Raw genomic sequence first — 121,896 nt, forward strand, 5'->3', positions numbered from 1 at the left:
GCTTCAAGTACACTCACAAAGTTGTATAAACATCACTCCTATGTGTTTCTAGATTTTTTTCGCCATCCCAAATAGAAACTTTACTCATTAAACAACTCTCCATTTTTCCTTTCACCTAGTCCCCGTAAACACTGTTCTACTTTCTGTCTCTCTAATTTGGGCTATTGTAGGAAACTATATACATAGAATCATATGATATTTGTACTTTTGTGTCTGGCTATGTCCACTTGTAAATAAAGCTGCAGCACTTCACAAGTGTTACAAGTGGTACAGGTACCATTTATACATTCACAATTCCTCCTTGCCATCCTTTATAACATTGCCGTAATTCATTTCACTTATCCATATGCTATAATTGCCAAATACGTTGTTGCTATTAGAACTTTGAACAGTTATCTACCAGATTAGTTAAGAATAAAAAAAATAAGCCGGGCGCGGTGGCTCCCGCCTGTAATCTCAGCACTTTGGGAGGCCGAGGCGGGTGGATCACGAGGTCAGGAGTTCGAGATGCCTGACCAACAAGGTGAAACCCCATCTCTACTAAAGACACAAAAATTAGCTGGATGTGGTGGCGCGCGCCTGTAATCCCAGCTACTCCGGAGGCTGAGGCAGGAGAATCACTTGAACTGTGAGGCAGAGTTTGCAGAGAGCTAAGATCACGCCACTGCACTCCAGCCTGGGTGACAAAGCAAGATTCCGTCTCAAAAAAAAAAAAAAAAGAAAAAAGAACAAGAAAAAGAAGATTTCATTTTACCTTCATGTATTCATTCTTGGATTTGGATTTCCAATTTATATCATATTCCCTCTCTGAAGAACTTCTTTTTAGAATTTCCGTTTTGTTGCTGTTTCTGGCCTGGTGTGGCCCTAAGGTATTTAATAACTACATTACTCTTCGAATTGTTTCTGCTTTATTCAGGTAATGGAACAGGGTCGAAACAAAATATAAAATATATTCCAGTTCTCTACTGTCACTCCAGAGATGACCACCAGATGGCGCCTGTCCCCACTTCCTAAGGCCTCTGGTGTTCTGCACTCAGCCGGGACCCGCCGGCCAGGTACCTACCTACCTGCAATCCGCTGATGGCTGCTGCCTGCAGGCTGGTGGTTGAGTTTGTCAGTCTCCCGCCAAGCCCGCATGAGAGATGTCAGCTCTCCCTCTAAAACATTCAGTGTTTCCTTGAGGGAGAACAGAATCACAGAAAACGGAGACCTGGGAGAAGAAAGGTGAGGGAATCTCAGCAGTGTTGATGCTAGGACAGGAAAGCTGACCTGAGGGACTCTGGGGGTCCCCTGTAAGAACCAGGGAGGCAGCCTTTCCTCTGGAGCCTGGGCGCCTCAGGTCATCAAATAGTAATGATGATGGGGGCCAACCCCCACATCATTTGGTGAGTGGGACCGAAGGCTGGCGGCACACCCCTCTTAGCAATAGCAGCCATGCCATACAAGGCCACCCCACTATCCTTCAGCATCACACAGGCACGTGCCTCTGGACCAGGGAAGCTACGCAGATGGATGCATCTGGGGGTAATTACAGACTGTAAGGAGTGGTGGGGTCTGTGGGGGTGCAAGCTTGTCTTGAAGGTATTCGCATCCAAAATTGCTTAAGACACTGTGCTGCTGGCCGGGCGCGGTGGCTCAGGCCACCCAGCACTTTGGGAGGCCGCAGAAGGCGGATCACCTTAGGTCAGAAGTTCGAGACAGCCTGGCCAAAGTGGCAAAACCTTGTATATCCACTAAAAATACAAAAATTAACCGGGTGTGGTGGCTGGCGCCTGTAGCCCCAGCTACTCGGGAGGCTGAGACAGGGGACTCGCTTGAACCTGGGAGGCGAAGGTTGCAGTGAGCTGAGATCGTGTTACTGCGCTGCTGCTGGGGTGCCAGACTCTGTCTCAAACAAACAAACAAAACTGTGCTGGCCTAAAAATACACATCTGTAAACTACTTACCACCTTTAAAATGTCTGGTGCAGGATAAAGTCCAAACGCGTTAGCAAGGCCCTGGGGACCCTGTGGGTAACCTCCCATATAGGCACCGAGGAATGAAAGCTAAGCAGAACCCTGGCACAGTTAGGGCCTGAGGAATATCTCAATTTATATTGTTACTCCTCAGCTTTTTCCTTTTATATAATCCTTTACATAATCACATATTAGTTTATAGAAATAGGGCTTGAAGAATCCCTTTATATAATTCTGTATATATAATCATATTATAGTTGATAGTATGAGTGCCCAAAGAATATTTCCCTACATATATACCTATAATTATATCTTAGTTCATAATCGGAGGAATGCCTAGAGTGCACACAGTACAGAGCATGAATTAAGGAATAAGCAGCTTATAATCGGAGGAATGCCTAGAGCAGACACAGTGCAGAGCATGAATTAAGGGCAAAACAGTTATACCAGGACAAGAATCCATGGCCCAGGCGGCAGTGTTCAGTATCGTAAAGATACCCCCTGTATGGCAGGCTTGGGGTGAGAGCCACTCCTCCTGATAAAGGAGTTATAGGACCTTGCTCCAGTTCTTGTGGAAGGCTGCCCTCAGAACGGCAATCCACCTTGGTGACTGTGAACTTTATCAGCTCTTGCTACTGTGCTGCTTGAAAAGCATCTTCTCCCAGCACTTTGGGTGGCTGAGGCGGGTGGATCACTAGGTCAAAAGATCGAGACCATCCTGGTCAACATGGTGAAACCCCGTCTCTACTAAAAATACAAAAATTAGCTGGACATAGTGGTGCGTGTCTGTAATCCCAGCTACTCAGGAGGCTGAGGCAGGAGAATTGCCTGAACCCAGGAGGCAGAGGTTGTGGTGAGCCAAGATCGCGACATTGCACTCCAGCCTGGGTAACAAGAGCGAAACTCGGTCTCAAAAAAAAAAAAGAGAAAAAAAGAAAAGCATCTTCCCAAAGAACCCACTGGAAGCTGCCAGAAGGTGGCGGTAACCTTGACAGCTCTGTCACTGCTATGTGACTTATAGCATCCTCCTATAAATCTTAGAAGTAGTTTGCCCATAGATAGAAGTATTGCACACTGCACGCTCTTCACTGCGCACGGCCCACCTTCAAGCCTCGGTGACCTAATGGAGGTGGACCCCTTACTGCACACTGCCCTTGCCTTGGTGGGAACGAGCCCCTTGCTGTGCACTGCCCACCTCCTGGCCTAGGTGACCTAATGGGGGTGGACCCCATGTTTTATTGCTCACGACCCTATCACTATCCTTAAAGATGATTTCGCTCACTGCCCTGCCCCCTAACCTATACACAATAAATACTCATGCTTCTGGACATTCAGGGCCTCGCCTGACTCTGCTCATAGGTGGCATGGCCCCCTGAGCCCAGCTGCATTATCTTTTTTTTTTTTTAAAGGTAATCAGTTATTTAATTAGATTATTAGGACATTTAAAACACCAATTTGTGAGGATAAATTCCATTTGTCAGGGCAAACACAGATCGCAGGTAGCCCTGAAGCTGAGGAATAGCTTTGAGTTTTGGTAAAACTGGTGAGTCCACAGCTTTCTGATCAATCTTGCGCTGCTCTGTAATCTCGTATTTCTCTTTTTCTGTGTCGAAGATCTCACCTTCCTAGTGTCTGGGCTTCCGCAGCTTCTTCTTCTTAAAATAAGCATCAGTAAGATGTTTTGGGATTTTTACATTGCTGATATCAATTTTGGTTGAGGTGGCAATGACAAATTTCTGGTGCGTTCTTCATAGAGGAACTCGATTGAGGACCAGAGGTCCAGTCACAAGTAACAAGCCACTAGCCAGCTGCTTCAGGAAAACCACCCTCTTGCCCCTGTGGCGACCAGTGAGGATGATCAGAATGGTCCTGGGGGTAATGCTGGCTCGCAGTTTTCTCACGTGCTGACTAAAGGGTTTTTTGCCGTGACTCAACAGCTTTCGAGGCACATCTTCAGTAGGATAATACCTAGGCATTTTGCAAAGTTTAACACCCGGGTGCCGCCGTTTTTGTCACCACCAACGGGTTTTGTAACAGTTGCAAGAACCTTCTCCTTCTTTTTCTTTTCAACCTTGGATTTAGCCGCTGAGTACTTCCTCTTGTACAAGGCTTTTCTGGAATACATGGCAGATCGGGAATACCTGCCAATTCCTCTGACAAGAACAGGATTGCGGCTGCAATGGGGCTTCCCCTTCTTGGGCCTTTTTCACTTTGCTACCAGCATCAGCCTTCTTGGCTTCAGGTTTCTTCTCTTTAGTATCCAGCTTCTCAACTTTTTCACCGGCCATCTTGCAAGATGGGAAAGAGCTGCATTATCTTTTTGCTTCTGTGTTCTGTCTCTTTATTTCTCGGATCCTGCGCCTCAGCACAGCATAAGGCTCAGCCCACGACCCTGTGGGGCCCTCAGTCCTACATCTGGCTCCCAACGTGCCCTACAGGACCCTTCACAGCTATTCCCACCCTCCTTTTCCATCCTGTCTCCCGCCTCTCTCACTTTATGCTCTGGCCAGACTGAACGTGCCACGCCCCTCCACGCCCTTTATTCAGGGTGTAAGCCCTTTGTCTGGAAGGCCTTTTCTTCCGGTCTTCATCTCATTCAAGATCTAGCTAAAGTGTGGCCCGGCCTCCCCTGTGGGCTATGGGCACATCCCAGGCTGGCTGAGGAAGGACCTTCGTGCCCCTCAACTCCAAGGAGCATCATTTGCGCTGGAGTGTGTGAGACTGGCGCCCCCTGGTGGCCCTGGAGTTGTGCAACGCGGCTGGGCACGCAGCCGGCGCTCACTGCGTCTTGTCACTTAGTCACTCTTCTCTGAGGCCGTCTCCACGGCTGGCCACCAGAAGTCACCCTTCACCTTTCCGGGGGCTTCACGTTCATAAGCGAGTTGATGATGGTTAGGAAGCCGATTCTCAAGATTCGCTTTGCTCTGCTTAGCCCCGGGACCTCCTGAACCCAGTAGAAGCCTACCTTGAGGTGCATTTCTGCCCCTTTCTGCCCCATAGCTTCTCCTGAACACTCCTCAGCAAGAATTTCTTCCCAGGTGGACAATATGGGCTCAAGAAATTGCTCCCTGAGTCTTCAGATCCTTTAGTGATGCTTAAGCTTTAATACAACAGCCTTGCATGCCCTGCTTGCCTAGACCTGCCCTGGATCATCAGTCTGTGCTCTCGGCTTGAGGAGGCCAAGAAGGGGGCCTGCCTGTGTGTGGGCCAGTCAGACAGCCTCCCAGAGAGGTGACTTTGAGGGTCTGGAAGGCTCCCTCGGCTCCCTGAACCTGTGGACAGATGGAGAGAACCCAGCGCTGAACATATCCCAGCAGAGATGGGAAAAGCTAGTGGCTAAAGGCACATGCATCATATTCTTAATAGCGCCTCTAGAATTTCTGAAAAGAAGGGGCTCAGAGGCAGCGATCTGGTTGGCTGGTACTGGTAGAGGGTGTCCAGGTTCTTGGTAGTTTGAACAAAGGATTGGACAAAATGCACAAACAAAGCAAGAAAAGAAAGAACCAACAAAAGCAGAGATTTATTGAAAAAGAGAGTATACTCCACGGGGTGTGAGCAAATCAAGCATAGGATTTCCTGGGGTTTAAATACCCTCTAGAGTCGGCTGGGTGGCTCACACCTGTAATCCCAGCACTTTGGGAGGCCAAGGTGGGCAGATCATGAGGTGGGGAGATCTAGACCATCCTGGCTAACATGGTGAAACCACGTCTCTACTAAAAATACAAAAAATTAGCTGGGCGTGGTGGCACGTGCCCGTAGTCCCAGCTACAGGTGAGGCTGAGGCAGGAGAATCGCTTGAACCCGGGACACAGGCTGCAGTGAACTGAGATAGCGCCAGCCTGGGCGACAGAGCGAGATTCCTTCTCAAAAAACAAACAAGCAAACAAAAAAACCCCCAAACCCTCTGGAGGTTTCTCATTGGCTACTTCGTGTACACTCTATGTAAATGAATTAGTGGTCCATTATCAGTCTGATTGGTTGCAGAAATTAAGCAATCAGAGGCTGAAGTGAAGTTACCAAGGTTACACCCTATGAAAGGTGTCTGATTCGTTGTGGAAAGCAACTAACTTCAGTTTTCCATCGGCCCCACAGAAAAGGTGGGTGAGGTTTGCAAAAGGAACCTCAAGGAAAAGGAAAAAAAAAGCTTGCAAAAAGGAAAAAAAAGCTTCCAGTCCTTTTGTTATTTAGGTGTGGAAAGTTGGAGTTTTCCTTATTATTTAGTTCTAGAAAATTAGTGTGAATTTGCCTTAGGTTCCCTGCCTCAAGACCCTATTTTTCTGCTTCAGTCAGGAGCGGGTGGTCTGGAAATGTAGGGGACAGCTATGGGTTTGACTTGAAACTCTATATGCCTTGTAAGGATGAAGTGTTTGCAGCTTAATTAAAACAGAAATATTTTCTGGAGATGCCTTTATTGGTGTTTATATGAGTATATTATAAGTGCTTATTTTATTTAGGAGGTTTATGAAGATTATAGTGGCGAAAAGTATCCCTTGGTGCAGTTCATGTCCTGGTGACAGGTATGTTCACTAGTATTGGTGGTGGTTTGGAACTCTGATGGGTTTTATTATTCTAGTGGGCTAATCCTGGAAGGAATGGGCTGCACCAGGATTATGTGGGTTGACGCCAGGGGAAGAGAATGGGAGGAAGTGTCAAGACAAAGGGAGAGAGGTTTGGGAAATTCCCCAGGACTGGGAGGAACCAGAAGTCTGCAATATCCTCAAGGACCTGATACTCTCACCTACTCTCTCTCTGTGTCCAGGGAAGTAGCTTTCCCTGTAGAAGCACTGATGTGGTAGATATACTTAATAATGGGGTGCAGGGCCAGATTTAATTTCTTTCTTTTTTTTTCTTTTCTTTGTATTTTTTTTTTTTTTTTGAGACAGGGTCTCACTCCATTGCCCAGGCTGAGTACAGTGGCTTGATCTTGGCTCACAGCAACTTTCACCTCCCCAGGTTCAAGCGATTCCCCAGCCTCAGCCTCCTGAATAGCTGGGATTACAGGCATGTGCCACCACACCCAGCTAATTTTTATATTTTTAGTGGAGACAAGGTTTTATCTCATTGGTCAGGCTGGTCTTGAACTCCTGAACTCAAGTGATCCTCCCACCTTGGCCTTCCAAAGTGCTAGGATTATAGGTGTGAGCCACCTTGCCCAGCCCAGATTTAATTTCATTTAGAAAAATATGGCAAGGTAGGGGGAGGACAGGCCAGCAACAAGTCTGGGCTATATTAGGAATATCTGTGAGGTGAAAGAGTCTGAGCTAAACTCAGGGGTCCAGGGATAGATTGAGTAGCAATGAAGGCCAGGAGATAGGGAAGACAGAGACCATAGGCAGATGGGTTAGATGTGGGGCCCAGGGGAGTAGATAAAGGAAACCGTGCTTTCTGAGCCGGGCTCATGCCTAGGATCCCAGCTTTTTGGGAGGCCAAGGAGGATCACTGGGGTCCAGGAGTTAGAGACCAGCATAAGCAACATAAAGAGACCTCATCTATATAAACAATTTTAAAAATTAGCTGAGTGTGGTGGTAAGCACCTGTAGTCCCAGCTGCTAGGGAGGCAGAGGTGGGAGGATCACTTGAGCCCAGCAGTTCCAGGCTGCAGTGAGCTATGATCTCTATGATCTCACCACTGCACTCCAGCCTGGAACAAAGCTAGATCCTTTCTTAAAAAAAAAAGAATGGGACAAAGGCAGAGAATAGAAAATTCCACTGAACCTTCTATTGGTTCTTTAATTTAACAATTATCTACACAAAAAGGCACCTTCCTGAGAACCAAAAATCAGGTGAATACTCAGGGGTTTTAACTTCAGATCACTGAAAGATGCACTGAAGAGGTAGAAAAACAGTCTTGAATTACTGATGCCACCTATCCCCTGTCCTCCAGCTGCAGAGAGATTTTCTGTGTGCTGGGGAAGGGAGAGCACAGCAATGGAGAGGCATTGAACTTAGTGCTGTCCTCCTAGTGCAGAAAACAAACAAACAAATGGAGAACAGGGGCCTGCAACAGCCTCCCTAGTAGCTGGGATTACAGGCACTCACCACCATGTCTGGATAATTTTTGTATTTTTAGTAGAGACAAGGTTTCATCATACTTGCTAGGCTGGTCTCGAACTCCTGACCTCAAGCGATCCACTCACCTCAACCTCCCAAAGTGCTAGGATTACAGGCATGAGCCACCATGCTTAGCTCAAAATAGCAGTCGAAGAAACTCAAAGAAATTAAAGATAACACAGAAAAGAAATTCAGGATTCTGTCAGATAAATTTAACAAAGATATTGAAATAATTAAAAAGCAATAAAAAATAGTGATTGTTTTAAGATACTAACTCTTGGAGTTATTTGGTAAGCAGCAATAAGCCAGAACAAAATGTGTTTAAGAATATAGTTTGGCTGGGCGCAGTGGTTCATGCCTGCAATCCCAGCCCTTTGGGAGGCCTAGGCGGCCAGATCAACTGAGGTCAGGAGTCTGAGACCAGCCTGGCCAATATGGTGAAACCCTGTCTCTACTAAAAATACAAAAAATTAGCCAGGCATGGTGGCAGGCACCTGTAATTCCCAGCTGAGGCAGGAGAATTGCTTGAACCCGGGAGGAGGAGGATGAGCTGAGATCAGGTCATAACACTCCAGCCTGGGCGACAGAGAGACTCTATCTCAAAAAAAGACTATAATATAGCTACTCGGGAAGCTGAGATGGGAGGATATCTTGAGCCCAGGAGTTGAAGACCAGCCTGGGCAACATAGCCTGGAACCCGTCCCCCATAGATATGAGAGGCAACTGAATATAGATATATGAGTGGGGATTTATTGGTGAAATTGGCTCATGAGGTCAGGGAGGTTGAAAAGTCCCATGACAGACTGTCTGCAAGCTGGAGACTCTGGGTTGCCACAGTGTGGTTCAGTTCAAGTCCTAAAATCTCAGAGCCAGGGCAGCTGATGGTGTAACTCTCAGTCCAAGTCCAAAGGTCTGGAACCTGGGGGCTCCTGATGTAAGACCCAGAGTCCAAAGGCCAGGGAGCCTGCAGTTCTCATGTCCAGCGGCAGAAGAAGAAGGCTCGCCCAGCTTCAGGAGAATGAAAAAAAGAATCTGCCTTTTCTCTGCCTTTTGGTTCTATCGGGAGCCCCAGCCAATTGGATGGTGTCCGCCCACAATGAGGGCTGATCTTCCTCAGCCAGCCCACCCACTCACATGCCAATCTCTTCTGAAAACACCCTCCCGGACCCAGCTAGAAAGAATGCTTTACCAGCTCTCTAGGGTCTCCACTCTTCACTTTATTCAGAGTTTTGCTTTCTGCAGTTTTAGTTACTCCTGGTCAATCTTTGTAAGAAAATATTAAATTAAAAATTCCAGAAATAAGCAGTTCATAAGTTTAAAATGGCTCATCGTTCTGAGTAACATGATGAAATCTCATGGCATTCCACTCTGTCCCTCCCAGGATGTGACTAATCCCTTTGTCCAGTGTTTCCTCTTTGTGTACACTACTTACCGTTAGCTAGTCTCTCAGCAGCCATCTCAGTTAGGAGTGACTGTCACAGCATCACAGTGCTTGTGTTCAACTGCTTAACTTAGCTGTTTTATTTTATTATTATTGCTGTTAGTCTCTTACTGTGCCTAATTTATGAATTAAACGTTATCATAGGTGTGTACAGGGTTCGGTACTATGTGTGGCTTCAGGCATCCACGGGGGGTCTTGGAACATACCCTCTGGATAAGGGGAGATTACCGTATTACTTAAGTCAAGTTGACAGCTAAAGTTAACCATCACAGGAAGCATATGTCCTTTTCTAACCACTGAAACAAATTTTGAGGTATTGAAGTTATTGCTTTCTTGCAGCTTTGAAAGCAATCGTCTGTGAAACCATCTGGGCCTGGCACTCTTCTAAGCGGTAACAATGTGTGGGTGTGCACGCGCATGAGTGTGTGTGTGTATATGTGTATGTGTCAGAGAGAGAGACATTATTCGGTGCATAGATTTATGGCTGATTTTAAAATATTGGACTGTTGCTGGGCATGGTGGCTCATGCCTGTAATCTCAGCACTCTGAGAGGCCGAGGCGGGCGGATCACGAAGTCAGGAGTTTGAGACCAGCCTGACCAACATGGTGAAACACCATCTCTACTAAAAATACAAAATCTAGCCTAGCATGGTGGCGTACACCTGTAATTCCAGCTACTCTGGAGTCTGAGGCATGAGAATTGCTTGAACTGGGAGGTGGAGGTTGCGGTGAGCCGAGTTGGTGCCACTGTACTCCAGCCTTGGTGACAGAGTGAGACTGTCTCAAAGAACAAAAACACGGCCGGATGTGGTGGTTCACGCTTGTAATCCCAGCACGTTGGGAGGCCGAAGCAGGCAGATCACCTTAGATCAGGAGTTCAAGGCCAGCCTGGCCAACATGGTGAAACCCTGTCTCTACAAAAATATAAAAATTAGCTGGGCATGATGGTGGGGGCCTGTAATCCCAGCTATTTGGGAGGCTGAGGTGGGAGAATCACTTGAACCCCTGAGGGGGAGTTTGCAGTGAGCAGAGATGGCACCCTTGCACTCCAGGCTGGGTGACAGAGAGACTCCGTCTCAAAAGGAAGACAAAAACAAAAACAAAACAAAACAAAAACCCAGTGACTTAGGTATCATAATAGAAGCTTATTCATTTTCCTGATGAAGATGTCTGGAAGGAGCAGCCCACGCCTGGCATAGAAGCTCTGAGGTCCCAGTCTCCTTCCAGCTTTCTGCTGTACCATCCAACATCCGTTTCCATCCCTAGTGTCATCTCCTGGCCCTGGGTGGGAGTGGGAGCTGAACGTCTGCATTCAGTGGTCCTCGTGGTGGGCCAGGCCTGGCATGGGATGTACTGGTGCCCAGATCCAAGGAGAAAATGCCTGTGAGAATCCAGGTCCCTGTGCAGATAAAATGGAAAAAAAACCCTCAAACAGTGTGATAGTTAATTTTCTGTGTCAACTTGGCTATGGTGTCCAGCTATTTGGTGAAACACAGTCTATATATTGCTGTGAAGGTGTTTTGTAGATGTGATTAACACGTGCAAGTAGCTGACTTGAAGAAAAGGAGATAGTCCTTGTGGGTGAACCTCATCCAATCAGTTTAAGGTCTTCAGAGAAAAAGCTGCAGTTTCTCTGAGGAGAAGAAATTCTACCTTGACTATAACATGGAGGAAGTGCTTCAATTTCCATCTTGATGACCTGTGCTATGGATTTCAGACTCACTAACCCCAGCTGCTTAAATTTCCATCTTGATGACTTCTGCTATGGATTTCAGACTTGTTAACCCCTACAATCATCTGACCAATGATATAGGTGTTAAAAAGAAATTACTTATGCAGAGAGTGAGGGTAAGGAAGTCCTCAGTAAGGTTTTCCTTTTAATGAAAAGCAGCCCCCAAATTATTTTCTTTTCTAACACAGAGCAGCCTGTAAAATCGAGCTGCAGACAGACAAGCAGGCTAGGAGTCTGCATGGGTGCATGCCGGCAGCTGTGACAACAGGAAAAGCCTATTGGGACTAGGCGTATTCAAAATGGCGGCTCCATCTTTCCCTCTCTTTGCCAGCCATGTATGCAGTAAGGAGCAGACAACATGGTGCTGGCCAAATGGAGAGACTATTTTCATAATAAGATTAAAGTGGGGTGGCCAGGCTTCTCTGAGTACTATGCAAATGTCACACCTGGTCTATCCAATCTGTGGGCCCTACGAAAATCAGACACCACCTCTGCAAGCCCGCCTGTAAAATTTTGTGCACTCCCATTCTGGGACAGATTTCCCATTTGGAATCCCCTCTCTCTTCCAAGAGAGAGAGCTGTTCGCCTTTCTCTTTCTTTTGCCTATTAAACCTCCCCCCCTGGGCCGGGGGCGGTGGCTCACGCCTATAGTCCCAGCACTTTGGGAGGCTGAGGTGGGTGGATCACGAGGTCAAGAGATCGAGACCATCCTGGTCAACAAGGTGAAACTCAGTCTCTACTAAAAATACAAAAATTAGCTGGGCGTGGTGGTGCGTGCCTGTAGTTCCAGCTACTCAGGAGGCTGAGGCAGGAGAATTGCTTGAACCCACGAGGCGGAGGTTGCGGTGAGCCGAGATCATGCCATTGCATTCCAGCCTGGGTAACAACAGTGAAACTCCATCTCAAAAAAAAAAACCCCAAAACCCCAAAAACCTCCCCTCCTAAACTCACTATGTGTGTCTGTGTTCTTGGCGGGAGATGATGAACCCCAAATATTTACCCCAGACAACAAACGCCACTTCACCGATTTCTTAAAATCTCTTTCACTCCATGTTTGCGTGTGTGTGTGTGTGTGTGTGTGTATCTCCTATTGGCTCTGTTTCTCTGGAAAACCCTGATACAAACAATGAACAGTGAGGGGACTCAGGAACCATGTCAGCTATTGCTATTGATGTCAGCACATTCCAAGTTCTGTTTAGGCAATCCCTGAAATTCAGCTTCTTACTCAGCTCCCAGGCCATGTTGCTGGGTTCTCCCCACCATGGCTCTCAGCCTAGACTGTGAGCTGTAACTATTATTGTGTCCTTGCTTTGGTTCTCTATTCACTTTAATGTATCATTTTAAAGGTAAATATTTCTTAAATAGCCCAGTTGGGAACGATCCAAGATGGCCGATCGCTAACATCTCGGGATTGCAGCTCCCAGCAAAAGCTCAGACAACGAGAGGACGCCACACTTTCAGACAAATTTTGGTCCCTCACGGAGCAGAAGATTCCCAGTGGAGGAGCTCCACGGGTCACCAGCGCGAATCTTGTGGCCGGCGCAGCAGTTTCTCCGGCACCTCGGTGCGGCTGCTCTCGGTGCAGAGTAAACGGGACTGGTTCCCCTTCTGACCGAGGTTTGGAGCTCTGGGAAGGCAGAGTGGCCTTTTACGGACTCAAGAAGGAAGCCAGACTGGAGATTCCCAGGCAGAAAAGCACCATCAGTCTTAACGCTGCTGTTTTGGCCGGCGCAGTGGGTTGCTCATATTTCAGCCCTGGGAATTAACAACTTGGACATCCACTCAGAGACCTAATTTGAAAATTGGTAATTACAAAGACGACAGGTGGATAAATTTACAATGATGGGAAGAAACCAGCATAAAAAGGCTGAGAATACTCAAAATCAGAACGCCTTTCCCTCTAAAGAGGATCACAGTTCCTCATCAACAAGGGAACAAGGCTTGATGGAGAAAGAGCGCATCCCATTAACAGAATAAGGCTTCCAAAGATGGATAATAAGAAATTTCTGTGAGTTAAAAGAACATGTTGCAGCCCAATGTAAAGAAACTAAGAACTTTGAAAAAAGGGTTGACAAAATCCTAATGAGAATAGACAATTTAGAGAGGAATATAAGTGAATTAATGTAACTGAAGAATACAATACAGGAACTCCGAGAAGTATGCACAGGTTTAAACACTTGAATTGATCAAGCAGAAGAAAGGATATCAGAGGTAGAAGTCCAACTTAATGAAATAAAACGAGAAGACAAGATTAGAGAAAAAAGGATAAAAAGGAATGAGCAAAATCTCCAAGAAATGTGGGACTATGTGAAAAGACCAAATTTACGTTTGATAGGTGTACCTGAATGCGACGGAGAGAATGAATCCAAGCTGGAAAATATTCTTCAGGATATTATTCAGGAAAATTTTCCTAACCTAGCAAAGCAGGGCAATATTCAACCCCAGGTCATACAGAGAACACCACAAAGATATTCCTCAAGAAGAGCAACCCCAAGGCACATAATCATTAGATTCACCAGGGTTGAAACGAAGGAGAAATTACTAAGGGCAGCCAGAGAGAAAGGTCAGGTTACCCACAAAGGGAAACCTATCAGCCTTACAGCAGATCTCTCAGCAGAAACTCTACAAGCCAGAATAGAGTGGGGGCCAATATTTGACATCCTTAAAGAACAGAACTTTCAGCCCAGAATTTTATATCCAGCCAAACTAAGCTTCACAACTGAAGGAAAAATAAAATCTTTTATGAACAAGCAAGTACTCCGAGATTTTATTACCACCAGGCCTGCTTTACAAGAGCTTCTGAAAGAAGCATTACACATAGAAAGAAACAACCAGTATTAGCCTTTCTAAAAATATACCAAAAAGTAAAGAGCATCAACATAAAGAAGAGTTTACATCAACGAATGGATAAAACAGCAGTTAACATCAAATGGCAGTAATCCTAAATTTAAATTGACTAAATCCCCCAATCAAAAGATACAGCCAAAACCCAACGGTATGCTACATCCAGACCCATTTCACATGCAAGGATACACAAAGACTCGAAACAAAGGGTTGGAGAAAGATTTACCAACCAAATGGAGAGCAAAAATAAATGAATAAATAAAAAGCAGGAGTTGTAATTCTCGTATCTGATAAAATAGATTTTAAAGCAACAAAGATACAGTGGTAAAAGGATCAATGCAACAGGAAGAGCTAATGATCCTAACACCCAGATACATAAGACCTATAAAGAGACTTAGACTCAATGAGACAGAAAATTAATAAGGATATCAAGGACTCAAACTCAGATCCAGAACAAGTAAACTTAATAAATATTTATAGAGCTCTCCACTTTAAATACACAAAATATACATTCTTGTCAATACCACATCACAATGTTTAAATGAAACATTGGCCATTATTAATACCCATTTTTTTTTAGAATAAAGCAACATTTCCCTTCTCTCTCCCTCTTTTTCTTCCTCTTTCTTCCTCTCCTTCACTCCTTTTTTTTCTTTCCTTCTCTCAAAAAAAGAAAAAAAAGAAATCAACTTGTAGACCTCTAGATCCAGGTCAGCAATGTCTCTCTCATTGCTCGATTTCCTTCATTCCCTTCTCTTCCTCCCTCCCTCTCTTCCTCCCTCCCTTCCTCCCTCCCTCCCTTCCTCCTTTCCTCCCTTCCTGCCTTCCTCCCTTCCTAAAAAATAAAAATAAATAAAAATAAAAAAATAGCCCAGGTTACTAGTTTTTTATTTATTTCTTCAAAATTAGGTCACAAGATAAAAGAATTTCATGATAGCTTAAATCAATTGTTGGTTTAGACCACATGTGTGATCTTCCACAGAGTTGGACCGAGTACTACTTACATATTCCTTGCTCTCTCTTTGGAGACAGCGTCTCACTTACTTGCCCAGGCTGAGTACAGTGATACATCATGGCTCACTGCAACTACTACTTCCTAGGTTCAAGTGATTGCTCTGTCTCAGCCTCCCAAGTAGTTAGAGCTACTGGTGATGTGCCAAGATGCCCAGCTAATTTTTATTTTTTATAGTGACATGGGGTGTGTGTGTCTCACTATGTTGCCCATGCTAGTCTCAAACTCCTGGCACAAACTGGCAGCAGCTTGCAAACAGCCAATTGTTAAATTTTCAGAAAGCAGGCAGGTTGGTCCACTTGCTTTAGCCTCCCAAAGTGCTGGGATTACAAACATAAACCACTGTGCTCAGCCCACTCTTTGCTTTTTAAAAATCCATTTTCTGTGAATGATGAAATATTCTGATTCATGTTTTTAAAAAGGTTTTATTTTATTTTATTTTGTAGCAAGACCTTGTTTTGTTGCCCAGGCAGGAGTCCAATGGCACAATTGTGGCTCACGGTAGTCTTGACCTGGGCTCACGTGTTCCTGTGACCTCAGCCTCTGGCTGATTTTTAAAATATTTTGTAGAGATGAGGTCTCACTATGTTGCCAGGCTGGTCTCAAACTCCTGACCTCAAGTGATTCTCCTGCCTCAGACTCCCAAAGTCCTGGGATTACAGGCATGAGCCACTGTGTCTGGCAGGACATTCTCTTTTTCTTCTTTTTTTCTTTTTTTTGAGATGGAGTTTTGGTCTTATTGCCCTGGCCGGAGCGCAATGGTGTGATCTCGGCTCACTACAACCTCTGCCTCACAGGTTCAAGCGACTCTCCTGCCTCAGCCTCCCAAGTAGCTAGGATTACAGGTGTGAGCCACCATGCCTGGCTAATTTTTGTATTTTTAGTAGAGACAAGAGTTTTGCCATTTTAGCCAGGCTGGTCTCCAGCTCTTGACCTCAGGTGACACTCCCACTTTGGCTTCCCAAAGTTCTGGGATTACAGGTATGAGCCACCATGTTCAGCCTATCTTTTGTATTTTTTGTAGAGATGGAGTTTTGCCATGTTGGCCAGGCTGGTCTCCAGCTCCTGGGCTCAAGTGATGTGCCTGCTTTGGCCTCCCAAAGTGCTGGGATTACAGGTGTGAACCATGATGCCCAGCCCATCTTTTGTGATCTTGACATTTTTGAAGGATACAGGCCAGTTGTTTTATATAATGTTCTCTAAATTGGTTTTGTCTGTTGTTTCCTTATGATTGGATTCAGGCTACGCATTTTTTGTCACAAGTATCATGAATGTGATGCTGGATTCATTTCAGTGTATCATATCAGGAAGTATGTAATGTTGGTTTTTTCCGTTATTGGTAATGCCAACTTTAACCTGATTTTAAAAAAATAGCCCGTGACCTGGATTTGAAACAATCTCTGTCTTCCCTTTCCCTAGCCAGTGTGATTAGGTCAGAGATGAGCACTTGACCTAATTCAGGCCAGTGAAAGTTAGGCCCAGAGTTTTTGTTCAAACTGGATGAAGGGAAATTCTCACTCTTCTGCTGCTCCTACATCTGGGAGGAATGTAATTTTTGAGCTGCAGCAGCCATAATGTCACCATGAGGTCAGCCTGAGAATGAAGATACAGAGCTTAGAGATGGAGAAAGAAAAACCAGGTCCCTGTGACGTCATTTAACTATCGCCATCATCCACATCTGAAGCAAAGCCTACTCCATGGACTTCTCATGTATGTGAGTAAATAAATCCTTTTTGCTTAAGTCAGGTTTGATAGAGTTTATTTTTGTTTTTGCTCTTTTGTCACAAACCAAATAATACTCATAATACAATTACACACCTTACTCATTTTTTCCCTAAGAACATGCCAGCTCAAAAAACCTGGGCCAGGTATGGTGGCTCACGCCTGTGGTACCAGCACTTTGGGAGGCCGAGGTGGGTGGATCACAAGGTCAGGAGTTCAAGACCTGCCTGGCCAAGATGGTGACATGTTGTCTTTACTAAAACTACAGAAATTAGCCAGGTGCAGTGGCAGGTGTCTGTAACCCCAGCTTCTCTGGAAGCAGAGGCAGGAGAATAGCTTGAACCTGGGAGGCAGAGGTTGCAGTGAGCTGAGATCACCCCACTGCACTCTAACCTGGGCAACAGAGTGAGACTCCATCTCAAAAACAAAACAAAAACAAACAAACAACCCGAAAACCTGAGTAACAGGAAACAAAATAAGGGATAGCTTGGCAGGAGATAACATTTGGACCAAAAAAGTGACTCAAAAAACAGGTTCTTTTTAGCTACAGATGCTTCCGATGAAGGTCTTGGGGCTGCATTGATGCAAGAAAGAGTGAGCGGTTTTCCCTGCAAGGTTGTCTTCCTAGGGAATAAGACTTTTCCACAATATAGAGAAAATTTCTAGCTATGGATTGTTTGACAACCTTAAATAGCCTTCATAGGGCCAGTGGTTTTTATCTTTTCTTTTTTGAGACGGAGTTTTGCTGTTTTTACCCAGACTGGAGTGCAATGGTGCCATCTCGGCTCACCGCAACCTCCGCCTTCTGGGTTCAAGCAATTCTCCTGCCTCAGCCTCCCGAGTAGCTGGAACTACAGGCGCGCACCACCATGCCCAGCTAATTTTTGTATTTTTAGTAGAGATGGGGTTTCACCTTGTTGACAAGGGTGGTCTCGATCTCTTGACCTCGTGATCCACCTGCTTCAGCCTCCCAAAGTGCTGGGATTATAGGCATGAGCCACTGCACCTGGCCGGTTTTTATCTTCTAACCAATAGTCCTTCTGATCTTATTGACTTCTATAAAGCACAGCAATGTAATATTGAAGAGACAGACAAGGATGCTGCAGGAATTCAGAGTAAACGCAAAGTCAGGGTTGAGCCAACAGTGCCATCTTTCAGACAGCTCAGTCTTCTGAATTTCACAGGGGAGGTAAAAAGTCATCTTAGTGCACTTTTTGTTTTAAATCAGGATACATAGTTCCATGACCCCATATTTTGTCATTAATCTGAGTTACCTGATCATTTTATCTTTGAGAGAATCAGGTTAAAAATAATCCATTTTGTGGCCAGATATGGTGGCTCACACCTGTAATCCCAGCACTTTGCGAGGCTGAGGTGGTCAGATTAGTTGAGGTTAGGAGTTCATGACCAGCCTGGCCAACATGGTGAAACCCTGTCTCTACTAAAAATACAAAATTAGCCAGGCATGGTGGTATGTGCCTGTAATCCCAGCTACTTGGGAGGCTGAAGCAGGAGAATTGCTGGAACCCAGGAGGCAGAGGTTGCAGTGAGCCAAGATTGCACCACTGCATTCCAGCCTGGGTGACAGAGCAAGACTCCGTCTCTCTCTCTCACACACACACACACACACACACACACACACACACACACACACACACACAGATGGAATCCATTTTGTTTATCCTGATCAAGTACCTCGCCTAGGACATAGTACTTAGCAGATGCTTAATATATTTTGGTTGAATAAATGGAGAAAGCAATGAATCAGTTAATAATTTCATTGCTCTTTCAGTTTGTTTGGCCTTAGCTAGCCATTGATTCTCACGAATCCAGCCTGCTGTTCTCTCACTTTGTGCTTCTACCCACACTTTCCGAAGTGTTAATTTCCTGGGTTTTGCTTGATGCAGGTTCTATGATACTGCGATGTCTTGTAAGTTCACCTTGTTCTTCTCAGGGATCGCCGTAAGCACCAACTTTATTATGACCTTGTTTTATTGTCTCTTCATACTATGTGTGTTGGCCATAAAACTAATTTGTAATACCCACTTGGGAACTTGTAAAAAACACGTTCTCTCTCCAAAGCAGTCCTGTATCTCCCTATGTACTTTCTGGGAAATGCTCTGGTTATAGAATGCTTCAGTTTTCCCCTCTGAAACTCAAAGCAGAAAAATGAAGTCATAGAGACAAATAAAAATTTCTTTTCATCTGTAAGATTACAATTCCTGAAATTTCCTATATAATCTGAAGACTTGCAAATTCTCCCTATGCAGTATCTTTTATATCAGCCCTGCTTTCCTATTGCTTTAGTCAGTGGTGTTCTGGAGACAACTGGCAGCAGCTTGCAAAGAGCCAATTGTTAAATTTTCAGAAAGCAGGCAAGTTGGTTGTTAAACTGTTGGCAGCTTGAAATTAGCAATATTTACACCACATAAAGCAGCAAATGCTACAAATCAGCTTCTCCCCACCTCTACCCAGAAATGAGCTGATTCTTAGATATTTGCCAGCATGCTACTATGTGCGGGTCTTTCCTTGATTTAAGTTTTTATTACCTCTTGTCTGAACTACTATAATATCCTACTAACTAGTCTTTCTCCAGTTAGACTCTTCTCTTTCCAGATGATTGTTGTTAGAATGCTTTGACTATAAGTAACAGAAAACACAACTACAGACTTCCTAAATGTAAGAAACATTTATTGGCCAGGTGCTGTGGCTCATGCCTGTAATCCCAGCACTTTAGGAGGCTGAGGTGGGCAGATCATGAGGTCAGGAGATCAAGAGCATCCTGGCTAACATAGTGAAACCCAGTGTCTACTAAAAATACAAAAAATTAGCCAGGCATGGTGGCATATGCCTGTAGTCCCAGCTAATTGGGAGGCTGAGGTAGGAGAATCACTTGAACCCAGGAGGTGAAGGTTGCAGTGAGCTGAGATTGCGCCACTGTATACCAGCTTGGGCCACAAAGCAAGACTCTTTCTCAAAACAAAAAAAAAAAAGAAAAAAAAAGAAACATTTATTGTTTCACGTAACAAAAAGTTCAAAGATAAGGTACTTTCAGGAAAACCCAGCAGCTCAAGGGCTTACTAAGTACTTAGATTCTTTCTAATTTCAAACTTTGCCACACTTATCATGTTAGTATTTCCCCCAGATGACTGTCATCTTTCAAGTGTCACATTCTCACATCACCACATTTGTACTTGTCTGTCTTAAAAAGCAAACAAAATCTTCCAAGAAGCCTGTAAATAGGCTTCCTCTCGGGTCTCCTTGGCCAGAATCACAACCCCCACTTCTTAAGTCAATAACAGGCAAAGATAATGGAATGACTATGATTGGTTCGGACCACTGGTTCCCGATCCCTCCAAACCAACTTCTTCTTACATATCAAGTATTTTTTTTTTTTTTTTGAGGCGGAGTCTCACTCTGTCACCAGGCTGGAATGCAATGGCATGATCTTGGCTCACTGCAACCTCCACCTCCCAGGTTGAAGTGATTCTTCTGCCTCAGCCTCCCAACTAGCTGGGATTACAGACACCCACCACCATGCCCAGCTAATTTTTGTATTTTTAGTAGAGACGGGTTTTCACTTTGTTGGCCAGGCTGGTCTCAAAATCCTGACTTCATGATCTACCCTCCTTGGCCTCCCACAATGCTGGGATTACAAAGGCATGATATTACCGGCCACAAATCAAGTATTTTATAACACTCCTCTTTCCCAAAATGAAAATCAAAAACAATATAACCTGCCCCTATACACACATTAAAAATATAAATTAATATAAGACCTAACCAGAATAGAAAGGTAAAATAAAGGTAATTTATAAAAAAGGATAGGTATATGCATTTTAATATATATAGTAAATTGTATTACAAGTTTTACTTATTTCCTGCTTTCCCACAATAGAATTATACATCCCAGCCTGTTGGCTTGTAATTTACAGTGCCTCTTATGACGTGAATGGAAATGTCATATCTAAGAAGAAGATGTGTGACTCTGCCGTAACAACAGCATGTCTCAGATAGGGGTTGCTCCTTTAGCCTGGCTCTCAGAATAAAAAAGATATGTGGAACAGGAGCAGAGCAGCAACTGATGTATAATGTAAACAAGAAATAAATTTTTGTTGTTGTAAGCCATTGAGATTTTGAGGTTTTTTTGTTATTGCAGCAAAACTTATCAAAAGCTGACTAATGTAATATGGTACAACAATATTCTAGCATATAAAGAAGTAGTCTTCACTTTATGTATGTTTTCACTTATATGTAATGTTATCATGATCCAGCAGCTCCAGATGGACATGATACAATTGTATTGTATGAAGACATTCAGAAACCAAGAGGACATTTCTATTAGTGAAATGATTTTCTGCAACGGTGAACAATTCTTTTTTTTTTTTTGAGTCAGAGTTTCGCTGTTGTTACCCAGACTGGAGTGCAATGGCACGATCTTGGCTCACCGCAACCTCCACCTTCTGGGTTCAAGCAATTCTCCTGCCTCAGCGTCCAGAGTAGCTGGGACTATAGGTGCGCACCACAATGCCCAGCTAAGTTTTGTATTTTTAGTAGAGATGGGGTTTCACCTTGTTGACCAGGATGGTCTCGATATCTTGACCTCGTGATCCACCCACCTCGGCCTCCCATTCACCGTGCCTGGCCAATGGTGAACAATTCTTAGTGAAACTGTGAGTAAAAAAAAGGCATCCCTCAATTACATAATAGTTTATATTCTTGGCAAATACCATCTATAGGAAAATGGGGCAAAATTAGTTGTTGCTGGACTCATAAAGAGATGCTTTACCTACATGAATAGAAGTCATGCATCTATTTATGTTACATTCAAAAACAGGCAAAATGTATGCATGTTGTTAGAACACACATAGGTATATGATTGGAAGGAGGCATTAGGGTGTGTTCAGTTTGTGAAGATTCATCGAACTGGGCCAGGCAAGGTGGCTCACGCCTGTAATCCCTGCACTTTGGGAGGCCAAGGTGGCAGATCACAGGAGATGGAGACCACCTGGCTAACATGGTGAAACCCCGTCTCTACTAAAAATTCAAAAATTAGCTAGGCATGGTGGCATGCGCTTGTAATCCCAGCTACTGGTGAGGCTGAGGCCCAAGAATCACTTGAACCCAGCAGGCAGAGGTTGCAGTAAGCTGAGATGGTGCCACTGTGCGCTGTCCTGTGCAACAGAGCAAGACTCCCATCTCAAAAAAAAAAAAAAGATTCATAAAAATGTACACTTCTGTGTGTTTTTCCATGTATATATATATATTTTTTTGAGTACCAATAAGTCTTTATTTATTCATTGTACTTTTCCAGGGAAAGGAGAAGGGAAGGGAAGAGTCAGCATGTGTTAATAAATGATTAGAAAATGGGAAAGGAAATAGCCAGTACAGCAAAATCAACCATCAAATAAACGCACCTCAGTGATGGGGTCACCAAAGCCCAAAGGGGCTTGATCTCCTGCAGTTTAGGAATGAGGGAAAGGGATCAGGAAAAGAACAGACAGGTACAGGCTCTCCTACCCTCCCTCCCATAAATTCAAGATTTTACACAAAGCTTTGGTTTCTAGCAGTAAACATGGAGTTACATTCATTCGTCTCTTATTAAACAATCTTGTGGCCACTTTGACATAAGTTTCTAGCACTTGCATAAAAGTTTCTGAGTGACTTGGGTATACATTCATATTCCCTTTCTTGGCCTCCTGACCCCACTTTCTATATGGAAGGCCCCCAGTTGTATCTCTCTACTTTAGGATTAAAAATTAAGTAAGTTTGATCCATCTAAAATACAGCAGTGTCTTTTTTTGTTTTTGTTTTTTGAGACAGAGTCTTGCTCTGTCACCCAGGCTGGAGTGCAGTGGCACGATCTCAACTTATTGCAACCTCTATCTCCCAGTTTCAAGTGATTCCCCTGCCTCCGCCTCCCGAGTAGCTGGGATTACAGGCACACACCACCATGATCGGCTAAATTTTTGTATTTTAGTAGAGATGGGGTTTCACCGTGTTGGCTGGGATGGTCTTGAACTCCTGACCTTGTGATCCACCCACCTCAGCTGCCCAAAGTACTGGGATTACAGGCATGAGGCACCACGCCCAGCCTACAGCAGTGTCTTAAGTGTTTGTCATGAATACATCAAGAAATGTTCGGCCGGACATGGTGGCTCACCAAAACAAACATATTGGTCTTGATTCAGGAGGCTGGAACAAGGAATGGAGGGTTTCTAGCTTCTTCTGGATTTTTGCATACATTGTTTAAAAGTTGTGGAGACACTCCAAACATTAAATGTGTATGAGTGTGGGTGTGTAGGTTTTCTTTTGGGGGTGAACAGAAAAGAGGGCAGGGTGGAAGACACATTTTTAGGACAGAAGATCTGGTCTGATAGGTAAAGAGGAATACAAAAGAAAGGATGGTTCAAGATCCCCACTTTATGAAGAGGGTACCACAAACTAATGTTTCAGATCTTTTTGCCTGCTGCAGAACATTCTGTCAAAGATGCGTTGGCTATTTTTCTCTCAATACAAAAAGAAGTTTGTAAACAAAACCCCAAAGAACACGGAGAAAGACCAATACATTATATTTACACAAACTAGACCACCTAGCAATCACCAAATTAGTGAAGTCCTACAAAGCCCAGACAAATACAATAACTAGAGGGCGGCAGCATTTAGGGGAGACAAGAACCCAGGATCAGACACACACCACCCAATGTGTTCTATTGCATTTGTCCGTTTCAACACAGGGAGGTAGGTTTGCGGTGATCTCACAGCATGTAAACGAAACCCCCTTTCTCCTTTAGCCACCGTGACACTAGCAGTCACTACTGCAGCAGGGCAGGACACCGGCCCCAGGCACCACAAAGCCCTGCTCGTGTGTCTTCCTGGAACCCAAGAATTTTGACAGGTTAAGAATTTTAGACCCTACTCCATATAGCCATCCCATGACAGCACAGGATTAAGTACAGGGGTACTGGTCTTAAAACTTACCCTTACCAACTCCTGTTTTATGACACACACACACCCTGTTGTGCATGGTAGGCCTCGTCTAATCTGGTGAAGAATGGATCTGGGATGTAAAGCCCGTCTTGTGCTCTAGGATTAGACAACCCTCACCTAATCTTGGCTTCCTCTCTGGGCCTTTCACCTGGCCCAGCCTCTCCTAGCCTCTCTGCACCACCATTTCCTGTTTAGACTGATTTCCAATCTTCCAGTAGGAGGCAATCAAGTCATGGGGCAACCCAGTTAAAACCTAGTTTCCCATAAAACATTTTCAAGGCAGGGGGGTTTCAAGAGGACACTATGGCAAAAAGCCAGCTCTCATTGGCAAAAATGAGGTAGTTCAATAGGCTGTGCACTCCAAATAGTTGCTCTCCAAGGTGGCAAAAACAACATAAAGTATTCCTGCTGTGCAGACTTGGAGCTGCTGCCGACTTATCCCTGAGATTGCTCATGTACCTGAGAACACAGTGCAGGAAATGAGGGCCTTAGATTAAAATATACAAAAATACAAAACCAGAATATTTATATTAAGGAAAAAAAAAGTTAAAATGCACAAGATACGTCATTCGCACACAGCTAGTGCAGTTGGCATCCTGGAGAAAGTGGGACCCAAGGTGCAGTATCCAAGGGAGCAAATAAATAAAATCACATTGACCCAGAATGGGGCGGGGTGAGTGTCGGAGCAGCAGGACTGCAACTGTTCCCCAAGCACCCCTTTTGCTATCATCACTATCCATTGCTTGGGACAGTTGCCAGCACCCTATCCCAAAAGTGGGTATGAGGATATAAGATGTGGAAAAAAAAAACCCTGCCTGATATTCCTGAGAGATTTGCTTCCACAGAATGTAGTGGCTTGGCTCCATGAATCTGGTCTTATGCTTAATCATTTCACTCTGGCATGGGAATTATTATTATTATACCTCCTTCTTTAAAAGGAAAACAACTTAGCTATCCAGGCCACTTTCAAAAGCTGGAAATTCTGGGGATGGAGCCTCAGATAAAGCGTGCAGGTGTTGTAGGGTGATTCCCTCCTCCTGGTCACCCCCGGAACCCTCACTTGCATTTGGACAGAGCATGGATGGAGTTCCTTTGTCTCATCCTTTCCCCCGACTTAGAAGGAAGAAAGGGTAATGGTGTGAACCCCAGCCTGAGATATATGGCAGTGCCAACTAGCCCCAATGCACCCTATTCCCACTTTCTCCACTTTGCTCCTCAAAACTTCCTGATAGCAAAAGAATAGCCCCCCCACCCACTGGGGCTCAATTCTGGGCCTCCGGGAACAGGGCAGGGTTGTGGATTTCTTCTTCTTCCTCCTGAAAGTATGTTGGCTTTCCCTGTGCACTAGGGGCCTGCTGGGCCTTCAGTGGACATGAGGCTACCATATGGCTGATGCTCTGGCAGAAGTGGCACTTCTTGGGCTGGGGTGGCAGCTTGCATTCCTTGGCATGATGGTCTAGACCTCCACAGTTGTAGCACCTGTCTGCTTTTGATCTGTGCTTCTGCATGTTCTTCCCCTTTGGCCGCCTCTCACTCCCAATACAGAACACCCCACCAGGTCCAGTGACACGGATGGATTCGAGACCCTTGGCTGACTTCTTAAAGGTGAACTCCATGGCCTCACCTTCCTTCAAGCTCCGGAAGCCCTTCATGTGCAGCTTACCCTGGTGCACAAATACTTCCACTGGGGGATTGAGCGCGTCCCCGGCGCGGGCGATCATGGACAGGAAGCCGAACCCCATGTGCACGTTCAACCATTTACAGATGCCTGCACGGTGCAGCAGCTGAGGCTCGTCCGCCACCCGGGCCGCATCCTCCTGCGCCTCCTCCGGCGCCTCTTCTGCCGCCTTGGCGCAGCCACCTGCAAACTGTTGGTTGGACACGGAGCCCATGGTAGTCGGCTGAGCCCGTGGCCCCGGGCCCCTAGTCGGGCGGCTGCTGGCCCCAGAGAAGTCCGAAGGCAAAGGCCCATGTATATGGTTTTTAAATTTTGTTTTGTTTTTGAGAAGGAGTCTCACTCTGTCACCCAGGCTAGTACAATGAAAGGCACTGAGGGCCAGAAAAAAAAAAAAAAAATGCATGCTGAATTAAGCTGAACAGGAACACAGCTTTTAAATCTCACAAATCAGCGACCCAATATTCAAAATCTTTTAACTGGCTGAGACCTGTAGTTGTCATCTGGGTAATATAGAGCTTCCTATCAAAGCTTCAGTTGTGAGTTAAATGTACCTCCCTTTATTTTAATAGGATTGCATCCTGAACTGGGCTTAGGGAAGGAAATGAAGGTGTTTGGCTTCCCTGAGCTTCCCCAAGTCACCATGCCTGGGTCCTGTCAATGTGTACATAGAATAAAATACAATCAACAAGGCGGTGGGGGAGGAGGGCTGATAGCAGCTTGGCTTTAGCATAGCCAAGATGGAGCAGGTGGGACCAGGTGATATTTCAGTTATAATTCAGTGAGCATTTATGAGTGTCTACTAAGTGCTGGCTACTATGAGAGTCGCCGATATTGATTAATAAGAATCTTGGCTAGACATGGCGGCTAACACCTGTAATTCCAGCATTTTGAGAGGTCGAGGCGGGTACATCACCTGAGGTCAGGAGTTCGAGACCAGCCTGGCCAACATGGTAAAACCCCGTCTCTACTAAAATTGCAAAATAAATTTAGCCAGGTGTGGTGTTGCATGCCTGTAATCCCAGCTACTTGGCAGGCTGAGGCAGGAGAATCATTTGAACCTGGGAGGCGGAGGTTCCAGTGAGCTGAGATCAGGCCATTGCACTCCAGTCTGGTAACAAGAGTGAGACTCGATCTCAAAAAAAAAAGTTTCTCCATTTCTGTAATGAAGGAGGTGATGTATGTGTCCAGGTACCAGGAGGGAGGTGCAGATGGGAGTTCAGAGACAATGTCTTTGGGTATGGGTCTCTCTGCCAAGCCTAGATGTCCTGACTGTGGTCTGCTGTGACTACCTATCTCACTCACTAGATTTAAAATTCCTTGTGGACAGGGACCGTATCTCATTCGAATTAACTGCTTCACACAGTGCCCAGTCCCTTGGGGCCAGGCAAAAATGTGGAACGAATCGCTAAGCAGTGACCTCTTCTCCCTCCTTAAAACTCCACCCCTGTAATTATAAGCCTGTTTCTTCTGCTTCTGAATGCCTTGCAGCCCCAGGTTCCCAACTGTCACGCCCCCCCCGGGCTGGTTCCATTTTTCCCGGTTGGTTTGAGGTGTAATCCCTTGCTGCTCCGCCGCCAGCACCAGCCCTCCCTCCCTCCCACAACATCCCCACCCTTCCTGCTGAGCATTGCGCGGTAGCAGCTCAGCCTAGCCCTTCCTTTAATGGCTAGTGCTTTAGTGGGAGGTTCTGAACTAGGGTTAAAACACAAAAAGCTCTCCCCTTCCCCCAGTTCTAGTGTTGGTTCCTCCAGTTCTGATGTTCCGGTAGCTGTATTCCTAGATTCCGCCTTTGTTTTAAGCTCCAGAAGAAAGCCTTCCGGAGATTTTGTGACCTCACCTAATTTCCAACATTCCAGATTGTCTTTCCTTTCTCCCAGACTTTAAAATCACTGTTCTCTCCTGACTCAGCTAGTAGGAGGCCAGAAGGGACCAGTGGGGCTTTCGAAGCTTGTCGAAACGAAACCCTGCTCTTTTGAAAAAGCATTTTCCAACCAACTTGGAGACAAAGTGGGGTTACATTTTTACACGGATTGCTTACGAGCAAGTTAAGCGGCTAACAAGCCATGAAATCGGAGAAGCAGGTAAAGCCAAAATTGGAAAGTCCCTCCAAGTCAGCCCGTTCTGTGACCCACCTCCTCCCCTTTGCGGCAGGAACTCGATTCTATCGAGGGGGGCTTTGCTGCAGCGGCACAGCCCACGCATACTCAACTAAGAGACTCAGACCACGCCAGCCATGCCACGAGGTGTGTTTTATTTTCATTATTCATACAAATAATTTTCTATAATATCCCGGGGCAGACCGGAGAATTTGGCAGTCCGATTGGGGGGGGTCCCTTCAGAGACCCACAGGCCGGTGGCATCGGCGCGGAGTGCCCAGGTTCACAGTGCAGCTTGTGGCTCGTGTCCATCTTGCAGGTGGCTCTTCCTCCACATCAGGACTAGGGTCTCGAAGATGACGGGGGCAGGAAATCCTCCAGGCTCTTAGGAAATTTCACTCCGCTTCTCCTGCTCAATGGCTGTGGAGGGCGGGAAGCGGGCGCTGCAGGGGGGGTTGCAACCTCCACCCGCAACCGAGGTGCGTCCCAGTGTGGGCGAGGCACCCACGAGGTGTGGGGATTTAGAAGGAAGCTTGGGGCTGGGGAGATACAAGGCTCTTTGTGAAACTGAAGGGGTGGCCGCGGTCTCCCAGACCCGGGGCAACGGCCGGATCGGGGGTGGAGGAGTGGGTTTGCAAGGGAATGGCAGGGCAAGGGGCTGGGCTGGGGCGCGGGAGACCGAGGCACACTCACTCTCTTTGGTCGGCAGGGTGTTCTTCTCCTGCGTCTCCGTTTTCTTCAGCTTGGCCTTATCGAAGCTGGCGATTTCTCCCATATCTGGTTTGTCTGCCATTTTCTAAAAACAATCCTAGTGGACAAACCAAGGCGCTTGACCTGGGGCTGGAGGCCAGCGTCCCCCTCCGCACTCCCCGCCGACGCCTCTCGACGTGGCACTCACGCCAAGGCGTGCCTGGCAGCCCCAAGGCCGAGGATCTGGGCGCGTCCAGCACCCTCCTCCTGGGTCCCAGGGCGTGGTTGCCGGCCCCGGCGTCCAGTCCGAGAAGGGCGCCCGTCGCAGTTGCTGCACGCCCGCCGGGTGCACCGGATCCGACCCCACCCCGGGTGGGCCCCCAGCCCCGGCGCCGCGCTCACCGTACGGTCCCGCTCCAAGATCGGGCTCCCGGTGCTCCCACTCGCTTTGCTGCAGCAAGAGACAAAAGAGCGGCGCCCGCCCCTAGCCTTATATACGCCGCGCCCCGCCCCGCCCCTCACCCGCCGCAGCGGGGGCGGTGCTGGCACCCGAGGGGCGGGGGCAGCGCGGGCGGCTCCTCGCCCTGACGCGCCCTCCGCTGGGCTGCCAGCCCGGCTGGGCGCGACTTCTCCCGCGCCCAGCACCCCCGGCTCGCTGTGTGCCCGGCGTGGGGGCTGTAGGCGCCGCCACGGTGGGCGCCAGGCCCCCGGGTTTGCTTTTGCGGCTGCATTTTCCTCTTTCCGGGAATCTGCTGCTCACCCCGCAGAAAGGATGTGGGGACCCGTGGGGGAGGGTGTGTGGTTTTGTGTGTGCAGATGTGATGTGTAGCCGTGGGTGTGGATGTGCGGGCGTGCACGCGCGCTCTGCAGCAATCCTCGCTCTAGGAGACGCCCCACCCCTGTCGCCCCCATGCCTCTTGCTTTTGCTCCTCCAGAGTCCCCTTTCCTCACCCGCTTTTCCTCTCCTTAGGGAGGCTGAGTCCTAGTGTAGCCCTTCACTAAAAGAATGCGAGCCGAGGGTCTAGCGGTGGAGCAGGGGCGGGGGTTAGGTTTCCATTGCTCTTGGGCGGTTGCCCTCTGGTCGGTAGTCCTCTGTTCCCTGAACTGGGCGTTTCCAGCAGGATCGTTGGCGTGGCGGGTGCTCTTTAAATGCTGTTAGATACATTGTGTGAAGGGCTGTGGTGGGAACACGGCGTCCTGAGAATGCTTGCAGTGTTCCTTTTCTCGCCGGGCTCCTAGGAACACTGTATCAGCGGGTGCGGTTTTCCTCCTTGAAGTTAACCTTGAGGATAATAGGGATCCACATACCTACAAACGGTCTTGTTTTTCTTATTAACCCATTGTAGGAGTGGTATACCGCAATTATTCACATCTTTCTTAGAAAAGTTGTATTTTCAGCCTGGCAACACCGTTAATAAGTTCCTTAAATTACCAGCCCAGGAGGTAAGGCTGGTCATTCTTTAATTTGTTCTGATCTTTTTTTTTTTCAAGTGTGAAGTATTACCAAACTCTTTAAAGTGGGATTTGGTGGTAACATCCTAAATTCGGTCCTGATTTTATTTCACTTATTTACTTTTTTTGAGACAGGGTCTCACTCTGTTACCCAGGCTGGCGTGCAGTGGTGTGATCACGGCTCATGGCAGCCTGGACTTCCCAGGGGCAAGTGATTCTTCCACCTCTGCCTCCTGAGTAGTTGGGACTACGGACGTGTGCCACCACCAGCGGCAAATCTTTTGTATTCTTTTTGCAGAGACGGGATTTCACCATGTTGCCCAGGCTGGTCTTAAACTTCTGGGTTTAAGCCATCCACCTGCCTTAACCTCTCAAAGTGCTGGGATTACAAGCCTAAGCACTGTCCCTGTCTTCTCCCGTCCTGATTTTGTCTGCTTTTCTCACCTTCTCTCGGTGTTTGGAACAGTGGGAAGAAAACTTAGGCTTGTGTGAACTTGGGCAAATTTTTTCTTTTACCGAGTCTACTGTTGCCGGGGCTGGAATGTGGTGGCCCGATCTCGGCTCACTGCAACTTCTGCTTACCAGATTCAAGCAATTCTGCCTCAGCTTTCTGAGTAGCTGAGATTACAGGCATCCACCACCACACCTGGCTATTTTTTTTTGTATTTTTAGTAGAGACGGGGTTTTGCTATGTTGGCCAGGCTGGTCTCCAATGCCTGCACTCGTGATCCACCCGCCTAGGCCTCCCAAAGTGCTGGCGTTACAAGTGTGAGACACTGAGCCTGGCCGGCACCTTAGTTTCTTCATTTATAAAATAGCCTTGTCATAAACTTAAATGAGATAAAGAACAGGCATCAAGTGGATACTTTCTTTCTTTTTTTTTTGAGGCAGAGTCTCTGTGTAGGGGTGGGATCACAGGTCACTGCAGCGTTTATTTATTTATTTTTGAGACAGATCTCGCTTTGTTGCCGAGGCTGGAGTGCAGTGGGACGATCTCAGCTTAATGTAAACTCTGCCTCCTGGGTTCAAGTGATTCTTCTGCCTCAGCCTCTCAGATAGCTGGGATTACAGGCACATGCCACCATGCCCAGCTAATTTTTGTATTTTAAGTAGAGACTGGGTTTCACCATGTTGGCCAGGCTGCTCTCAAAATCCTGACCTCAGGTGATCCACCCGGCTTGGCCTCCCAAATTGCTGGGATTACAAGTGTGAACCACTGTGCCTGGCCTCAAGTGGATACTTAAAATAACAGCCTCATTAGAATATCACACTCATGGCCAGGCACGGTGGCTCACGCCTGTAATCCCAGCACTTTGGGGTAGGCCAAGTCTGGAGGATCACCTGAGGTCAGGAGTTCGAGACCAGCTTGCCAACATGGAGAAACCCTGTCTCTACTTTTTAGCAGAGAAACCCTGTCTCTACTTTTTATACAAACTTAGCTGGGCATGGTGGTGCATACCTGTAATCTCAGCTACTTGGGAGGCTGAGGCAGGAGAATTGCTTGAACTTGGGAGGCAGAGGTTGCATTGAGCTGAGATTGTGCCATTGCACTCCAGCCTGGGCAAGAAGAGTGAAACTCTGTCTCAAAAAAAAAAAAAAAAAAAAACAAACAAACTATATCACACTCATATTTGATGAATGCAAAAATTATTTATTCTTGTTTCTGTATTGGCAGGTCAGATGGTGCTGGGCTAAGCCAGGCTGGGGTTTGCTCTACAGGTACCTTATCCTCTGGCAGATTCTTAGGTGGTGGCAGAATAGCAAGAGGGTTGTACTGCAAGATAGTGTAGGAATGCTACAGTGTCAAAGCATGCCATATCCTGTCATGTTTCCCACCAGCCTAGGGGGGACATATTCCACCTAAGGTAAGAGAGGGAGGGTAGTGAACATTTCTTGAATGAAAATGGAACTTCAGAGTCAGTGTGAGCAAGCAAGTGTAACACACAGCCCCCAAAGTGGCTTAATGCAATACAAGTTTATTTTCTACTTATGCAGCAATATTCTATGTTGATGTTGCTGGTCAGGCAATTCTTTTCCATGTAGTGACTCAGGAACTCAGGCCCCTTCTCTCTTGTTACTCTGTTCTTCTCTAAGTCCTTGGAGTCCACACCAACCAGCCATTGGATGGGGAAAGAGGAGAGGCTAGAGGACCACGCTAGAGTTTCTATGGATCAGGCTTGGAAGTAGTCTCCATTACTTCCGCTCTCGTTTCTTTGGCCAGAGCTCATTCATGTGGTTTCACCTAACTACAGGGGAGGCTGGGAAATGTAGTCTAGCTGTCCCTAGGAGAAAAAGAAAGCAGGGTTGGGAGGACTTGGAGCAGTCTCTGACATACACTGTTGAAGGATCTGCTAAATCGAATGTAAAAATATCCAGATTTTCAGATAGTGACTCTTTGGAGGGTTTCATTGGCACTTGACTACTTTTCTGTTGCAATGCCAAGCATTGTTTAGGTATGATTATAATACATTCCTGGCCCCACCTTTGACCTGGATGTAAGAACATTCAATTGTACCAATTTGGACCCATGGTGAACTTCCATTCCAACTTCCTTTTATTTAGAAAACAAAGGAATCAACTTCTAAATATAGCTATGGAGACATATGTTTGGAGACAGAGTAAGTATGCAAGACTCCTAAACAAAGGCACTTTGAGCAGACTTGCAGGCATTCCTTATTCTTGCTCAGTGCAGCCCTGTGGCCCATCTCTAACATAGCAGGCAGCCTGTTTGGCATTCATTGCTTGACAATGGTCAAATCTGTGTCTCATCCAGTTCCACTGGCAGTGGTTTAAAAACATCTGCATATTCTTTGGCATTTTCATACCATTTCTTGAGTACAGACTGGCCTTAGTGACTTTCTTTTTTGTTTTTTTTTTGAGACGGAATTTCTCTCTTTTGCCCAGGCTGGAGGGCAGTGGCACGATCTCGGCTCACTGCAAACTGCACCTTCTTGTTTCTAGCAATTCTTCTGCCTCAGCCTCCTGAGTAGCTGGGATTACAGGTGCCCACCACCATGCCCGGCTAACTTTTGTATTTTTAGTAGAGATGGGGTTTCACCTTGTTGGTCAGTCTTGTCTTGAACTCCTGACCTCGTGATCCACTCACATTGTCCTCCCAAAGTGCTCAGATTACAGGCATGAGCCACCAGGCCCAGTCGTGACTTTGTTTAGTGAATAACGCTTGGAAGGAATGATGCTTTGTGACTTCTGAGACTAGGTCGTAAAAGATCACATGGTTCTGCCTGACATTCTCTCAGGATGCCTTTAAGTTCTGAGAAAACCAAGCATCTACAAGGAAAGACCACATGTCAGCATTCCAGCTATAGCCTCAGCTGAGGTCAGAGCCATCAGCCAGCATCAACCACTAACCACGCAAGTGAATGAGCCTTCGAAGCTTAAAACTGCCCCAGGTTGAGGCAGAGGTTGTGGTCAGCTGAGATCATGCCATTGCACTCCAGCCTGGGCAACAAGAGCAAAACTCCATCTGAAAAAAAAAATGCTCCAGGTAATGCTGAGTGGACTGGAGATGAGTTGTCCCTGCCCAAATTGCAGACTCATGAGCAAAATAAATGTTGTAGTTATTTTTATTTTTATTTTTTTTTTGAGATGGAGTCTCTGTCACCTAGGCTACAGTGCGGTGGTGTGATCTCGGCTCACTGCAACTTCTGCTTTCTGGTTCAAGCAATTCTCCTGCCTCAGCCTCCCCAGTAGCTGAAACTACAGGCATGTACCACTGCACTTACTCACGTTTGTATTTTTTTTTAGACATGGGGTTTCACCATGCTGGTCAGGCTGGTCTCAAACTCCTGACCTCGTGATCCACCCCTCTTGGCCTCCTAAAGTGTTGGGATTACAGGCATGAGCCACTGCACCTGGCCCTGTTTTAGTTGTTTTAAGACACTAAGTTAGAGATTGTTTGTTACACAGCATTAGATAACTGGAACACCATGAGGTAGATAAATCATAACCTGGTGGTTCCAGGGTCTCAGAACTCATTTGGGCACTTTTTTCCTATATACTTAATGTAACACACATATACTTATTCAATAAATGTTTATTGAATGCTCACAAAATGTCTGGCAGCATTCTGTGAAAGAGACAATGAAACTCTCAAGTTACAAGTCTAGTGTAGTAAATGGCTCAAAGTCAGTCAATAATATTCACGGTCCTGCCTTGCATTCGCTTATGACTTGTGGTGCCATTTATATGTGACAACATTTCAGCCTGCCACTGGAAACAGATTTTATACTGCTCACTGATGGAATAGACCAAGCTGAACTACTAAACTGCAACGACATTGCCATTTTCTTTGTCAAGAAGGATGTTTTGGAAAATGTAGAACTAATGAGAGGAACTAAGAAAGTCTTGATGACTGTCGACCTGGTGGGGGTGGGGAAGCCTTTGGAGGCTTGCCATGGGGCTTCATTCCTCAGACTTGTCCAATGTGACATTTTTATCAGGGACTGGAAGGAGGATGTGGATAGAGCAATGATTATGCTATGAAGGATGAACATCTAAGCCAAAACAAGCTGGATCTCATAGAGAAATAAACAAAATGTGATGAGATAAACCTGATGGAGACAGATGTGGAAGACTCTTGGCCCTAATATCAATCTTACAAATACAGGGAAAGATGATTAACATGGTTAACTGGCAAGTGGCAGTGAGATCTGTGATTGCATGGATAGGAAGAAAGAGTCCCGTCCAGATTTCCTTTGAATGGTAAGAAAACCATTCACTCCTAGGCCGGGCGTGGTGGCTCAAGCCCGTAATCCCAGCACTTTGGGAGGCCGAGGCGGGTGGATCAAGAGGTCAAGAGATCGAGACCATCCTGGTCAACATGGTGAAACCCCGTCTCTACTAAAAAAAATACAAAAAATTAGCTGGGCATGGTGGCGCGTGCCTGTAGTCCCAGCTACTCAGGAGGCTGAGGCAGGAGAATTGCCTGAACCCAGGAGGCGGAGGTTGCGGTGAGCCGAGATGACGCCATTGCACTCCAGCCTGGGTAACAAGAGTGAAACTCCGTCTCAAAAAAAAAAAAAAAAAAAAAGAAAACCATTCACTCCTGCTACAGGGCCTTTGCCCTTGTTTTTGCTCTTCTTGGTCTCAACATATGCATTGTTCACCTTCTTCCTTCATTTAGGAACCTGCTTAAGTGTCTCTTTCCTCAGAGAACTCTCCTTGGCCACCGTATAGAGCAACATCCTTGTTATTCTCTAGCCCTTAAATATGTTTCATTTTTCTTCATAGAATCAATCTCTAACCAGTGTACAACTAAACATGTTACACATTCATTTCTTTGTGTATTGTGTATGTCCTGCCATAGAAAATGGGAGACCTCATCTGTCTCGTTCACCACGGTATCCCCAGGACCTAGGCCAATGCCTGACATATAGTAAGAGCTCAGTCAATATTCTTTGAACCAATGCATAAAACTTGGCAGTTTCCAGGCAGAGCAAAAAAAAAAATGCATAACTTCCTAACTGAAATGGAATGAGCTACTTTGGGGAAAGTGATCAGTTTCCTGTCATTGGAGACATTCAATGACTAGAGGCTATCCTCACTGAGATGAAGATAGCCAAGTATTTGGACTGTTATAGAGATGGGCCAGAGTAGGCTCACAAGTGAGGAGACCTCACCCTAGATGACCTCCCTGGTCTGTCTATTGCTGCTATTCCATTTGCGAAACAGTCTCTTTCTGAGTGTCAGTTTTGCCAGCCTGAAAATAGTTGCCAGCCTCACATAAAGGAGGCATGGGAAGCAAAGAAATCAAGATGCAATTCTATATTTTCCATACCTTCAAAATGCTGTATGTTTTTGTAGGTCATGAGGTTTAAGGGCTCATCCAAGATAAAATTGTGGCCAGGCGTGGTGGCTCACACTGGTAATCCTAGCACTTTGGGAGGGCAAGGCAGGTGGATCACAAGGCCAGGAGATAGAGACCATCCTGGCTAACATGGTGAAACCCTGTTTCTACTGAAAATACAAAAAAAAAAAAAAAGTTAGCTGGGGGTGGTGGCAGGCGCCTGTAGTCCCAGCTACTCAGGAGGCTGAGGCAGGAGAATTGCTTGAACTGGGGAGGAGGAGGTTTCACTGAGCTGAGATTGTGCCACTGCGCTCCAGCCTGAGTGACAGAGCGAGACTCCGTCTCAAACAAAACAAAACATAAAATTGTGAAGAAAATAAAGCAGGTCTTTGAGGTTCAGCCTCAACAGAGATTGTTGTACTCTGTGGAGAACTGTGGATTAGCGCCTATGTAACCTTGGCAGTTGCTTAGGTAGCCCAGGTGGCTAAAGGCCACAGTGTGAGTGAGAATGTTACTGTGTGATTTTTCATCTCTTCTTCTAGAATAGCAGTGATGACAGCGACTCACATTACTTAGCAGTTACTGTGTTCCAGATTCAGCACATGTATTATCTTACTTAATCCTAGACAAAATAGTGTGAAATAGCAGTATTTTAAACATCTCTGCTTTATAGTACAGGTACCTAAGGTTTGGTGGAGGTCACGCAGCTGGTGATTGGCATTGCTGGGACTTGAATCCTGGTCTGACTGATTCCAAAGCCTGGGCGCCTCGCCACTGCACCGCCCTCATCCTAGACCTTGCAGCAGAGTTTGCAAACTGCCAGCCTGAATTCAGCTGGCATATGTATTTTGTTTGGCCATGCTAAATTTAACAAAAACTTCAGCCAACACTTAAACATTGGAAGATTTCCGTACTGAAGATCTAGTAGCACTGGGTCTGTATTTTCTCATGGGAACACCATAGTGAACAGCTGCCCCCTTGAAATGAGGCATGTCCTCTTCATTGTACTGGATTTCCTATCATTCCCTAATGTCTTTCCATCATGTAAATGAGGAAACAAGTGTCACTTGCTGCTTATTGTATTTGGGCTGGTGTTCTGCTTATAGTACAGAAATATTTCTTTTTTTTTTTTTTTTTTTTTGAGATGGAGTTTCGCTCTTGTTACCCAGGCTGGAGTGCAATGGCCCGATCTCTGCTCACTGCAACCTCCGCCTCCTGGGTTCAGGCAATTCTCCTGCCTCAGCCTCCTGAGCGGCTGGGATTATAGGCACGTGTCACCATGCCCAGCTAATTTTTTGTATTTTTTAGTAGAGACGGGGTTTCACCATGTTGACCAGGTTGGTCTCGATCTCTTGACCTCATGATCCACCCACCTTGGCCTCCCAAAATGCTGGGATTACAAGCTTGAGCCACTGCGCCTGGCCTTTTTTTGAGATGAAGTCTCCCTCTGTTGCCCAGGCTGGAGTGCAGTGGCATATTCTCAGCTCACTGCAACCTCTGCCTCCCAAGTTCAAGTGATTCTCCTGCCTTAGCCTCCCCAGTAGCTGAGACTACAGGCATGTGCCAAAATTTTTGTATTTTTAGTAGAGATGGGGTTTCACCATGGTGACCAGGCTGATCTTGAACTCCTTACCTCAGGTGATCTGCCCTCCTTGGCCTCCCAAAATTTTGGGAGCCACTGCACCTGGCCAGAAATATTTTTTGATCCTTGGTCTCAGTCCCTGTGAGCCAGCCTTCAGGAGTCCTGCCTCCTGTTCCCATCCTTGTATAGTCCTTTCCTCTATTGCACTGGGATTGCCTTATGTGACCAATGGCATACGGCAGAGATGATAGTATGTCATTTCTGAGATTAAGATATAAAAGACTGCAATTTCCATTGTGCCTGGCTCTGTCCTCTCCCTTGGATTTCTCATTCTGGGGGAAGCCGCTTACCGTGTTGTGAGCAGTCCTGTGAAGAGGCCCATGTGGTGAGGAGTGGAACCTTCTGGCTAACAGCCAGTGAGCAGCTGAGACTTGCCAACCACTGCATGAGTAAGTGAGGAAGTGGGTCCTCTAGACTCAGCTAAGCTTTCAGAGACCTGCAGTCCTGGCTGTTGAGTTGATTGCAACCTCGTGAGAGACACTGAGCTAGAAACTATTCAACTAAGCTGCTCCCAGAAACTGTGAGATAAGAACTTTATGTTTGATGTGCTAAGTTTTGGAGTAATTTGTTTCTCAGCAATAGATAAACGAATTCACTCTCAAAAGTAGGGAGAAAATACAGAGACCACAAGTAAAACAGTGGTTACTGGTGACTGGGGGGAGGGGAGAATGGGGAATTCTTGTTACTGGTACAAAATTTCAGTGTCAGATGATGAAAAAGCTCTAGAGATGAATCACTGTGAGGGTCGCCCAAGAATGTGAATTCACTTGATGCCACCGAACTGTATCCTTAAAAATATAAATTAGGTAGGGCGCAGTGGCTCACGCCTGTAATCCCAGCACTTTGGGAGGCCGAGGCGGGTGGATCACGGGGTCAAGAGATCGAGACCATCCTGGTCAACATGGTGAAACCCCATCTCTACTAAAAATACAAAAAATTAGCTGGGCATGGTGTTGTGTGCCTGTAATCCCAGCTACTCAGGAGGCTGAGGCAGGAGAATTGCCTGAACCCAGGAGGCGGAGGTTGCGGTGAGCCGAGATGGCGCCATTGCACTCCAGCCTGGGTAACAAGAGCAAAACTCCATCTCAAAAAAAAAAAAAAAAATTATACGCTATGTGTATTTTATCACAATAAAGAAAAAAGTGAAAAAAAATGAGGAGAAAAGACGGAACAAGAATGCCATGTGATTCAAGAAAAATAAGAAAGCACATTTATTTGTGAAAGTAAAGAATACGTGTATTATTATGAAACCTGTCATAGTACGTGGGACAGATGAGTGACATCAATCTTAATGGACCAGGCTGGTTTTGCTTCTTCATATGGTCTGCCTGACTTCTGTAGGTCTTTGAGTCAGCTGAGGACGCTGTAGAGCAGTGGTTTTTAATTTTTTTGACCTGAGAGATCCACCCTCACCCCCAAGAAGTACATTAAGTACCTACATATTGTTACCCAGTACTCACAGGAGCACACACAAATGAAACAAAAGTTTCAGGAGAACATTATTCACCCTTGCCCTGAGTGAAGCACTCTGAGCTTCTCTGTCCTGTCTATTCCTTTTCACTAATTTTTTAGTGTAGAAATAATGATAGATTCACAGGAAGTTGCAAAGATAAAAAGCTGAGTTTCCTGGTACCCTTCTTCCAACTCTTCTCAGTGGTAACATCTTACATAACGATAATAATTCAATATCAAAACCAGGGAGTCAACATCCGTGCAATCAATAGGCTATTTCTAGATTTCACCAATTTTTTTTTTTTTGAGACGGAGTTTTGCTCTTCTTACCCAGGCTGGAGTGCAATGGCACGATCTCGGCTCACCGCAACCTCCGCCTCCTGGGTTCAGGCAATTCTCCTGCCTCACCCTCCTGAGTAGCTGGGATTACAAGCATGTGCCACCATGCCCAGATAATTTTTTCTATTTTTAGTAGAGACGGGGTTTCACCATGTTGACCAGAATGGTTTCGATCTCTTGACCTTGTGATCCACCCGCCTCGGCCTCCCAAAGTACTGGGATTACACGCTTGAGCCACTGCGCCCGGCTGATTTCACCAATTTTTACATGTATTTATTTGAGCATGTGTAGTTCTAGGCTTTTATTTATTTATTTATTTTTGAGATGGAGTCTTGCTCTGTCACCCAGGGTGGAGTACAGTGGTGTGATCTTGGCTCACTGCAACCTCCACCTCCTGGGTTCAATTGATTCTCTTGTCTTAGCCTCCCAAGTAGCTGGGATTACAAGCATGCAACACCACACCTTGCTAACTTATTTTTTTAGTAGAGATGGGGGTTACACCTTGTTGACCAGGTTGGTCTTGAACTCCTGACCTCAGGTGATTTACCTGCCTCGGTCTCCCAAAGTGCTGGGATTATAGGCATGAGCCACCTCGCCCAGCCATACGCATTTTTTATTACATGTGTAGAGTTGTATTACCATGATTACAATCTAGTTACATATTTATTCCATCACCACACAAGGAGTCTTTCATGCTACTCTGTTATAGTCCCACACATCCCCACCCATAACTTCTGGCAGCCACTAATTTACATAGTGGAACCTGTCTCTCTCTCTCTCTACATGTATATTTTTTGAGATAAAATCTCACTCTTGTGGCCCAGGCTGGAGTGCAATGGCGTGACCTTGGCTCACTGCAACCTCCACCTTCCAGGTTAAAGCAGTTCTCCTGCCTCAGCCTCCCAGGTAGCTGGGATCACAGGCATGCTCCACCACACCTGGGTAATTTTGTATTTTTAGTAGAGATGGGGTTTCTCCATGTTTGTCAGGCTGGTCTTGAACTCCTGACCTCAGATGATCCACCTGCCTCAGCCTCCCAAAGTGCTGGGATTATAGATGTAAGCCACCATACCCTACCTATATTTTTTAAAAAGACAAAAATGAGATCCATCCTAGTTGTTGAGTACTTCATATACTTTTATTTATTTGTATTCCTATGGTATGGGTGTACTGCCTATTGAGGGACGTTTTGGTTGTTTCATATTTGGGCTATTAAAAATAAAGCTGCTTTGGGCTAGGCATAGTGGATCATGCCTGTAATCCCAAAGTGCTGGGGATATATGATCCAAAGCCGGCGGGTCGCCTGAGGTTGGGAGTTCGAGACCAGCCAGACTAACATGGAGAAACCCCATCTCTAGTAAAAATACAAAATTAGCCATGCATAGTGGTGCATGCCTTTAATCCCAGCTACTCAGGAGGCTGAGGCAGGAGAACCGCTTGAACCCAGGAGGCAGAGGTTTCGGTGAGCTGAGATCGCGCTATTGCACTCCAGCCTGGGTAACAAGAGTGAAACTCAGTCTCTAAATAAATAAATAAATAAATAAAGCTGCTCTGAAGATCTGTGTGCATTTTTGGGGGTGGACGGAAGTTTTCATTTCTCTGGGATAAATGCCCAGGGTTGGGATGCTGGTGACTGCTGGATCATTTGGTAAGTATGTGCTGAGTTTCATAAGAAAATGCCAAAGAGTTTTGCAGAGTGGCTGTATTGTTTTACATTCCCACCAGCAATGTCGGAGAGATCCAGTTTCCCAGCATCCTGACCAGTACTTTGTATTGTCACTGTTTTAATTTTAGTTATTCTAATAGGTGTGGAGTGATATCTCATCATGGTTTTAATTTGCATTTCCCTAATGGCTAGAAGTGTTGAATGGTTCCTTGCCATTTTATCATTTCATTAAAAATGCTGATTATGACCTTCCAGTTTGATTTTATTACCCACAAGTTCGCAGTGACTAATAGTTGAAACACCACTGTAGAGGGATCCCTTTATCGGTAGCTTAGCGCCTATTGTTCAGAAATTATCCCTTTAACATCTAAACTCTCCTTTCACCTCCACGAGACAGATTTTTCCGAAATTTTATGTGTAACCCAGATGTTCTCTGGAGTCTGATCAAGATCTAGCTAAGAATGATTCCAACTCTGCTGGGTGCAATGGCTCACGCCTGTAATCCCAGCACTTTGGGAGGCCGAGGCAGGTGGATCACGAGGTCAGGAGTTTGAGACCAGCCTGGCCAATATGGTAAAACCCTGTCTCTACTAAAAATATTAAAAAATTAGTGAGGCATGGTGGCACATGCCTGTAATCTCAGTTACTCAGAAGGCTGAGGCAGGGAAATTGCTTGAACCCAGGAGGTAGAGGTTGCAGTGAGCCAAGATGGCGCCACTGCACTCCAGCCTGGGTGACAGAGCGAGACTCCATCTCAAAAAAAAAAAAGAAAAGAAGAAAGAAAACAGGACTGATTCCAACTCCTATTTGATGCTTTCCCATGATTTTTCTGAATTTTCAGGCATATTTTGTTCTTACGGTTATTTTTCATCTCTCAGAGTATTTGGGTCTCTACATTAATGCACCTTCATATGTAGACAGCCCTTGGCCTTGATTTCCTTCTTCAGAGGAACAATATAAGGCTGGTATGTGCATCACAACTTTTATCACAGGTTTATGGGTTATGGGGAGAACCAGACATATTTTTAATGACACATCTTTGTGCCATTGGGATCCCTCCTGTGCTACTCCCAGGTATTCCCAAACTTACACTATCTCCACCTACCCCCAACTTAATTTTACTTATTTGTTTATTTTGAGACAGGGTCTCGCTCTGTCACCCAGGCTGGAGTGCAGTGGTATGATCACGGCTCACTGCAGTCTCAGCTTCCGTGGCTCAAGTAATTCTTCCACCTAAGCCTCCCAAGTAGCTGGGACTACAGGCACAGGCCCAGTTATTTTTGTAATTTGTATTTTTAGTAGAGATGAGGTCACATTATGTTGCCTGGGCTGGTCTCCAGTGCCTGGCCTCAAGCGATACTCCTGCCTCGGTCTCCCAAAGTGTTGGGATTACAGATGTGAGCTACTGCGCCCTGCCTCCTGCCCCCTTTCCTATTCTCTCCTTCTCTTAATTCTTCCGTTTGAGAAATGCCAACTCTCCTCTTTTCTCTAGCAGAACAGTGACTTGGTCAGTGTACAGCAGAACACTGTTCCTTTCTTCCTTCGTCTGGCTGAAAGGAGGTTTTTGGGCCTCCTTTCCAACTACCAGCAACTAATCCCCAAAGACAATTCCTTTCCTCAGAGGAGTTTTGGTGTCAGCTGCTAAGATAATACTACCCCACAGGAAAATATAGAAACTTCCTGAGGCTAAGTTTGCAAGGGTGGTGGGTTTCAATACACAGGAGTGAACTGGCCCTGTGCAGAGGGCCCCAGGGAAGGTTGCCCAAGCCAGGAATTTAAGGAAAGTTGCAGTTAGATCTTGGGGAATTTTCTTCTTTTTTTTTGAGACAGAGTCTCACTCTGTCATCCAGGCTGGAGTGTGACGACACAATCTCAGCTCACCGCAAACTCTGCCTCCCAGATTCAAGAGATTCTCCTGCCTCAGTCTTCTGAGTAGCTGGGATTACAGGCACATGCCACCACACCCAGCTAACTTTTGTATTTTCGGTAGAGACAGGGTTTCACCTTGTTAGCCAGGCTGGTCTTGAACTCCTGATCTCATGATCTGCCCATCTCGGCCTCCCAAAAAGTGCTGGGATTACAGGCGTGAGCCACTGCTCCTGGCTGAGATCTTGGGGAATTTTCAAAGCTAGGGAGGTCAAGGGGAAGGCTGACTCATCAAACTCCCACCCTCCATGACTCTGCCAAGAAAACAGACCCTGAAATATGTCAGCTGCAGGATTTGGCAGCAGATGCAGGAAGGATGGAGAGAACAAGAGTTCAGAGAACGTCCTATTCCTGACAGCCATGAAGCAAGGAATCCCCTGAGCCTTGAACCTCTCTGGAGAGCAGAGAGAGGCAGAAAGAGAGAGAGAGAGAGAGAGAGAGAGAGAGAGAGAGAGAGAGAGAGAGAGAGAGAGAGAGAAGGAACCCCTCAAGACCAAGTGTTTCTGCAGTGAGACTGAGTGAAGCCTTAGCAGACTGCTTGAAACAGGAAGAGACTGAGTTTCCTTTAATCAGCTCAGTTACTGCCCATCTGCCAGCGTGGGTGCCCAAGCACTGGCAGAGAAAAAGCAAGCTGCATTTTTCTTTCTTCCTAAGTATGGGTCTTAGTGTGTACATTTTGACCCCTTTCCCCGATTTACTGCATACAAGTTAAGTCTCTCTGTTTGTTTTTTCTTTCTCTGGTCCCAATGTCTGTATGTTTTCTGAAAGGAAATGCAGTATAATAGTGCTCACAGCCCCAATATGGTGACTCGATGGGTAACTGTGTTAATTATGCTCTTTAGATTTCAAGGAACAAAGACTCACTTGGGATCCCTTAAGCAAAAAGGGCATGGCAGTTTGGGTTTCCCTGGAAGCAAAATCGGAGAGGTTTAATGCGCAGGATATTTACTAAGGAGTTCCCTTGAATTCACTCCTATTGAAGCTGGGGAAGGAAGTGGGACTGGGGAGAAGCAGAAGCCAAGTTGGATGATGTAGGCTTAATGACAGCCTCAGTACCCCCAATACCGCAAGGGAACCTCTGGGGCTAATGTTGTCCTAAGATGGGCTGAGATGGGCTGAGACTGTAAGGGCGAGGTGGCTCTCAGCAGCCAAGGCAGAGCTACAGAGAATAACACCTGGAGGCTATCTGCGGGCAACATTTCTAGCCAGCTGGTTCAACGAGTTCTTGCTTGAAGGGGGACCTGAGCAGTCTGTGGCAGTGTCCATCCCAGGGGACTTAGGGTAAGAATGCCCTAGGGCTGCAACAAGACAGCTGCCAGCTGCCTCCAGGAGCGCTGAGTTTCTCCCTCACCTGCTTTCCTGACCCCTCTGCTCTCCCTAAATGCTATCTCTGCTTTCTCTGTGCACCTGGACTGCTTTCTCCTGGGTACCACCTGAATGGTCCTTACCGTGTTCTGATCAAATTCTGGAGGAGCCGTTTACATTGACCTAGGATGGCGATTTCCAAACTGTGTTCCATGAAATCCTAGTTCTGGAGCTGTTACTATGTCCATCAAAAGCTGGGTGATATTTATATATGGGTTCAGTGTACTCCTTTGTCTTCTTCTGTGTGATTTGAACCCCCCCATAATAGAACACACACACACACACACACACACACCCTGCATATATATGTATATATATATGCAGGATGTTTATTAAGGAATTCTCTTGGATTAGCTTCTATTTAAGGAGAGGAAGAGGATATATATTAGTATATATATATACATATATATATATATGTATCCTCTTTCTATTTAAGGAGCGGAAGAGGATATATTAGTGTGTATGTGTGTGTGTGTGTATACATATATATTAGTATATATCCTCTTCTTCATATATGTAGTGTGTCTCCTTAAAGAGAATGCTAGCTGGTTGTGAGAGAGGCAGTAGTACAGGGAAATGAGTGAAAGTCTGGACTCTAAAGGTAGACTTTGTGAGTTTGAATCCAACACCTACTAGATGTGATACCTTGGCCAAGTAACTTAACCTCCCTGTGCTAAGCTTCCCTGATCAAGGGCTGCACACAGGGTGGCTCCCGTTATGTGGAGACACTGGGTGACTGGTGTGTTCATGGCAGTTATTTTATGAAAACTATAAAGTCTCAAGCCCAAAATATATTTTAATAAAACTGCATATATCTGTATACAAGCACCAACTGGAAAAAATAGTATTATTGCTGTCTTATTTCTGAGAGGCCGTAAAGCATATTTTTCTTAGTAGAGAAAGACCTTTCCTCGGAGTAAGCATGTCCACACACTTTTGGAGAGAGGCTGCTTCCTGGGCTGGGATTCTGGCCAATGAGGAAGTTCTACAGGAGCCACAGCAAGAAGGAAAGCAGATCTTTCACCCAGGCCGCCTATGGTAGGGGGAGGGGACCTGGGCAGAGTCTTCCTCAGCTAAGGCCACTAACAGTCTGTGAGGCCGGGCCCCATATTGATCGCCATTCATGTGGTTAAAGGGAACTTCCTACTCAAAGAAACAACGGATATCTGGCAAGAAAGAAAGAAGAAGGAAAAAAGAACACCCTGCACTTCCTTTACCCAGTCATAAAATTACCAGTTGCCAGATGCCAGGACAGTATTCCAATGGCTACTGGGGTCTCAGGGGCCAAGTGGAAGTCACAGCAGTCAGCCAGCCAGCCAGATTGGGGCAAGGAGTGCTGGCAGCATGTTGCATCTCTTGGAAAGGACTGGTCAGGCATGTGGCCTCAGCTTTTAAGGCCACTGTTCCTAATTAACCAGTTGGAATAACAAGAATGGTAATCCTGAGGTTTTCTGCAACACTCATTTTGTCACTGTCCTATTCCCTGCAGCATTATTTATGATCATGAAAAACGGCAAATCAGTCATGCTGTGGGAAGTTCTTCAGTCATTAGGAAGAATCAGTAGATGGCTATGTTTTGAAGTATAAGGCACACTCTCAATTGGCCACATAATACAAGCTCAAGAAGTAGTTTTTTTTTTTCATCATCAAAATTAAAGAGATCATCAAAGATGTGCTTCTTTTATTAATTGATTGATGTATTTATTTTTGAGATGGTGGAGTCTCTCTCTGCCGCCCAGGCTGGAGTGCAGTGGTGCAATCTCAGCTCACACAACCTCTACCTCCCGAGTTCCAGCGATTCTCCTGCCTCAGCCTCTTGAGTAGCTGGGATTACAGGTGCTTGCCATCGTGTCTGGCTAATTTTTATATTTTTAGTAGAGATGGGGTTTTGCCATGTTGACCAGTCTGGTCTTGAACTTCTGTCTTCAGATGATCTGCCTCCCTTGGCCTCCCGAACTGCTGGGATTATAGGCATGAGCCACCACACCCGGCCTGTCCTTGTTATTAAAAAAGAAAAAAAATCAGAAATACAGAGGCATAGAGAGTAGAAACAGACTCTCTTTTCTTCCTTCCCCCACCTACATCTGTCCCACTCCCTCCCCAGATAAGTCATAATTTGCTGTTTGTCTTTAGTTTCCAGAGCCCAAAGATTACTGCATTTGTAACTTTCAAATTATAAGGATTGTTTCATTGTTTTACTGTTTCAGTGACCAGCTCAATGATTCCCAAACTGTGGTCTGTATGTGTTTACACATGTGAATCAATATTTCCTAAGAACAGATTACTTTTGTGGAATTTCTAGGTCAGAGGGCATGGATATTTTAAGGGATGCTGACTGCCTTACAAAAGGCTTTTACTGCTGGGTGCGGTGGCTCACGCCTGTAATCCCACTGCTGGGTGCGGTGGCTCACACCTGTAATCCTAGCACTTTGGGAGGCCAAGGTGGGTGGATCACCTGAGGTCAGGAGTTTGAGACCAGCCTGGCCAACATGGTGAAACCCCATCTCTACTAAAAATACAAAAATTAGCCGTGCATGTTGGTTCACGCCGGTGGTCCCAGCTACTTGGGAGGCTGAGGCAGGAGAATCACTTGAACCTGGAAAGGGGAGGTTGCAGTGACCCAAGATCACGCCACTGCACTCCACCCTGTGCAACAGAGTGAAACTTGGTCTCAAAAAACAAAACGAAACAAAAACTAAACTAAACAAAAAGCTTTTACTTTCCTATTGGATACTGTCATGTTTCTATTTTTGCCAGTTTGAGATATGGAAATGTACCTACTTGTTTTAATTTGCTTTTAAACATTATTTTATTTAAGAAATTGTGGTAAAATAATACATAACATAAAATTTACCATTTTAAAAAAATTTTTATTTATTTATATTTTTAAATAAAGATGGGGTTTCACCATGATGGCCGGGCTGGTCTTGAACTCCTGACCTCAGGTGATCCACACACCTCAGCCTCCCAAAGTGCTAGGATTACAGGCGTGAGCCACTGTACCTGGCAACATTTGCCATTTTAATCATTTTTAAGTATTCAGTTCAGTAGTATTAAGTAGATTCATATTGTTGGGCAATCATCATTATTCATCTCCAGCATTCATTTGCTTTTATTTTATTAGCTGGACAGTACTTTTTCATTTCTTCATGCACTATTATATTTCTTCTTCTTTCCTTTTGGCCTGAGCACTGTGAAAAGGATTTGGGCCCCAGAAGCAGACAGAACTGGAGTCCCATCTTGTCTCTGCCACTTACAAGCTATGTGACCTTAGGCAAGTCACGTAACATCTCTGAACTTTATCTTCTTCATCTGCAAAATGGGAATCAGAATATTTAGAATATTTGTCTCCCAGGGATGTTGTAAAGAATATAACTAACGTAATATATAAAGAGCCAAGCAGAATATATAAAAATTGACAAAAGATAATACACATAGTATAGAAAGCTCCTAATTAAAAAAAAAGAGAGAGAGAAAGAAAAAGGATTATCAGGCTATTTGGGAAATCGGCAAAGATCATAAAAAGACCAAAAAAAAAAAAAAAAAAAAAAAAAGGAAGGGAGAGGAATAAGAAGAGGAAGAAAAGGGGGAAAGACGAAAATGAGAAGGGGAAAGAATCCTAGCACTTTGGGAGGCCGAGGTGGGATTGGGACACTTTACTAAAGGCAAGTAAATCTAGAGGTTAGTGGGAGTTCAAGATACTGCAGGGGGAGGCTGGGGTGAAAGAGTTTGGGGTTCTAGAAGAAGCTGATGTTTCTGAGCTTAGAGGAAGTGAGAGACAGACTCCCTTTTCCCCTGCTTCTCTCTTTCCCTGAAGGACCATTAAAATGCTGATGAAACTGGGGGTCTTATGAGTATTCACCCTCCATCACCAACTGCACTGCAGCTGCAGAGTTGAGGCCAGCGGGTGTGATCTAGAGGCCCTTGCTGGGTGCTAATTCTGGAAAGTTTCTTGTTTTCCCACTTCCCTACATCCAATTCACCACCAAGTGCAGTGGATTTTACTTTTCGTTATAGTACTTCTCTTTGACCCCCACCGGTGCCTGGTGCAGGTCCCTATCTTGTCCCTTCACTGCTTCACCACTTCTGCTTTCAGTTCTTCTGTTTCCCCTCCATGCTGCCGTCTGAGTGATCTTTCTTTTTTTTTTTTTTTTTTTTTTTTTGAGACGGAGTTTCGCTCTTGTTACTCAGGCTGGAGTGCAATGGCGCAATCTCGGCTCACCGCAACCTCCGCCCCCTGGGTTCAGGCAACTCTCCTGCCTCAGCCTCCTGCTGAGTGATCTTTCTAAAGTGTATGTATGATTATGCAATTCCTCTGTTTAAAACACTTTGATGGCTCTGCAATGCCTTCAAGATATGGGCCAAACTCCTCATCTCAGCTCTGGGACCCTTTACCTCCAGCTCCTGCTATCTCTCTGGCTTACCCTTACCTGCCTTGGTCTATGTGCAACAGGACTGAATTCCGTGAACACAGTGAACTCTCTCTCATGCCTCAAGGCCTTTGTCTCTGCTGTTCTTTCTCGCTGGAATGCTGCTTTCTGGTTAACTGTTACTCAGACCTGGGGTTTCTGTTTACATGACAGTACTGTGGAAACTCTTCTTAGAATGATGGTGGGGTCATGGGCTGTCATGGACCCTCATCACGCCACCCACACTACCATCTTGTAATTTTTGTGTGTGTGTGAAATTTCTGTCTGTTTCTTAATCTTGGCTGCATATTAGAAATACCAGGACAGCTTTAAAGATGCTGGTGCTGGGGCCACACTCCCCAGAAATTCTGGCTAATTAACCAGGGTGAGGCCCAGGTTTTGGTAATTTTAAAAGCTATCCAGGTGACTCTAATGTTCAACCAGTGATAATAGCCCTTGATGGGAAGCTCCGTGGAGCCAGGACTAATGCCTATCACTGTCACTTTTTTTTTTTGAGATGGAGTCTCACCCTGTTGTCCAGGCTGTTGTACAGTTCTGTGGCATGATCTTGGCTCACTGCCACCTCTGTCTCCCAGGTTCAAGTGATTCTCCTGCCTCAGTCTCCCGAGTAGCTGGTACTACAGGTGTATGCCACCACACTCAGCCTAATTTTTGTATTTTTAGTAGAGGCGGGGTTTCACCATGTTGGCCAGGCTGGTCTTGAACGCCTGACCTCAGGTGATCTGTCCACCTCGGCCTCCCAAAGTGCTAGGATTACAGGTATGAGCCACCAAGCCCGGCCACAGTCATCTTTGTAAACCCTCACTTGGCACCTAACTGTTCAGGTATTTAATAAGGGTGTTGCATAAATGAATGAAGCAGTTTCTGGAAAAGATGCAAGATCACCTAAGGATAAAAAATAGTGCTACCAAATATGCACTGGGTAGCAAGTTAGAGCTTTAAAAGGTTCTATAGAACAATCACTCCCCTGTCTTGTAAGAACTAACCGATCATTCAGGTCACTTTTAGAAAAAGTCGGGGGTAGGGAGTTGGGGAGAGATAACATGGGGAGAAATGCCAGATATAGGTGATGGGGATGGAGGCAGCAAACCACATAGCCGTGTATATACCTATGCAACAATCCTGCACGTTCTTCACATGTACCCCAGAATCTAAAGTGCAATTAAATATATATTTAAAAAAAAGGAAAAAAAAAAAAGAAAAAAAGTTTGTAGTTCTGTTTACTTATTTACTCATAGTAAAAACTATATGTTTAGCTCATTGTCACTCATGTGTGGCTGGGCTCCCTTTGGAAGGCCTTCTCTCTTCTCGGTTCCCACAGTGAAGCCATATGCCAACTGTCAGAAGCCTAAAACCCACTTCTAAAGGAATGGTGTGTAATTTCAATATCACCGGAAATTTCTTGAAAGTTTTCAACAGTAAGCCGTCACAAAAACCCCCTGGTCCACATCTCTGCTGTCTTTCCTCTCAATAGTCGTCTCCAGTCATCTTGCCGCTAGCTCCTTCACCCTTTTGCCCCTCACTGGTGAAAAACCCTTTTTCTTCCAATGTCCAGCACTTCAGCTTCTCCCTTCCGCTGATGTCTCCCAAATAGCGAGGGAAAAACCTGAAGCTAGCTGAACAGTCACCACCCTTGTTTGTCCTGTGCCCTCCTGGGAAGCCTCAGTTCATCTCAACATATTCTGAAGCCCTTTCTGTCAACTCCTTTGTACAGCCGCTAGCATTGCACCAGCCTTCTAGGAGCAAGTGAACATTGACCTAGCATAGCGTCACCATGCCGTGTGCAGGGAGGGGAGGGGCAGGAGAGGAGGAATGGGAGAAGAGATGGGTGCGTGCCAACACCAGGAGACCCTCTCCCTCCACAAGGTCTGACAGAAGACCAGTGGAAGCACAAGAATGTCGAGGGGGCTGGCCAACGTCCTTCCAAGTAGACATACAACTTATCAATGCCCTTCAGCCCTAGACCACCAGGGACACACTTGAAATTGCATTAGTTGGATTTATTGCTCTTTGCGATGAGGGAGAATTCTCTTGATGTGTCTTTTGCGTGTCCAGATTTCTTCATATCTTGGGGAACTGCAGGGCCTATCAGTAAGAAGGTTTTAGGAGGGCTTGTTATAGGATTTGGACTTGTCAGGTGATTTGGGGATGGTTCAAGGAAGTGGGGTTTTGCTCTGGGTTGGATGCTCTCAGGTATTAATAGTCGTTTTGGGATGCCATAAAAAAATACCCCAGACTGGGTGGCGTAAACAACAGAAATTTCCTTCCTTCTTCCCTTCCTTCCTTCCTCGCTCCCTCCCTTCCTCCCTTCCTTTGTTCCTCTCTTTCTTTCTTTTCTTTTTTTTTTTTTTGAGACAGAGTCTTGCATTCTTACCCAGGCTGGAGTGCAGTGGTGAAATCTCAGCTCACTGCAACCTCCACCTCCCAGGTTCAATCAATTCTCCTGCCTCAGCCTCCCGAATAGCTGGGATTACAGGTGCGTGCCACCACAGCCAGACTAATTTTTGTATTTTTAGTAGAGATGGGGTTTCACCATGTTGGCCAGGTTAATCTTGAACTCCTGACCTCAGGTGATCCACCCACCTTGGCCTCCCAAAGTGCTGGGATTACAGGCGTGAGCCACTGCGCCCAGTCCAGAAATTAATTTCCTTACAGTTCTGGATGCTACAAGTCCGAGATCAAAGTGTTAGCAGGTCTCTTTTCTCTAGAGGCCTCACTCCTTGGTTTGCAGATGACTGCCTTCTTGCTGTGTCCTCACACAGTTGCCCCTCCCTCCGTGTGTGCGTGTCCCTGCTGTCTTTTTTTGTGTGTCCAATGTTTTCTCTTTTATTTTTTTTTTGAGACAGGGCCTCACTCTGCCATCCAGGCTGGAGTGCAGTGGAGATCATGGTTCACTGCAGTCTTGACCTCCCAGGCACAAGGGATCCTCTAGCCTCACCCTCCTGAGTAGATGGGACCTTATTCGCGCACCCCCATGCCAGGTAATTTATTTTTATTTTTATTTTTTTTGTGGTAGAGACAGAGTCTCCCTTTGTTGCCCAAGCTGATCTCAAACTCCTGGGCTCAAGCCATCCTTCCGCCTTGGCCTCCCAGAGTGCTATGATTACAGGTGTGAGCCACCAGGCCTGGCTTAAATTTCATCTTCTTATACAGACAGCAGTCAGATTGGATTAGGGCTCATCCTTATGGCCTCATTTTTAACATAATCATCTCTTTAAAGACTTTATCTCCAAGTACAGCTACATTCTGAAGCACTGGGGATTAGGGCATTAACATATGAATTTTGGGGGATCATAATTCATCCCCAAACAGAATCTTAATATATCTAACCTATGAGGTGGGAGAAATGAACTGAGGTGAAAGCTGACCTTGGTATGGGAGCAGGAGTCACTCTTAGCCAGAAGAGGTGGATGTCTAATCCTTTCTTATGACATGAAAAATGTTCGTGTTTTGTCTGTGTTGGGTTGTGATTCTGGAGGGGTCTTGCTTTCATCTTCATTCATCCCAGAGTGGCCTTGTCTGCTGTTGATGCTGTGAAATTGCTTATGTTCAGCAAGGGAACACCGTGGCTTAGCTGTGGGTGCCAGGCTAGCTTGCAGCAGCACCAAGCAAGGCCCGACTGATAGAACCTGACCAGCCCCAGCTGTCCAGGGATGTTTTCTCTTTTTTACAATCTGGTATAAGCAGTGTACTTGCAAAACAAATGCAGCTTTGGGATACTCGCCACTCTTTCCTACTTAGAAAGTCTTGTGCCTACACTGGATGGCCGAGGGAGTGTCGCAACATTCAGCCCCTTTCCAAGAATGATGGAGCCTGCACGCCTGGCAGTGGAGGGAGTAGGTGTTTCCGCACTTCATCAGCTTCATAGGTCTTCAGCTGCTTGCCTTGAGGATGGACACACCCTGCTGGCTGAGCTCTGCTCTGGAACTCCTGGGAATGTGCTTAGCATTCCGCTTCCCCTGGTGTATTAGTTACCTATTGCTGCGGCAACAAATTACCACAAACCCAGTGGCTTAAAACAGCACACATTTAGTTTCCCAGTTGCTTTGGATCAGGAGTGTAGACATAGCTTAACTGAGTCCTCTGCTTAGGGTCTCACAAGGCTGCAATCAGGGGATTGTTGGCCAGGACTGGATTCCCATCAGAGGCTCAACTGGAGCGGGATCTGCTCCTGGGCTCACTTAGTTTGTTGGCAGAATTTGTGTCTTCATGACTGTAGGACTCATGGCAACTTGTGTATCCAAAGACAGCAATGGAGAGAGAGACTTTAGCAAGACCAGCACTACATGCTTGTGTCGCCATGTATAAGTAATCATAGCACAGCCCATGACCTTTTCCACATTTCATTGTTAGAAGCAAGTCTCAGGTTCTGGTTACAATCAAGGACAAGGTATGAAACATAGATGTGAATATCAGGAGGCAGAATCAAGGGGACTTGCCACTACACCTCTTTTGTCCCAATCACCTTGGGAAATCTGTGGATGGCCGCAGGTCAGCCAAGCCAGATAGAAAAAGGCAAGGTCAAGGCACAGAGGTGTGACAAAAGCCATAGGAAATCCTCTGTGGCCGGGCGCGGTGGCTCACGCCTATAATCCCAGCACTTTGGGAGGCCGAGGTGGGTGGATCACGAGGTCAAGAGATTGAGACCATCCTGGTCAAAAAGGTGAAACCTCGTCTCTACTAAAAACACAAAAATTAGCTGGGCATGGTGGTGCGCGCCTGTAGTCCCAGCTACTCGGGAGGCTGAGGCAGGAGAATTGCTTGAACCCAGAAGGCGGAGGTTGCGTTGAGCTGAGATCGTGCCATTGCACTCCAGTCTGGGTAACAACAGCGAAACTTCATCTAAAAAAAAAAATCCTCTGCACACTCTGAAAACTTTATTTTTGAGGGTAAATCTGATTTTGGGGAAAGAGCAAAAAGGTAGCCACAGTATAATTTTCTCAGGTACTGCTATAAAGGGGACAGCCTCATAGGTTTGTGTGAATTCAGAAAGTCATTAGTAGGGGCACAAAATAAGCACTTATGAATAGGTGGACCTAAGGGGATGCTGTAGTTTGAAGGTGCCCTCCAAAAGCATGTGTTAGAAAGTTAATCCCTAATGCTACAGTGTTGGGAGCTGGGGCATCATGGGAGGCTTCACCCTCATGACCTCATGCATGGCGTGAGGCTGACCAAGCTCTCAATCTCAATTTCTCTCTTTCTCGCTCTCTTGTTCTCTCACCTTCCACAATGAGATGATGCAGTGAGGCCCTTGCCAGATGCAAGGAACCTTGATCTTGGGTTTCCCAGCCTCCAGAACTATAAGGAAATAAATTTCTGTTCTTCATCAATGACCCAGTCTGTAGTATTATTCTGAGCAGCACAAAATGGACTAATACGGGAGCGTTGCCAAGGATATCAACCATACATGAAGGGGAAAGAGAAAGGACCAGGGGATGGAGAGAACATCCTTTCGAGATTTTTTTCTTCTTCTTGGGACGGAGTCTCTCTCTGTCGCCAGACTGGAATGCAGTGGCACGATCTCGGCTCACTGCAGCCTCCGCCTCCTGGGTTCCAGTGATACTCCCGCCTCAGCCTCCCGAGTAGCTGGGAATACAGGCACGCGCCACCCTTGTATTTTTAGTAGAGACGAGGTTTCACCATGTTGGTCAGGATGGTGTCGATCTCTTGACTGGGGATCAACCCGTCTAGGCCTGGGATTACAGGCGTGAGCCACCATGCCCTACCGCGTCTCTTTTAGGGCTGGGCGCGGTGGCTCACGCCTGTAATCCCAGCACTTTGGGAGGCCGAGGTCAACAGATAGAGACCATCCTGGTCAACATGGTGAAACCCCGTCTCTACTAAAAATACAAAAAAAAAAAAAAAAAAAAAAAAAAAAAAAAAAAAAAAATAGCTGGGCATGGTGGCGCTTGGCTGTAATCCCAGCTACTCAGGAGGCTGAGGCAGGAGAATTGCCTGAAGCCAGGAGGCGGAGGTTGCGGTGAGCCGAGATCGCGCCATTGCACTCCAGCCTGGGTGACAAGAGCGAAACTCCGTCTCAAAATAATAATAATAATAAAGTTCTTGATACTTTTTGCTCCCCCGCCCCCCCCAACCGAAGGAGAACGTTTTTGCCAGCAGGTGGCAGCGCTGGAGCCTGAAAACGCCAAAGAGTAGCGTCCTGGGTTGGCCTGGAGACTAACGATTGCCGCCGGGCTGACATGGGGAATCATCTGAAGATAGGAGACAGTCAACTCCAGAAAGTAAATCCCCACTCAGACATAGAAAAAAGTTAGCGATTTTACAAAAACATCTGAACTCTAAATGTTGGTGGAGTTAAAGCTCGACAGACTTGACTCTTCCAAGCCAGGGGTTCTTTACCAGAAAGCTGGATATGGGTTTCAGAAAACCTCTCCCCGCATTCTATGCAAATATGCCCCCCTACCGTTTTTTTCTTTTTTCCTGGGAGATCGTCCAGTTTCTATCAGATTCTCAAAATGGACAGCGACTTAAAGCAATTAAAAACCACTGCGGCAAATGCTCCTGCAAACATCACTCCGAAGTTAATCGCGCAGAAGTCTGGACTTTAAAAGGTGGTGGTAAAGTCCGCTCAGGCATGGGTAGGAGGTGCGGGAGGCGGGGCACAGATACTTGCTTTCATAATTTTCTTCCTGAAGGACTAATGCTGTGAAAAATCCTCAGTGGGATTTTGGAGCCGAAAGGGAGCGACTGCAGTTTGCAGGCCTGCTATGTGCGCCAACCAAGGTATTTCTCATAAATGTCCTCTTTTAATCCTTGCGGCAATCCTCTGAGTTCGGTGTTAACATCCCTAATATTCTTCCCAAAAATGTCTTAAGAGGGCTCTCAGTGGAGTGCTGGCTTTTGTGGTCCTGGATTTTCAGTGGATGCACATACTGACCATTCCTCTCTCTTACGTTCAACGCTTCCATGCGATTTCTTTTGTTTTAAATGAACTTTCCTTTATAAATAGCCTTTCATTTATTTTGTCTCTTTCAGTCAAGAGGCACCCTCCTCTCAAAATTGGGAGCAAAAGCACAGACGCAAACGCGGAACCAATGCGATTTTAGGTTGAATTTAGGACAGCAGTGGAACTTCACTTTTCCCTTCTTGCGGTTACAAGAGATGGGCGGCGGCCCCGGCAGGGTTTGGGCGGTAGAAACGCGGTTCTGGACTACCGCGGCCGCCTAGGCGCGGGGCTGACTGGCGGGTGTGGGGTAAGGTGGGGGGAGGGAGATCGGGGCTCTGCCCCACGTGGCCGCCGCTGCCTGGCTCACCCCAGCCCCGCCCGGAGGCGGCCCGGCGGCCCCTGCTAGCCCGGGGCGGGCTGCCACTGCTCCCCTACTCCTTCCCTCCGCGTTCCGGGCCTCGGAGCCGCCGTGAGGAGCATGAGTCCCTGGAGCTGGTTCCTGCTGCAGACCCTCTGCCTCCTGTCCACGGGCGCAGCTCCGCGGCGCGGGGCGCCCGGCGCTGCCAACTGCGATCTCAAGCCCCAAGTAAGGCGCGCGTCGGGTGCTGGAGAGCCGGCCTCTCTGCACCTCCTTGGGATGGTTTCCTTCTGAACACCGCGAAGCACCGGTCTCGGACCCCGAGCCTATTTCCGCAGCTGGGTTTCCACCTCGCACCGCGGCGCCCCTTTCTCGCGCACCTTTCCGCGCCCTCGGGTTCCCCTTTCCGGCGGGGGCGCAGCTCGCTGGCTCCAGGAGACTCAGGCCTTTGCCCTCCGCCAGCCCAAGGGCGTCAGGGAGGGCCCCTGGGGTCCCACCAGCCATTTTCGCTAGCTTTCGGGGGACGGATCCGCGAAGAGTGTAGCGGAGCAGGAACTTGGGCACATTTATTTGAAGTTTCTTCTTCCCTCTCTTCCTTAAGCGTTTATTTTATCTACTCTTATCAAAATATCAGCGCCCTGCAGCTGCTTGATTTAACCTTTATATGTTCAGTGCCTGAGTTAGAAGGGATTTTTTGGAGTTAAAGTCGTTTCCCTTGTTTTACTGTTGTGGGAAACTGATACTCAGCAGGGGACCTGTGTGCTCCAGGTCACAGAGCGCATTGGTGGAGTTACCGCTGTCTGAGCCTTGCGTGTCCAGCGGGGCTCTTTAGATGTTCGCACCACCGTTTTGCGGGTGAGGAAAACCCAGGCAAGGGAGGCCCAGTGACCTGCCCAAGTCCACACAGCTCTATAGCGGACAAGTCTTGCATCTCCAAGGCTGGACCTCTTTCGAGATGAGTATTTCCTTCTCTGATCGGTTTTCCTACGCTAGGAATTGTCTGGGGTTCTCAAATCCCTCTCTTCTGAATGCGGCATAGGCTGAATTTCCCGCATGTGTGTCCGTGGGTTTGATCTCTGCGCGTCCCTGGCTCTGAGGAGGGTCATGCCAGGCTTACTCTTCTGGTGCTCCCGCGACGCGGGGGGCTGGAATTTAGAGCTCAGCCCACCCTTGATGACACCTGAGTTCCCCGGTCTGCCTCCACTCCTGGCCATTCACAATTTTATTCCTCATTTCAACTACAGCAAGGCAGAGGACCGCCAAATAGAGCCGATCCTGGAGCTCAGGGCTGTCTGGGAGGATGCGCGGTATTCTCCTCTCCAAGGCGCCGCGGGGCTGCGGACGGCCCTCTACCAAGGCAGCAGGTGCGGCAGCTGGAGACGGGAGTCTGCACCAGGCATGGTTTCAAACCCTGTTGCGGTGTCGCCGCTTCTTGCTTTTTAGACAGGGTAGGAGTCCATCTCCTTACCAGAAAGCACATTGTCTTTCACTTCCGTAAAACCTATTACCAACTGGTAATTATGGCGAGTGAGTCTGGATAAGGTCTCTCTCCTTTCGAATCTGTCTTTATGAGTCCTTTATTCCATCGGTTATCCTACCTTTTGGTCTCAGGACTCTTTTACATTACAAAAAAGTATCAAAGAAACCCAGCTTGGTGGCTCACTCCTGTAATCGCAGCACTTTGGGAGGCCCAGGCGGTGGATCGCTTGAGCCCAGGAGTTGGAGAGCAGCCTGGGCAACGTGAGGAGACCCGCGTCTCTACAAAAAACAAAACAATTACCAGCGTGGGGACTTGTGCCTGCAGTCCCAGCTACTCCAGAGGCTGAGGTGGGAGGAAGCCTTGAGCCTGGGAGGTCGAGGCTACAGTGAGGTGTGATTGGGCCGCTGCACTCCAGCTTGAGTGAAAGAGTGAGACCCTATTTCCAAAAAAAAAAGTGTTGGAAACACTTTTACTTTATGTGAATCAATGGAGATGTTAGTAAAACATAACGTAACACACATTCCATTAACCATCAGAGCAGTGTCCTCATTACACACATGTAGCCTTCAGGAAATTCTACAGTACCTTGTGAGAAAATGAGGGTGAAAGGAAAATATCTTCGTTTTATGAAAATAGTTTTGACCTTACAGATTTTCTGAAAGACTCTTGGGGACAACCCACAAGTCCCTGGACCATCCTTTGACCATTGCTGTTCAATTCTATGGGCAAACTCCCACAGGGGGCACCCTGCGGAATTGGGAAGGCCAGTCAGAAGCAGGGCTGTATGCCTGACCCACATACTGCAAGGGCATCGTAGGAGGATCCCTCAGTGGGTTGGGGTCTTGAGATTGCAGAGTGGGAGCCCTGGGATCCAGCCTCCAATCCAGTGCCACAGCCCCTCTAGGATTCTGCAGGATTGCAGGCTTGAGAGCTGGTTTGGTTTTCATGGTTGGTTAATCATTAAGAGGTCTTTGAGCCCAAATTGGCCCCTAGACACTGCAGCGTTATCCCGAGCACCACGCAGGTTGAGTTTCTTTCTTATCAAACAGAACTCTTAGTGTTCTTTGCTATTCCTGCCTGATGCCTTTTATACTTGCTCTTTCTTCCCCCTGGAAAGTTCTCCCCCCATTTATTCACAGGCTTGCTCCCTTACTTCCATCTGGCTTTGGCTCAAGTGTCTCTCAATGGGCTTCTTCCTGATTACTCCAGCAAAGGTGATGTCAACCTCTGCCACCACTGCCATCTGCCTTCCCTGCTTTATTTTTCTCTGGAGCACTTAATCACCTTCTGACAAAAAGTTTTGTTTATTGCTACCCCTTCCCCTATGTCACCTTCGTAAGGGTAGGGATTTTTTGTTGCTTTTGTTTGCCTCTGCATCCCCAGTATTCAGAAATGTGGCTGGCCATAATAGATGCTCAATAAATATTTGTTGAATGAAAAGGATAACGTAAAGCCAGCTTCATTCTGGCTGGAAAAGTGCAGTTATTGCTAGGATGCTAGGATGGAAGGCGCTGAGGAGGTGCTGGGTGTTGGGAGTTAGCTTGCAGTATGCACTTGTCAGTGTGCCTTGTTCTTTTTCTTTGCATGGACTACACAGGTGTCTGTTAAAATCTCAGTTTAATTCAGAAGATTGTAGATTCTGTGTTTCAGTCACCCATGGCCATGTTTTATCTTTTTTTTTCTTTTTTGAGACAGAGTCCTACTTGGTCACCCAGGGTAGAGTGCAGTGTCGTGATCATAGCTCACTCTAACCTTGAACTCCAGGCCTCAAATGGTCCTCCTGCCTCAGCCTCCCAAAGTCTTTGGATTACAGGCATGAGCCATCATGCCTGGCTGTCTTTTCCTTCTGGGAACAGTTGCAACAAGTTAGAAGGGACATGTTAATAGTGGTTCAGTTTTATTATTATCATTATACTTTAATTTCTGGGGTACATGTGCAGAATGTGCAGGTTTGTTATATAGGTATACATGTACCATGGTGGTTTACTGCACTCATCAACAAGTCATCTACATTAGGTATTTCTCCTAATGCTATCCCTTCCCTAGCCTCCCACCCCGCTACAGGTCCCGGTATGTGATATTCCCCTCCCTGTGTCCATGTCTTTTCATCGTTCAACTCCCACTTATGAGTGAGAACATGTGGTGTTTGGTTTTCTGTTCTTATGTTAGTTTGCTGAGAATAATGGTTTCCAGCTTCATCCATGTCCCTGCAAAGGACATGAACTCATCCTTTTTTATGGCTGCATAGTATTCCATGGTGTATATGTGCCACATTTTCTTTATCCAGTCTGTCATTGATGGACATTTGGGTTGGTTCCAAAGTCTTTGCTATTGTGAACAGTGTCATAATAAACACATGTGTGCATGCGTCTTTATAGCAGAATGATTTATAATCCTTTGGGGAGGTTCAGTTTTTTTTTTCTCCTTTCAGTCATCCTAATGTTGAAATCTATGGATTCTTCTAACTGCCATATACTTTAACAGTGAAATAGGGTAGTAGAGTTTTTTGTTTTTTTGTTTTGTTTTGTGGAGACAAATAGTCCTACCCTGAGGACATCAGTGTGAGAGAGGCAGAGGCAGTTGCACTAGTACAGTAAGTGCAAAGGTCCGGGGGCTCGCCAGTGGGCAAGGTAAGATAAGAGCTTCCTGATGAGAAGCCCTGACGACTCTTCTTTCAGCCTATTGCGCCAAGGGCACGCCTGCTAGGGCAGGATCAGTACTCTGCAGGAATGGTTACTGGTGCATACAGTGGGAATCAGGGTCAGAACAGAACTGTATGCATTGATGAAATTCTATATAAGATTCATTTCTTTAAAAAACTCTTTTTGAGCTCCTATGTAGTAGTATATGGCAAGTATTTCAGTATTTGGGAATATGAAGGTGAATAAGGTATGGTCCTTGGCATAAAAAAGCAGAAAAGCCCCTGAATTGTGTTAACCTGTGAAGAGAAGATGGGAAAGGTGGCACCTGAGGATGTAACAAGGTCCATGTGGTATCAATCTGGGCAATCACCTGGGATCGGGAAGGCAAGCTGGACAGAGCCTTTCTAGATTCAGAGTCAGGTGGCGCTCCTGAGCAACAATATAACTAGCAGGGTATTAAGTGAAAAAAGATTACCCTGAATCACAAGTAAAGTCTATTGCATGTTAAGGCTGCATAAATATGGTGTTTAAAAGCCAAGACTCAGGAGCCAGCCTACCAGTCCACCACCTTAGCACAGGACATATTTTTGCTCCCACCATACCACTAAAACTCTTCTTGTCTAGGTCCCTAGTGACCTCAACGTTGCTCAATCCAGAGGTCAGTTCTGAAATTCCTGATTTATTTGGACTACCATCCACATTTAACCCACTTGCTTACTTTGTGCTCCCTGAAGCACTTTCTTCAAACAGCCTCCTACTCTTCTGATTTTCTTGGCAACCTTGCTGGCCACTTCTTCTCCCTTGCTAGCTGCTCTTCTTTCTCCAGACTTCTTAGGGTGAGAGGGCCCTGGGTCCATTCCTAGACCTTTTCTCCTGCGGGTATTCTCTTGGAGACCTTACGCGGTAATGCTGCCCTCATCTTCATCTCTGGCCCAGGCCTCTCCCCAGCTACCAGATGGACCTTGGCACTAGGTTGTGTGTTTGACATCTCAACTGGACAGGTCCAAAACCAAATTTCTGACCTTCCCCCGTAACCCTCTTTCACTCCTGTCCTTCTCCATATCTGTTAATGGTAACCTCATCCTTTCATCAGCAAGTCCTATTTTCTTCTTCTTCTTCTTTTTTTAAATTTTGAGATAGGGTCTCACTCTGTTGCCCAAGCTGAAGTGCAGTGGTGAGATCATAGGTTACAGCAGCCTTACCGTCCCAGGCTCAAGCCATCCTCTTACCTCAGCCACCTGAGTAGCTCGGGCCAGAGGTGCCTGCCACCATGCCTGGCTAATTTTTAAATGTTTATAGAGACAGAGTCTTGCTTTGTTGTCCAGGCTGGTCTCAAAATTTTGGGCTCAAGCAATCCTCCTTCCTCGGCTTCCCAAAGTGTTGGGATTACAGGCATGAGACACCATGCTGGCCAGCAAATCCTATTTTCTAGAGTACATCCAGAATTTAATCAGTTCCCATCAATCCTGTCACTCCAGGATTATTTTGTCAATTTTGATTATTTTGGTAATGTCCTAAATGACCTACTTGTGTCTGCCTCCATCCTTCTATTCATCCCAGTCTCCAGGGCGATCCTTGCAACACGCTGTCAGCTGATGTCACTCCTCTCTCAAAAACCTGGGCTAGCTCCCATCCTACTCAGTTGAAAGCCTGAGCCCTTCTAGGGGCCTTTCCAGGGCCCCACTGATCCTGCATGGTTTGGCCTTGCTCACCTCTCTGACCTCTGCCTCCTGCTTTCCTCTTCAGCCATCCCTCTCAGTTGTGCTGGCCTCCTTGCTGTTATTCCAATACATGGAGGCCCTCTCTGCCTCAGGGCCTTTGCACTGCTGTTTCTGCCTCCTGGAGGAAATGGTCTTCTCTCAGATATCCCCATGGTGGGCCCCTCGTTTCCTTCATGGCAAGGCTTAGCTGTCTTTCCAGACATTCAGTGACTTTTCTGGTCCTCCTACTTAAAATCACCCCTGCAACCCTGTGCCACAGTACTCACTGTCCCTTTTCTGGGTTACTTGTTCTTGTTTTGGTTTTAGTTGTCAAATGATCCTTTACTGAAATGTTTTCCTTTGTGCTTCTTAACTAGCTGGGCATTCCACTGTGTGATGTTTGATGTCATCTATGATGTCATGAGGCCATCAACATTACAGCTCACAAACTGGGCAGTCCCCAGGATCTCTTTAATAGTTCCAGAGAGTTCTCTGGCTAAAGATCAGTGCTGCATCTGATGAGCAATGTTGACAACCTCATTGAAAGTGATACTTCCACTGTGTTTAATGTTTTCCTGTTTCTGTCTCTTGGCGGTTCCTTGAGGGCTTTGATGATCAGGGCAGAGGCAGAAGGCATCACCTCAATCTGGGTCTGTTCTGAATGGTCAGTTTCACTGTAATCCTCAGACCCCTCCAGTCACCAGTTGCCTTGGAAATGTGATCACCAACCTTATTTGGAGACAGATCCAGGGGGGCCGATCTTCGGGGCCAGCACAGACATGGCAGTGACTTTACTGCCGGTGCAACTCAGGTATACGACTTTGCTCTCGTTGGGGTCCAGCTTAGGCGGCATGGCGGAGGTGGCTGGTGTCAGATGAACCCAGATTTGGGACAACTGCAGAAAGTTATACCTTAGCCTCCTCCAAGCTGAAAGACTCAAAGCCGGCTTATATGTTCTCCACAGCAATTAGCACCAACAGGGACCTGGGTGTCACTCACTGCTGTATTCCCGCTGCCTGGAACAGTGTCTGGCACGTGGTAGGCTCAGCAGAAGTAATTGTGTTGATGCAGGCAGTGGGACAGTCCATGCGAAATGCTTGGGTGGAGCCTGGCACACAGTGAATAGCTGCTCTTAGCATTAGTACTGTCATGACATGGCTAGAGGCCAGACGTGTGTGTGTGTGTGTGTGTGTGTATGTGTTTTAAATCTAAGCATTTTCAGTGAAAAGATCATACAGTGACCTTATTTCTAGACAAGCAATAGTTGAAAAGGCAACAATAAATAAATAATAAAGTGAAAAGGGATGCATATTGAACAGACTGCTTCTGAAGGGAAATGCAGGGATTTTGAGGTTGTACGGGGGCCTGAGGCAGATTAAGTGTGTTTGGATAAAAACAAACCAAAACTGAACCAAAACGAACCCCATCCCTCCATTATCCTGTGGTATGGGTTTCGTTTTTCTGGGAATATATTTGTTTGACATGATGGTGTCCTGATAGATGACAATGAATCAGATGCCCATGGGTTTAATAATAACATTCCAGTTTGCTTGCTGTGTCTCCCAGTTGGAAACCATGTAGAAGTTCTTGGGTAGACTGCCTGGAAGCTGTGCAATTAGGTCTCTTATGTAGGTCAGTGGCCCCAGACATTTCACCAGCCAGACCTCTAAATGAAGAAACAAATCAAATGAAAATTAATCTTTGAAGTCTGCCTCTACCTATTTGTAGGTAATAATTGTTACCCGTTTACAATTAACCAAAGACATAACTGTTACTGTCAGCTTTTCATTAGCATATATTATAGTTGACCAGTGTCTTCTACCCTGTTGATCTAATTCTAAGCAACAGTGAGACATTTGATTGCTTAACTTGCCTTAGCAGGCTTTCTTGGTAGATGTACAGTTTCCATTTCATTTTTGAAGTATTTAAATAGCCCCAGGGACCCTCATTGCTGAATAAGAGGCTGCCTAGGGGTTGGGGACCCTGTACGAGGTTCATCTCTTAATATTACTTCAACAATCAATAGTTAAAATTTTTTTTTTCTTTTTTTGAAACAGTGTCTTGCTCTGTTGCTCAGGCTGGAGTGTAGTGGCATGATCTCAGCTCACTATAACCTCTGCCTCTGGGTTCAAGTGATCTTCCTGCCTCAGCCTCCCCACCAAAGTAGCTGGGACTACAGGTGTGCACCACCACGCCTGACTAATTTTTGTATTTTTAGTATAGCTGGAGTTTCACCATGTTGCACAGGCTGATCTCGAACTCCTGACCGCAAATGATCGCTCACCTTGGCCACTCAAAGTGTTTACAGGCATCAGCCATGGCACCCGGCCTAAAATTGCTTTTCAAAAAAATATATTTTTTTATTTGTTCTTTTATTTAACAATTACTTGTCTAATTTGTGTATTACCATAAGTTTATGACAGGGCTTATTAATTTAACTTTTACAAATGCAGAAACTGGCTGGGCGCCATGGCTCACGCCCGTAATTCCAGCACTTTGAGAGGCTAAAGCAGGCGGATCACCTGAGGTCAGCAGTTCAAGACCAGCCTGGCCAACATTGTGAAACACCATCTCTATTAAAAATACAAAAAAATTAGCTGGGCATGGTGGCATGCACCTGTAATCCCAGCTACTTGGGAGACTGGCGACAGAGCGAAACTCCATCTTAAAAAGAGAAAGGAAGTGGCTTTAAAAAAAAACTCAGTGGGGGGCTGGGTGTGGTGGCTCACATCTGTAATCCCAGCACTTTGGGAGGCTGTGGTGGGTGGATCACTTGATGTCAGGAGTTGAGACCAGCCTGGTCAACATGGTGAAACCCTGTCTCTACTAAAAATACAATAATTAGCTCGGCGTAGTGGTAGGCACCTGTAATCCCAGCTACTCTGGAGGTTGAAGCAGGAGAATCACTTGAACCTGGGAGGTGGAGGTTGCAGTGAGCCGAGATCACACCATTGCACTCCAACCTGGGTGACAAGAGCAAAACTCAGTCTCAAAAAATAAAATAAAATAAAATAAATTAAAAATCTCAGTGGGGTAGCTGGGCCACAAGCAGATTTTAGGTTTATTTTGCCCTATTATTGAATTATTGAAAAGGAGGGTATGACCAGGTGTGGTGGCTCACGCCTGTAACCCCAGTGTTTTGGGAGGCCAAGGCGGGCGGATCACCTGAGGTTGAGAGTTCGAGGCCAGCCTGGCCAACATGATGAAACCCCATCTCTACTAAAAATACAAAAAATTAGTTGGGCGTTGTGGTGGGCACCTGTAATCCCAGCTACTTGGTAGGCTGAATTGCTTGAACCCGGGAGGTAGAGATTGCAGTGACCTGAGATCGCATCATTGCACTCCAAGCCTGGGCAATAAGAGTGAAACTGTCTCAAAAGAAAAAAGAAAAAAAGAAAAGGTTATGTAACTGCAACTTAAATGCCTTAAAAAACAAGATCAGGCCAGATGCAGTTACTCACATCTGTGATGCCAGCATTTTGGGAGACCTTGGGCAGATTACTTGAGGTCAGGAGTTTGAGACCAGCCTCACCAACATAGTGAAACCCAGTCTCTACAAAAATACAAAAATTAGCAGGGTGTGGTGGCGCATGCCTGTATCTCAGCTGCTTGGAAGGCTGATGCAGAAGAATCACTTGAACCCAGTACAGAGGTTGCAGTGAGCTGAAATCATGCCACTACACTCCAGCCTGGCGAGGACAGAGTGAGACTCCACCTCAAAAAACAAAAAACAAAACCAAAGTCACAGGTTTGGGGCTAGTGAGATGTATTCTATTTACAGTTATGAAAATTGAGGCAACATTTACAAATTGAAAGATTTTATTTATCTGTTTTTTTATTTAAGATTTTATACTTAAAAATTAATTTTATTTGCTAATAGAGACACGGTCTCACTATGTTGCCTAGGCTGCTGTTGAACTCCTGGGCCCAAGCAATCCTTCTGCCTTGGCCTCCTACAGTGCAAGAGTAACAGGGGTAAGCCTTTGGTAGATGATTTTACTGTTTAAAATGGCCCCCAGCGTAGTGCTGAAGTTGTCTAGTGTGCTTAAGTGTCTTGCACTTGATGTGCTTTACAAAGAAAACACATGTGTTAAATATGTTTAGTTCAGGCATGACTTATAGTGCTTTCAGCTGTGAGTTCAGTGTTAATGAATGAACATTATATATTAAATAAGGTGCCGTTCTCTTCTCTCTCTCCCTCTCTCTTTCTTTCTTGATGGAGTCTCACTCTTGTTGCTGGACTGGAGTACAATGGTGCCATCTTGGCTCACTGCAACCTCTGCCTCCTGGGTTCAAGTGATTCTCCTGCCTCAGCCTCCTTGAGTAGCTGGGATTGCATACGTCTACCACCATACTCAGATAATTTTTGTATTTTTAGTAGAGAAGAGGTTTTGCCATGTTAGCCAGGCTGGTCTCGAACTCCTGACCTCAGGTGAACTGCCTCCCCACCCCACCTTCTAAAGTGCTGGAATTACAGGGGTGAGCCACCGTGCCTGGCCAATAAGGGGCCTTTCAGTAGAAGCACACATAAAACAAGGCTACGTATTGATCAGTTGATGAAAATGTTGCAAGCAGAGGCTTACTTAACCCTATGTTTCCGCTAGGAACTTAACCCTGTTTCCGCTAGGAAGGACAGTTTAATATTTGCTCATCTTGTGTTTGTGGCAACTTAACAAAATATAACTACCATGAATAATAATTGATGGTAGATTGAAACTTCATAATCCAGGGAAGCACATTACTTAAAAGACTGAAGTCAAACCCTTTGGTAAAGGGAGTATGTTCCAAATATTTCTTTCTCCCTTTCTCTCTCCCTCCCTCCCTTTCTCCCTCCCTTCTCTCTCTCCTCTCTCTCTCTCTCTCTCTCTCTCTCTCTCTCTCTCTCTCTCTCTCTCTCTCTCTCTCTCTCTCTCTCTTTTTCTGAGACAGGTCTTACTCTAGCTCAGGCCAAAGCACAGTGGTGTAGTCTCCTGGACTCAAGCAGTCCTCCCACCTCAGCCTCCCGAGTAGCTGGGGCTACAGGCGTGCACCACCACGCCCAATTCATTTTGGTATTTTTTTTGTGGGGACAGGGTTTTGCCGTGTTGCCCAGGCTGACCTCCTGAGCTCAAGTGATCTGCCGGCCTCAGCCTCTCAAAGCACTGGGATTACAGGTGTGAGTCACCATGCTTGGCCAAAATATATATATTTTTATAAACCTGGATTTTTACATTTCCAGCCTTCTTGATAAACTGTTCTTATCACTAGTTTGCCTGCCATTTACACCCCAATTCCTTGAGAGCTGCCCCGTGCACTTCTTTGTACAGTGCCTTTTAATAAACAGATACATTATAAATGCCAGTTGAGGCTGAGAGGTACTCAGGGGCTGGGAGTGAAATGGCCTGGCCTCAGATGGACATGCACCACTGCTCAGCATGTGCAACTGCTTAGAGAGAATTCATCCAGCAGAGACCGTCCAGATCTCTGCAATTGAACCTGAAGGCTTTGTGAGAGAAAGAAATGTGATAGGATGATCCATGTCCTAAAGGGACGGGAGCAAACTGTGAAGTCAGCGGCTTGTTAGGGCTCTAGTTTCAACCTTGACTGTATGTTGGGATCACCAGGGGAGCTTTAAAAGTAGCATCTCTGTGACCGACGCAGTGGCTCATGCCTGTAATCCCAGCACTTTGGGAGGCCAAGGCGGGCGGATCACAAGATCAGGAGTTTGAGACCAGCCTGGCCAATACGGTGAAACCCTGTCTCTACTAAAAATACAAAAATTAGCTGGGTGTGGTGGGGGACAGTGCTTGTAGTCCTAGCTACTTGGAAGGCTGAGGCAGGAGAATCATTTGAACCTGGGAGGCAGATGTTGCAGTGAAGTGAGCCTAGATTGCGCCACTGCACTCCAGCCTGGACACAGGACGAGACTACATTCCCCCCATCCCCTGCCCAGAAAAAGGTAGCATCTCTGAGCCCCACCTCCAGCGATTCTGATGTGATTGTTCTAGGGTGGGACCCAGGGACTGGACTTGTGAAAGCTTTGCAGGTGATTCCCGTGTGTAGCCAGAGTTTCGGATGCTGGTTTTGAGATCTGAAAAAGCAGGGACCATGAGGTCTCCCTGAGAGACAATGGACTTCTCAGGTGTCTCTTGGCTGGTACCGGGTATGTCCTTCAGGCCCCTGAGACTCACTTCTTTAACTCTTGCCCAGTTGCTAGGGCAGGCATGGCAGAAACTCAAAACTGGTGACTGCTATTGCTTTCTCATCTTGGAATCAACATTTTAATTGAAAAGGGGGTGTTCTCACCCCCTTTTTTGATTGAAAAGGTGGGTCTCACCCCAGACCAATCAGATCAGAATCTTTGGAGGTAGGGCCCAGATATGCTACTTTTAAGGCTCCCCTGGTGATCCCAACGTATAGCCAAGGTTGAAACTGGAGTCCTAATGAGCCCCTGATTTAACAGTTTGCTCCTGTCTATTTAGGACATGGATTGTCCTGGCAGGTGAATCTACGTGAACTCAAAAGTCTAAATCCTATTCTGATATCTTTTCTCTTGAAATGTGACTAATTCATTTCCTCTCACAGGTTCCTGACCACCCCTCCCCCCATATTATACCTTTATGTTGCCTCTTTTTTTTTTTTTTTAGCAAAGTGAGTTGAATTCTTTTTTGTGGACCATTAAGCGAGACCCGCCATCTTACTTCTTTGGCACGATCCATGTCCCGTACACTCGGGTCTGGGACTTCATCCCCGACAACTCTAAGGAGGCTTTCCTGCAGAGCAGCATTGTGTACTTTGAGTTGGACCTCACAGACCCCTATACTATCTCAGCTCTCACCAGCTGTCAGATGCTGCCGCAGGGCGAGAACCTCCAAGACGTGCTCCCCAGGGACATCTACTGTCGCCTCAAGCGCCACCTGGAATATGTCAAGCTCATGATGCCCTCGTGGATGACCCCAGACCAGCGCGGCAAGGGGCTCTACGCAGACTACCTCTTCAATGCCATTGCTGGGAACTGGGAGCGCAAGAGGCCTGTCTGGGTGATGCTCATGGTCAACTCCCTGACTGAAGTGGACATTAAGTCCCGTGGGGTGCCTGTCTTAGACTTGTTCCTTGCCCAGGAGGCTGAGAGGCTGAAGAAACAGACTGGGGCAGTGGAAAAGGTGGAAGAGCAGTGCCATCCATTGAATGGGTTGAACTTTTCACAGGTAAAACTCTCTTTGCATAAAAGTCTTGGTGGCATTTGGTAGCATGGGTGAATCTGTTGAGTTCCAGTGCAGGTAATGGACCATGGGCATAGCTTGTCTAGAAATTGTCTTTGCTCAAAAATGCTTTTCTGGGGGGTTAAAAAAAAGCCAGGTGGTTAGTTACATCACTTATTTGAGTATTGCCCAGAAAGAAAACTTGTTTTTTCTTATCATTCCAACAAATACTGTGTGCTTTTAAAATGCATTTTAATTGAGATCCTTCATTAAGAAGCTGCTTTGAGGCCAGGTGCGGTGGCTCACACCTATAATCCCAGTACTTTGGGAGGCTGAGGCGGGCAGATCATAAGGTCAAGAGATTGAGACCATCCTGGCCAAAATGCTGAAACCCTGTCCCTACCAAAAATACAAAAATTAGCTGGATGTGGTGGTGTGCGCCTGTAGTCTCAGCTACTTGGGAGGCTGAGGCAGGAGACTTGCTTGAACCCAGGAGGCAGAGGTTGCGGTGAGTGGAGACTGTGCCACTGCACCATCCAGCCTGGGTGACAGAGTAAGACTTTGTCTCAAAAAAAAAAAAAAAAAAAGAAGCTGCTTTGAGAGATTGTGGATGGACATGTGGCTGCCACACCTGATTGTCACAGGACATGGCCTGGTTTGAAAATTATACTGGCCATTGCTGTTTTAGGTGACAGCAGTCTCTTTGAGGTCACTATTGTCCCTCTTCAGGTTACTGCCCAGTTCCTTTCCTAGGCAGAGTTATGCTCCTCTTACCCATGGTTTAAAGATCCTACCCCAGGGCATTGAAATTTAGGTTGATGTTCAAGAAGTTGGTTCTTCAATTCTCATAAGCAATACTTTATTAAAGTGTCATTGTTTAGTTGTTTCCGTGAAACTTGTTTAAAATACATTAGATACTTCTGGAGACCAATAGGAGTTTTGCATTATGAAATAATGTGTTCTTGTTTTGTAAATATTCTCAGTGGGTGGCCTTGAGATTTTGCTCCTCAGAACTTGAGATTACTGTTAATCCAAATAGCTCAGTCTTAGAAGATTTTGACATACTGAAGTAGGACTGTTATTTAAAAGGTGTAAGGACATGTAACAGCCTAAAAGTAATGTTCCTGAGTTGATAATTATATCTCTAGAAAACTTATCTTGCTAAAATTCTATAATTATTAATAAGTACTCAGATGCTATTCTATATGCTGTAGTATTTGTTTGGCACACTGAGATTTATAGATAAGATAAGGGATCATTAATTATCTGCATTGATCTCCTGGGGAAGATTTTCATGCATTATTATGGAAACCCAAAGAGCCAATGTTATAACTGTTTCAATGTCTTCATTTAATATAATATTTTGAAAAAGAAAGGTGCTTTGATTTGCAGGCTTATTGATTTTGACCGAATGAGTTTGAAATTCGTAAGTATTTTAATCTGAGTCAAAGTCTTCTTTCATACTCCCAGTTGGGGAAAATGTCTTGAAAGTAAAATATTAGCTCAAGCAAAGTATCTTTGAAGGAAGTTGTGCAACACTGTCTCTTAAGATAATATATTTAAGAGCTATTTTAGAGCACTATTATTATAGACTACAGTGTCATGTTTATTTTATAACACATTCTTAGGGTTTATGTAGGTGTTTAAGATGTATAAACTAAATTTCTTATAAGACCTTGAAGTTAAGCTAGCAAGATAGAGTTGTTTAAATTTAGGAGGAAAACATGACTTGTTCTTATTTTATTTATTTATTTATAAAGACGGGGTTTCACCATGTTCGTCAGGCTGGTCTTGAACTCCCAACCTCGGGTGATCCGCCTGCCTTGGCCTCCAAAGTGCTTGGATTACAGGTGTGAGCCACCACACCCGGCCATCACTTGTTCTTAAGAGTCTTTTTTTCATGTAACTTCCCTATGTTTCATTTCTAGAGAGAAACCATAAAATACTCATAATGTGAGTATACAGCTCAATAACTTTTTTTTTTTTTGGAGACAAAATCTCACTCTGTTGCCCAGGCTGGAGTGTAGTGGCATGATCTCAGCTCACTGCAGCCTCCACCTCCCAGGTTCAAGCGATCCTCCTGCCTGGGATTACACGCACCTGCCACCACGCCTGGGTAACTTTTGTATTTTTAGTAGAGGTGGGGTTTCACCATGTTGGCCAGGCTGGTCTTGAACTTCTGCTTAAGCGATCTTCCTGCCTCGGCCTCTGAAAGTGATGGGATTACAGGTGTGAGCCACCACACCTGGCCTCAGTGTGTCACTTTTGACCGTCACAACTTCTCTGAATTTTAGTTTTGTCATCTTTCAATCGGGGATATTAAAACTTGCCCTACCATCCTGTTGTCAGAGGCAAATAAGAACAGCAAATTGGAAAGCACTTCATAAATATTACAGGTATAAGCAGAAGGGAGTGAACATATAGTATCTAATATGAGACAGTCCTCACTGATAATTTTATATTTAACTCTTGAACTTCTCAAGATGGGTGGTACCATTGATTTTGCAAAGGGAAATTGTTTTTCTCCTTAGTTTTCCTTAGACAAATATTGTTTTAAAAAGAAGTTAAAGGAAAAGAGGGCAAAAGCATACAACAGAAGAGTTAGTGGAGGTTGCAAATAAGAGGCATATGGGCTGAATCCGGCTCGCAGCTCTGTTTTATGTGATTAGCATGCTATTTTTTTCCTTTTTAACGACTAAATTGACAATATTTAAAAATTGAGAAATATCATATGGAGAACAGCCTGGTTTCTCTTGAGCCATCAGAAGATCTGGAGTGCTGGAGCCATACTCCCAAATAGTAGCAGTTGGCTGGACTGACACCAGCTGCTCCCTTTAGATGGGGCCAATGTTGTCTTTCCAGTTGGCTGCAGTCCCCACTCCTCCCTATTGCCTTTCACCTAGCCCTGTTGACTTCTTTTAACTCATCTTCCTGACCCCTGTAGGCCTCATGGCTCTTGGTTTGTGGGGTGTAGATCCCTGAATCTAGCTGAAGTCCGGCAACAGGTTATGTCGCTGACACAGATGCCTGGATTTGATCTTGTCATCTCAGGGCAAACATCATCCTTGCCACTCAGTATTGAATCAAGTTATGAATTCCTGTTCTCCTTCACCTAAAGTTCTTGCCTGCTTGGTACTGCTGGCTACATTGCTTTCCCTTTGTGAAGGAAGCACATAGCTTGAACCTGGAGGCTCAGCGGAGTGGGCTCAGCAGGGTGGTGTGTCACTTCCCCCTTGTCTGCCCAGGTAGGTTCCCCTAGAGAAATGGTTTTGCTAAATCCCATCTCCATGCTCACACATCACTAGGCATCTATGGACAGGCTCTGGGCATGGGGCATTGCAATGCCTGCTTCGCCCTGTCTAAACATAGGACTCTCCTACCAATGGATTGGATGTCATGGTGGGGTGGGGCGGGAATCTGGGAAATCTCCGGTCTCCTCAGCATTGGAATCTGTTCTCTGGGACCCAGTCATGTCTTGGCTTGGGCTCCTTTTTGTCACAGGCTGAAGCGAACATGAATGCAGACAACAGTTGTGGAGTTTCCCTCTGCTTTCCACATGCAAGGCCTGCATCTTTGGGCTTTTGACATCCTAAGAGGCAGTTAGTTGGATGTAAAAGTCCTTTTGCAAACCCCAAAGTTGTTGCTGAGGTGTTCTTATTTGAATTGCTATTATGTAAAGCATCATTTCTTTGTTATTGTTTACTCTTGCCAATAGATGGCACTAACATATTTCATATTTGCCCTTTTGGCTGTCACTCTTAACTTTTCAGTAAGATGGTCACTGCCAGTTCTTGTTCTTCAGGACCCTAACAACATGACTATCTCTGCTTAAGAGACTCTTCCTCCCCACCCCCAACAGTGAAACCTTCAATAGTGATTTAGGCCCAGTGAACATACTTCTAGATTGTATGAAACTGCAATTCTTGAGCTATAGTTTTGGGGTATTGGAGAAGATGTGGACTTTGCTTCTTTGGAGCAAGTTGTCTTTAGTTTGGTTGGTCACCTAATAGAAGAAACAAATGACTCCAGGATGATTCTCTGGAAAGGTCCAGGGTAGAGTGGACTGGTGGAGGCAGCCCCGCTCCCCAGGACTCTGTGGTCTGGCTGGGGAGGAAGGGCAAATTCCTAGAAGGATGCCACCTCTCTCAGCCTGTGGTGATTAAGGGCTAGGTGGATGCTGGAGGAGTGGGAGCTGGGGAGGTGCTAGCTGTCCTGAGGAAGACTCCTAGGGAGGAGGGGTCAGATTCTTTGAGGAAGGGGTGGCCTGCCAGGCCTAAAGGAGAGAATCCCCAGGATACCATGTGGTGGTTTGTTTTGTACTTTGCAGTCTCTGCATGTTCTCACATTAGTGCCTGGGGTCTTAAGAACAAACCCTGAGGCTAGGAGGTCTTTGTTCCAGAGGCCAAGGGAAGAGTGTGGGGCATCAGCCAGCAGAAGCCACTGGGGATAGTTTCCCACTGGAATAACCCCGGAAAGGCCCACCCAGAGGCAGAGGGTGGGCCAGCTTGGGGTCACAGCAAGAATTAGTGCAGGACAGGCCTAGGTTCTCAGACCTCCTGTTTCTAATCCAACTCTGACTCTGAGTGTCATGCGGGATCCCTATTGACTTCAATGGGGACGGCACTAGGTTCAAAAGGCTGAAGAAGAGACCCAGAGCCAGCAAATGAGACACAGTGTTTATTGAGAGGACTGACTTACAGGGTGATCCTGTGGCAGTGGGCTGGACAGGAGAATCCGAATCACTGGTAAAAAGCATGCAGTTGAGATAGCACCTTCACTTAGCACCTGCACCTATATGGCAACCCTCATTTAACTCAAAGCACAGGGCCTCAGTCCCTTGTGTGGCCCATGTTCCATAAGATGGGCCAGGGGATCGATGTTTCTTACAGATAAGGAAGGAATCTCTGGGTTGGCCTCTCCTGGATTCCTTAGCTCGGAACTTGGAACATACATTTTTCTCCTGAAGTTATTGCTGTCAGGTGCACCTGCATGGACTGAGCGCTGCCACCTGCCAGACTTAGAGGAGCAATTGGCTGAGGGGTTCTGGCTTCCCCAGTATAAATTCCAGTAAAAGCAGGAGGTTTCATTTTTTTTTTGAGACGGAGTTTCACTCTTGTTACCCAGGCTGGAGTGCAATGGCGCAATCTCGGCTCACCGAAACCTCTGCCTCCTGGGTTCAGGCAATTCTCCTTCCTCAGCCTCCTGAGTAGCTGGGATTACAGGCACGCACCACCATGTCCAGCTAAGTTTTTGTATTTTTAGTAGAGACGGGGTTTCACCATGTCGACCAGGATGGTCTCGATCTCTTGACCTTGTGATCCACCCGCCTCGGCCTCCCAAAGTGCTGGGATTACAGGCTTGAGCCACTGTGCCCGGCCAGGAGGTCTCATTTTTTAAAAAAAAATTGACCATGATGCTCATAGATGACTTTTCCACATTTTCCATGATCAATTTGGAAGACACCTGAAGATGGAGATCCTGACATTCTATTTTTCCTTGATAGGTTTGGTTTAAAATAGAGGCCTAGGAAAAATATGTAAACTCTCTGAAAGGGAACGCTTCCTAAAATATGGGCAGATTGATTCATACAATGTCCTTAATCATGACCTCAGCCAGGCAGCTTGGTCCTGTGCAGGCCCACACTGTCTCCTCTGCCTGAAGCCCTTCCCTGTGCTGTCCCTCTGGCCAAGGGTTGAGTCAGCTCTCACATTACTTCCCTGATGAAGATTTCAAGTGCAGACTTGAAACTTGCAGGCTTTTAAGGGTCCCGTGGAAGCCTCCAGTGGGCTCGTGATCACTGCCTCCCAGCAGATGCAGGCCCTGTCAGGCTGGGCCCTGCACTCTTGGTCCGTGTATTCCCAGCTCTGGTCCTTGTATTCCCTGCACTGTCATGAGCGAGGTGCTTGTGAATGATTGTTGGCAGCTGCTGAATGTGTCAGCCAGGTAGGATGTGGGATAGTCAGATTTCAACGTGCAGAGCTTAGAGAGACCAGTGGGAGACCAGTCAACTTGTAGGTACCTGGGTTGAAACACAACACAATGTGAATATGCACTGATGACTTAAAAAACTGGAATACAGCCTTTCTAAGAGCTGCGTAGCTATCGACTGACATCTTAATGAAGTCTCATGTGGGAACAATTTGCTTTTATCCCATTCTTTTGCTTTTTTATGCTTTTTCCCAACATTGATACGTATTATTTCCTGTTCCTAAACATGGCTGGGCTCAAGTGCTGCAGTTACTGTAGGGATCCCCAGAGCCGAACACACCTATTCCTTGAATAAACCCTGTCTCTGCTTTCTCACAGGTGTCAGTACAGATGTTGTAGGTGGACAGTGTCATCATAAATTGAAAGTGTGGGTGGGTTCTTAGCTCCCTCAGGAGTGTCTTCTGCAGCATTTTTTCATGTTGGATATCCCTTCAGTTTCTGATTTTTTTGACCAGAAGTAGAAAATCAAATCAACTTTGTACCTGAATGGCTGGCGGTGAAGCTCATGAACTTCCAGGCGCAGACTTTAGCTCTGTTTCCATCTGGGGATGGGCCTGCTCAGGGCTTGAGTTGTCTTTCTTTTTATGGCCAGTTTTTTTTTGGGACACATTTCTTAAGCACTCAGCATAGGTGAGGAACTCTGTTTCTAATTCCGGGGATTCAAAGACAAAGCAAATGTTGATCTTGCCTTCCCCTGGCTCCGGGCTGCCCCTCTAAAGTCCAAAGCATACTTCAAAAAAAGTTTCTATAGATATTTTTGTACCTATTTTTGTATAGGTTCCTGGATGCCACACATGCTGCTGGGGTCCTGACCATGCCTAGGCTGTGTCTGACCCTGCCCAGCTGCTTTTGGGGTCTTAAGAAGGCACTTGAAGGGAAGCGCAGCCTAGTTCCTGCCTTATATCCCTGCCTCCTGGCCTGGTGGACTAGGCTGGCAGTAGAGAGCTCCTGTGAAACCCCAGCAGCCAGCTCTTCCTTGCACCTGCTTGGTGGATCAGCCCACGGACATCTCTAGACTTTAGGAATAACTCCCAGCATGTCTCCACGGTAAAAAGTGTGCAGTTGATATAGTGCCTCCACTGGGCCCCTGATCACTGCCTTCTAGCAGGCGCAGGTTCCTTCAGGTCTGGAGTCCACCTTCTAGGTAGGGGTAGTTGAGGCAGAGTCTACCCCACTTGGAGGAGAGGAAGAAGGTCAAGGAGACAGGTGGAACTGGGGACAAGTTGTTATCTGGGATCCTCCCAGAAGCTGGTTAAGGTCTTGGTGTCAAAGTGCTTCATGGCCCAGGGACAGAGGAAGTGGAGGCTGCCCTGGACCCTAAAGCGGTTGCTGGTGGTGTAGCATCATGGCATGCCACAGGCATTAGGGCCTTTCTTCTCTGTATGCTTTTTCTCTGTCCCTCCTGACACTTTTTGTGCCGACCTCCCTCCCTGAACTCTTCCACAAGGTTCTTCCCTTTGCATTCACAGTCATTTAGAACTTGGGGAGCTTCAGCGAGAGCTGCAGAATCATAAAATGAGGAATCCTAACAGGAGAGACCACATTAGCTACTCAACACTCGGGTGAGAACTGCAGCTCACATGGAGTCTCTGCTCTTGCAGGTGCTTTGGGCAGGTGAGCTTGTTTATCGCCGAGCATAATACAGGCAGGTGGGTTGCCACTGCCTGACTTTCTGGGAGGCTCTGTGCTATCTGGGACTTCGCTGCTGTCTGCCGATGGTTGCTGACACAACCCAGGCCCAGAAGTGATTTTGAAATGCTGTAGGGCAGGGATCCCCAACCCTCAGATCACAGACAGGTACTGAAGCTTCATCTGTATTTACAGCTGCTCCCCAGCCGTTCCCTGTCACTGCATTACTGCCTGAGCTCCTCCTCCTGTTGAGTCAGTGGCACCATTAGATTCTCATAGGAGCGTGAAGCCTGTTGTGAACTGTGCATGAGAGATCTGGGTTGCGTGCTCCTTATGAAAATCTGGTACCTGATTTCTCACTGTGCTCCATCATCCCCAGATGGGACTGTCTAGTTGTAGGAAAACAAGCTCAGGGCTCCTATGGATTCTACATTATGGTGAGTTGTAGAAGTATTTTATTATATATTACAATGCAATAATAATAGAAATGAAGTGCACAATAAATGAAATGTGCTTGAATCATCCCCAAACCATCCCCCAACAGCATCCCCCAACGTGGTCTGTAGAAAAATTGTGTTCCACAAAACCTGTTCCTGGTGCCAAAAAGGTTGGGGACCACTGCTGTAGGGTAACACCCCATTGGATGGCCCTGTAAATCTATTAACAGGCTGATGGAAAGTGTTGGCAGATGTCTGAGGCAACTTGTGACTGAATCTAAGCTTGAGGGCCTGATACCTGCCTGGGCACCCCCCTGCCCCCACTGCTCCCAGCTCCCTTTCTGGATCTAGAACTTTCAAGATCCTGTCAACCCCTCACATTCCCCCCAACCCTGGCTCTGCCTCTCGAACATGGCCTACATTTGGCTTCTGTCTGTGGGTGATCTGGGGGTGACCCCTCACACCTTCTCCACCTCTCCAACAACCCCTCACTCTGACTCTGCTTTTGCTGTGACACTTCAGAAAGCAGGAGCCATTGCCTAGTAGGCAGAGGGGAGAAACTGTGGAGCATGGAAGAGAGAAGGAAATATGCAGAGAAAAGGAGGCTAGGAAAGGGATTCTGACAGCACGAGACTGGAGTTTTCTTCTTGTTTTTCTCTGGTCCTCTCCCTTGGAGATGAAGTAGAATCACTGTTAGGTACCTTCAGTGGACGTGAGGGCTTGTATTAGTTTGCTAGGGCTGCTCTAAACCAAGTTCCACACACTGGGTGGCTTAAACAACAGAAAATGACTGCCTCACGGTTCTAGAGGCCAGAACTCTGAGAATGTGGAGTCAGCAAGGTTGGTTTCTTCCAAGGCCTCTCTCCTTGACTTGCACATGGCTATCTTCTCCCTGTGTCTTCATGTCCTTGTCCCTCTGTGTGTCTGTGACCTAATTTCCTCTTCTTATAAAAACACCAGTCATACCGGATTATGGCCGGCCCTTTTAACTTAAAGGCTCTATCTCCAAATAGTCATTTTCAGAGGTACAGCAGGGGCAGGGGAGGTTTAGAAGTTTGACATATGAATTTAAGTTTACACAGTTAAGCCCATAACATAGACCCATAGTAAAGTTGCAAAGTTTGAGCATGGAAGGAGATTTTGACATCATTTCAAAGCTGTCTGATTTTAGGTGTCCAGTCAAAGTGAAAACCTTGTGTAGAAGGTTTTTCACCTTGATGTGTGCGGTGGGGAGGACAGCATCCAGCTGTGCCAAGTTCATGGCAGGTGCTTGCATTGTGGCTAATTGTCTTAGCAAAGATCACTGGAGCCCAGAAATTCGAGACCAGCCTGGACACCATAGTGAGACCTCCATCTCTCCAAAAAATAAACAAGACTGAGTCAAGAGCCAAAGAGGCCATTTGGACTGCCAGTTTCCTACCTGTGATGTGGAATATTTAGGGGGCCAGTGGTTCTCAACGTGTGTCCCTGGACTGGCAGCATCAGCATCACCTGGAACTTGTTAGTAATGCAAAATTTGGGACCTCCATCCTAGACCCCCTGAACTGGAAACTCCAGGGGTGGGGCCAGCCATCTTTGGTCTAACCAGCCCTCTGTGTGATTCTGATGCACACGTAAGTTGGTTGGTCTCTGCTCTCTTCCTGTTCTTGTATTGCCACTGTGTGTTACCTCAAGTTGCAGGATTCGGAAGACCCTCTTTTCTCCACAACTCATAGCGTCTGCTGTCCATACCACCAATGAGAAGTTGCTCATTTGCTGCCATACGGTGTCTTTTGAATTACCAGACTTATGGTTATTTAATTCTTTTGTTGATGATTAACTTTCTAGGTGTTTATTTTGTCTCCTGGCCTGACACATAAACTCCTAGAGAACAAGGATCTTGATTTAACACCCCCCCACTTTTTTTTTTTTTTTGGTGTGGGTGTAGCATAGTTTCTAGCACATGTGGGAGTTTACTAATTGCTGGGTGCAATTGGAGGGAGGTAGTTTTCTCATAGCTCAATCCGGCCATACTGTATCAAAAGACCGAAGCACAGCATCTACCCTTTGCTGGCTGTTTCCATCCATCTTTACCCTGACTTTTTCTCTTCTGTTAACCTTCCCAGACTCATTTTTTCCTGCCATCAGGGCAGAGATGCTGCTTACATAATAATGTTAGTGACATTTTCCTGGTGGGTAACTCTCAAACAATAAAAAAATGCAAGTTAAACATACCCCAAGGGCAGTAGTGGGTGTGTGGCTCATGGGCTGAGGGGGCGGATTCCTTCCTTGGCTTGTGAGGGGTAGTTTTTGGATCTGTGGTGCGGGTTTTTAAAAAAATTTTTTATTTCTATAGAGATGGGGTCTTGCTATGTTGCCTGGCTGGCCTCAAACTCCTGGCCTCTAATGATCCTCCCACCTCCGCCTCCCAAAGTACGGGGATTCCAGGCGTGGACCACTGTGTGCAGCCAAATGGGAATCAACCACCCCACGGTTCCACTAGAGTTTGAACCTGGGTCCTTTGGTGTGTAAAGCAGACATGATAACCATTACACTATGGAACCATGTGTGATGCAGTTTTATAGCTTCTCTCCAGACCAGTCCTGGACTTCAGGGAGCCTCATATTGGTTGAAGAGCCTGAAAATGAAGGCTGTCCCAAGGCCCATGATCGCTGGAAGGAGAAGTGACAGACACCCCTGCACGTGGGGTGGATTTTGGGCACAGCCTGTCCTCATGAACCCAGTTTTTCTCCTTTCCTCCTTTGGGGCTGTCATGGTAGAAAAATTGCCCAAGAATGTGACTGATGGGGAAAAGGTATACACATTTTATTTTCTAAATGTTATCCAGATTAATGAACATACTAGAATTTGAGCTGGATTTTTAAAGGAAGGCCAGGATTTAGTCAGGTAGGAAAAACAGAGAGCTATTCTGAATGGGCCAAAAGTGCAGACAAATCCTGGAAAATTTGTGCTGTGCTGGCCATAGGGTAGCAGGCTGGGTCGAGCGTTTGTGTAGGGGTCCGATGGAAGATGATGTTGGAGGGAGCTAGAGTGTGAGACTGGGAAGCCCCAGTGTGTTCATGGGTAGAAGGGCTATACAGAAGCTATTTTTAGTGGGGAGAGAGAGGCTGGACATGGTGGCTCAAGTCTTTAATCCTAGCACTTTGGGAGGCGGGGTCAGGAGGATTGCTTGAGGCCAGGAGTTCAAGACCAGCCTGGGCAGCAGAGTAAGACCCCATCTCTATAAAAAATAAAACATTAGCTGGGCATGGTGGTGAGTGCCTGTAGACCTAGTTCCTCAGAAGATTAAGGCAGGAAGATCACTTGAGCTCATGAGTTTGAGGCTATAATGAGCTATGATTGTACCACTGCATTCTGGCCTGGGTGACAGAGCAAGACTCTGTCTCTAACAAAATAAAAAATAAAGTGGAGGGATGGATAGCACACAGCAGTGCTGCAAGGCAAGGCATCTGGCCGCTGAGTGTGGCCGGGTAGGGTGAGACACTCATCTACAGTGGTGTTTGCGGTTGGCTCTTTGCTGGGAGCCTTGGCTGTGTTAACCTCAGGACCCTGGGCCGTCAGGAGGGAGACATCGGGAATCTGGGAACTGAGACAGCTGGGGAGTGAGTATTTGACTTTTACTGAGTTACTTTGTGTGTGGACTTGATAGTGTGGTATCAAGTAGTTTCCCATGTAGTTCATTCTACAAGGGAAAACCTGACATGGATACTGGAGAAAATTAAGAAAAACGCCAGAGACTCTGTGGAAGTGATACAGTTTATAACCATTTAGATGAACTGCCTAGCTCTCATGCTTAACTGGTCCCAGTCACAAGTTCATAGGTAGTTAAGGAATTAACTTAACTTTGCTGTGCTTTGATTTAGTTCTTCATATCAGTCCTCCTAGTTTGTTGACATAGTCTTGAAACTGGATTTTCTTGTCACAACTTTATAAAATGTCAAGGAAACTTACCTACCAAGCAGTAAAAGTTAGAAGAATGGGGATCTCCTGAGATAGTCTGGAAGTGCTTGGTAGAGGTTGTACATTTACTAGGACTTGGAGAGGAGAAATTAGTATTTATCCTTATTGTTACCCCAGCATTGTGTGGAATTTGGGGGAAGGAAGTATATCAGCCTGTGTGGGCTGCTGTAACAGAATACCATAGCCTGGGTGGCTTCAACAACAGAAACGTGTCTCACAGTTCTGGAGGCTCCAAGTTCAAGATCAAGGCGAATCCTCTCTCCTCGGCTTCCAGATGCTGTCTTCTTGCAGCGACCTCACATGGTCTTTTCTCTGCGGGCACTGGGAGAGACAGTTCTGGTGTCTCTTCCTCTTTTTATAAGGTCACAGTCCTGTTGGGTCAGGGACCCACCCTTATGACCTCATTCAACTTTAATTACCTTCTTAAAGGCCCTTTCTCCAAATGTGGTAACACTGGGGGTTAGAGCTTCAACATGACTTTTGGAGGGGACACAGTTTAGTGCATAACAGGAGAAGATGGATGTGCTCATTCAGCCTTGGAAGTCAGGGCAGGAGCTGAACTGATTGAAAAGGAGAAGAAGTGGTCAGGAGATGTGACTAAAGCGAGCAGAAGGCTTGGTGGGCGTCCAGGAGGCAGTGCGAGGAAAAGGGAGGGAGGGCCCAGTTAGCCATATGCGCCTTCCAGGCTCTGTGTGCTCTCACTTCTTCAGGCTAAAACGTCACTGAAGATCAGTTTGTCTCCTCCTTATGCTTGAGTCCTTTTGGTGAGAACTCAGGTCCAAGTTTTAAGAAGCACTTCCCCCTACCTCTGCCAAAAAGCAGACCTGGACATCCAAAGAAGTGTGTGGAAGCTTTAGCTCCCATCTGGCAGCCTCCATTAACATGACAGAGCAGCAGGACTTTCACCACCATCTTGCTTTGAGGGGGCCGCTCTAGATTCTTCCAAGGGAATAGTTCCTTTTCAGGTAAGGGAGGAGGTATTTGAAAGGGTGGCTGTGAAGGTAGAAAATGAGCTTGAGGACATTCCCCACTGCCTGGAGAGCTAGGTGAGGTGGGGCGGCAAGGACCGGACACCCTCAAGGTGTCTTAAAAAATTATCTGGGTGAATGGTCTGAGGGCAAGGAAGACCCTTCTCCTATTGCTTCCAAACTATACTTCAAGGGACCGAATGGCTCTCAAAAGTGAACTAAGAAAAAAGGAAGACACAACAACCCCACACTCCAGAAGGTGAGGCCTGCACTTGAACAGATGCGAAGCCCTTTGTTCCAGCTCGGGGAGGCTGGTGGGGTTGTGCAGGCCACTCTGAGCCGAGTAGTGGGCGGCGCCTTTCATATGCAGAGCAGGCCTTTGATCTGAAGGGGATGAAAGTGCTGGAAAGAGGAGAGGCTCGCTGGGGGGCCTTTGTCTTTGACAAAAAAGGCATCTGCTGGACTCGAACCCCCTCACCCACCCCCTCAGCCCCTGGGCCAACGCAACAATGCCCCAACTGGGACCTGGGTCTCCCTGCAGCTGAAGAAGTCTCAGGAAAGAGAAAGAGGCCTGCTGCAAATGTGGACAGGAGCTTAATCGATTCTTTCCACAGCCCAGAAAGAAAGGGAGAGAGAAGGGCTGTGGGGAGGCAAGGGGAGAGTGGAAAGGGAGACATTGGGGGTGGGGGAAAGGAAAGGTGGAATTTGAACCTTGAAGTAAGCTGTCTGGTTATAAGACTGTGAAGTATTCTCCAGTGAGCACAACTTTCAGAAGGCAGTGCAAGTGGGGTGAGTGTGCCATTGGAGGGAGGGAGAAAGGCATTCAGCTGATGATAAGCCATGATTATGGTTAGACTGATAATCATTTTTTAAAAAAGAGAGTATCACATAAGGCAAGCACTAATGTGAAAATAGCAATCTGTGTATCTTACTGTGTTTTCCAAAAGGAAAATTAAGTCCCTTTAGGTTTTGCACCACAGGAAACGCCACACAAGCATGTTTTTTTTTTTTTTTTTTTTTTTTTTTTTAATTTTTTATTGGATTATAGGTTTTGGGGTACATGAGCAGAGCATGCAAGACAGTTGCGTAGGTACACACATGGCAGTGTGCTTTGCTTTTCTTCTCCCCTTATCTTAGTTGTAATATTTTCAACAGTTCTTCTTTTCTTGTGGCCTCTTATCTCTTGCCCTTCTTGAAATCTAAACAAATGCAAATTAAAAGAGATTTGAAATGAGACAATTGATATGGAGATAAGTATTTTCTGCTTGTGGACAATTTTTGAGCCCATTCTGTGGGGTAGATGTACTCTTTGAATGTTAAGCTGATGATTCAGCCGGTGCCTATCATTGAGTCAGGTGTCCACTCAGGTGTAACTGGCATGGATGGCTTGGTTAGGGAAGGGTGTGTGGAATCATGTCCTATATAGTGCTGTCCCTTCAGAGGCTGTGGTTTGGGTAGGGGTTGGGAGAGGAAGGGCACAGCGATTTGACACCTTTGGTACACCCAGTAGGAGAGAAAGTTCTATAATCAAAGGATGGTTTTGTGGAGCTTTTCCCCAGAGGTGGAAGTTGACCTGATAATATGATCTCTGGGCAAGGGGCATTAGTTAACAGGACAGGAAGGGTGAGTTTGAGGCTGTCTGTGCATCTTACCCTGTGGTGCTGTCTTAACCAGGACAGGGCATTCAGGAGACCCTGTCACCTCTCCTCTTAGAGGTACATGGGTCTGGGCAGTCAGGCAGGTCTTGCCTAAGGAGAAGTTGGCTTTAGAGGGCCAGAAGGCATGAAGGCCAGGCTTGCTGCCCATTGCCGTGTTCTGCTGTGCAGTCTCTCAGTGGAAAGAATATGAACTTTGGAGACTGGATCTGGATTTGAATGCTGGCTCTCCCATTTCCTAGTATTGCGACCTTGAGTGAGATATTGAACCTTTCTGAGTCTGTTTTATTTGTGAAAGGGGTATGATGAAATGAACACTGTCAATTTGCAGTGAAGAATAAACAGAGAACCTTTGTAAAGGGCCCAGTGCATAATGTTTTGGTAAGTTTGCTGTTGCTTTTGCTCTGACCACCCTAAGTAGTTGGGCTCACTCGTATCCACTCTATATAGTTGTATACCGACTCGGATACCAAAATTCAAGGATGCTCAAGTTCCTGCTAGAAAATGGCAAGTTGCATTTGCATACAACCTACACACATCCTCCCAAATACTTTGTCATCTCTACGTTACTTACAATAATAACACAATGAAAATGCAATGTAAATAGCTGTTGTACTGTATTTTTGTTTTTAAAAGTTGTATTATTTTTATTTTTCAAATATAAGTAATGTATATTTATATATAATGTATGAAAAATAAATAAACAAAAACATACATATTTTTTGAGACAGAGTCTTGCTCTGTTGCCCAGATTGTAGTGCAGTTCTCAGCTCACTGCAACCTCCACCTCTCAAGTTCAAGTGATTCTCCCTTGTCAGCTTCCTGAGTAGCTGGGATTACAGATGTGGGCCACCACACCTGACTAATTTTTGTATTTTTAGTAGACACAGGGTTTCACCATTTTGTCTGGTCTTGAACTCCTGACCTCAGGTGATCCGCCCATCTTGGCCTCCCAAAGTGCTCAGATTACAGGTGTGAGCTGCTGGTCCTGCCTTTTCCAAATGTTTTTGGTTCATTGTTGGCTGAATCTGTGGTTGCAGAACCCTTGGATACAAAGGTCCAACTGTATGCTTTTATATCCTGTCACTGCTGACATGTTTTTACATCTTCAGTTTGGCTGGCCTAGTCCCATTTCCGTATTCCTAGGCATTCTTTTGCTAACTTGCAGGAGAGCCTGGGACAGGTTTGGGGTGGAATTCTGTTTCTCCATCCAGTAATGTGCCACCTTTTTGCCTTTCCTCCAGATTTGTATCTTGGAATGATTGGTTAGAAATCAATTGGTTTCAAAACCAATCTTGCCTGCCATTGGTTCAGAATCCTGGTTTAAGCCAATTAGCATACAGCATTTTTCTGGCTACTCTTATTGGTCTGGATGTGAGCGTCTGTCTTAAATTGGCTCAGTTAGATGGAAGGTGGTTGAAGAGAGGTTTTCTTTTGCCCTGGCTAGGCTTGCATTTTCCAGTCATAAGGGCGGTTCAAGAATGAAGAAGTTATATAGCCCAGGGAGTCCCGATCTTATGATGCACCTCTGCTTTCGGGCTTGCTGCTGTGTGACAGTATGTTTCCTTACGGTTTAAACCATTGTAAATCTCTGTTCATGCTGATACCGCTGTCTCCATAACTGCTCCATATAAACTCCCATTTCTTACCTTAAATCACTATTTTCTTTGCATTTTTTACCAAACATGTACCCCCAACAGCATGTTGTCTGGTCTTGTTTTTGAATTGTTCTGTAAGTGGAACCATATTTATATATATTCTCCTGCGTTTTGCCAGTTTCCTCAACATTGCATGATATTCACCATGCTAGGGTATGGGCACTATTTATTTTCACTGTTGTAGGGTATCTCATGGATACAAATACCACAGTTTACCAGTTCTCTTGTAGACGAATGTCTGGGCATTTTCCAGCATTTTGCTGTTTCACATTATTTTGCTATAAACATTTACGACCTCCTCAGCAGTATTAGACACGTTAGACCGAGAGGTGGGATCACTGCTTTTGTGGTAGGACTGGCTTCTTCACATTATTCAAGAGAGCACACCCAACTGGGTCTCAGACCTGCAGAACCAGAACTGGGCTCCTCCCCTATTTGTGTGGTGCCCTAGCTCCTTCCTGGTGGGGCTGTGGTGAGGCAAAAAGCTGGTTCTGTCACCCCTGTATTGGGTTTCTAGGGCTGCAGCAATAAAGTACCACAAACTGGATGGCTTAAAACAGTAGAAATTTTTTTTTCCAGTTCTGGAGGCTAGAAATCTTATATTGAGGTGTTGGCCAGGAAGTGCTCTCTCTGAAGACCTAGAGGAAAATCCCCCCTTCTGGCTTCTGGTGGTTGACACCAATCCTTGGTGTTTCTTGGCTTGTGAGAGCCTTACTCCAGTCTCTGCCTAATATGGTTTTGCTGTGTCCCCACCCAAATCTTATCTTGAACTGTAGTTTCTATAATCCCCATGTGTCGTGGGAGGGACCAGGTGGGAGGTAATATAATCATGGGGGCGGTTACCTCCATGCTGTTCTCCCAATACTGAGTGAGTTCTCATAAGATATGATAGTTTTATAAGGGGCTTTTCCCCCTCTTGCTCACCATTTCTCCTTCCTGCCGCCATGTGATGAAGGACATGTTTGCTTTTCCTGCCATGGTTGTAACTTTCCTGAGGCCTCCCCAGCCCTGCAAAACTGTGAGTCAATTTAAACCTTCCTCCTTTATAAATCACCCAGTCTTGGGTATGTTTTTATTAGCAGCGTGTGAACGGACTAACACACTGCCTCTGGTGTCACATGGCATTCTCCCTGGGTGTCTCTCCATGGTCTTCTCCCTGTGGGTGCCTGTCTTTCTGTGTCTAAATTTTCTTTTTTACAAGGACACAGTCATATCGGATCAGAACCCACCCTAATAATTTTAATTATATCTGCAAGACCTTGTTTCCAAATAAGGTCACATTCACAGGATCTGGGGGTTAGGATGAACTTATCTTTTGTGTGGAGGGACATTTAATCCACACGACACCCTCTTTTGCCCTCTCTAGTGGTTCCGCAGCTGGTAAGGAGATGATTTTCAGATTGACCTGTCTTCCCTATCCTACAGTGACCTTTATCCTCCTTTGCTAATGTAAACTTCTCCTACGGTGAGATCTATCCTTCTTTTTCCTTATTTCCTCCTGGGCTTGCTGTTGGCCCACGAGGCTCTGGCTTCCATCTCATTCACTCAGGGAGCTTTCATTCTGCACAGTGGAGATGAAGGTCTCATCACTGGGCCTTTGGCTGCTTCTACATTGGGCTTATTGGTCATCTTTGCAGTTGTCACATTCCTGCTGCCCTCTGGGGAGAGCCTGGTGGCTCCTCCAAGGACAAGATGCACCTCCAATGACAAAATGCAACACCCTTCTCCACCCTGCCAACAGGCTGGGAGGACATATTGGCCCTGCTTCTGATAGCCAATCTAGCAACTCCTCCCACCCCACGGTCATTCTAGCAACCCTCCCCCATCCCATGGTCATGCTGGCATCCCTCCCCCAATGCCATAGTCATTCTATGGGATTACCACCCCGTAATCATTCTGGCAATCCTCCCTCACCCCATGGTCATTCTGGCCACCCTCCCTCAACCCCGTGGTCATTCTGGCCACCCTCCCCCAACCCTTGGTCATACCGGCAATCCTCCCTAACCCCATGGTCATTCTGGCCACCCTCCCCCACCCCTTGGTCATGCTGGCAATCCTCCCTAACCCCATGGTCATTCTGGCCACCCTCCCCCACTGCGTGGTCACGCTAGCTGTGCTTATTCTTGGACCTCTGGTGGCTACTCCTGTTCTTGCTGCGTTGGTCTGTCCTGGGACTGCATACTTGATTGCTGCCACACTAACAGAGCCTGTTGCAGTGCCTGTGTCTACCTATGCCGCCGCCCCTGTTGTTGTCCCTTGCCAGGCTTCATAGGTTTCTGACTGTAGAAGAGTATGCACTGGGGCAGCTATACTGACCCTTCAGTGAATAGAGTTTGTGTGCGGTGGTTACGTTGGTGTCCCTCCCCCCAGCATAACCAGAAGAGATGACTCAGACATCTCAGGGACCACGTGGAGTCTCCTGATGCCAACCTAATCTTGACCCCCTTCTCCATGGAGCTCCATGGCCTGTGCCGAGGGGAGGAGAATCAAGCAAGGCTGAGAGGGCAGGATGAAGACCAGAGGGCTCTACTCCCGTTGCTTCTTGAGATGGAGCAAATTAAGGACTTACAAGTGTAATTACACTTGAGATCATCTAATCCAATTTTCTGTTTGTTGTAAGAATCCCATTTATGGTTATTTCAATCTTGACTGAACAGCCCTAGTGCCAGGGGAGCACCATTATACTTCCCTAGGGAACCTCCTTGTATTTGTGTATATTACACACTTGTGCTGGTATTTCTATGGGGGAGAGATTCCTAGAAGTAGGACATGCACATTTCCCATTTTGACAGCTACTGCTAACAAATTAAAATTTGCATGTGTGAAAACACACAATGTACTGATATATGTAAATGAGTACATGGCAGTCATGGACAGAGAACTCAAAAAGAAAGGACTTTCTAATAGTTAAAATGTCTTACAAGACATTTTACAGGTGAGTGACTTGAGATGGATGGTGCATTTAAAAAGAACTTGGATGGTCAAGATGCTATAGAGGGGGTTAAACACTGGGTATGAGATTAGAACAGCTGACAGCGAAGGCCTTAGATTCAGCCTTCTGGTACACTCTGAAAAAGCACTGGGACCCTCTCCAAAGTGACATCACTCACTGGTGGCTCATTTGTTTCTAGGCCCTTCCACATGCAATGTCTGTTTCAGGTGAGCCTCAGAGAACAGCTGTGTGTCACCTGGAGCCCATCTCCTTGAGTGTTTGCAGAGCCTGAGACTGGGCTATGCTTTTCCTCTGCCATAGACACAGACATCCGTTGTATCCCTAGTTAGTGGTCTGGATTCCACTAGGACCCTCCACTGGTGTCCTCAAATAATAAGAGTTTTTCTCAATAAATAAGGCCTTTCTGTGTATCTGAAGTGGATACATTTGCAGGTAGCAAGAATGGCCAGTAGCAAGCTTTAAACATAGTTACTATTTCTTATAGTCTAGGACAGAAATCTTTATAGACTTCCAGGAAAGTAGCCTAGTTAGTGTGAAAGTCTTGGAGGTTGGCCGGGTGCGGTGGCTCAAGCCTGTAATCCCAGTACTTTGGGAGGCCGAGGTGGGTGGATGATGAGGTCAACAGATCGAGACCATCCTGGTCCACAGATCGAGACCATCCTGGTCAACATGGTGAAACCCCGTCTCTACTAAAAATACAAAAAATTAGCTGGGCATGGTGGCATGTGCCTGTAATTCCAGCTACTCAGGAGGCTGAGGCAGGAGAATTGCCTAAACCCAGGAGGTGGAGGTTGCGGTGAGCCGAGATCGCGCCATTGCACTCCAGCCTGGGTGACAAGAGCGAAACTCCGTCTCAAAAAAGAAAGTCTTGGAGGTCTCTGGCTTCTTCTTCCTTTAATGGCCTGGCCACATCCAGCAGGCTGTTCACAGCCAGCAGCGTGATGTTAGGTGGTGGAGGAAGGGGCTGGTGGAAGCCATGGTCACTGTTAACCACTTGGATATGGTTCTGCACATCAATCACTTCTGTTTTGCTAAACAGGATAATGTTACTCTCAAACACTCTCCTCCCTTGGGTCATTGTCGCTAAAGGCCCCCTCCATGGGGGGTTGAGCATGCCTGCTGCTTGGCAATCAGGAGCCAGGTAATACAGTAACATAGATTCACCATTCATGGCGCCACCTGTTTTTTGATGGTGGGGAGAGGCAAACTATAGTTCTGGGGCAAGGGAGTGACTGGGATAGCTCATTTCTCTCTGGGGCCTCCACCTTGACCCCAAACTCCTACTGTTTGCATTTATCCTCTACTGCTCTCTGTGACTGGTTGCTGTCACACACCCATTGGTTCTTGCCCCCTTTCCAACCCAAGAGCTACTCTGTCAGGGTAGGGCCACTACCGTCTTCTTCCCCAAGTGTAGCTTAACCTCCCAGAGGACTGGCTGACTCTGTGGGGTGGAGGAGGGGGTGAGGAATGCTATTATTATTATTGTGATTATTATTATAATTGTAACTCTGTCCTGCTAACAGCTTTGATCTTGAGTACTTTGCTGTCCCTCTCCTGGATGCTCAGAGTTCTGATATTCCACCATGCTTCCTTTTGTTCTTTTTTCCCCAGAGGATCTTGCTTTTTCCCCAGGTACTGTTAAAAGATTGACAGTGAGTGACAAGGACCTATGTTAAGGCATTTGCTACCTGGCAATTTTTTGTTCAAGAGAACCCACTGGAGGTACATCAGTGTGAGTAGCTTGGCAAGATGGTAGCCATATGGGAGACATTAGAGAGGAATTCTCCTTGGAACATTCCACAAACTGGATTTGGAAACTTAAAATGTAAATTTCTTTTGCAATAATGTTTTAAAGAGTGATTTCTAGGCTAGTCCACAGAAAGGCTTATGTTTCCATGGAAAAACCGTAGAAAACAGTATGACTGGCAGAAGCATGCTGGCCCATTCTGCCAACACCCTAACAGCCCACGTCCCTCCTGGTGAGAGTATGAGTCAGGCTCTAAAAGCTGTGGGGCAGGGAATTGGCATTCTGGTACCTGTTGGTGACTTGAGCCAGCAATTGATCGCAGTGCAGCAAGACCAGCACCTCTCTAAGACATTTTATATTTGCAACAGTTGGACATGTCAGGTGTTCATTTCTTTAGGTTCTTGAAGCTCTAACTCTGACAAGTCCTATCTGTGGTTCCCAGCCTTGCCTGCATATTGCAATCACCTGGGGGTGGAGATTCATGAGGGTGTAGCTGTGATTACAGAAGATGCCCATCTGGTGTACAAGCTGGTGTACAAAAGAGCTGGTGTACAAGCTTGGCTTCGTTTATATGCAGCAATTACTTAGCAATTACTCATGAAAAGCTGGGTGCACAATGTGGTCTTGTGCCTAAGATGAAGGGAAAAAAAAAAAAAAAGATGAAGGGAAATAAGCAAGCCTATGGGTGGGTAGAGAATGCCAAGGTTTATATCAACAGTGAAGTGATGGAGAATGACTTGCAATCTATGGTTTGGGAAATACTGCCTTAGAAGGTCTCAGGGAAAATCAGAACATTTGAGTGTCTGGAAGAAGAGGTTGGTCTGAGATCTGGGAGAAATGAACCCTGAAGCCTTACAGGATAGTCTGAATTATTGAGCTGTAGAATTCTGCTTGAGTTTCTCCTTGGAGTCAGCCAGAGGCAGCCTAAGCCTAGAGCAGAGGTCTCAGGACAGCTTTGGGTTGAGACAGTGGGGGATACATTTGGGGGTCTGCACCAAGGGTCTTCTGCACCTAAACTGTGTTCTCACTCAAAAGACTGTAGGGAATCTTGATTTTGTCCCTTTTTGCAATCGGAAATTTTCCTTCTCCATTTCTGTGATTTGCCTCAGTCACTGATGTTATCTCAGAGATAGGATATCTCAGGCTGCATTTCCTTCAAAAACAGTGAAAGATACATATTCAGCAGACTTAGGCTTTTTATTTTCTGCTTGTTTTGTCTTACATTATAATATATACTTTCAGGACCAAGCGCAGTGGCTTACACCTGTAATCTCAGCACTTTGGGAGGCTGAGGCAGGTGGATCACTTGAGGCCAGGAGTTCAAGACCAGCCTGGCCAATATGGTGAAACCCCTTCCATACAGAATTACAAAAATCAGCCAGGAGTGGTGGCAGGTGCATGTAATCCCAGCTACTCTGGTGGCTGAGGCATGAGAATCGCTTGAATCCAGGAGGCTGAGGTTGCAGTGAGCTGAGACCGTGCCATTGTGCTCCAGCCTAGGCAGCAGAGTGAGACTCCATCTTTCTCTCTCTCTTTCTACATACACACACACACACACACACACACACACACACACACACACACACACATGTATGTATATATACATATATATATAAAACAAAGACATATATATATTTCTCTCTCTCTATAACTATATATATATATATATATATATATATATATATATTATATGTTCAGTATTTGTTCATGGAAAGGCTTTTACTCACTAAAGCCTTTGATTGACTTTTATTGGCCCAAGGAGAAAAACAAAAGTGGAGGAGATTATCTATCTATCTATCTATCTATCTATCTATCTATCTATCTATCATTTTTATGTGCAGAGCATCCGTGGAAAGAGATACAATGTGTTGGCAGTAGTGGTTGCTTTAAGGAAGACTGATTGGGGAAGAGGCATTGGAAGGGGATCTATTTCTTTATATTGTTTAACATTTTTACCATATGCATACTATTAGAAAAAAACTAGCGCTGAGCCTGATATGTGTTATGGGTTGAATTATGTCTTTGTCCCCAAATTCTTACATTGTGGTCCCAACCCCAAGTATCTCAGGTTGTGACTATATTTGGAAACAGGGTTTTTGCAGGTGAGGAAGTTAGGATGAGGTCATTAGGGTGGGCCCTACTCAAAAATGACCTTATAAAAAAATGAAATTTGGACACAGAGATAGATACACAGGAAGAATGTGAAATGTAGATTGGAATTATGTAGCCACAAGCCAAGGAACCACCAGAAGCTAGGAGAGAGGCCTGGAATAGATCCTTCCAGCTTCTTCAGTGGGAGCATGACCTCGCCAACACCTTGGTTTCACACTTCTAGCATCCAGAATGGCAGGGCAGTACAATTCTGTGGTTTAAGCTACTCAATTTGTGGTGTTTTGTCACAGCAGTCCTAGGAGCCTAACACAAGTGTAAAACATTAGCAGAAACTGTAAGTAAGGATTCGAATGCAGAAAGGGAGGCACAGTGGTAGGCAGTTAGCCTCCCAGGACCCATCCAGGACCCTTGTGCCTGCTCCTTTGCCTGTCTCCCTCCTGGTCACTGTTCCCAGCTCCTGGCTGGGCATGCTGCTCATTGCACCTGGCCTTTTTGGATCTCTAAGAACAACAGTCCTTGTGCCCCAGGTGTGTTCAGCTGATTCACGTGAGATGACTTGATCAGTGACAATGCCCCAGACACGATGGCCCTCCTGGAAGAGGCCCTGGGGTCAACTTAACTGGTGGAGTTTCTGAGCAATTCTTTTATCCACAAGCCATATCCTGAAACCCCACATTTGTCAGACTGGCTCAGACTTCTCCAAGCACAGCAAGGAGAGTAAATTATGTAAGGATGACTGACAGTCATTAGTTCTATCAGAGAGGGAGCCTTCAGAGATGCCACAGTAGTTTCTGAGGATGCTGTATCTGAGCCTCAGTGGTTTGAATGGGAGGGAGTTTAGGGTTGTGAATTGCTTCTGTGGTGCCCACGGAGATTTCCCTTGGAGTACTATCCTGCCCCAGACTTGGCTCCTCACTGGAGAGGGAGTTATCTCCTCTAGCTTCACAGATGGCTACCCGTGGCCTGACCAAAGGCTCACCCCAAGGGAGGCACCTTCAGCAGGGCCCTGCCCCTGCCCAGCTTCACTCCAGGGCAGCCCAAGTCATGGACTTCCAGGTCTGGGCAGCACAGGTGATAAACGGCTGCCACCTGGAGTGGGAGAGCTGGATGGCAATGACCTGCCTCCCTGGTTTGTAGTGGTGATGTGTGATCAGGCACCTTGAGTCATCAGGGGAGTATTCTGGCTCCAAGGAAAACCTGTAAGGGCCCTTTGATCTCACTCAGAGACTTTTTCTTCAGGAATCTATCTTGGGTCTTTCTCCAAAGAGTCTGTTTCAGTAAGGGCTTTCCCCAGTTTAAACATAAACAGTGCTCCAGAGACTTCCCCACATCACAGCTAAGCCAGAGAAGGAGGGGTTTGGGGTGGGCTGCCTCGTCTATGACCCTGGGCCAAGCTGTCCTTGAGGCTCATCATGGAGCCTTCCTCTGACTTCCGTTGACTGTGTCTCTTTGGACATATAGCAACCACTGTGTTTGGTGCTTGACATCTGCCGGTGAGCACAGTGGGGCAGGATCCTTGCTCTTCTCAGCCAAGGAAATCCAGCCCCTTCTACCTCATCACTTAGCTGGTCTCTCCAGGAACTATATCTCTTGATCTCTTAGGTGAATGGCTTCTCTTGTGCTGGGTTTTAATCTGTGAGAAGTTTAGGGCCTTTCAGGAGTAGTTGGGGTATAAATAAGCACAAAAGAAAGCCGTGCTTCCCCTGGGTTGTTACTCGGATCATTGCAGCAGCTCTAAAAGGAAAGGCATGTGGTGATTACAGGAAATCATGCTAGAGATTTAAAAAGTACATTTCTGTGGCTTTTAGCAACAAAAGAAAGATTCAGCACCATCTCTGATGCACAGTTCACTGTTCAAACTTCCTTAAAAGAAGAGTGTTTATGGTATGGCCTCCTCATCACAGTGCTAGGTGACACGGGGTGACCTCCCTCCCCTCCGGGCAAAATAGAAAGCAGTGATCCTGGGATGATCAAGGGTTTTTGATTTGCTTGTGCATGGGCTGTCCTGGCAAGCCTGAAATCAGAGTTTAACTTTGGGCCTCTGCTTTTCATCCTTTTCCCAGAAGCTTCTATGATACACCAGACCTCTTTTCCACTCTTCTTTTCATGATTTTTCTTGAAAAACGCCCCCTTTTTCAGGTTAAAAAAAAAGTTCCATTAAAGGCAAGGATCTTGCCTTGTTCATGAGTGTACCTTCAGTGCTTGGAAGAGTAGGCATGTAATAACTACTCATTGACTGAATTAATGAATAGAAGGGATCAGTGAACGAACTTTAGGATCATTTAGCACTGTGACTCGCCTTGATTCTGTCCTTGATTAGTTGACACAGAATGAACTCTCATGATACCTTTCATCATCCCTTATGCCCTTCCATTCTTGATGTTCAGTCTGTCAGCCACTCAGTTTCCAGAATCCTAGAGTAACTCAGGATCACGGTTGGCATTTTGCTACCCTTCTTCTCACCCCCTCATCTCCTCCAGCTTTGCTGTTCCCAGGCCTTCTGGTCCTTGAGGACCATGGGGATGAGCAACATTAGCCAGGTCACTGTCCTAATGTCCATCTTCCACCAGGGATTGTGGGTAATTCTCAGTGGGGAAGTATCTGATGTCTTAAATCATTATAATGCACTAAACTCTCCAGTAGTCATTTTATTTTATTTATTTTTGAGATGGAGTCTTGCTCTGTTGCCCAGGCTGGAGTGCAGTAGCACAATCTCAGCTCACTGCAACCTCCGCCTCCCGGGTTCAAGCGATTCTCCTGCCTCAGCCTCCCAAGTATCTGGGATTACAGATGCCCACAACAATGCCTGGCCATTTTTTGTATTTTTAGTACAGACAGTGTTTCACCATGTTGGCCAGGCTGGTCTTTAACTCTTAACCTCAGGGGATTCACCTGCATTGGCCTCCCAAAGTGCTGGGATTACAGGTGTCAGCCACTGTGTCTGGCCTAAAGTTCTTATTTAATCTGTGATGTGGCTCATACACAGTCTGCCCTAGTTTGCAGACTGACACGTCTGTTACAATGGGTGACTCAGTCTTTTCTAAGTACCAACAAAACCTTAAGAAAGACTTTTCAAAATTAATGAACACTCTCAAAGGAAGATATTTAAGCACCAGGTAACCTGGGCTTGTGCTGAATGCTTTTAAGAGAATAGCAAAGCTCATCAGCAGGTATTTGTAAGCCAATCAGACTGTGATAATTTGGCTTAGATGAGTTAGATGGAGACAGAATATGTGGGACTTTGGCCTGGGGCTGAGCATACCTGATAGGTGTTTCATAATGCTCCTCTCTCTCCCCTCCCAAACTGTTGAAGGTTTGTTCCTCCAGCTAATCTGAAGTCTGATAGCAATTCCCAGTTGTGGGCAGGCCCTAATTGCATGGCTTTAGAATGCAGGTGCTTACACCTGTGGAAGGCTGAGTTGTCTCATTTAGATCAGTTTGCAGACAAGATGTATCCATTTCTCTGGCAGGGCTGTGATCCTGCATGGACTAGTCTGTTCTCACACTGCTAATGAAGATATAACTGAGACTGGGTAATTTGTAAAGGAAAGGGGTTTAATGCAGTCACAGTTCCACATGGCTGGGGAGGCCTCACAATCATGGCAGAAGGTGGAGGAGGAGCAAAGGCATGTCTTACATGGTGGAAGGCAAGACAGCATGTGCAGGGGAACTCCCCTTCATAAAACCGTCAGATCTCATGAGACTTACTCACTATCAAGAGAACAGCATAGGAAAGACCCACCCCCATGATTCAATTACTTCCTACTGGGTCCCTCTCATGACTTGTGAGAATTGTAGGAGCTACAATTCAAGATGAGATTTTGAGTGAGGACACAGCCAAGCCATATCAACACATAACCAAGCAGTCTTGTTACCTGCTCTGGCTTGTCACCAATAGAGAGGTGGGGAAGGTGGGAATATGGTATGGTCTAGAGGGTTCAAGATAGAAGATGCTGTTCCAGGAGAGGCTGGAGGTGCCTCTGCCAGAGAAAAGGGGGAGGTATTAAGAGAAGAGAGGATGGAGAGGTTTTACAAAGAGAGATCTGCCTCCTTCTTTGGTTAAGGTTGTGTCACAGGCACAGAAAATATTAGAGTAACTGAGGAAGGTAACTATGTGGAAAGAGGGATGTTGTGGTTTGAATGTGTCCCCTCCAAAATTCGGATGTTGTGGTATGATGGTGTTAAGATGTGAGGCCTTTAGGAGGTGATTAGGCCATGAGGGCTCCTCTTTATGGGATTAAGGCCTTTATAAAAGAGGCATCATGTAGCTGTTCAGCGAGCTTACCCTTCTGTCTTCTTCCGTGTGAGAATGCAGCAAGAGCCTCCTTACTAGACCAAAGGCCACTGCCTTGATCTTGGACTTCCCAGCCTCCAGAATGGTGAGAAATACATTTCTGTTCCTTATAAATTACCCAGTCTCATTCTGTTGTAGCAGCATAAATGGACTGAGACAAGGGGCATGCATGCAATGGGCCTGTGCCGCCCTGGCCCCTTAGAGGCAGACCAGCAAGGCTTCTTGCCTCCTTGCCACTCAGAAAGAGGAGAGAATATGTGAAAGGAGAAAGGGGGTTGGGGCTGGGTAGGGTCATTTGCTGACTTGAGACCTCAAATGCATATTCAGTCTTTGCTGCAACACAGTTGGACCAAGCCTGTCAATATTGCAGCAAACAGTGAGGGGATATTCCAGCAAAGGCAGCATCCTGTATGCTGAACTGGGGAGGCACAAGAAAGGGGAGCTGTCAGAGGCTATAGAGCTGCATCTGTATCTGGGAAAAGTGAGAGAGAAAATGCCACAGGATCATAAGTGTTGTCTGGAGCCTTGTAGGGGGTGGCCAGACCCACTCCCCACCTGATACCAGGAACCCAACCTCCCAACCTCTGACCCAGCTCTCCAGTGCCCAGGAGAATTCCCTACTTTGTAAAATAAATTCCCCTGGGCACTAGAGAGCTTGGTCAGAGCTGGGGAGATACAGTTCCTGGCATCAGGATCTTGAATCTGGATTTTCCCAGAAGATATTCCAGTGAAGCTTTCTCTGGTGATGTGTGCCTCAAATATGTTTGGAAAACCCAGCGTACTCTGTTCCCCATCAAGGAGACCCACATCACACATTAGTATATCGAAGACTCTGAGAAGTTCTGTAAAATTAAAACTTGTTTTCTTTTTTTTCCTGAGATGGAGTCTTGCTGTCATCCAGCCTGGAGTTCAGTGGCGCAATCTCGGCTCACTGCAACCTCTGCCTCCCTGATTTAAGTGATTCTTTAGCCTCAGCCTCCTGAGTAGCTGGGACCACAGGTGCATGCCACCACACCCAGCTAATTTTTGTATTTTTAGTAGAGACAAGGTTTCACCGTGTTGGACAGGCTGGTGTTTAATTTTCTTTAGCCTTCATTTCTCCTATTTTCACATTAACTTCCATTAATATCCAATGGATCTAATGAATCCATTAGCTAGCAGTGCCACACTGATGGTTGAAAAGATGTGCATAATGCATCTTAAATCATCACAATGCACTAAGCTCTCCAGTTATTTTATTTTACTTATTTATTTTTTGAGATGGAGTCTTGCTCTGTCACCCAGGCTGGAATGCAGTGGCACAATCTCTGATGTAAAACCATCAGATCTCATGAGACTTATTCACTACCTTGAGAAAAGCATGGGAAAGACCCACCCCCATGATTCCATCATCTCCCACCAGGTCCCTCTTACAACACGTGGGAACAGAGTATGCTGGGTTTCCCAAAGTTCCTGCCCAGTCCTTTATGTAATTGGAACCCACTGGAGGTGTGTCTGTGAGTCCCCAGCCCTCTGCCTGCCCCACCTCCTGGCTTCTTCAGTCATTCCTCAGAAGCCAGCTCTTGGGTTCACTCACCTCTTGGTCATGCCGGTGGAAGAGTTCCAGGTTGTTGTGTCCTTCATAAGGCAGTTCCCCAAGTGTGTATGGTTGGGGCTGATTTGGGAACGCCTGTCCTTTCCTTTGGACGTTGCTTGGGGATTTGTGTCCCTTTTTTAAGTAGCAGCATCCACATCCTTACATAATGAGCACAGAGGTGACGGGAGTGCCAGCCATGGACAAAAGAAGTAAGATGGCAGCAAACAGTTGTCTTGTTAGTGAACTTAAAGAGGGCCTTTCTTTCAGGTCATCTTTGCTTTGAACCAGACCCTCCTGCAGCAGGAGAGCCTGCGAGCAGGCAGTCTTCAGAACCCCTACACGACGGAGGATCTCATCAAACACTATAACTGCGGGGACCTCAGCTCCATCATCCTCAGCCACGACAGCTCCCAGGTGAGTGCCCTTTCCTTCTGACAAGCCCAGCATGCACTTAACTGTAAGAATAAAAACATTACCTGGCAACACCTGTACATCCTATGTACAAAGGATCGAGGTCATGATGGCTCTAAAAATAAAATGGGCAGATTTAGATGTCGTTCAATGAGACACTGCAGCTAATGAAGGTGTTACAAACCTTGTAAGAACAGAGAGGGGCATTGATGAGGGTTATAATTCTAGGATCTCAGCCAAAGGATGAAGCTTCAAAGGATTTAGCAGTGGGCCACATGAACTAGCCTTGAGGAAGGGAAGGGTTCTGAGTCTGATGGCCTCCTGGCTGACATAGGTCATACTTCTGCAAAATGATGACGCAGAACTGTGGCTGCAGTTTCAGTGGCCTCTAGGAATGTGTGAGCATGATATAACTGTGTATTCATGGAATGCCTAAGGGTTGGGGTGTCGGAGCTGGGAAGGCTGCTAGCATCTGCAGACTTGGATCACTGATCCTATGGTATTGCAGGATGAGTGTCGCTGAGCCGGTGGAGTGAGTGTTTGTCCAACTCAGGCCTTACCTATGGACCATCGAGGGGAAGAAAGCAGCTGTTCAGGCCTCAGAAGATTATAGTCTTCTTCCAGGAGGGAAGTGGGATGCATCTTTGTTGTGCTTTTATCAACAGGCTTCCCATAGGACAAGCCATGGTGCCTTCCCCTGCTCTCTAAGACTACATGCAAATGGCAAACACTAGCTAAACTTCTGAGTTAGGGGAGTGTGTTGTTTCCCCCAGCCAGGACCGGTGTCTGCATGCATGAGTACACTGGTGAGGGGAGACAGGAGCTAGTGGGTGTGGGTGATGCTGTCTAGGTGTATGTTAGATCTGGGGACCCAGCCTTAAGGAGACATGTATGCACATGAGAGCTGAAGAAGGAATAGCAGCACTGGGAAGAAAGACAGCACAGGCTGAGTGCAACATTGGCCCAGGAAGGTGACATTTCATTAATGACAGAAGCATCAAAAGACCTAATGAGCATCCCCAAAAATCTAGAGGGAGAGGAAGTCAAATCAAGACAAAGTGAAGCAGGAGGAAAGGGAGAACAAGAAACACATTAAAGAAGGAAAAATAGAGTTGTTGGTGCTGATAATTCTTACCTGCACTCTTGCTGGGGGTAGGGAAACGGGGAGAAAAGTCAAGACCAGTTGGAAAATTGACATTTGAAGCAGCAGAAAAAAGTTAATGTGGGCAGAGGATTTGGTAGTTACATGGGCAAATGGTGAGGCTGATGGAGCAGATGATACAAATGTCTCTTGCCTTTCTCTCCTGTAGCTCTCCCATACCTGACCTGCCCACAGGGCTCCTACAGGAGGTGTGGGGTGTCAGAGAATGTGCTGCCACTGTGAGTGAGGACCAGTTGGGCCAGCAGGGAGTGGTGGATGATGTTTGGAATTTAGAAGGCAGAGCAGGATGTCAGAGGGAGGTCACCCTGTGTGACATTGCCTCTGTGGAGAGGGGGGCTCTGCTGAAGAGAAGAGATTTCGGGAAACGGGCAGGAGGATCTTATATAAATGACATGATTTTTTAAAAAAGATGACAGAGTGGAAGATGAAGGCTGGTTGATTTGAAAATGAAAGAATATCATTTCAAGGTAGTTGTGGAAGGAGATCTGTTATCCATAAGATGGAAGGTAATATTATGTAATAGAGTCTGAGGACTTTGGAAAGATTTTTTGAGAGGCTACTGGAAGCAGCAGCAGCAGGCAGGGTAGCTACTGACTAAGGTAGTGGGTAACATTGTTAAGTCCCTGGGTGGAGGGGAGAGCATGCACCTGGGGGAGGAGTGGGAAGCTGAGGTTTGGGAAGCCAGACAGCTGAGGAGGTGGGGAGAAAACAGAGTGCCAGCCTTACCTGTAGCCCTGGGCTGCAGGAACCACCTAATTGTCACAATTTTGATGTACTTGCATCCTGTCATTAGCCAAAATACTGAAGCTGGCTAACATGTATACCAGAATCAAGTGAAATATTTGCCAGGATGGCAAAGAACACTGGGGAAAGGGAGAGAAATGGAAGTGGAGAAATAATGAAAATGTAAAGTATAGGATTTATAAAACATTTAAGTATTATAGAAATTTCATGTTTTTGGTAATAAAATCTAAAATATGTAACTATATAAAACTATTTTTATAAGAAAAGCATGTGTGAATCACACAAGTTAAAATTATGGATGTGTGGTGCAAAGATGGTGTCCTTTTCTTTTTCTTTTTCTTTTTTTTTTGAGATAGAGTCTCACTCTGTCTCCCAGGCTGGAGTGCAGTGACATGAGCTTGGTTCACTGCAACCTTTGCCTCCTGGGTTCAAGCGATTCTTCTGCCTCAGCCTCTGGCGTAGTTGGGACTACAGGCGTGTGCCACCACACCCGGCTAATTTTTTGTATTTTTAGTGGAGATGGGGTTTCACCATGTTAGCCAGGATGGTCTTGATTTCCTGACCTCGAGATCCACCCACCTCAGCCTCCCAAAATGCTGGGATTACAGGAGTGAGCCACTGTGCTTGGCCCAGTGGTGTCCTTTTATAAACATCAGACAGAACCATTTAAGTAAAACAGAAGTACAGTTTTAAATAGCATCAGAGTTCATTCAGCATACTTCACTTAATATTTCTTCACTTTGGTTACAGAGTATGTGATATAGTTGGAAACGTAGCAGACAGGAAACTCCAAGAATGGTGTCATTCTTCTCTTGTCAACGTCTTGACTATCTAGGTTGGGGGATTTGATGCTCCACTGAAGTAACTTTGTTATTAACGTTGTTGCCCCTTATTTTATTTTATTTCTCTTTATTTTCGTGGAGGTTCCCAATTTTATTAATGCCACACTACCACCTCAGGAGCGCATCACTGCTCAGGAGATTGACAGCTACTTACGCCGGGAGCTGATCTACAAGCGGAATGAGAGAATAGGGAAGCGGGTGAAGGCCCTTTTGGAGGAGTTCCCTGACAAAGGCTTCTTCTTTGCCTTTGGAGCTGGTGAGTAGTGGTCACCTCTAATTAGCCTCTGAATCTGGGGCTTTTCTCAAGAAGGGAATGTTGAGGTGAGTCCCTGCTTAGAGCCTGTGTTAGTCATGAAGTGAGATGAAGGGAGTGACACCGTCCTTGACTTGTTTTAGTTGCAGAGTGGCTCCAGCTGGGGCTGGAGCATCTAACATGGTTGAAATGTTGCTGAATGAGCTGGTGCATGAGACTTCACCATAGCTCTCTCTACACATGAGCCAGCTGGGAAGGCATTTTTCCCCTCTGCACTTCACACTTAATCTCAACTTCTTCCTGGTACTTTACACTTGGTAAACTTTCACTAAAAATCTGTCTGTCGAGATCGATTCAAGATGGCCGACCACTAACAGCTCAGGATTGTAGCTCCCAGTGAAAGCTCAGAGAACGAGACGACGCCACATCTTTAGACGAATTTTCGTCACTCACCGATTAGCCGATTCCCAGTGGAGGAGCCCCACGGGTCGCCAGCGCGACTCTTGTGGCCGCCGCAGCGGTTTTGCCGGCGTCTCGGCGCAGCAGCTCTTCACGCAGAGCCAACGGGACTGCTTCCCCTACTGACCAGAGTTTGGAGCTCCGGGAAGTCAGAGCCGCTTGTTGCGGACTCAAGAGGGAAGCCAGACCAGAGATTCCCGGGCAGAAGAGCACCATCAGTCTTATCGCTGCTATTTAGGCTGCCACAGTGGGTGGCTCAGATCCCAGCACTGGGAATCAGTAAGTCGGACGTCGACTCAGAAAACTAATTAGAAAGGCGGTTCATCTATAATGAAGGGAAAAAAACAGCCTAAGAAGGCCGAGTATACTCAAAATCAGAACCCATCAGCAATGGAACAAGCCCTGATGGAAAAGGACTCATCAGCAACGGAACAAGCGCTGATGGAAAAGGACTCATCAGTAACGGAACAAGCCCTGATGGAAAAGGACTGTGTTCCATTATCTGAAGTAGGCTTTAAAAGGTGGATGATAAGAAACTTCTGGGAGTTAAAGGAACTTGTTCTAACCCAATGTAAAGAAACTAAGAACTTGGAAAAAAGGTTCGATGAAATGTTGAAAAGAATAGACAATATAGAGAGGAATACAAATGAACTTATGGAGTTGAAAAATACAACACGAGAACTGAGTGAAATATGTACAAGCTTAAACAGCCGAATGGATCAAGCAGAAGAAAGGGTATTAGAGGTCGAAGACCAACTTAATGAAACAAAACGACAAGACAAGAATAGAGAAAAAAGGATAAAAAGGAATGAGCAAAGTCTCCAAGAAATATGGGACTATGTGAAAAGACCTAATATACGCTTGATTGGTGTACCTGAATGTGACGGAGAGAATGAAGTCAAGCTGGAAAATACTCTCCAGGACATTATCCAGGAAAATTTTCCTAATTTAGCAAAGCAGGACACTATTCAACCCCAGGCAATACAGAGAACACCACAAAGATATTCCTCAAGAAGACCAACCCCAAGGCACATAATCGTTAGATTCACCAAGATCGAAATGAAGGAGAAAATATTAAGGGCAGCCAGAGAGAAAGATCAAGTTACCCATAAAGGTAAGCCTATTAGGCTTACAGCAGATCTCTCAACGGAAACGCTACAAGCTAGAAGAGAGTGGGGGCCAATATTCAATATATTTAAAGAACAAAACTTTCAGCCCAGAATTTCATATCCTGCCAATTTAAGCTTTACATTTGAAGGAAAAATAAAATCTTTTAGGAACAAGCAAGTACTCAGAGATTTTATTACCACCAGGCCTGCTTTACAAGAACTTCTAAAAGAAGCATTATACACAGAAAGGAACAACCAGTATGATCCTTTCTAAAAATACACCAAAAAGTAAAGAGCATTAACATAAAGAAGAATTTTTATCAACAAAAGGACAAAATAGCCAGTTAATATCAAATGGCAGCAACCCTAAAGTTAAATCAACCAAATCTCCCAATCAAAAGATACAGACAAAATCCAACGGTATATCCAAAGATATACATAGACTCAAAATAAAGGGTTGGAAAAAAAAAAGTACCAACCAAATGGAGAGCAAAAATAAATAAATAAAAAGCAGGAGTTGCAATTTTCACATTTGAAAAAATAGATTTCAAAGCTATAAGGATACAAGGGTAAAAGGATTAATGTAACAATAAGAGATCTTAACACCCAGATACATAAGACACATAGTGAGATTTAGATTCAACGAGACAACAAATTGATAACGATATCCAGGATTTGAACTCAGAGCCAGAACAAATAAACACAATAGAGGTCTCCATTTTAAACACATAAAATATGCATTAACCACTTTAAACACTCAAAATATTGATCGGCCATTATTGAAACCCATTTTAGGAATGAAGTAATATTCCTTTTTCCCTCTTTTTCTTTTTTCCCCCTTCTTTTTCTCTTTTTCCCTAAAAAAAAAAAAAGGATTTGGTTAATGGCTACAAAAATATAGTTAGATCTGCTTAAAAATAAACAAACAAACAAAAAAATCTGTCTGTCTTTACTCTTCTACCTGACAATAAGCCTCCCAAGTCCAAGGCCTGGGGCTGATACATCAGCTGTTATTGACTGCTAACAGCATACATGGAGACAGAATAGGACAATTACTTGCTTTTGTAGGCTTCTTGAAGTAAATTCTCTCCCCTTGAGTAACTCTGATATGGAATTCTTTGCAGCCTCAGGAACTGAGGCTAGAAATGCCAGAGGCTGGACAGTGTGCAGTAAGATCATTTGCTGGGCTGGATTTTATTCTTTCATATTTTTCTGCTAACTTCATAAACTTGGACAAGTCATGTTCCTGTTTCTTTACCAGTAAGATAGGGGGTTGGAGTGCAGCAATTCTGAAATGGTGGGATGAGGGCCTTCAAAAACCTGTTCTTCCATAACAGCAATAAGAACACTGGAAAAAATGGTCAAAATTAACTTTTCCACAGCTCTGGAAATTAATTAAAGGCTTGCAATAATCCTGGAAGTGTTTATTTCAGAAAATGGGGTGAATTTTGATAGAAATAGTGGGCTTTGTGGCATTTTAATTTGTTCTGTTTTTCATCTCCCTTTTCCCAGCTTCACAGTAGCCTTGAAAGCTAGGAGCCTTGAACTACAGTAGCTGTGAAAACCATTTACCTAATGGTTACTCGAGGGGACAGAATGGGTTCAGAGTTCCTCCAAAGCCCCATCCTCAAAGAATCATCACTATTTGACATATCTAATAGCTCCCTAAAAGTTCCATTTCCAAGCTTGTCTTCATTTGACCAGACTCAGAACTTGCTCTGTGTGAATAGCCCTATTCCTAGGGTGTTTGTTGAAAACAATCAGTGATAGCTGTTTAACATCATAGTTGCTGGAAATAGCAATATTAATTGAAACTTACAAGGGGCTGCCCAAAAAACTTAAAAGGAAAATCCCATAGGGGATTTCAAAAAGCTCTAACATATTCCTAGAAAGCCACGTGCATGAGAAGGGCTGTGCACATGCCCAGGAGAGACCTGAGGATTAATAAAATCCTAATCTCTCACCTCTGGCTGCTCTTGAGGCTCTGTGTAAGCAGAATGTGAAAGCTAAGGAAAAGTCTTAAATTTACTGTGTAACATCAAAGACGTGCCCCAAAATTCACATAGCTCCTCTGCAAAGGCTGGGAAACTTAAGGAATTTAAGGAAATCTCTGTTTAGTCATTAGCCAGCCACTAAGCTAACCGAGCAGATCCTTCAGTGATCACACACACAACAAAGAATACAGACTTTAGAGACTTAGTCCTGGAAAAATCACTAAGCAAACAGCAACAACAATGTACTTGGAAAGAGGGGAGAGGTGATATGAGTTCCAGAGTTGGTGTGTTATATTATTTAAATGTCTAGTTTTCAATAAAAACAAGTATAAGACACTTAATATGTTTAATTTACTAGAAAAAGAGTATAACACTAGTTATTATAAATATGTTCAAAAACTAAAAGAGACTGGGCACAGTGGCTCATGCCTATAATCCTAGCACTTTGGGAGGTTGAAGCAGGTGGATCACCTGAGGCCTGGCCAATATGGCAGAACCCCATGTCTACTAATAATACAAAAATTATTCAGGTATGTGGCACATTCCTGTAATTCCAGCTACTCAGAAGGCTGAGGCAGGAGAATCACTTGAACCTGGGGGGCGGAGGTTGCAGTGAGCCAAGATCATGCCACTGTACTCCAGTCTGGGTCACAAGAATGAAATTCTATTTCCAAAAAAACCAAGAACAACCCTCCCCCCAGCAAAAAACCCCCCAAAACGAAAATAAACCATATCTAAATAATTAAAGGAAAGTTTGAGAACAATATCTTACCAAATACAAAAATCAATAAAAATTATTTAAAAAGAACCAAATAGAAGTTCTGGAATTGAAAGTGTAGGAACTGAAATGAAAAATTCACTAGAGAGGCTGAACAGTAGATTTGAACTGACTGAAGAAGAATCAACATACATGAAGATGGCCGATTGAAATGATTCAGTATGAGAAAGAGAAAGGAAAAGGAATGAAGAAAAATGAATAGATCTTCAGATACCTGTGAGACATCCTCAAATGTGCCAATGTATACCTAATGGGAGTGCCAGAAGATAGGAGAGGAAAAAAAAATTAAATTAAAAAAATGCTTGAAAATGTTTCAAATTTGATGAAAAACATTACTTTGCACATCCAATGAATGAACTATAAATTGTATAAAATAAAAACTTCAACACCAAGGCATATCATAGCCAAACTGTCAAAAACCAAAGACACAGAGTCTTGAAAACAGTGACAGCGAATCAGACAAGGGATTCCCAATACGATTAACAGCAGATTTCTCATCAGAAGCCATGCAAGCCAGAAGGCTATGGGGAACATACTCTTTTTTTTTTGAGACAGAGTTTCGCTGTTGTTACCCAGACTGGAGTACAATGGCACGATCTCAGCTCACCGCAACCTCCGCCTTCTGGGTTCAAGCAATTCTCCTGCCTCAGCCTCCTGAGTAGGTGGGACTACAGGCGCGTGCCGCCATGCCCGGCTAATTTTTGTATTTTTAATAGAGACGGGATTTCACCTTGTTGACCAGGATGGTCTTGATCTCTTAACCTCATGATCCACCTGACTTGGCCTCCCAAAGTGCTGGGATTATAGGCGTGAGCCACCACACCTGGCCTTGGGGGCCATATTCAAGATGCTGAAATAAAAGACTGTTAAACATTGCCACATCCAGCAAAACTCAAAAACGAAGGAGAAATATGAGCTAAATCAAATTTGTATCTGCTGTTGTAGGATGAAGTATTCTTTAAATGTCAATTAGATCAATTTGATTGATGATGCTCTTCAGTTCAACTATATTCCCTATCTGATAATTCCAGAATCTCTATTATGTCTGAGTCTGGGTCTGATACTTTCATTGTTTCTTCAGACTGTAATTTTTCTTGTCTCTCAGTGTGCCTTGTAATTTTTTATGGAAAGTTGGACATTATGTATCTGGCAATGGGAAGTGAGGGATATATGTTTTTAGTGTGAGAGTTTATGTTACTCTTTCTCAGAGTTGGGCTGTTAGTGTTTTGGTGTTGTCGGAGTGTTTCTTAAAATTTATGTGTTGAATTATTTCATTACTATTGTCATGGTATTAACAGGTGGGGCCTTTGGGAAGTGATTAAGACATGAAGGTTCCACATTCATGAGTGGATTTATGCCTTTTAAAAGGACAGGAGGAAAGTAGCTTAGACTCTTTTTTTGTCCTTGTGCCTTTCACCATGTGAAGATTTAGCATGAGCCCCTCCTGCCATGAGAAGACTCAGCAGGAAGGTCCTCTGTTGGTGGTGCATGCCTATAATCTCAGCACCTGGAAGGCCATAGCAGGAGGATCACTTGAGCTCAGGAGTTTGAGATCAGCCTGGTCAATACAGTGAGACCTCATCTCTACCAGCTTTAAATAAAAATTTAGCCAGGCATAGTGATGTGTGCTTGTAGTCCCTGTTACTTGGGAAGCTGAGATGGGAAGATCTCTTGAGCACTGAAGGTTGAGGCTAAAGTGAGCTATGAACATGCCACTGCACTCCAACCTGGGTGACAGAGTAAGACTCGCTGTATTAAAAAAACAAAACAAAACAAAACAAAACAAAAAACAGCTCTCAAAAGGCGCTGAATGCCTATGCCTAGATTTTAGACTTCCCAGCCTGTAGAACTGTGAGAAATAAATTTCTATTGTTTATAAATGACCCAGTCTGTGGTATTTTGTAACAGCAACACATACTAAGGCATGTTTGCCATAACTCTAGGTCCCAGAGGCTTCAGTTTCCTCTAGTATCCTCTAGTTTTTCCTCTAGTTTTTTTGTCTTTGTATTTTCTTAAGAACTCTTCTTAAATAGAGCCTAAGTCTTGTTGCACTTTCACCTGTAATCCACCGCTATTTTACTGGAGCCCTATTGATGTGGTGCTAAAGTAAAGATACCATTTCATATTCACTAGGCTGTGATAAAAAATGATGAATAGTAAAAAGTTTTGGTGAAGAAGATATGGAGAAATTAGCACCCTCATACATTGCTACTTGGAATATAAAACGGTGTAGCCATTTTGGAAAAACTGTTTAGCAGTTTTTCAAAATTAAACATTGGACTACCATTTGACTCAGCATTTCAACTTCCAGATATATATGCCTAGGATAATTGAAAGCATATATCCATATAAAAATTTGTACATGGATATTCATGGCAGCATTATTTATAATAGCCAAAAAATGGAAACAATCCTACTATCCATCAACTGACAGGGATATCTAAGGTGATATATCCACATAATGGAATGTTATTTGGCCATAAAAAAGGAAAGAGGTCCTGTTATATGGTACTACATGGATAAGCTTTGAAAACATTATGCTAAGTGAAAACAGCCAGTCACAAAATCATGTGATTATATTTATATGGAATGTCCAAAACAGGCAGATCTATAGACAGAAAGTATTAATAGATTAGTGGTTGCCAGGGGCTGGGGTCAGGAATGATGAAAATGTTTCACAATTAGATAGTGGTCGTGCTTGCATGACTTTCTGAATACACAAAAAATCACTGAATGGCATACTTTAAAAGGATGAGTTTTATGTCATGTGAATTCTATTCAAATATTAATGAAACTGTTATAGAAATATGAAGGGTTTGGCTTCTATATCATGCTCATTGAAAAGTTCTGCCACAAAACAAATCGCAGTTTCTGCCCTCAGCAGTGCCTGTGAGTATATGGTAGTTTTCTTCTTCTGTAAGTCCTGTGTTTCATGTCTGGATTGGGCACTGTGTGCACATTTGCACTGTCTCAACAAATGGCTTCCTGTAACAAAGCTGTTAGCCTGGGCCTCACCCTTGAGGCACCACAATAGTGGTGCAAGCCCTAGATGAGGACATTAGGAACAGAGCCTGTGGCGGGCGGTATCCCAATGCACCACCCCGGGTCTGCGTGGATGGAAGGTACCCAAGTGCTGGAGTGGGGCTTTTGCTTTCCACTCCTGCCAGACTTAGGTGAGCCCCCAAAAGCTTCCCCTATGTCCAGTGCAAGGGTAAGGGGGCTGTGGGAAGAGGGGAAAGGTCAACTGGGTTCTGGGCTGGTGGGAATTTGGCGCATAGCTTGGACTGAGCAGTTTGGTGGGTTGGCTCTCGGATGGCGGCTTGCCCAGTGCTCCGGGCTTGATTTGCCAAACTGATGCAGTGCTAGACGAGGGCTCAAAGCCCCGGGCACTTCAGGCGTTGGGAGTGCCCAGGAGCTGTGAGCCCCCGTCTAGCACTGCCTCCTTCTAGGGCAAAGTTATCTTCCTGTAGCTGCTTTCTCTCTGTGCTTTCTGAAGACTACGTCTAGCAGAGGAAACTATATAAATTACTCCCAAACGCATGACTGTGTACTTTTAAAATTTAAAAGCTGTGTGGCTAGCAAACTTTTAATTGCGAAATGAAGATAACCGAAAACGGAAAGTACTGGAGTTTTAAAATCAAGCAGCAACTTTTGTCATGGAGATCTGGAAATAAAATGTGAAGACTGGAAATGGAAATCACCTTTGGAGCAGAAGAAAGATTGAAGTCAGAAGTGCTAAGTGGAAACTATAATCACTTGTTCTGTGAATTGCCAGTTATTTGCAAATGAGTAACCTAGGATGAGTGGTGAATGACACAACCTTTTTTCTTAGGTATAGATCTGAAATCAGCCCGTGCTGATTTTTGGCTCCTGTTTGCCAGGGTTACTTCTTCCGTGGGCTTAGCCTCCTCTCCTGCCACATTTCTAGGTAAGAGCTAGCGCCCCTGCACTGGCAGCTGTTTCTAGTTAGGATCTGGTCTAGGCTGTGGAGAGGAGAGGGGAGATGGGAGGGAATGGTTTTGCCAAACTTCCCTTTCTGAGCCCCTGCTGACCCATGAACACCCCCTTTGATGCATGAGGGTGAAAGTGAAAGCAGGAGCCAGGGGCCTTCTGCTTCCTTCTTGGGCCTGTTGACTGTACTGCCATAGGCTCCTAGGGTTCCCTGGTTGGGGCTCCTGAGACCATAGTGGGTTTGTCCTATGCAGAAACCTCCAAAAGGACAGATCTTAGATTATGTTGCCTTTTGCCTTTGCTTTTTCTAGAAAGTGGTGATTGGGAAGTAGCCATTCCTTCAGTCCCACCAGCCTCCCTGTTTTCTCAGAGAGCACATTTACATTTCATTCTTTCCCGTAGTTGGCAATTTCCTTTTTTTTTTTTTTTGGTTTTGCCATTGTTCCTTTCTTTTTTTTCTTTTTATTTGTTTATTTCTTTTTTTATTGCATTTTAGGTTTTGGGGTACATGTGAAGAACATACAAGATAGTTGCATAGGTACACACGTGGCAGTGTGTTTTGCTGCCTTCCTCCCCTTCACCTATATCTGGCATTTCTCCCTATGCTATCTCTCCCCAACTCCCCAGCCCCCACTGTCCCTCCCCTATTTCCCTTCAACAGACCCCAGTGCATAGTGCTCCATTCCCTGTGTCCATGTGTTCTCATTGTTCAATATAATTGGAACAGAGTCTTGCTCTTTCACCTAGGTTGGAGTTCAGTGGCATGATCTCACCTCACTGCAACCTCTGCCTCCTGGGTTCAAGCGATTCTCCTGCCTCAGCCTCCTGAGTAGCTGGGATTACAGGCACCTGCCACCATGCCTGGCTAATTTTTGTATTTTTAGTAGAGATGGGGTTTTACCATGTTGGCCAGGTTGCTCCTGACCTCAGCCTCCCAAAGTGCTGGGATTACAGGTGTGAGCCACTGTACCTGACCTGAATTCTTGTATTTTCTCCAGACCAGTGTCCTCGCCTTTCAGCATCGTGCTCACATATCACCTCCTCTGGGAGGTCTTACCAGGTTGCAGTTTGATGTCCAGGTTTCCCCTTAGCTGTGTGACTTCAGGTAACTCGCTGCATTGTTCTGATGTTCATTGTCATCGTCTCTGAAATGCTACTGATGCCCCCTACCTGCCTTGCAGGACTGTTGGCAGGCCTGATTCCAGAAGCTCTCTGGAACTGTACTGTGCTGGACAGATAGGAAGGGGACTTGCCAGGGCAATTTCTCAGTTCTCGGGTGTGTGTCTGGAGAGAATGTTTGGTGGTCCTGAGAGCTGCAGCATTTCTGGTTGTTTTTCTCACTGCAGGTCATTTCATGGGCAACCACACAGTGCTGGATGTTTTGCGACGTGAAGGCTATGAGGTAGAACACGCCCCTGCTGGACGACCCATCCACAAGTAACCGTTCTGTGCTTCTGTCTTGGTTGGGGAGCTGAGACCCTCATGGGGCTGCCTGGGCACCAGGGTGGGCTGCTATCTTGAGGAGCTCCAGAGAACCCCTGTTTGGTCACTTCCCCCACACTGGACATTTGGCACCAGCTCAGCTGGCTCTGTGTGGCTGGGCTGTGTCAGACGTGGTTGGCAGGAGGGACACTCTGTGGTGCAGAGGCAGTGTTTGGGGAGCGGGGGAAGGTGAAGGGAAGGTTGTCTAGGGGTCGGGGTGGGGGTAGCAGGGAAGGGAGGAGTAATTAGGCTTAATGCCCAATGTTCTTTGACGCAGGTGTTTTGGGAGTTTTCAGGAGGCACAATGGGGGAATCGGGCCATGACAGTGGTAAATAGGCCAGAGGGGCTAGGGGTGCAGGAAATGCATGTCTGGCCGCTCTCAGGGGCAGGAGAAAGCCCTTTCTCTTTCTCTGAGCTGTTTCCTCCTCCCTAGGTTTATTTCTCTCTTTTTCTTTTCTTTTTTTTTTTTTTGTCAAACTGCCCCCTGCCCCCACAGACCTTTCTGTAAAGAAGGAGGCCTGGCCCCCGGCTCCTCAGCAATGCTGTCTGCCCACTGGCTTCCCAACTGGTCGTCCATCCTGGTGGGCCCCAGGTGTCCTTCCCCTTCCCCTGTAGTCGTCTGCTTGGGCTGTCATAACCAAAACCACAGACTGGGTGATTTCATCAACAGAAACGCACTTCTCACAGCTCTGGAGGCTGGAAGTTCCGGATCAAGGTGTCAACCGGACTGGTTTCTCTTGGGATCTCTCTGTTTGGTTTGTAGATGGCCACCTTCTCTTCCTGCCAGCATATGGCATTTTTTCCTGTAAGCAAGCGTTCCTGGCCTCTCTTCTAGTAAGGACACTGGTCATAGTGGACTAGGGTCCTCATTTTAACAGAATCACCTTTTTAAAGGCCCTAACTCCCAATAGTCACATACTGAGGTACTGGGATTGGGGCTTCAACATGTGAATGTGGGGGATGCCTATCAGCTCTTAACATCCCCTCCATTTCTCTGGCCCCCACTATCTCACGATCCGTGGTCAGACCTCTCCTGGCAGAGGTCTCAGCTGTAGTGGGAGTGCTCCAGGATGCAAATGCCCATACCTGACAGAGGATCCAGCTGTGGTGTCTGCCTGATGGCCCCTCATCTCCAGCTGCCCTCTTTCTCCTCAGAAGGCCCCCCTTCACCACATCTTGTCTCCCCATCCCCCGTCACCACAGAGGCTCATGCCTGGCAGAAGCCATGATTTTTCCAGTGTCCCTCTAGGTGGGAAATCCTGGACACATCCTGACTTCTCTTATCCCCACCTCTCTTCATGCCCTGTACTTAGTGTGTCAATAGTGACCGCCCTTCACAGAGCACTTTCTAGTTTGCAGAAGCCCTGATGTGAGCCTGTGCATTTGCCTCCTCCACCAGGCCTTTGACTTCCTCCAGTAAAGACTGGCTGGGATTTGTCCTTCCCCATTTCCGTGGCCACCTTCCAGGCCACCTTCCAGGCCCTTCTCCCTCAGGTTCACTCTTCGCCCTTCTGTGGGACTAATCTTTCCAGTGTCCCGTATTCAAACCCTCCACGGTTTTTCATTGTTCTCTTCCAAAGTCATTGTTTTTACTCGGAGGTCTTGGTACTAAGACCCTACCCTTCCCGCAGCTGGGATCTGCTGCTTGCTTCAGAAGAGCTTCCCTTCCGTTCCTGCCTCTCCACCTTTACTGATGCTACTCCCCGCACCGAGGAGCCCTCCTCTCCTACCCTTGATGCGGGGGTGGGGAGTGCGGAATTCTGCCCCTGCCTGAGTCTCCTCTGCTGCAGGCTCACACTCCTTCCTGTTCTCCTTCAAGTCTGGAGGAGCCAGCCCTTAGGGGTTCTCTGTACCCTGCAGGACTGTGGGTCTTTCCTCCCACACTGGGCTCTCTCTGGTCCCTTCTCAGCTCCTCTTGCTGGGCTGACTGGGCTGGGCTTCAATGTACTGTCCCTGGGGTGCTGGAGAGGGCCCTGCCTGGGGAGTGTGTGTGTGTGTGTGTGTGTGTGTGTCTGGTGTGTGGTGTGTGTGAGGGGTGTGTGGTGTGAGGGGTGTGTGATGTTTGTGTGTAGGGTTTGTGTGGTACGTATCTAGTGTATAATGTGTATGTGTGGGGTGTATGTGCATGGGAGTAGTGGGCATGTGTGTGTGGTGCATGTCTGGTGTGTGTTTGGTACATGTGGTGTGTGTGGTGTGTAGTGTGCATGTATGTGGTGCATGTCTGGTGTGTGTATTGTGTGTATAGTGTGCATGTGTGTGTTGGGTGTGGTGCATATTTGGTGTGTGTTGTGTGTACATGTGTGTGGTATGTGTGTGGTGTGTGTGTGGTGCATGTCTGATGTATGTGTTGTGTAAATGTGGGGTGTGTGTGGTGTATGTGGTATGTGTGGTGTGTGTGGTACGTGTGTGTGGTGTGTGTGGTATATGTGGGGTGTATGTGTGTGTACTGTGTGTGTTGCTGGTTGTTTCTAGGCTCCCTAATTCTGCCTGTAACCCTGACGCCTGCCCTTGGGGGAAGGAAGGTCAGGAATCGGTCTTTTTAGAAGCTTTCCAGGAGATTCTGATGCCCACTGAAGGCTGAGAACCAGTGTTCTCATTTCCCCATGGAGGAAAAGAACATTTATTGGTGGATCATCAGGTGGTAGCCAGGTTTATTTACTCTCAGTTAATTCTCAAAACCAGCCTGCAAGGGGAGTGTTCCTTCTCATTTACTAATGAAGAAACTGAAAGGTCACACAATTAACCAGGGCCCAGAAATAGCTCAGACCCTTCTATCTCCCAAACCTTTCCTTTCTTTCTTCTCCCGCCTCTTACTTCCTAGCCTTTATGTCTTTGTTCGTGCAGTTTCCTCCGCCAGGGATTCTTTCCCTACCCCCACTACCCTCAGTTCTATCAGAATCTGTGAAATCCAGCACATTGCCACACCTTCCTTCATCGCTCCAGCCTGGGTTCATCCTGTGCGTGACTCCAAGGAACCTATGATTTGTGGCCTTTAGCAAGAGCTCTCTATTTCTTCTAGAGCCTTCTGGACAAGGATCTAATTTTCAAATTGGATTTCCAGAAGTATCTATCCTGGCATCTGGCACGTGATGGGATCTCAGATAGGACTTATTATGTGTAACTAATATTATTGCTGGTACTGCTCACATGCATTCATTTATTCAGCCAGTGGAGGACCTGAGAGGTTTTAAGGGTGAACGTGCATACAGTGGTCCCAGGTGAAGCCATGAGGGAGGATGAGGTCTCCAAAGGAGAGGAAGAAGGGGCAGGGTCCCGGGAGGCTAAGGGCCCAGGAAAGTGGGTGGGGGAGAATGCCTACAATGAGGGGCTGGCATGGAGGACCAGGGCAGTGGGGGGATATCTGTGTCCTTCTTCCCCTCCTCAGCAGCCGTATGGTAGTCCTTAAGGGATGATTCTGGTCATGTGGAACTGGAATCCAGGGCAGGCTGGTGTGGTTGGGGACAAGAGGGCTGTTAAGTCATGATGTAGCTTACTTCAGGCCCTGCCAGCTGCCTTAGTCTTGAGGCAGGGCCTTCAAGCTAGAGGCCATTACCCCAAATTTTGGGGTATTGGGGAGACAGAGATGGGTGTGCATGTTGGGGTGTGGGGAGGGCAACTATCAGCCACCACACTCCACCTGTCAGCAGGCTGGAAAACTTAGAAAATGCTCCTGAATGTGAGGCTGCCCTTCTTTGAGCAGAGAAGAGAAAGAGATGCGGTTTCTGTTGGGCTAATCTGCAGAGGGCTTAGGCAGTTCCTCCCTCCTCCCCCTGGGATAATGGATACTATGTTAGCTTTCTATCACTGCTATAACAAAGAATCACAAACTCAGTGGCTTAAAACAACACAGATTCATTATTTTATACTTCTGGAGATCAGAAGTCTGACACAGGTTTCTCTGGCTGAAATCAAGGTGTTAGCAGGGCTGCATTCCCTTCTGGAGGCTCTAGGGAATTTGTTTTCTTTCCCTTTCCAGCTTCTAGAGGCTGCCCACATTCCTTGGCTTGTGGAGCCTTTTTCCATCTTCAAAGCCAGCAATGTTGCATCTCTATAACCATTCTTCCGTAGTCACATCCCCTCTGACTGCAGAAGGGTTCTCTGCTTTTAAGGGCCCATGTGATTAGATTGGGCACACCTGGATAATCTGGGCTACTTTCCTCATCTTAAGGTCCTTAACTTAAATCACATCTTCAATGTTCCTTTTACCCTGTAAGGTAATGTGTTCAGACCTTCCGGGGCTAGGTCATGAACATCTTCAGGGATCTGGAAGATGTCCCTTTGGTTACACAGCGGGCTGCTCTAAGGTTCTGGTCAGCCATGCTAGGGTTTATACAGCTTCACTTATTCTCAGAGGACTGGGAGAAGGGGGATGCATCTGCAGTAAGCATCTGCTGTGTGCTCAGCACTGTGTGAAGCATGGTGCTTGGACCATTTGAATCCTCACAGTACTGCAGTGGGATAGGTTAGTTTTATATAAGCAGAAGAGGCTCAGAAAGGTCAGTTATCTTGTCTAAGGCTCCAAGCCTGGGCTCTTTTCCTTGTCAACCAGTGTGCTTCTTTCTTGGATACTTCCATGGAGGAGGCTGTGTGAAATGCAGGTAGGGGACAAACAGGCTGTGAGCACAAGGGGGTAGTCCTATATTGTAGCCAAAATGACCATGGGCTTAAGTTTAGTTAAACTGTGAGAATCCAGATTGTCCAAAACATGATAATCTAGATCTTGAGCCTGTGATGGGATCCAGCACAGCAGCTCTGTGAGGGATTGGGTGTGTTCAGCAGCTGGGATTTTCTATTTGGGACAGAAGAGCAGCCACCCCTATTGACCTAGGGACACTTAAACCCCTGTCTGAGCCCATGTGAGCATTTGTCTGTAGGATCTCTCCCTGGAGATTATAGTGACACTAATTTATACTCTTCATATTTTCTCCAATGAGAATGGATTCGATTTATGACCTGAAAAAAATGTCAACAATGAATGAGTTACTTAAAAATGGCATGGAATCTTTCTTGGAACCTTGTGCAGGTCAGTTTTTTTCACTCCAGGCTTCAGTTTTCTCAATCATAAAGTAGGTGTTAGATTCCTCAGAACTCCTTAGCTCAGAAATATGAGGGAGATAAAAACCAGGAAGAGTAAAGCTAATTTTTTCCTGATCCCTACCTTCCAACTCCCACCCAGGGCTGTTAACTTGGCTCTTAAGCCCTGGCCTTGGCTACCTGGAGTTTCTGGGGTGAGGTCTTTGTTGTGAGTTGAACAGAAACAAAGCTATGATTTGTCTCACTGTGAGGACCCACTGTTCCAAGCCATAAGACACAGCTATAGTCACCAAACACTTCTTTTAATGAAGAAATAAGCTTTTAGAAGGACCAAGTTTGAGACCATGTTCCTTGCTAAGTCAAAGCAACAGGCTTTTCTTGAGTGCCTACCATGTACCAGGACCTGTTTGGGTCATATGAAGGCCAAGGATGACACAGATGTAGTCTCTTCCATGGGCAGAGGGCTTGGTGGGCATGGTGCTGCCTGACCATCTGCTCTTGAAGCCTCTAGGATGGTGGTCCCCAACCATTTTGGCACCAGGGACTGACTTCATGGAAAATTTTTCCATGGATCGGGAAAGTGGTTTTGGGATGAGACTGTTTTACCTCATATCATCAGGCATGAGACTCCTTAGAGTCTCATAAGGAGTGTGCAGCCTAGATCCCTAGCACACACAGTTCACAATAGGGGTTGTGCTCCTATGAGAATCTGATACCTCTGCTGATCTGAGAGGATGTGGAGCTCAGGTGGTAATATGGTTGCTTGCCTGCTGCTCACATCCTGCCGTGTGGCCCAGTTCCTAACAAGCCACAGACCAGTGCTAGGCCATGGCTTGGGGGCTGGGGACTCCTGCCCTAGGAGGCCACCTGAATCCTAGAGAGCCTGGATGGGGGCACATTCCCTTTCTAGGTTCTAGTTTCTCTGTTGTAACAGTGAAAGGATTCATTTAAGTGGCGTCACAATTATGTACCAGGCATTGTGCTGAACTCAGGAGACAGGAATGAATATATTAAGCCCTGTCCTCCCAAGAACCTTCTAGGATATGACTTTATGTTTCTGGGGTCCTTAGTCTCAGGTTCAGAGTAGGGGCCTTTTTCAATCCTTTGCCGTTTGAGGAATTCCCTTCTTTTATCTTTTTTTGCCCAATGTAAGTCTTTCCCTTTTTTGCTTTCCTTCTTATATACTTCGTCCCTTCCACACACAAGGCCATTAGTACTGACTTCTCAGGCTCTGCCATGTTGTGGTTCAGAACTGAGGCCCATTCTGGCAAGGTAGATGGTTCATCAAGGCTGTTTCAGAGTATTTGAGTTCTTACATGTGCTGGTCAGTGGCACCCATATCAATGGATGTGGAAAGCCCTAGACATGATGTATCCACTGCCCCCCTTCCTCAGGCAGACAGGTGCTCCAGGACGCTCACTGCCTGCCTACCTCAGAAGACAATGGCATTGACATCTAGTAGAATTCTTCTCTTTCTGCTCCCCCATCCTCTTCACCAAACCCTTGACAAAAGTTCTGTTGTTGGGAGAAACTTGGTCCTTCTGAAAGCTTATTTCTTCACTAAAAGAAGTGTTTGGTGACTATAGTCACCTTTAGGGGAATACTAGAAGTAAGTCTGAGTTTCCTATCACTTGTGAAAATTTCTCTTTGGGAAAGATGATTTCAGGCCAGATCTGCAATTAAGTGGTTGGAAGACAGCCCTGAGAGCCCCTTCTTGAATAAAGCCCTCATGAGGGTACAGAAAGGGTTAACAGGGTTTAGGGCTACTTCAGTTGTTTTAAGCAAATGGTATTTAAACATTTTCCATCTGTCTTTCAAAGCTTTATTGTTCACTAGCCAGAGTGGTGACATTTGCTTGTATTTGGGGCCTGAGGTGGGAGAATCACTTGAGCCCAGGAGTTTGAGGCTACAGTGAGGTATGATTGGGCCATGACAGTCTAGCCTGAGTGACTTAGGGAAATCCGGTCTCTAAAAAAAAAAAAAAAACCTGTAATTGTCAGCGACTTCTTAGGCAGGGCTGACCTGTTCATTGTTGGAAAAGTAAATACTGTACATGTAATAGTTTGAAAATCTTGGGTCTTTCTCCCCAGGACTAGGGAATTTGGAGAGAGTAGGGTGAGGATATCTGAGGGGGGAAAAAGGTGTCAAAAAAATCAATTCCTAAAGTAATTTCAAGAACCAGGTAACTTCTGCCCTCCCTGGCCAGCTTGAACGTTCAGGTTATCTGCTGTCATGAAACCCTGAAATGTAAGAGAGCTGGGGGAGGCGCCATGCTGTGTGATCCTTCTCCAAACACCTCCTCCTTCCACTTATGTACAGAGGGAAGAGTAAAAAGACCTCTCCACGGCCCACTCCGTTCACCATCTTTGCTCCAAAAGTGCCCTCCCCGGAAGTACTGGCACCAGAAGCCGTGTCCTCAGTGTACTCAACGTTGCCACCCCTTGTGTCCCAGCCTGGAAGAGCTGACCCTCCCAGTGAGGCCGTGCAGAAGTTCCAGAAGAAGTGGAGACGGCCACAGTGGAGGCAGCGACTCCGGCAATTCAGCGATCTGTGGGTCCGCTTGGAGGAGAGGTCAGGCAGGTAGGCTGAGTCGGGTTGGCATCTACCTTTGCCCTGGTGAGCAGACCCAGGAATGCCTCTCAGACTGGTTGTGATGGGCAAGGGTGAGGTCTTTGTTGGAAGTTAAACAGAAACAAAGCTATGATTTGTCTGTGAGGATGTGCTGTTTCAAGCCATGGAACATAGCCCTAGTGAGTTTGAGACCATGTTCCTTGCTAAGTCAAAGCAACAGATTTTTCTTGAGTGCCTACCATGTACCAGGACCTTTTTGGGTCATATGGAGGCCAAGGATAACACAGATGTAGTCTCTGCCATGGGCAGAGGGCTTGGTGGGCATGGTGCTGCCTGACCATCTGTTCTTGAAGCCTCTAGGACAGCGGTCCCCAACCTTTTTGGCACCAGGGACTGACTTCATGGAAGAAAATTTTTCCACGGATCGGGGAGTGGGGGATGGTTTCGGGATGAAACTCTTCCACCTCATATTGTCATGACACAGATGTAGTCTCTACCAAACCTTTCTCTTTCCTTATGACCCCAGGCACCCTTTTTCTGTCCCCTGTGACAAAAGTGAATCCAGATTTAAGGTAGCTGCTTCAGGGCAAGGGAAACATGTTTATGCTTGTTAAAGAACAAGTCTGGGGGTAGGATGAGTCTGTTAAAAGTGGAAGGCATCTGGAAAGGTTGCAAAGAACTTGATTTTTTAGATCTTTCTCCATGGTAGATTCAGGGAGAATGTCATAGATTTGCAGAGCTGGAAGCAGCTTGATAGGAGCGGGCATGTTTAACCCCCACATTGTAAGGGAGGGGTTGTGACCCTACACGAAATGTAGTCTCAAAAATGGCTGGGGAGGAGATTGGAGGTGGATCTGCAAGACACAAGACATCTGGAAGAACTACCCCAGAGAGGCTGGGAGCAGGAATCCAATTAAATTAATCTCAGGCTTATTGAGTCCATCCTGTGTGCCTGCTGTTGTGTTGGGTACTGTCTGTGTGGGGCCAACCAGACGTGGGCCTTGCCATCATGGAACTTGCAGTCTGGTGAGGAAGATGAATTTTTGAGTAGATAATTGCAATGGAAGTGTAAGGTGCTATGGGTGTGTGTGTGGTGTATGCGTGTGTGTGTGTGTGTGTGTGTCTGTGTGTGTGTTGGAGGTTACTACTTAGGGTCAAGGGTCAGGAAAGTCTTCCCTTGAGGAAGCATCCTTTTGGCTTATCCTGTGTAGAAGCCAAATTGGAACCTTGTGAATAGAGCTTCTGAGTCTGAATCAGTAGATGTAGAGATCCAGTGCCTACACAGGTGCTTAATAAATGTAGAATGAATGAGTGAATGATTGAACAATTGAATAGGGAATGGGAAGGATTGAGGGCAGAGGTAACAATGTGAAAGCCTGGCTGGAGGGAACGATTGTGTTAAAGAAGCCAAGATAAAGTAATTCTGGCTGGAGCACGGGAAGTAAAGGAGTAGTGAGGTGAGATGTGTCCAGAGAGGTAAACAGGGAGGAAAGTAGGGACCCACTGAAAGGTTTGAAGCAGGCACGTGATATGCTGTGTGATTTGCATTTTAAACGGACAGAAGCCGGCAGCCAGATGGGGCCTGGAGAATGCGGACAGCTTCTCGTGGTGTTCATGTCCCAGGGTGACTCATGAACCATCCTCCACTGATGCAGGAATAAATGGACCTGTTTAGTACTTTTCAAACAGGGCCATTTCCTTTAAGGTGGCCATGGAGTTGGGCACTTTATACCTCAGCTGAGCTGAAAGATCTGGGTGAGCCTGAGGTCATGGGCCCCTCAACTTGTACTGTTTTGATCCAGTATACCTACATGTTGTGCACATCAGGCTTGGACTTGGGCAAGTGAGAGAGGCAGAGACCCAGGGAGGAATTTGCATGGTCTGGCTCTGCCTCTGTGGTGGCCAGTGAGGAAAGTCCCTCCTAAGATTGCCCAGAGGCTAATAATTAGCAAACTTTGAATTGGGCCTTATACCAAGACTTTCAATAATCTTTGAATGAAGAACCAAATCTCCAGGGACAGTTGGCCAGTCTGCTGGTCTTAATATCCTCTGCCATTGGGTTTTCTGGTAGCAGTGGCCAAAGACGTGAAAGAGGGCCAGAGATATAGGAAGCCTATTAACATACTAATACCCATTCCTGTCTTTTAGGAGGGAGATGAAGAGAAGCTGTGTGGGCATTTGGGGGCATTGGAGTGTGCAGTGGTTTCTGCTGTGCTTTCAGACCCTTTCTCTTTGCTTCCTAGTGACATGGTCCCGCAGCTCCAGGTCCCTGTCCTGGACAGGCACATCTCCACTGAGCTGCGGCTCCCTCTCCATGGGCATTCCCACCACAGCCAGATGGTGGCCAGCAGTGCCTGCCTGTGTCTCTGGACTCCTGTGTTCTGGGTGCTGGTGCTGGCTTTCCAAACAGAGACACCCCTGCTGTAATGACTGGAAGCACCAGGCTAAGACCCTGATCCCTTGGACTTGAAGGATGGCCTTTCCTGTACTCCACACTCTGGTCTAGCCTTGATGGGCCCAATCCAGGAGAGACTTCTCCCAAAAAAGAAGCCCAGTGTTGATTCTTCTCTTTCCAAGGAATGTGACTTCGGGTTATCCAACTCTGCGGGGAGGTGTACAGTTTAGTAACATAATCAGTTGTGTGAAAATAAATTGTAAATGAGTTGTATGAAAATAATTAAATACCTTTTTTTTGGTGTGGACTTTTATTCATGATGTGTATATATCAGGCAGACAACTTCTTCCCTCACACCCTCTGAATCCTTTCCCTCCCTCCCCCTAGGCCCTGCACTTCTCAGCGACAGCTCTGATCCCTTTGGGCCCTGGCTTTGGATCCTGACCCTTTCTTCTTTCTGCTCCCTTTCTTTGTGTCGCTCTGGGATCCGGATGCAGGGGAGTTGATAGGCCACGAAACTTGTGGTCTGTACCTTTCTATTCAAGCTCTGGTGAATAGGGTACTCCTGTGCCCTGAGAGATGCTTTCATTTTGTACAATGTGTGTGTCTCACTGACGTGCTGGAGGATGGGTGGGGGAGCAGGGGTAGGCTTTGTCAGAGGTGCTGTGCAAGAAAGTTTTTTTTTTTTGTCAACACAAATTGAGCCATTTAAATAAAAAAGCTAGTCCAAAAAAGGGTCTCATTCTATAAAGATTAAATCATTTCCAAATCACAGTGAAAGAAACATGAGGAATTAACCAATTTTGTTTTCTACTATGTGCCTTGGAGATACCTCACTAAAATTTGGTATCTGACATAACAGAATAACATTTGCAGAATGTAATATTGTAGTGACAGTACTGAGAGTGATTGTACAGACTATTAAATGGTTACATCTTAATTATTTATATAGAATATTAGTCTGATAACATAAAAATAGAGAACAGCATCTAGAAATTTATCTCATTCAATGTTCAGAGATAAAAAAGAGTTAACCATCCTAAGAAAGCGGTTTTCATACTACTACCAATCCCCATCTTGTTATTTATTATTTACATGTTTGTTGTCAATGTTTTTTCTAAATAAAAATCTTATCGGGACTCTCTCTATAAAATGTGTAAGAGTAGAAATTCCCCA

General features: G+C 46.0%; 2 protein-coding genes, 1 long non-coding RNA gene and 2 pseudogenes across 5 annotated transcripts; 1 reads left to right on the top strand and 4 right to left on the bottom strand.

Moving 5' to 3' along the window:
• Positions 1–3,397: 3,397 nt before the first annotated feature.
• On the bottom strand, positions 3,398–4,263 carry LOC100385511 (large ribosomal subunit protein eL6 pseudogene; annotated as a pseudogene).
• Positions 4,264–25,009: 20,746 nt separating this feature from the next.
• Positions 25,010–25,713, bottom strand: LOC100406610 (protein lin-28 homolog A pseudogene; annotated as a pseudogene).
• A 1,946-nt stretch (positions 25,714–27,659) lies between these two features.
• Positions 27,660–28,676, bottom strand: TMSB10 (thymosin beta 10). The gene is made up of 3 exons (XM_003733377.6): positions 28,614–28,676; positions 28,215–28,329; positions 27,660–27,941 (listed from the first exon to the last, which is right to left on the bottom strand). Exons 2-3 carry the CDS (start codon positions 28,312–28,314, stop codon positions 27,907–27,909), a joined length of 135 nt encoding a protein of 44 aa, XP_003733425.1. The 5' UTR covers positions 28,315–28,329; positions 28,614–28,676; the 3' UTR covers positions 27,660–27,906.
• Positions 28,677–55,566: 26,890 nt separating this feature from the next.
• On the top strand, positions 55,567–121,027 carry TRABD2A (TraB domain containing 2A). 3 transcript variants are annotated; one of them, XM_008980420.4, is made up of 7 exons: positions 55,567–55,782; positions 68,003–68,563; positions 97,802–97,948; positions 100,775–100,949; positions 110,584–110,674; positions 118,074–118,334; positions 120,569–121,027. In XM_008980420.4, exons 1-7 carry the CDS (start codon positions 55,675–55,677, stop codon positions 120,750–120,752), a joined length of 1,527 nt encoding a protein of 508 aa, XP_008978668.2. In that variant the 5' UTR covers positions 55,567–55,674; the 3' UTR covers positions 120,753–121,027. The 3 variants fall into 3 exon arrangements, with proteins under 3 accessions (XP_008978668.2, XP_008978669.2, XP_078205128.1); XM_008980421.4 differs by having other exon boundaries at positions 100,811–100,949; XM_078349002.1 differs by lacking the exons at positions 118,074–118,334; positions 120,569–121,027 and adding an exon at positions 110,236–110,342.
• LOC128929590 (uncharacterized) lies at positions 62,704–80,897 on the bottom strand. Its single transcript, XR_008476247.2, has 3 exons — positions 80,790–80,897; positions 64,242–64,339; positions 62,704–63,042 (listed from the first exon to the last, which is right to left on the bottom strand). It is a non-coding gene; the product is annotated as an uncharacterized LOC128929590 (long non-coding RNA).
• Positions 121,028–121,896: the final 869 nt, after the last annotated feature.

The sequence above is a fragment of the Callithrix jacchus genome, chromosome 14 (genome assembly GCF_049354715.1).
Source record: "Callithrix jacchus isolate 240 chromosome 14, calJac240_pri, whole genome shotgun sequence".
Taxonomy (NCBI): Eukaryota; Metazoa; Chordata; class Mammalia; order Primates; family Cebidae; genus Callithrix; species Callithrix jacchus.

What these genes read in the sequence shown, in the direction of transcription:
- TRABD2A (XM_008980420.4), top strand. Translation starts at nt 55,675, where the DNA reads ATGAGTCCCTGGAGCTGGTTCCTGCTGCAGACCCTCTGCCTCCTGTCC. An exon ending in ATGGGTTGAACTTTTCACAG is followed by an intron (nt 68,564 to 97,801) that starts GTAAAACTCTCT and finishes CCTTTCTTTCAG; the next exon opens with GTCATCTTTGCTTTGAACCA. An exon ending in TCAGCCACGACAGCTCCCAG is followed by an intron (nt 97,949 to 100,774) that starts GTGAGTGCCCTT and finishes ATTTTCGTGGAG; the next exon opens with GTTCCCAATTTTATTAATGC.
- TMSB10 (XM_003733377.6), bottom strand. Translation starts at nt 28,314, where the DNA reads ATGGCAGACAAACCAGATATGGGAGAAATCGCCAGCTTCGATAAGGCC. An exon ending in CACCCTGCCGACCAAAGAGA is followed by an intron (nt 27,942 to 28,214) that starts GTGAGTGTGCCT and finishes CGCCCTCCACAG; the next exon opens with CCATTGAGCAGGAGAAGCGG.